We start from the raw sequence: 117490 nt of genomic DNA on the forward strand, positions 1-117490 counted from the left end.
TTTTCTCCAAACCCAACATTGAGGCCTGATGCACTTTTCAAAAATGGAAGCCACCCATAGGCCCTCAGTAAAATTTGTTGAATCCATAAATGCATGAAGACAAAGTGTCAGATGTGTAGGAAGATTACACTGAGGGTTTGAGAACTTCTTCCCTCCCAGCTCAATAAAACTAAGTTTGGGAGGAGGAGGAAGAAGAACTAAGGGGGAGAGGTAAGAGAGAGTTGCTCCTGACTGGAAAGAGGTGGTTAAACCTGGACTGAGGCAGAATTTTCTACACTCTGGGTCAGGGACAGACAGAGATAAAAGGGAGGAAAGGGGAAGGGGCGGGAAAGGGGGAGAAGAGGGGTGTTGGGGACACATGAAGACCTACAAGACTCCCAGGGCATCTTCTCCCCAAGCTGGGAAGGAAGTGTGTGTAACCCACCTACCTGCCCCCCCAAATGTTTTCATGGAAAAGGCACGTCTTCCTAGAGGAAGACAAGAGTCCACAAGAGGCTGCCTCCTGGGAGGTTATGGAAACAGAGGCTGTGGGCAGGCGGGCTGGAGAGGCATTTCGGCAATGGTCTGCCATGGTATGTGAAAAATTTTTCCTACTTAGATAGTTGGCAAGCATTTTAGAAGCAAAATGGAATTTATTAACAGAAAATATTTGTCAAAGACTGTTTCCTCTCCCCCCACCCCTTTCTGTGCCTTTCTTCCTTTTCTCATTTTTATCTTCCTTTTCCCAGGGTGGAGGACTTAATCAACAAGGTCTTTCATCTTCCTCTGTGGTTTGGATCTCTGAGCCTGGCTTGAAAGGAGAGGGAGATGGCTTTAGGGGAAATGCTGGGCCCTCTGCCCACAGGATGGCTTCCTTCTCTACGTGCAGGTATCAGCTTTCTGTCCTGGGAAAAGCCTGGACTGATATGGAATTGTCTTTCCAAAAGAATTCCTTCTGTTGGCCCTGGCATGGGCTTGCGTTCCACGCTTCCGCTCCCCGACACACACACACACACACACACACACACACACACACACACACACACACACACACACACACGGACCTGGTCTGAATGTATAATTACTGTTAGTAGTGTGGCTTTCATCTCTTTGAGCCTCCATTTCCTTAGGAATAAAATGAGGTGGATATGATACTTATCTCTTGTCATGTTTGTGAGGATGAAATAAAAACTGTATGCTAAGTATCTGGTACAAGGTCTGGTCCAGATAAAATCTCAATGAGTGTTAGTTCTGTTCCTTTTCATACAGAATGGAGACCCTGGTGGTAACCTGCTCACGGGGTTACTAAACGAAGGCTCAGGATATGGTGGTTTTGTGTATCAATTAATAAATTAGAATAAGACCCAGCCTTCATGAAACCTACACTTCACCAGAGGCAGCAAAAACAGATTATGTTTATTGAGAGTTAAGAACCAAGTATTCTAAACACTTTACCGGTGTTATTTGACCCATACAACTATCCTACTATTATTCCAAAGCTAACAGGGGTAGAGTAGTTGAACAAACATTTGAACCCAACCATCTGGTTCCCCAACCTACTTCTTAGCCATGATGAATATTCCATCGCTGCAGCAGTGAAAGGGAAACACGGAGTGATAGTCTAAAAGCTGAACAGGCTTGAGAGATCAACTTTTCTAGACCTCAGTTTGCGAAGGAGGCAAATGAAACCCAGGGAGGGGAAATTCTCACTCAAGGCCATGTAGCTGGTGATGGTGCAACTGGGACTAGAAGCCTGGCTTCAGGATTTTCAGGTCAATATCCTGACACCAAGAAAGAGAGGAATGCTCAAATCCGCTGGGGAAAGAGCCTGCTGGTCAACCACACTGACTATGAGAACCACAGGACTTAAATTCCCAAGTGGGAATTTAACCCACCCACCCGCCCAAAAAATGTTTGTAACCCACCTTTGATTGGGTATTGGCCATGAGGGAAGCAAGGCGACAGGGAGTGCATATGCTGTGGGGGTATTGAGGATGAGGACCCCTAATTTGTGGAATTGGAAACAGGCCATGTTCAGCTCATCTCTGACGAGCTGGAATATGGTGACTGCAGAAACATGTCTCCAGAAACCATAGTTAGGCTCTGTATGGAGGTGCAGAAGGAGGACCTGTGGCCAGTCTCCTGAGGAGTCAGGAAAGATTCATTTGCAAGGACCCTAAGAGCTCATGGGCAGGGCTTCATTTTTCCATCTAGGCAGAGCCCAGCCACACCCATACCCATTCTTAAAATATTGCAAAATATCTGCACCACTTGATAAATGGCCACTACCCACTACCCTGGGCCTCAGTCCTGCCCCGGGACACTCCACTCTCTCTCCTTGCACCTTCAGGCCTTCCCCTATCCAGCAACTAGAGAGTTAACACATGGCCCAGCCGAGGGCCTTTGGAAGCCTACTTTTGCCTTCAGAGTTGGCTATTTGCTCAGATTGGTCTAAGACTAAAGTCATTTTTACTGTTTTTAAACAGATGGAATGTCACCTCCAGATGAAGTGACCCAAATGGAATGAGGCATCTAAACAGAGCCACATGGGGTCCATCTGGGATGTACCCCTACCCCTAGGAGAAATCTTGCAAAGGAAATCTGAAGGGGAAGAGATGCAGTTTAGTGGCCAGGAGAGTGAGGGTTTGGACCAAAGCTGTGATGAAGGGCCAGTCCTCTTGCAGCATGCTGGGTTCCAAACACAGGGCTCAGGCGCATCCTCCTGCTCTTGGCTGCCCTCTGGGCCCCTCCACAAGGCGGACTCCGAGGGCAGGCCTAACAGCCAGCGGCCACATTATTACTACTCCTTGATCTGCTCAACTCCCTGTGGCTTCCCTGCCAGCTACGCCCTCCCTCCCCTCATCGCACATACTCAGGGCTTATGCTCCTAGACAACATGTGCTGGAAGAATGCAGGTCAGACCAGCCACGAAGGGCTCCCCAGCAACCCGTGAAATCCTCTGCCCGCCAGGGTCCTCCGAAGGTCAGGGTTGCAGAGAAAGAGGTTCAGTAACTTCTAGGGGATGGTGTCCCACATCCTGTGACAGTTGGAAAAGGGTTCCTTAGTCTTCATCTCAGTCCCTCCTATTCAAAAGGAGAAAGAGAAAACTGGGGCAGGGAGGAAGGGGGGAGGGAAAGACAAAGCCCATTCACTGTCCCCTGTATTGCTATGGAGATGCAGGGGCCAGATGGCTGCTCACTGCACGGCACTGACACTGGACTGTCCTGAGTACACGATGGGCTCTCCCCGTACCAGCTCTCACTCTGGACATCCTATCTAACCTCTCAGAGCCCAGTTTCCTCATCTCAAAACAGGAACAATAAGAACTCAGGGTCCTTGTAAGGATTAAATGAGGTGATGGATGGAAGGTTTCTACCCATTGTTAGTTTCCTCTCTCCTTCATCATATTAAGTTGGGCAAGAAAACAAGTATCTCCCTAGCCATTCAAATATGCACAAAGTAGCCACATTCTTTCTGCCATATCTTTTCTTCCCTTATGCCCTCACCTCCGATCCCCGCTGAGATGAAAGAGTGAGTGGTGCCCAGACAGTCAGGAGATGGTTCCTGAGGCCAAGCAGACGTTTCGGAAGGGGTGGTTTCTGCCGCTTTGTACTCCCGTCAGGAGCTTCCCAAATGTCCAGTGTTTTACCTGGCACTTTCACTTCCAGGAATCGAAGTGAAAACATTCCAAGATTAAAAGGTTTGAAGATGTAAAGATTTATGTGCAAGGATATGTGATATGTGTACATATTTATTTGACATTTGGGTTGTGATATATATATATATATGATGTGTCAAATAAATTATGATAAACAAATTAAGTAATTTTTTATTTATTCTAGAACACTATTAAGCCATTAAAAATTAGGTTTGGGAAAACATTGAGAAAGAGAGACTCTTAAAATATATAGCACAGTGAAAAGCCAAGACAGAGCCATGCTTATGGCAGGATCTCAAACATCCAATAAAATGTGAATTCTGGTCAGTTCTGCGTGTTGGAATTGGAAGTGAGTTTTATTTTCTTCATTACAAAAGTAATCCACTGTAGAAAATTTGAAAAATGCAGGATGGTATAACCAGAAAGGGCTGGTTTTAATTTTAAAATCTCTTAAAAGAAAAACAGTTGGTTTCCAACGGACCCACCAAAAACGTCAGCAGTCACGATCCTCAGCTGCTCTACCGCCTGCTGCCCACCTCCAATGTTTGCAACACTGTCCTCTGCACACACCTGCACACACCCTCACATGGCACACACACATGCACGCACACAGAGCACACCCCAAGACTTCACCAAGCCATGTGTCAAGTCCCTTGGGGGAGTTGCAGGAGCCTGAGGGGAGAAGAAGGTGCCTGCTGGAGGGAGAGAAACAAAGACGGAGGAAGGGAAGAGGTTGTGCAGGAGATGTGAAATGAGTAGGGAGGACTGGCTTCTAGGAATAAAATTCCTACTAAGCGTCATCTTCACTCAGAGAGATGAGCTAAGAGTCTGCCAGAGGAAGAAAAGTCTCAGGGTGGTTGAGTGACTGCTGTTCTCAGAAAAATACAAGCAACTGTCTGAGGACTTGAGGGCCTTGGTCCCAGCAACAGGCATGCCAGTTTTTTACTGCCCGATCACAATCAGCCCCAGGATTTTGTCACTTAGAACAGTAACAAGCATCTGCAATTTGGGCAGGGCTTGGCAGGGTAGCTCCACATGGGGTCTCTGTTCCACAGAGGTCTCTGTCAGCTGGGGGGCTGGACTGAAGGCTCCAGGATGGCTCACTCACAGGGCGGGCACGTTGGCACTGGGCATTCAGCCAGGGCCGTAGGCTCAGAACGTCCATTCCCGTCCACGTGAGCTTCCCCTCCCCAGGGACTTCTCCTCCCCACAGGCTTCCTTGGAGCCACGGCTGGGTTCTGGCAGCAAGCATCCTAGGAGACAGAAGTGGAAGTGGCAATCTGTGAGGCCTGGTACTCACCAAACCTTGTCTACTAGCTTCATTTGTTACATAGTCACAAGGCAGGCACTCAGGGAGGGGAGACAGATCCCACCTCTCAAGGGGAGGAGGGTCAAAGAATGTGGGGGCCATGTTTTAAAACTGCCACAGGGGCACAGACAAGATCAATTCTTGGGGGCTCCTCCAAGCCAACCTGGTTACAGTGTATGGCACTCTTGAGGCAGGTGGGAGGAGACGTCTGTGGGTGAGCATCACCCCTCTCCATGAGCAGCAGCCTGCCTGGCCTGGGAAAGGAAAGGCCGAGTCTGTCTTTGGCCACCCCCAGCCCCCACAGTGTAGACAGTCTAGTCTCTGGGGAACCTCCTAACCTGAGAGCCCCAGGTGTGTGTGAGCAAAGGGTAGGCGCTGTGAATCCTCGGAGCCAGCACTCGAAACTAGAAGATGGCAGGGAACACTCAGATGTCCCTCCCAGGAGCATCAGGCCACTTTCCATGGAAATGACGAAGGGACTAAGGAATGACAAAGGGGAGGAGGGAGCTAGTCCTGCTTGTTGAATCAGTGCCACCCTGTGGGCCTGGACTTCTCAGGGGACTAGAATGCCCATGAGCCCCTGAGAAGGGCCCCATCACTGGAAGTCCAGCCCCTCAGACTCAGGGACCCTGAGGCTCAGAGCAGAAAGAGGCTGGCCTGAAAAAGCAGAGACTAAACCCCAGTTCTCCTGACTCCAAGCCAGTGCCCCCTCCAGCCCACTGGTCAGTGAGGTACTCAAACACTCAAACTCAAGCTCGTCTTTGATGAGAAAATAGTTCCAATCCAGCTCCTCCACAGAACCCCTGATAGGGCATCTACAACTGGTCCCCTAAAGCAGCCAGCAGCTGAGAGAGACGTGCAGAGCGAAGGTAATCCAGTCCTGTTCCTGATCTCAGCATCCCACCCACCCCCACAAAGAGTGGACCTCCACCCAGCCCCAGCGCCACTTTGGTGAAGGTGGAAACTGTGCTTCCTGTGACGTGGCATGGCCGGGCGGACACGCCACACAACCATGCTCCCGTTAGGTGAAAAGGATGATGTGGGAAGCTGTGACATGGTTACAGGGAAGTCACTCGTGTCCTCTCCTCACACACACACACCCATGTGCCCCATGGCCAGGATAAGAAGCACGGCTCCGGGCAGGGGAAGGTGCAGGCTCACTTGAGTCTTGTGGCCAGCACAGTGGCAGGAGGATTGGCATCTGAATCCAGGTGTCTGGGCACAAGAGCCAAAAGTGTTAGAATTCCCCTACAACCATATAGCTCATCCCCCAGGTCACCCCACTGGCTGTACAAGTTGTAACCTGCCCCAGGCACCCAGGTGAAGGGCCAGAGAAGGATAAACTCTGCTTGGACTGACTTGCCCAGACACGCCCCTCAGGCAGCAGGGACCCTGTGTCCCTCGCCCAGCAACAGGATCGACTGTCCCAATATTTCTGGCTTAAGATCTTTTAAAAAATACATATTTATTGAATATATACTACAGTTGACCTTCCATATCCATGGGTTCTGCATCTATGGATTCAATCAACCATGGATTGAAAATATTCATGGGAAGGGGGAGTTGTGTTCTTGTAACAAGTACCATTGTAGTTAGGCCTATGATAGTTGTGTCTGGACTGAATATGTTCAGACTATTTTTCTTGTCATTATTACACAAACAATACAGTACAGCAGCCATTTACATTGTATTTACATTGCACTAGATATTGTAAGTAAGCTAGACATGACATAAAGTAAACGGGAGGATGTACATAGATTATATGCAAATACTACACCGTTTTATATAAAGGACTGGAGCATCTGCAGATTTTAGTATCTGTGGGGGGTCCTGAACCCAATCCCCTGTGGATACTGAGGGACAACTGCACAGTGTGTGCCTGGAACTGTCACAGACACTGGAAGTAAAGTGAAAAACCAGGGATACAAAATCCCTGCCCGGGGAAGCTGATGACCTCCTGGAGGAGACAACAGAATGCCAGGGTGGTGAGAGCTATGCTACTAAGACCAGTAAAGTGGACAAGGCATGGAGAGTGCTTGGGGGCTGCTTTAGCCACCCTGGTCTGGAAAATCTCTCTGAGGAGGTGATGTCTGAGCAGAGACCTAAATGGAGTAAAGGAGCCACGAGGAGGCCCAGTGACAGCAATATCCAAGCCAAGGAGGCCTCAGCGTCAATGCCCTAAGTGGGGAGGGTCTTGGTGTTTCAGTAAAAGGACAGGTAGCAAATGAACCTGGAGAAATAACCAAGGGCTCCTGCTCTCTCTACACTGAGATAGAACCAAAGGAGAATGGTATGCCTGGCATTTGTTTAGTGACAACCAGGCATTTGTATTAGGCACCTATCTCAAAACAACCCTAGGTTTACACACGTAGGCTCAGAAAGGCTACCGATTACACAATATTTAGCAGTGACATTGGGACTTGAACCCAAGAAGATATGATTTCACAACCCATTTTGTTTCCACCATGGCGCGTCGCCTTCTGGGAGACAGGCTTTTTCTCTTAGAGAACTGGGGCACATTGACCTGTTGTCTGGACAAAACTATGGCAAATGCCTGCCCTCCACCTTCAACCTTGACAAGTGCAAACAGCAGAGAGAGGCCTTCTTCCCAAGGCTCCGGAAGGGCTGTGGTCTGGTGGCTGTGAGATACCCAGAGGCCAGAACAGAGAAAAACGTGGCTGTTATAATGTCACCTCTTCCAGGTTATTGGGCCTTTGCATCACCTCTTTCTTGGAACCAAAGGAAGACTGAGGAGGCAAATGAAGAGCTACCCAGAGGCAGAGCCAGAGAAGCAGCGAGCCTGATGGTGTTTTGAGAAGTGCAGAGAGCTCTGTGCTAATTCTATGAAATATTAGCCCCAGAAACCTTTGTATTTTTAGAGTGAAGGTCCTTGAGAATCAAGGTCAAGAAACCACTGGGTGACTGAGATGAAGTTAGTCAACCAATCCTCTTCTTCCCCCTGCTGTGGAAGGACCAAAGTCCAGGACAGAGTAGCACAAGCACTGCCAGGTAGAACCCAGGCCTTGACCCATTTACTTAGAAAGTTCCAGAATGGTGGGCAGCAAGGACAGGTTGAAGCTAATTTCTTTAACTCAGCATAAATCTTAAACCACCAGGCCTTGCATTCATGCTGTTGGAATATGAAAAAGGATTTGGAGAGGGTCGTTGCTTAAGACAAAACTGCTTCCCTTCCAATTCTGAAGATGTAAGATGTATTTTCCATCCCCTTAATAAAGAAAACATTCTACAAGCTTCCTTTTCATTTTCCTCAATTCCTTGTTTTCTTTTTCTTTTCCTCCTAATTTGTGTTTGAGCACTCACGCTCTGGGGTTCTCACCTCTCCCTTTTATTCACAATCCAGTGCAAATGAATAGATTTCTTTGGGGCTCAGGAGGGAATTCCTGACATCTGGGAAGCTGTCTGAGGTATCCTATATAATAAAAGGGTAACCTGCAAATTGACCCTAATGGCTGAACGACCGGGAACAACCGGTCACTATGACACGCACTGACCACCAGGGCACTCAACACAGGAGCTGCCCCCTGGTGGTCAGTGCGCTCCCACAGGGGGAGCTCCACTCAGCCACAAGCCAGGCTGACAGCTGCGAGCGCAGCAGTGGTGGCAGGAGCCTCTCCCACCTTCTCGGCGCGCTAAGGATGTCCGACTGCAACTCCCAGGCTGCCAGAGGGATGTCTGACTGCCAGCTTAGGCCCAATCTCCCAGGGAACGGGCCTAAGCTGGCAGGTGGACATTCCCCGAGGGGTCCCAGATTGTGAGAGGGCACAGGCCAGGCTGAGGGCCCCCCTCCCCAGTGCATGAATTTTCGTGCACCAGGCCTCTAGTATCCCATATAATAAAGAGATAATATGCTAATTAGACCATACGGTGAACGACCTGGCGGAAGGACCTTCCTGAACGACCTTCCTGAACAACCCGTGGGTGGGGCCGCAGGGCTACAAGGCATCCGGGCTGCGAGGGTCGAGTCCCTTGCACGAATTTCATGCATCGGGCCTCTAGTGTATCTATATTTGAGTTCCATCTCAAGAATTTGCTTCATTGCCCTGTTCCTTTGACTGCAGTCTAATCACCTGAGGGCAGAAGCACTTCCTGCTGTCCCACCAGCCTTGAGAGGAACATACAGCAGTCATCACAGCCTCTTCCCTGGCTCTTCAGTTCAGAGGCGACATCAAACATGCCGGGCCACTTCTTACCAAGCAAAAATTTTAGGAGAACCATGCTTCCAGTAAAATAACTAGGACATTTAAAATGGACACCAATAATAAAACTTGTTCTTAGCTTCTTCAGATAAAAAAGAAAAGAAAAAAGAAGTGCTAGAGTAGACCAATCTGGGATTCAAGCTTTTAGGGTGGGATTAAAAGAAACACATGAGTCCAGTGCTAGCAATGATTCCAACACACATCAGCTTCATGTGCCAAATTGTTTTCTAATTCAATGCATTTCTGAGCGCCCTATGCCCCACCTTGGATAGAGATATGGAGTAGTAAAAGATGCTTCGTTATCAAGCAGACTTGGTTTTGAATCCTGACACAGCCACTGACGAGCTATGCATGTAAAAATACTTCTCTGAGCTTCAGTTTCCTCATCTACAAAACAGAGAAAAAAATACCCAGCTCTTAGGGTTGAAAGGATTCCAGATAATGTCTTAAAGTCCCTTGATAAAGGTTAATTTTCTTATTTCCACATCGTTGCCTTGGGTGCAGTAGAGAGATGATTCAATTAGGTATTACCCCACCATCAGGAAGATTATCACTTTGTGGGAAAGACAACACTTAGTAATATGTAAAACTGCCAAATCAGTGCCAGGTTGTAAATAATCAACCCACAAATAGTAAGGACATAAGGGGGATGGTCTGACCGGGGATGCTTCCCAGAGGACATGGGCTTTGAAGGATCGGTACTGGAAGCAGAGCCTAGGCTGGTACTTCAGGCCCAGGTGTGGAGGGAGGAGCCAACCTGCCATGTTTGTGGGAGAGCAAGATGACAAGAAGAGGTTGTGATGACCAAGATGACCAAGGCAGTATTTCCTGAGAGAAGCTGTGGAAAGCAGCCCCACAGAATGATGTGATGGGGGCTAGGGGTTGTTGGGACATGGTGGGGAGACAATGGGAAGTCAGGGAGAGGCAGGTGGGCATGATTTCATCAGAAATGGGGTTAACTGAAGGTTCTGATATCAGAGTTTTATGGAATGAAATGCTAATGGGCATGCAGGAGGAGTGAGTGGAGAGCCAACAGAGATAGGAATAAGGAGGTTCACCAGTGGCTTGGGTGTGGGGGATCATAGGGAGGAGAACTCAGGGACAACTCCTGGTTTGAGCCAGGATGGCAAGGGAAGTTTATTGTGAACAGTGAGACTGAGCAGTTAAAGGGGAAAATGCCTGAAGAAGAAGGCAATTTGGTCAATTTTGGACACGTCTGGCTGGACAAGAGCCTCTGTGTAGATGTCTCCAGGGAGGGCACACCTCTGGAGGGCAGGGCTGGGTTCCACTTCTATTTAACTTGACCCCTCCTCTCACTTTATTCATATTTCCTAAGGTTGCCACTGCATTCCTGACTAGGGCTGCCTGGAGGAAGGCAGCTCTGCAAGCTGTGCAGAAGAAGCCAGAGGCATGCTGAATACCTGTGCTCCTAAGTCCTAGTCGGGTCCCTGAAATGGTCAGCTCCCAGTCCCCCAAACATTGTGTTCAACTCCCTCACCTTTTTACAGAAGAAAAATAAGAGTTTCTGAAAAGAATATGACTCCATATCAGGCAAAGTCTCATGTCTTAGGGACAGTCAGGGCCATAGAGAATCTTAGAATTCTAAGGTTACTAGGGATGTTCTTTTTGAGCTATTGAAAATATCTGTCCTCAATTATGCCTCAGACAAATCTCTCCTCCCAGTTGGTGAGGTCTTTTTCTTTAAGGTGTCCTTTGATGAGTGGGCAGAGGTGCCTGGGATGGATTCTCTTGCCTGTGTATTCTGCCTCCAGGAAGCCCACCCTTATCTGCTGCAATTTACCAGGGCGTCGGCTGGCAGAGTTGTGTGGGATTCTGGGCATCAGGGTAGCCAGCAGGCCCAGCAGCAGCCAGTGGCAGGAATCGAGGAAAGGCGTTACAGATGGAAGCAGCAGAATGTGAAGATGCTTGACTGCAGGCCAGCCCTGGGCGGGGGAAGAGGTGCGGGGGCTTGGAATGCCCCAAAAGGTTCCAGACCAGTGGAGAAAGGCTGCTAGGAAGGGTTGAGAGCATCCACACGCAATGGAACATCTGGTATTCAGCACCTATGTTAATAAGATTTGGGGAACTATAGACTCCCCAGGATTTAAATCTGTTCACCCTAAAATCCCCATGTCCACCTCAGCTTCCTGCCAAGATGACCAAGGCAGTATTTCCTGAACAGAGATGGAAGTCTGCCACAACTCCTGCAGATCGTTCATTCAAAATGCCCTAATACTTCTATCGTCTGCTATGCAGTGGCAAGAAGAATAGGAAATCCAACTTCAGATTTTTCTAGACATCCAGAAGGAAAAAATATAAATCGAGAGGCAATGATTTACATCATTGAAGTGGGTAAAAGTTAGAGAGCAGAGCCTGGCCGGTGTGGTTCAATGGTTGAGTGTTGACCTATGAACCAGGAGGTCACGGTTCGATTCCCAGTCAGGGCACATGCCTGGGTTGTGGGCTTGATCAATGCCCAGTATGGAGCGTGCAGGAGGCAGCCAATCAATGATTCTCTCTCATCATTAATGTTTCTATTTCTCTCTCCCTCCTCCTTCCTCTCTGAAATCAATAAAAATATATTTAAAACATAAAAAAATAAATAAAAGTTAGAGAACAGAAAGAACTCTAGAGTCTGAAAGGATGGGAGATACCAACTGTTCTCTCAGAAGTGAGTCTCAGTCTCCTTTTGTGGAACAGACAACTACACTGGGCCTCGGTTTCCTCGTCTATAAAATGAGGAGCCCATTCTCTGACTTGCCTTATTGATATCACACAGAGTAAAGCCTATATGAGACACTGAAGACCTTGACATGTTGGATAGACCTTTCACCCAGGCCTTCTCCGAGAGGACTATGCGAGTAAATGAAACCAGAGCAAGGTGCTATCAGACGACTGCCTCTGCACAAGCACAGCCCCCTGATTCCTCCACCTTTTTTTCTTCTGGGTTACAGAGGGCGAATGCTATAAATTCTCCCTAAGGGGAAAGCTGGGAAGATGTGCTTGGGAATATTTTTAAAAACTAGGTTGGCATTGGAGAGAAAACAGCCAATATATTTAGCTACCCATGGCAAGCAAAGGCCTTATTGACACAAATAAGCACTGCAGGAGGAATCTCAATTAAATACTTTTCTAAGCAGTCAGCTCGAGGCTTTGCCTGAACATGGATATAGAGCTGGGATGAAGCATAGGACAGAAAGCCAAGAGGATTAGTGGGGCTTCTGACTCATCTTGGGGCTCAGCTGTTTGCAACATAAAACTGATGGCCTACTTTCCATGATCCAAAGGGCAAGACACCCTCTTTTTAGGCACTTTCCAGAATCCCCTCCATTGGAGAGACCCATCCAAGCCTATTCTTAAATGCCACCATGAATCTAAAGTATCCCACAACCTTCACCCAAATATTTCCATTAGTCAACACTCCCTAAGGATCTTGCCTCATGGAGAAAGTGTTCTCAGAATGACCTGAGTGGAAACAATGACATTATGGGAATGGAACTCTGCCACTCATCCTGCTTATCATTGTTAAAACATGGCCACTTCATTCAACCCAGATGCATATGGATAATCACCCCAAATTGATTGGGGTGTGAGAATGGGTTATCATGCCAAGCAGGGTGGGGATGAAAAGTAGTACTGGTGGTGGCATAGGCAATCCGGTACAGAAGCCAGATCTGTCTGCCAGTGCACACACATGTGAACAATAACAAATATCTTTCTTTTTTCATATTTTGAATCACACTGTTTTTAAAACAGCTATTCTCAGTTAAAAATGTATCACTGACATTTTCTCATGTCATTGCGTATTCTTTTACAACGTGATTTTGAACATCTATATAGCATGCTCTCATTTAGAAGTCAGGCTTTATTTATCCAACCTCCAGCTGTTAAGCATTTAGATTGTTTCCTGTTATTATAACGCTAAAATGAACACCCTCCGAGCGCAGCCTTGTGTTCATTTCTAATCATTTCAAGAAGCAAGATGTCCTGATAGTTCAGAACAATGGCCTTGCAGCTGTTCTCACTAAATCTCAATCCCAATGTCAGATGCTTTAGTCATTAGATCTTGCTCAAGTGATATAACCTCTCTAGGCCTTATTTTATTTGCAAAATGAAAATTTACTTGTAAAAAGAATTCTTTTACATGAAACAATCTAAATGTACTTATAGAGTTGTCCTGAGGATAAAATAAATTATTAAATATAAAGTGCTTAAGAGTGCTATCCTGTCATTGGTTGAGAAAGTACTCAATAAACTTTAATTATTGTCTTTGGGGTTAAATGTATTCCTTGAAGGAGAATTTCTGGATTAGCAATTTTACACATTTCTAAGGCCTTTGAAACATATTGCCCGATTGACCTTCTGAAGGATTATGCCAATTTACATTCCCACAAGCAATTTATAAAGACACTGGGTTGTCCATTGTCTTCCTGATCTCTTCTAAAATACCCAAGATGTTTGCTTTAACCAACATAGATTTCTCTGCAGTAGTAGGATTTAGCAATATTGACCCCTATTTCTTGAAACCCTTAATTCCCTGGTTCTCTCCATTTCCTGGGTTCTCCTTTGATATCTGATATTTCCTCCATTTCTTTTGTTGCATGCCCTTTCCTGGGACCATATAATGTGGGTTGTTTTTTCACCTCCAAACCTCAGCAGTCTCCTCTTCTTTCTCCACATTTCTTTCTTGGAGATCTCCTCCACTCCAATCATCCCCTCAGCTTTCTAATTGACACCTCTAGTTTTCACTCAACACTATATGTCCCAATTCTACATCTTCACGTGCATATCCCACCATCTCCACGTGCATATCCCACCATCTCCAATCTCCAAGTCTAACACCAAATTCACCATATCCTGCTCCCTCCCTTCCACCTCCCTCAGGCACTCGCCTGGTTTCCATCTTCTTGTCACCAAAGCTTGAAACTTCAAAGGCATCTTGGATTCCTCATCCTCCAACATAAGCAGTCATCAGATCAATACGTCATTTTTCTCAATATCTCCTGGAGTGTCTCTCCCTTTCCATTTCCAACACTATCATCCTTACTCAAACTTTTGTCATAAGGTAGATCCTCTTGCCAACCAGCTTTCTCCTCTGCACTCACCTTCCTTTGATCAACTTTAGGATGGATCTCTCTAAATGCCCTGCCACCCCCCACCCCCATACTGCAGTTCTCATTGCTTGAGTTGTGTCACATGGTCTTTCTTGAACCAACTAACGGAGAAGAAAACTGGACTTTCTGTAGTCCAATCAGGGCAAGCCTAGAGCTGGGAGTAAGATCATCAGCTTCTGAGAAAACAATGAATCTTCCAGCAACATCTCCACCAGCTCCATTGTCCAGTGGAAGTGATGTCAAGATGAAGGATTTCCATGCAGGTTAGCTGGGTGACTTTGAGCAAGTCACTCAACTTCTCTGAGTTAAGTGTGCTTATCTTTAAAGTGGGAATAGTAACCCAGCCTTGTTGTAAGCATCAATGAGAATATGTGAAACAGCATTTTGTGAACTTGAAGTTTCTCTGTAAATGTGGAGTGTGTGAATTTTAAAGTTGTTGTCCTTCTTTAAAAATTAGACAGCAGAGCTCTAAAGCCAGCAACCAATTCAGGAAGTGAGTAAGGAATCTCTGTCTCCTTCTTCTCCTGCTCTTTGGGGCTGCCTCATCTCAGAGCCCACTCTTGAATCAGCAGCCAACCCCAGGTCATCTGTCCATCTCCACTCTACTAGCCACAGGCCCCTTTTGCACTGAAAAGTCTTTAGGAAAGAAAACAGTCTTGCCCCTTACAGACACCGATACCTATCTGCCTCAAGTTTCACTGTCAGGAGGGCTGGTCTGTTGTATTTGCATCTAAAACTTCCAGACCATCCTTCTTTGATCCAGTCTCCGGAGCTCTGTAAAGGTCAGGCAAGAAAGATTTTAGAAAGTAGCAGTTAAAAGCATGAGCTCTAGAATCAGGCAGTCTCTGAGTTAGAATCTGGACCTTAGTGCTCAGTAGCTAGTTGATCTATGCAAATCATTTAGCCTCTGATTCTGTTTCCCCATCTTTGAAATGAGGCTATAACCATCTCCCTCAGATGGCTGCTCTGAGATAAACCACTTAGCATTGTGCCTAGCATGCAGCAAGAACTCACCAAGCAGAAGCCGGGTTTTCTATTGTATTTATAACACCTGTTGGGGAAAATTTGAAGGACATCATTTTAGCTCCCCTCCAGCCCTTGAGCAGGTAGAAGTTTTGGGAAGGGAACAAGGAGATCTGGGCTCTAGTCCTGGTCCTACCAACATGAACCCTCAAACTTGGTCACCCCATTCCTCTCTGAACTTCTGTCTCCTGATCTCTCAAGTAGCAGGGCTGCATGGGTGAACTGTGAGGCCTCTCCTTACAGAGATGCTCATGTGTGTTTGTTTTTGTTTTTATTGTAGCCTCCAAGTTTTTCTATGACAAGATTTTCAGTCTCCTCCTGTCCTCCTGTCTACCTGGTTTTCAATATTGGCTCCCAGGACTGTCTGCATCCAGGAGGCTCATTACTGATTCAGGCAGTCACTGCATCTCCAGACCTGCCGCGCTGCTGCCCTTTCACTTCCATCACGCTGCTGCCCTTTCACTTCCATCACGGTTCCTCCTGGGTTTCCCGAAATGCCATCCCCCCCGCCCCCCCGCCACCCCCGCCACACACACACACACCCCATCGCCCCCAGGCCTCTGTGTCCTCTCACTTTCAGTCTCCTGCCAAAATTCCTACTCCCTGAGCCAGGTAGAAAAGTGATTTAGTTCAACCCAATCTGGCACTTTCTCAGACTCTCCCCTGCCTCTGGCACATTTTTGTGTTTGGGCAGGACCCAGGCAGCTAGAGAATTCCTCTCCCTCCTTAGTGTGGGTCCCCCTGTTGGCATGCCAACAGCCCCAAATATTTAAAGCAATCATGAAAATGAGTTCAGAGACTCACGCCAGAGCCTTGAAAGGAATTAAGGCTAAAAACAGGACAAAGGAAGAGGTGAGGCTGAACAGAAAATACCATGGAAGGCACTGCCCAGCATAGTTAGCGCCCAGAGTCCTCCTCATGGGCTTCATTCATCTGTAGCCAGACATTGTGCTGGGCATTGGGATGCAAAGTTAAATGACTCATAATGCCTGCCCTCAAGAAGCCAGCCAGGAAAGCTGCACAGACAGTCACAGTGCAGTATGGGAAGTTCAGAGAAGATGCCTTCAAAGGTACAGTAGAGCCCCCAATGAGGGGCTCATCAACTCAACCTGAGGAGGTCAACAAGCATCTCACAAAGCCTATCTATGCCCAGGCCTGCCTTGGGACAGTCACTTACCAGGGTATAAGGCAGAAGACGTGCTTCTAAGGAGGGGGGAATAGCAGCCACAAAAGCACAGGCACATAAGACAGGGCGGAGGAGAGGGAAAGTGATCATGCGGAACAGCTTTGTCAACTGTAAGGCCCAGCCCCTCCATTGGGCATGTTTATGCACATGTAATGCACAGAACAGAGAATGGAATGAGACCCACCTTACAAGTTCACATTTTAACAAATGCTGACAGAGATGGACACTTGAATGCAAGTAGACAGAAAGCCTGTATCAAAAGGGGCTTTGAGGTGAGCCAAATGTGTGCAGGGGAGGGTAGCAGGCCTGTGTGTCCACACAGTAGTACCCTCCTATGATGAGTCAAGGGAGATTGATCCCCTGCTGGAGGGGAGATGGGGTTTCCCAGATCACTTGCATGATGGAAGAGAGTCAGCTTGGCAGCTGGGAGAGCTGGCAGCCCCCCAGGCACCTGGCACAGTGCAGGGGAAGGTGCCAAGGTCAAAAGCAGTTGCCTGAGTGAGTGAGCTGTGATTAAGGGAGCCTCAGGGCCCTGGTTACCAGGAGATGGAAGAGGTGGGGCAGGCTCACTACCTCCTCCTGCCAGAGCACTTCAAAGGCCTCGCAGCACAGTGAAGAGTAGCTTTGACCTGAGCTTTGGGGTGTGGGCAGCCACAGGGAAGCCTTTTAGAAAGAAATGAGCAAAATGAAAGTAACGTGAGCAAACTGATCATCGGGTGCTATAAAAAAGGAAGTCTGTTATTACCAAGACATCTGCTAATAACAGTGGTGCCATCATCATCATCATCATCTTTATTTATTTATTTATTTATTTATTTATTTATTTATTTATTTAAATGGTTCTAACATTTACTAAGCATCTACTATGAGCCAGGGTATGTTAAGCCTCATAGGCACTTAATCTTCACAGCAACCTCAAGAGATCAGTATCCTTACTAACCCCATTTTACAAAAATGTCTTCCAAATGAGGATCCACGATGCCCTAAAACCAGGCAGCATATATTTAAAAAGAGGAAAGTGTTTAGGACTAAGTTGCAACCCTCCCAGAATTAATATGTTGAAGTCCTAACCTTTAGTACCACAAAATGTGACTATTTGGAGATAAAGTCTTAAAAGAAGTAATTAAGTTAAAACAAGGTCATTAGGGTGGGCCCTAATTCAACATGACTAATGTCCTGAAAAGAAGAAAATTTGGACACATACAGATACAGAGGGAGGACCATATGAAGACACAGGAAGAAGCCCAGGAGAGAGACCACAGAAGAAACCAACGCTGTCAACACTTTGATCTTGGACTCCAGCTTCCAGAACTGTGAGACGGTCAAGCTTCTGTTGCTTGAGCCACCCAGTCCACAGAGCCGACTCAGACAGGGAGCAGTGCCCCAGGGGTGCCTTAGAGGAACCAGGGGAATAAAGTCTGAGAGCAGCACAGGGCTGCTGTGTAGGTGACCTGACCCACTGCATGCCTTTGCCTTGTCCTTGGCTTCAGGGACCCTGAGGACCCCTTAGCATTCTCAGCTGATCTCTGAGGATGGCAAGCCCCACACAAGGTTTGGGGTAGTACAGCAACAGTGTGGTGGATGGTTTCATCCTTGACAAGACCAGGGCTTGAAATCAATGGGATGAAAAACTGGGGTTTAAAGAGATTAAGACACATGACCTAAAACATACTTTTTCTACTCTATAGACTTGTATACACCAACCCTCCATGAGAGGTGAGGTCTGAGGGGCAGGCCAATGCTTCCACCTGGCTTGAGAAGCAAAACTGGTACCCCCAAGGAATCCACATTCCCACACCACATGGACCAGAGCCCTGAGGAGGGACCTCATGAGACACATCATTGGGTGGGTCAGTAACTCTGTTTGGGCTCTTGGGTTCCTGAAAGCAAATTCATTATTAAAGGCAAGAGGCAAAAACATAGTCATAGGTTTGGTTAAACTAAAATTGGTCTAGTCAGAGTGGGGTGGGAAAGAGGAGTTCATAAATTCCAGTCAGCCCCCTATGGAGGTGCTGTGGAGACCCACATTGTCTTGGAATCTGCAATCAACACTGAAATCAGCAGAAGTACAGAAGGAATAGGGCTTCAGGTATACAGGATGATGGGGCCTGGAGCGGGGCGGGGGGTGGGGGGGGGTGAGGGAGGGGAGCAGGAGGGGCATCCTGAAACTTTAAGAAAGTTCAATTTCTGTGTTGAGAGCAGACTTTACTATAAGCACAAGCTACTAGGACAATGAGAAGATGAGCCAGGGCTAGGGGTGTGAAATAAGGAGGATGTCCTGGAGGAGGCTCCAAAGGAGGAAGGAGATGGAGCTCTAAGGATGGAGGAAGATTTTTTTTCCATGAAGAGTGTGAGTGAGAAACTCAGGAAGGTTCAGTGGGTAGCAGGCAGGAATTCATCAATGAAGGGGAGTGGTGGGGGGCTGTGGTGGGGGGGGGGGCTATGTGCATGTATGCACTCAAGTCCTGGGATTTTAATGGGGAGAATTATCTGGTCAAATCTCCTGGGAGCAGTTGAGCTAACAGCGGGGTGTGGAGAGAGCTGTGGGAATTTAGCAGCCCCTTCAGTGGTGAAGGGTGGGCAGGGATAAAGGGTCCTGCAAGAGACCTGCTGGATTTTCAATCAGACCCATAGTGTCAAGTTGCAGCTCAAGTGATACCCAAATGTCTCAGATTTCTCTTTTATCATTTCCTTACCTACTTCTAGTAAGCAGGGGACACCATCTGCACAACATTGGGCCAGAGAACTATAACCTGACAGGAAATTGCACTACAGTGCAGTCTATTCGGTCAGATATGCCTGTAATATAAGCTGGGACGTGTGTGTCTTTACTTATCTAAGTATTAAGGGCCTGAATGTTCTAAAGCGGGCCATTTCCCTGTTGGCCTGGCTGAGAGGCAGCTCCAGGTGATCCATAGACGGGTAGGCTTCCATACCCACTGATCTTCTCCCCCTGCTCCTAAATCACATTTCTCCCAGTCCCTGCAAATGGTCCTCATGTGCTGACAGGTTATATAGCTCAAAGCATGATACCAGCAGGAGTCCGGGTTTGAGCAAAGAACCAAACAGTGCAACGGGGAGGTAATGTGAGAAGGATGTTAAGTGACAAGGGCAGGAGGTGGCCTGCCCGCTCTTCCCAGCTGTCTCTCCTCTTAGGCCTGCTGATGTGTCCTCTGCAGCCTGAGGGGTTGGTGGCCTTTCTCAGGCAAGTCAGGTAAACTCCTCAAACCTTAGTTTCCTCCTATGAAAAGCAGGCTTAGTAATGCCTGCTGGGTAGGGCTATAGGGAAGGGGCAGGTATCACATAGGAACAGCTCCTAACACATCCCCTGGCACACAGCATCCACTCAGGAAATGCTCTACATGATGATACTAACAGGAAAACTTAGTTCTTGCTTGGCTACATGCCAGGAATGGCTTTAAGCACTTTATATATCCGACCAATTTAATCCTTCACAACCATGTGAGATAAATTTCATTACCATCTCCACGCAGAATAATACTAAAGCCCAGGGAACTTGGTAACATGCCATGGTCACAGAGCTGGTAGGCCTGGGAGTCAACCTGGGCAACCTGGCTCCAGAGGATAGGAGTGAATAAATAATGAACTGATTAAAAAGTTGGTGTGTTGGTGGATGGATGAACAAAGAATGTGGACCACCATGATTTTCAGTAAGGGACGGGTTATCTAAATAGCACATTGACAACTTGAAAGCTGGAAGCTCTAGTCCCGCCCCCACACTTCCCAGTCACTCATCCAGGATTACTCTGCAGTGCCTCACCTGCCCTGCGCTGAAGGGAAGGTACCTCCTTACTAAAACAGTAGCATGGCGTAATCTGGGAGGTTAGAACTAGAAATGACCCAGAGATCACCTAACCCCTAATCTTATGTTTGAGGGGACTGAGACAAGTGAGGGGAGTCGACCAACCCAGCGTCACCCAGAGCCAGCTAACACCCTGCTCCATGCCTGACACTGTTTCCAGTGTAAGGAAAGCCACATCTAGAAGTCGGGAGAGGAATTATGAATGGATGAAAAAACAAGTCTTAAAAATTAAATGCGCTGCATGGCAGATTGCTTTCTAATGAGCTCTTTCTTTGTTGCAAGGAAGTCCCTATTTCTTTCAGGGCAGTGAAGTCATCCGGCCTTGCCTCTCCCCCAGCCCTGCCTTGTGCCTTTAGAGAGATCATGGAGGACATGTATAGAACACATCCTCCTTGGGCTGAAGGGGCCACTTGCTGATTCCCCAAATAAGCCTAGAGAATTTCAGATTCCCGCCCAGGGACACTTGCTCCCATCTCTCCCTCTGCATGAATCCTCCCACTCCCACCCCTATTACCCATCTGTATCTGCTTCAGGTGAGTAGCTCAAAAGCTGCCCTCTTTGTGAAGTGCCCCCAACCCTCACAGCCAAAACCACATCCTGGGCTCCAGAGATGCGCCAGGCCTGACAGGAAGTCCTGTTCCCACATGAGCCAGACCTGAGTGTGTCCCGCTCTCTGTCCACTTCATGTGCCCAGCCTCCCTGTCCCCTTTCCCCCAACATGTTCAATGGGGATGATAATAAGCCTCTCTGTGTATATAAGATTAATATATGAACATACAGCACAGGGCCTGGCGCTCAATAAATGGCAGACAGGATGGCCTTCCTAGGAGGTCTTATTCCACATGCTTTTTTGGTTTATGGTGCTGGGTTTGCATCAGATCTCTCCTCCTCAGGAGATACCTATCTTGTCAGGAAATGGGAGGTCTGCCCTCTCCCCACTCCTGCTGCACCGAGCCCCACACGAAGTCAGTGCTCAGTGCAAGAGGGTTCCATTGACCTGGACACAAACAGGATGAGTTCCCTGGAGCCAAGAGCAAGGGGTCAGCCCTTGTAAAAAGCCTACATGACTCTGTCTTCTAAATAGGCTTCTGAGGCTCTGGGTGGAAATGGGGAGTGGAGATCACTCTCAGCTCCCATTGCTAGTTTCCTTCTGGATGATAAAGCAAGAGTAATAACCCCTCCACTGCCGAGGATGTCAGATAGTCCAGTTTGGGAAGCCACCCATTGTCTTCACTATCAGAGAAGTGAAAGTAAGGAGCCCAGAAAGCTGGTGAACCTTGAGCCCCTGGCAAGGGCCAGAGCTATGCACTGATTGTTTAGTCCGGACAATGGTGGCTCAAGCAATTTCCTGACCAAATAGTCTCAAAGTAAATCTTTCAAATATTTACTGAACTTTAGGATAGTCTGTCTGTTACCACAATTACCTGCCTGACTAAGGGCTAGATGTGTATCCAAAATTGAATAAAAGGTTGGCAAGGTCTGAGCACCAGTGGAAATCCTTTCTCTTGCATTGGGCTTTCCTGCCTGGACCCCAATATTTCCAAATTATTATTTCTTGTCTTGTCTCTACACGACCCTTCTCCAGATCCCGAACCCTGAACCACGCAAGACGTGGCTTGCACAGTCCAGGTCAGGGTCTGTGCACTCTCAACTCACTTAATGTTTACTAAAATCCCATGAGCTAGACATCATTATGACTATTTGTGGACGCGGATATGGAGGCTCAGAGAGGTTACGTAACCTGACAAAGGTCAGACACCAAATGAGCTGGGGTATGACCCCGAGGAGGCTTGACTCCCAAGTCCATGCCCCCAGTCCAGGTGTCTGAAACTTCTTCCCGCCACAGGTTTTTGTAAGGTTGTCAAGTTAGGATGGGTTTTTACACTTTTATACGTTCTGCTACAAAGGGCGCTGTCCCATCCCTGCAGCCTTGACCTCAGTCGGATTCCAACTTCTCCTTCACCTGAGCCAGCCTGGGAAGTCATAGCTGTCACCAGCTCCCGCAGAGATTTGCAAGGCAGAACTGAGGGCAGCCTCCAGACTCTGCCGGCAGGGACAGGCCAGAGCACGCCTGGAAGGAGAGGCAAAGGATTTAGACCCAAAAGTCAGCTCGGCTGCTTTAACACCTTCATCCCTTGATTCATGGTTTCCTGCCCCATCTTGTTCAGCTGTGAACGTGCCTGGGCCCCTCACAGGGACAGGCAGGCTGGGACTGATGCAAGTGCAGGGGCCTCAAGCCCCAGGAGGCTTTGTCCAGCCTCCACCTGGCAGCCTGCAGAGGCCTGGCTCCACAGAGCCCTGGGGAGGGGAGGTGGCAGCAGAGGGCCTCAGGCAATTCTCTCCTGTCCCAGCCTCAGCTCCTGATGTGTGGAATGAGAGGCTGGCCTGGCTGCTCTAGCCCCCACCTGCTCAGGCTCCTGCAGAAAGCAGGCCTCCCCCTCAGGCTGCATACACACTCCAGGTTTCTACAGCAGCCTTCACCCTGCCTGTGGGGTGAGTTCCAAAGAACAGATCTTGCTCTTTGTGGCATTCCTTCATTCAGCAAAAAATTTTGAGCACTAGCTGTGTGTCCAGCTCTGTAGAAATATAAAGGAAGTAAAAGTAACAGTGGAGCTTTCAGTGTGTCTCAGGATACAAGCTGTACCAGATGGCAAGCTACAGAACCGTCCCAGCCAATGCAGATTCCTTGGACAATGCTGAGTGCTGGCTGTCTACTGGGCATACTCCCGGTGTGTTTGCAGCCATGCTTTTATTTATTCTTTTAATATATTTTTTATTGATTTCAGAGAGGAAGGGAGAGGGAGAGAGAAATAGATACATCAATGATGAAAGAGAATCATTGATTGGCTGCCTCCTGCACATCCCACACTGGGGATTGAGCCCCAAACCCAGACATGTGTCCTGACTGGGAATCAAACAGTGACCTCCTGGTTCATAGGTCGACACTCAACCACTGAGCAACACAGGCCGGGTCAGCCATGCTTTTATTGAAGCCACAACTCTTCCTGTGTCCCAGGCATCCTTAGACCCATTTACAGATATGGAAACCGAGACTCCAAGGTTGCTTGAGATCAAAAGGCTGTTAAAAGGTGAAGGTAGGCTTTCAATGCAGGTCTCACTGGTTCTAAGATCTGTGCATCTTCAAAAAACAACAAACCCCCTAGACTCCCCTAGTCAGTGTGCAGTTGGGTGCCTGCATAGGTGCAGGATGGGGATTTTAAGACAAATTCCTTAGAGAGGAAAAGTATTTTTTTTAACCCCACTGTAGTGCAATGACCTACATGCTTGTTTGTATCCCTGTTGGACTCTTTTCAGGGCATTACCTTGTATTCTTGTTCATCCTAGTACCTATCATGGTGCGAGTAAGTGCTTATTAAAAAAAAAAAAGAGTAGCAGATACTTTCTGGCTCCAAGGCATGATAACCTAGAGGTTAAGAATATGATGTCTAAGAAACCAAGATGGCGGCATAAGGTATACACCTGTACGTGCTGCCTCCCACAACCACACCAAAACTACAACTAAAAGACAAAACAACTATCATCCAGAACCATGGGAAAGCTGGCTGAGCAGAAGTTCTACATCTAGAAGGAAAGGAAAAAGCGCATTGAGACTGGGTAGGAGGTGCAGAGGCACAGAAGAGCAGAGGTACAGAGGCACGTGAATCAGGCTGGCAACTGGGTGCACTGTTTTTTTCAATCGGAAGAGAGATACAAGTTCCTGACTGCTCTGAACTCCAGTTTCCAGTGAGACTCTGGGGATCCAGACTCCTACGGGGAGAAACTGGACTGTCTGGCATTGGGTCAGAAAGCGAGGGTGACTTTCTCACAGAGGTTCTTGCAGGGATCACTGTGACTGCGTGGGGGCACGGGACACAGGGACACGGAGACGCGGAGATGCAAAGATTGCTGACTGGCAGTCATCGCTGTTTGCTCGGCCCTGGTGAATCCCTGAGACCTCACCCCACCCAATTTACAACCCCACCCAACCTGTGCACAGCGGCTTTTGCATATGAATGGCCTGTCCTTTCACAGCCTAACCTATCAAACTGCAGCTGGGTATGAGAGCTCCAAAACTTCCAAACCCCAAACAAAGAGGAGAAATCTGCAGATCTCGCTGTAGCTCCTGCTGGAGGGCCTCAGGCAGTAGCTGACTTTGCATCTCCTTGGAGATCCAGGAGCCAGTGTACCTAGTGGTCAGTGCGAGACGATACCAGATTTCAACTCCTCACATCCATAAGTGACACACTCAAGAGGCAAACTCAGTGAGCACCAAAGCCCCACTGAAGCAAGTCCTGCCCCATAAGGGTGTCTCCAGCACAGCAGTTCTTCCATTATAGACACAGTGGGTCCTCACAGCCAATTTGCCTGGACGTCAATTCCTCCCAATGATACCAACAGCAATCAAGACTTAACTACAACAAGACTGTGCACCCAGCCCACAAACGGGTGCACCAAGAGTATACACCTCAGGTGATTGGGAAGGCTGAGCCACTGGGCCCTATAGGACACCTACCACACAAAGCCACTCCATCAACACAGGGAAACAGCCAAAATGAAGAGACAAACATGTCACGAATGAAAGAAATGGAGGAAAGGAAACTACTGGATATAGAGTTCAAAACCACAGTGATAAGGTTACTCAAGAATCTTCTAGAAACCTCCAAGGAACTTAGTGAGACCTTCAAGGATCTTAATGAGAATACCAAAAAAATGGAAAAGGACCAGTCAGAAATTAAGCATACACTGTCTGAAATAAAAAATAATATACAGAAATTCAACAGTAGACTAGAGGATCCCAAGAATCAAATCAAAGATTTGAAAGATAAGGAAGCAAAAAATACCCAACCAGAAAAGCAAAAAGAAAAAAGAATCCAAAAATATGAAGATAGTCTAAGGAGCCTCTGGGACAACTTCAAGCATAACAACATCCGAATTATGGGGGTGCCAGAAGAAAACCTATTAGAAGAAATAATGACAGAAAACTTCCCCGACCTGGTGAAAGAAATAGACTTACAAGTCCAGGAAGCGCAGAGAACTCCAAACAAGAGGAATCCAAAGAGGACCACACCAAGACACATCATAATTAAAATGCCAAGGGCAAAAGACAAAGAGAGAATCTTGAAAGCAGCAAGAGAAAAACAGTTAGTTACCTACAAGGGAGAACCCATACGACTGTCAGCTGATTTCTCAACAGAAACTATGCAGGCCAAAAGGGAGTGGCAAGAAATATTCAAAGTGATGAACAGCAAGAACCTACAACCAAGATTACTATACCCAGCAAAGCTATCATTTAGAATTGAAGGTCAGATAAAGAGCTACACAGACAAGAAAAATCTAAACGAGTTCATCACCACCAAACCAGGATTATATGAAATGCTGAAGGGCATTCTTTAAGAGGAAGAAGAAGAAGAAAAAGGTAGATAAAAATTATGAACAACAAAGTGACAACAAATACATACCTATCAATAAGTGAATCTAGGGAGAGGAACCAAGATGGCGGCATAGTTAAACAACTAATCTGCTGCCTCACACAACAATTTCAAAAATACAACTAAAAGACAAAAACGTCTACCACCCAGAACCACGGGAAAGCTGGCTGAGTGGAAGATTTACAACTAAGAAGAGAAAGAAGCACAATCGCTGAAAAGCTGAGGTACGGAGGCACGCGAATCGGGCCGGCGGCGGGCGGCTGGGTGCGCGGCTTTTCTTCAACCCGCAGGGAGACAAGCTCCCGATCACTCTGAAATCCAGTTTCTGGGGACACTCGGGGGACCCAGGCACCTACGGGGAGAAGCTGGACTCTCGGCCATCGGGTCGGAAAGTGAGAGTGACTTTTTTGCAGTGGTGCGCCCAGCAATCATTGTTTACTGCGCTGGAGCTCGGGGCGCAGGGACTTGGAAACGTGGAAAGGCAGAGACGGCTGACGGCAGCCATCGCCGTTGGCCACGCCCCAGCCTAGTGACGCCCTGAGACCCCGCCCAGCCCTGAGACCCCGCCCCGCACATTCTACAAACCCGCCCAGGCTCCACACAGCGGCTTTTGCATATAAATGGCCTGTTCTGGAGCAGCTTAACCAACTGCAGCTCCAGTCAGACTGCTCCAAAACCGCCCAAGCAAAGGAGGAGAAAACTAGCCCTTGCTGTAGCTCCTGCTGGGGGACACACAGTACACAAGGGTACACCAAGAGTGTCCACCTCAAGTAACTGGGAGGCTGACCCGTTGAACCAATAGGACACCTAGTACACAAAACTACCCTACCAACTTAGGGAAGCAGAGAATATGAGAAGGCAAGGAAACAGATCACAAACCAAAGAAATGGAGGAGAACAAGCGACTGGACATAGAGTTCAAAACCACGGTTATAAGGTTTTTCAAGAATTTCACGGAAAAGGCCGATAAATTCAATGAGGACCAACTAGAAATTAAACATACACTGACTGAGATAAAAAATATTATACAGAGACCCAAAAGCAGACTAGAGGATCGCAAGAATCAACTCAAAGATTTGGAATACAAAGAGGCCAAGGACACTCTTCCAGAGAAGCATGAAGAGAAGAGAATTCAGAAAGTTGAAGATAGTGTAAGAAGCCTCTGGGACAACTTCAAGCGAACCAACATCAGAATTATGGGGGTACCAGAAGAAGAGAGAGAGCAAGATGCTGAAAACCTATTTGAAGAAATAATGAACGAAAACTTCCCCCACCTGATGAAAGAAATAGACTTACAAGTCCAGGAAGCACACAGAACCCCATACAAAAGGAATCCAAAGAGGACCACACCAAGACACATCATAATTAAAATGCCAAAAGCAAAAGACAAAGAGAGAATCTTACAAGCAGCAAGAGAAAAACAGTTAGTTACCTACAAGGGAGCTCCCATACGATTATCAGCTAATTTCTCAACAGAAACCATGCAGGCCAGACGGGAGTGGCAAGAAATATTCAAAGTGATGAATAGCAGGAACCTACAACCAAGACTACTCTACCCAGCAAAGTTATCATTCAGAATTGAAGGGCAGATAAAGAGCTTCACAGATAAGAAAAAGCTAAAGGAGTTCATCACCACCAAACCAGCATTATATGAAATGCTGAAAGGTATTCTTTAAAAAGAGGAAAAAGAAGAAAGATAAAAATTATGAACAACAAATACATATCTATCAACAAGTGAATCTAAAAGTCAAGTGAATTAAAAATCTGAGGAACAGAATAAACTGGTGAACTTAATACAATCAGGCATAGAATGGGAGTGGATTGATAATTCTCAGGGGGAAAGGGGTGTCTGTGTGGGGAGTATGGGAAGAGACTGGACAAAAATCATACACCTATGGATAAGGACAGCGGGGGGGGGGGGGGTAAGGGAAGAGGGGGGGGTAGGAACTGGGGGGGGGGGAGTTATGTGGGGAAAAAGGAGAAACAATTGTAATCTGAACAATAAAGATTCATTAAAAAAAAAATAAGTGAATCTAAAAAATCAAGTCAATAAAAAATCCGATGAACAGAATAAACTGGTGAATATAATAGAATCAGGGGCATAGAAAGGGAGTGGACTGACAATTCTTGGGGGAAAGAGGGTGTGAGGGGTGCAGGAAGAGATTGGACAAAAATCTTACACCTATGGATGAGGACAGTGGCGGGGTATAAGGGCATGGGGTGTGTGTGTGGGGGGGGGGACCGGGAGGAGGGGAGCTATGGGGGGAAAAAAGAGGAATATCTGTAATAATCTGAACAATAAAGATTTATTTTTTAAAAAAAGAATATGATGTCTAAAATCAGACCCTCTGGGTTTCAGTCTCGGCTCTATCATTTACTTGTTATTTAACTCTCTAAGCCTTAGTTATTTCACTAATGAAATCAAGAGGATTATTGCTCCTGCTGCCCCTCAGCTGTTCTCAACCTTTGAGGCCAACAGCTCCACTCTTGTGGCTCCTTCATTATGGCCTAAAGTCCCCCCATTAAAAATCCTTTGCTGTGTGATGATCATATTCCTTTGGAATGTTGAACCAGCATAGGCATGCTCCCTACCCCAGGAACTGCCCTGCCCCAGGCTCCACAATACTGAGTAAAATTTGTGGGATTTTTTGTTTTTACTTGAATTTACTGGGGGTGACATGTAAAATAATAAAAGGGTAATATGCTAATTAGATTGAACATCCTTCCAGACGTCTTTCCAGACAACCTTCCTGACGAAGCTGGGGCTATGAGGGAAGCCAGGGTCCCGGGTGCCAGAGGGAAGCTGGTGCTGGCAGCTGGGGTAAGGAAGGCCTAGTCTTGCATGAATTTTGTGCATTGGGCCTCTAGTTGGTTAATAAAATTATATAGGTCTCAGGTGTGCAATTCTATAACACATCATCTGTATATTGTATTGTGTGTTCACCACAAGTACTTCCTAGGACCGGGAACCTGTTCTTTTGGAGGCTCTACACCAACCACGCAGGCTCAAATACACCCGCATTAAATGAATTGTGTTCACATATCTCAGAAGCATATTTCTAAATTTGCTTTTGAAGAGGTTTGACTATCAATAACTTATTAAATTTATGGTTGCTTATGGTTCCCTGGTATTTTAATAACTGTGTTCCCTAGAATTCCTGCAAAACACAAAAACCTCAACTAAAGTTGTTTTCATGGGAAATTTTTCAATCCTAGATTTCATAATTAATGAAGGTGACATAAGAAGTTTAATTAAACATATATTAATTTTGATCTTGCAATTTCCTTTTGGCATCTTCTTTTGGGGGACTTAACAGTTTCCTAATGTCTGCAAAGCTCAGAGTAATGAGCACCAGTGAGCTAGAGACAACAGAGGTAGGAGCTCACCCCCACTACTTCTCAAACCTATTCACTCTCCGAACACCAGTCCTAAGGGAACGGAGGTGTGTTCCTCATTGCCAGTCAAACAGAGTGGGTCTCCTGCCCATTCTCACTCCACAGATGATGCTGATGCAGGAGGTGATGGAAGCCAGGAGTTCTGATCTGTCTCCTCCGCCTCATCCCCCCTCCAACACCATTCCTGAAATAACCTGCTGTGCAGGGGCTGCCCCTCCCTCTTTTGGCACCTCCCATCAACCCTTCTGGCAACTCCATGAATCACCAAGGCTGGTGCAAAACCCCTTCCCAGGTTTCCCAAAAAGTATTACTATTAAGTAAAACAAATGGGGGAGGGTGGTGCTTCTTGAAGGCTGATCCAGGCAGAAGCAGTTGCCAACAGGGCCTTTGTTTTCCATTACAGAGCACACTGCTCTCTTGCTGCTTCATTTTCATTTCTATTTGAGGGTGGGGGTGGGGAAGGGAAACCGCTGGGGGTTGGAGGGGGGAGTGCTGTGAATAAACATACAGATGAAGGTGAGGCGAGTCTGGAAAAGCAGCCAGATGGCCAGGATGAAAAGCTTCTCTGTCCTAGAGTCACAATTTCTCTTTCCTTTTGGGGGCCCAAGGGAGTTCTGCTAGGCAATGCCAACTGTCTGATGTACAGGATGTGGAAGCAAAGGGACTGCTGTGTGACGCTCTAACTCCTACACCTCAGAGAGCGTGTGCAGGAGACACAGCCACCCAAATAGACACGCACTGACCAGTCCTTGGTATGCACAAGTGTCAATGCGTTATTCATTGATTGTATCCATTTTCCACTTAATTAATTCCTATACTTGCTCAATATCATTTCACAACTTCAACCAATTGCATAATTCCCACCCCTTCTTAAGAATGAGATTTCAGCACCATCAGCTTTCCCATGGGAACTTTTCTGACACTGCCAGGATAGATTAAGTGACCCTCTTTTGTGATTCCACAACTTCCAGACCAAACTAGTGCTTATTTTAAAGAAATAATACCAAAGATTAAATTCTCAAAGAAATCCATAATTTTTTCAGCACAGCTAGCTTACCAACTACCTTATATGACCTTGGGCAGATTGCTCCTCCTCTCCAAACTCAGTTTCCTCAACTGCAAAATGAGGCGCGTAAGAGACTTACCTCTACAGTATTGGCTGAAGATAAAACACTCTTAAGTTCTTTGTCAATTCTAAGCCAACAGAGAGATGTCATTATTCCTCATTCACTAATCACTTTACCCTAATTAGCTGTTGCACACAAAGTGAGTACCAGATTCTACCATAAAATTGTTTTATTAGAAGAGATAAAAGGCAACACAAATAAAAAATAAATAAAAAGACAACAACCTTGTTAGTATAAGAGCACAGTGGACACAGAGCTTGAAAAGACAGTCCTGAACTGAAGTCAACAACAGCCTGGACACATAAATGCCAACTTCCCCAACCTTTGCACCACACTCCAAAGGGCATTGGCCCCTGACTCACAGGTAACACAAATATTTTTTACTCTAATGTACTTCTTTGTTTAACATACTCATCCCATTTGCCATGGGTCCTTTCCATATGTATCAATATTATTACTGCCTTTTATGCAATAATCCCCAAATTTTGAGTGTAACAAAATTATGATAGGCATTTGTTTAAAATGCCAGTTTCTGGGTTCCACACCTAGAGACTCTGGGGTGGGCCCCACAAGTCTGCACCTATACATGACCCCAGATCCATTCTTTCAGAACCTTGGCTTCAGGTTAGTTAAGTCCCTAATTAGCTGTTGCACACAAAGTATCATTTAACTGCCTATAATCACCAATATTCAATACTCAAAAAAGATGCTTGCTAGCCCTAGCCGGTTTGGCTCAGTGGATAGAGCGTCGACCTGTGGACTGAAGAGTCCCAGGTCTGATTCTGGTCAAGGGCACATGCCCAGTTTGCAGGCTGGATCCCCAGTAGGGGGCGTGCAGGGGTCAGCCAATCAATGATTCTCATCATTGATGTTTCTATATCTCTCTTCCTCTCCCTTCCTCTCTAAAATCAATTTTATATATATATATATATTATATTTAATATATATATATATATATATATATATATATATATTTTAAGATGCTTGCTAATAAATGAGATATACCAGGAATCTGAACACTTGCTTCTTAAAGGACATATGTGTTGTCCTCAATATCATTTCACAACTTCAACCAAATTGCATAATTCCCACCCCTCCTTTAGAATGAGATTCCAGCACCATCAGCTTTCCCATGTGGACTTTTCTGTCACTGCCAGGCTAGATTACGTGACCCTCCTTTGTGGGCCCTTGGCTCCCAGACTTTATATCTACTTGCTGACTTTACTGCTAGTCTTTTCCCACCAGTAGGAAGCTTCCTCTATTCCTTGAGGACAAGAGCCGTGTCCCCTTCTCTTCCCACCATCTAGACCAGTGATCCGCACTAAATCAGCAGCGGTTAATGGAGCAAACCACAAAGGGTATGCAATGAGATAAGAGAGGGCAGTGACCCTCTGTGATGTTCCACTACCAAGACCCTCTCATCCTAGGGTAAGCCACATAACTGTGTGTGGTTGTTTCTCAAGGAATGGAGATTTTGACCTTGTCCATGGCTTAGGGGTTTTGAGAAATTATTTCAAGGAGTGGGCATCCATAGATGTTCCTTTTAATGCTGTGGAAGGGTCTCTTTTTTTTTTTATACCAATTTTGACATCTTAGGGCAGGTGTTTCAATTGGCTTATGTCACTCACACTAAGGTTATCTTTGTTTACATAGCATATTGTCATCAATTATATAATTCTTCACCAATATTTGTTTACCTCCTGTAGGGGGATCATGTTACCCACATTGTTAAACTCCTATATGGCCATGTGGCTCACTTTAGTCAAGAAATGTGGGCAGCAGTGATCAGAGTCACTTCTAGATGGATGCTGTAAGAATCAATTTGTGTTTCGAATGCCCAGGTCCCAGAACAAGGACGATCATGAGAGGAATAGAGACCCAAGCTGACCCATAGTGAACACAGAGTGGGGGCAACAAGTAACCATTTCTGCTGTAACCCTGCCATTTAGGAGCTGTTACGGCGGCATAACCTGACCTTTCCTGGATTGTGTCCAGATGCCCATATGTCCCAAATTTTTAATCAGTGAAAATGTTCACACACAACCAGGTTGGTTTTGTGATTTTAAGAAAATAGATTTCTTAAAAATACCTCTGTGGGCCCTAGTTTCCATGCTTTTAAAGAGAGGGAAAGAATAACATAATAACAATATCAAGTCTTTTTTAAAAAAAATTTTAATTGATTTCAGAGCGGAAGAGAGAGGGAGAGATAGAAACATCAATGATGAGAGAGAATCACTGATTGGTTGCCTCCTGCACACCCCACAATGTGGATTAAGCCTGCAACCTGGACATATGCCCTGACCAGAAATTGAACTGTGACACTCAACCATTGAGCCACACCAGTTAGGCAACAATATCAAATCTTAATCAAGTCAGACTGAGCACTTTAAAAAAAAGTATCTAATTTTATCCTTACAACAACCCTATCAGGTGGGTATTATTATTATCCTCATTTTAGATATGAGGGAACGGAGGTCTGGAGAGGTTAGATACCAAGGGAATAAAGATACTAAGAATAATCAAAGATGGGATACAAACAGTCTGACACCAGAGACTAGTCTCTTGACATTGGTGGTACATCTGTGGGGTCATCTCTCAGGTCCTGTCCTTTTGGACCCTAAGACTCTGTGACATTACCATATTGTAACAGCTACCCTAGGTCTTCAATTCTGAAACCAAGACCCATTTTCACTACTTCCCTACAGTTTGGGGGTTAAGGAAATCATTTGTGCTGAGTTCTGGTCATCTTAGAGGAAGGCACTGGAGAAATGGAGTAGATGCTCCGGTCTATAGAGGAGAGCATGCCTCTCCCGGATTTAGAAGGTCCCTTCAGCTTTGTCCCTCTTCAAAGTCGCTGTCTTGCTGTGTGAGAAATGTGCTGCCAAAGCAGAAAGCCTTCCTGCCCTTGCCAGATTTTTATATATGGATGGAAATGGCTTAGAGAAGAAGTGAGGCCAGGGTGAGGAGGTGTGGCCTCCTATGTGGCTCTGGACTCAGGTTTGCAGTCCCGGGTCCTAGGGAATTTTGTTCATTCTACCTACTAATCCTCACAGAAGTGATCAGAGAGAAGCAAGGCATAGGAATTTTCCCCAAGAATGGAAGCCCTGCTCCTTTCACGGAAGAACATCGGCAGAACACACAGACTTTCTATGCCTCATGCAAAGTTAGTCAGACCCTGTAATGAACGAACGCTATGCATCCATCTTCCTTCTGTTAGGCAAAAACCTAAGGCTTTCTTAAAAGGACATTTTCACTCTATATGACCCTATCTCTTAATGAACTTGCTGCTGAGAATTTAAAAAGTTCATGCCCTAGCTGATTTGGCTCAGTGGATAGAGCGTCGGCCTGCAAACTGAAGGGTCCTGGGTTTGATTCTGGTCAGGTACATGCCAGAGTTGCGGGCTTGATACCCAGTAGGGGGTGGGCAGGAGGCAGCTGATCAATGATTCTCTCTCATCATTGATGTTTCTATCTCCCTCTCCCTTCCTCTCTGAAATTAATAAAAATATATTAAAGAAAAGCTCAAGAGTCCAATTGACCTGAAAAGACACTGGTTCCTAGAGGAACAGAGATATAACCAAGGGCGTCCAGAGTTTCTCAGACCTTGGACAGGAAGGAATCTCTCATCCACAAACCTGTCAAAACAAGCCCGAACTCTTCCCAAGGCTGGTTGCAGGTGTGAGCCTGCGTTGTCATGGAAAAAGCCCTGAATGAGGCTCTGGCTCTGCAGCCATCTAGTAGGACTGTGGGCAGGTCACTTCAATGTCTGGATCTGCACCTCCTTCTCTCTAAAATGATGGGGTTGGATGAGATAACCTCTAAGCACACTTCCAGTGATATGACTCCAGGATGCCATGAGATTTGTGGTTCTGGGGACAACATTGGCATAACTGCCTTGTCTGACGGTTAGCAAGAACAGCATTATTGGTTTCCTCTTCCCATCTACTCCCTCCTCCCTAAACTGTTTCTCTAAACTTCTGTCACTCTACCTACCTGCTACCAAATGTCATCAGCCACTTTGTTTTGATCCTCAGCAGCTCTGGCAAAAGGATGGCTGAAGTGCTGCTGGGGTGTATCTGAGAATTTCACTCATCTGCCTTCTCCTCAACTTACATTCATAGAGTTCATGGAGATTTGGATCCATTTTGGCATGTCTTAGAGGAGTAGAGTTGAAGCATTAGAGGAACGAGATTGGAATTTTTAAGCTCATAAGCAATATGATATGAGCAGCCCCTTATGTTTTTCTACAATATAGCGTTCCACCAATAGCCAACGGTCAATGACATCAACAGGTCAGCTCCCAGCTCAGGCTCCTCTGACCACAACCCCAGTGCCCTCCATTCAGAAGTTCCTCACCATGTCTTCCTTTGGGCCATGAAGTTCTTCCTCCCTTCCCAGTGTCCTGCAGTACTACCCCTAACCCCACTGATCTTGGCCCAAACTCATTGGTGCTGACTCAACAAAAGAAGCAGACCCTCAGGCAGCCTAACGGTGGACCTGGGCCAGAGCCTGCAGGAGTGGACCGGTGGGCAGGCAGAGGTGGGAGCCCATCAGTCAGCCTGTCACCAAGTCTTTCCTGAGCCCCCCGAGGACTTGGTCCCAGGCTGAGCTGCATGGTGGGTTCCCAGAAGGAGAGAAGATGGGAGTCTTTATTTTGTAGCAACTAAAGATGTGAAGTTAGAGCTCTTTGGTTTGGGGGGGGGGGTCCCCAAATGTGCTGACCCAGCCTCACTCATAGGAGGGAATTGGAGTACTGACACAAGTGGCTGCCACAGTGGAGTTCAGGGAAGGTGGGACGGGGGCAGCCAGGGAAGGACTTGAAGCTATATGTGCAAAGCTTTGGACATAAACCTAAGATAATATCAATTGTTTATAAGAGAGAGGAGAGGGAAATGGAAATTATGGGGGGGGAGGGATTTTAAAACTTAAATCCACACCCCTGGTACTACCATTGCTACCAGCCCCTACATTTCTTTCCTACTGGCTTGCTGGGTGTGGGCACTTCCTTTGAGTTAAAGCATTGTTTTTAAATTGCCCCTCCTAAAATGAACCAACTAAGCTACTCTGATTCTTTTTAACTCCATTTGTCCCCAGGATTGCATTTGTAGAGGAGAAATACGGGCCCAGGGACACAGAGAAGTGACTTTGGATTGAAGGGGCTGCCCTTTAGAATCCCAGAGCCCTAAGATCTGGAATCCTGAATGAGCTGCTTATCAGTTGTGTAACTAAACGGGGGCAGTTATTCAATTCCTCTCAGGCGTGGTTTCCTGATCTACTGAAGAGTAAAGCAACAGCCTCACAGGGCCTTGTAAGAAGAGGCACAGCTGCTAGCACGTCATAGGCGCTTCTTTAGGGAAGTGACATAATCATAAATGAGATGAATAAAGATGAGAATACTAGTAGAGAGGGAAATGAGCTGGTGTTGGGAGCATGAGGAAAGGGACACTTTCTCATTCTTTTGAGTACAGACTTGAGAAGCAAAACTTATCAAGGGCTCCCCCTGCTGTCCATTTTCTGCACTCATCTTCCCTATAGAAAATATGCCCAGATTCCTTAGTCAGAATGTGCACTTGCCCTAATTTAATCAGTGGGGTCCTGTTTGTACTTGTTACCATGATGCCCTGAAAACATTTTTTTCCTTCCCATTCTGTTGTTTTTACTCTATTTTTTTGTCTTTTTATCTTGACTAGAATGGCACTCCCATCATCAAAACCCTTCACAATAAGCCTCTCAGAGAACCTTCGTCTCTACTGTAAAAAGCGAATGAACATTCTCTGAAGTCAGTAAATGACAGAGTGGAAGTTGGGTGATATAATTATGCCTCCAAAGCTCATCCTTTGACCACATTATTATCCCTCTCTGAAGTGTGTGACCGTACACACACCATTTAACTTCTTTAAAACCAATACATAACATATAACTTCTTTACCAATACTAGCTTTGATCTTAAAGCATGGTGCATTCAAGTAACAGAAAGTTCAGCATGGAAACAGGACATGGCACGAGAGAAGGTTGGAAAGGGAAGCAGGAGCAAAGTCATGAAGAGCCTTGTTAAAAAAATAACAAAACATGGTTCCACAGGTACCCAGTGCAGCGCTGTCATGAGGATTAAATGAGTTTATACAGGTCAAGCCCTTAGAATATTGCCAGGCTCAAAGCAAGGTGCATGCGTTATGCAATGAAACCTCCAACTGCTAATCATGACTTAGAAACTAATGCAGGGAAATTTATGAGCAGGACAGCCTTACGTTGATCAGTTACATAGTTGCTTGGGAGGGAAAAATAGATTAGAAGAAAGAACATTAGGAAAGATAAGTTAAGATCCGCATTTCACCCCTGTAATATTGGCCTTTGAGTCTTAACAAATTGCACCATTTCTTTTTCTTTTTAAAATATATATTTCTTTATTGATTTCAGAGAGTAAGGGAGAGGGAGAGGGAGAGAGAGAGAAACATCAATGATGAGAATCATCGATCAGCTGCCTCCAGCACATCCCCCACTGGGGATCAAGCCCGCAACCCAGGCATGTGCCCTTGGCCGGAATCAAACCTGGGACCCTACAGTCCGCAGGCCAACGCGCTATCTAATGAGCCAAACCAGCCAGGCCACAAATTGCACCATTTCATGTGCATACATGCACACACACACAACACACACAGACAGCTCCCTCTAAACCAGTGGTTCTCAACCTTTCTAATGCCGCGACCCTTTAATACAGTTCCTCATGTTGTGGTGACCCCAACCATAAAATTATTTTCGTTGCTACTTCATAACTGTAATTTTGCTACTGTTATGAATCATCATGTAAATATCTGTGTTTTCCGATGGTCTTAGGTGACTCTGCTAGCGGTTCTCAACCTGTGGGTCGCAATAGGTCTTAGGCTCTACAGCAGCGGTTCTGTGGGTCAAGAGAGGTCTTAGGCTCTACAGCAGCGGTTCTCAACCTGTGGGTCGTGACCGCTAGCAGGGTCACCTAAGACCATCGGAAAACACAGATATTTACATTACGATTCATAACAGTAGCAAAATTACAGTTATGAAGTAGCAACGAAAATAATTTTATGGTTGGGGGTGACCACAACATGAGGAACTGTATTAAAGGGTCGCGGCATTAGAAAGGTTGAGAACCACTGCTAAACAGAAAGGAGCCCTCTCCTACTGGCTGCCTTCCAAGTTATACTACACTGAGCATCCCATTGGCTCTGCCCATGGGTAGCACCATTAGGGTATCTCCCTGCATGAAAGTAAGTTTTTGACTCATTTTAGGGGGATCACACTCTCATTTAGCAACCCCCCCCCCCATTGGTTCATGTCTTCATTGCTCTAGTTATTCAATTACAAAGCCAAGTGTTTTGATGGTGTATTTAATACTTTCTTCCTGTACTGACCTTTTTAAAGAGAAAAAAAATTCCTTTAGTCTCTGAATATGTGATTAGAGACCTGTAAACCCTAATTTGAAAAGTTCTTGATCAATAAAATTTTATTCAATTAAATGTATAAGGTTCCCCCTCCCAAAAATGTATACACACTTAACAGTTGATAGCTCAAGTGATGTTTCTTTCTTTTCAGGTTTAACCCATTGGAATTAATAACTACCAAAGTATCAATACGTTTTTTGGGGGGAGTACCACCCTATATTTTAATGATGTATTACCACTGCTGAAGAGTTTTCTTTTTACAACTGGTAAAAATAGTTCTTAATATTAAAATGAAAATACTAAATTCAAGTTTTCTCTCCAAACTAGCAGACCCTAGAAAATACACCCAAGTTCATCTTAATTACATATTAGTAGGTTGTCTGTCCTAAAATGAACTCATTTTGGCCTTCTTTTTTCTTTACTTTAGTCTGCTTGGTCACATTATGACATAGAAACTTGACCTTACACTTAGGCTATGCTCCTTTTTTCTAGTTATATTGTATCACCCCCTAGCGTTATATATGATGCTTGCAGCCAGTACATGTTGACCAATTTCTCTGCTTTGTTGAAAGAATGGTAAGTACTTTCCTGATTTAGACTAGTTTCCCAAAGAATATATGTATATCCATTGGGTTCCAAGGCCAAAGTGCACTATGTAAACCTTCAAAAATATCTAGAGAACTCGTGACTATACTGTGGCATCCTATGAAGGTTGTTTCCAAAGTCAGTACACAAAATCAGTAATGAATACTCTATAGTGACATACACAAGGATTATTATTTTCCCCTTATTAGTTTTTGTAGTTGTTGTTAATCCTCACCCAAGGATATTTTTCCATTGGTTTTTAGGGAGAGTGGAAGAGAGAGGGAAAGACAGAGAAACATCGATGTGAGAGAAACACATCAATTGGTTGCCTCCTGCATGAGCCCTGACCAGGGCCCTGGCCAGGGAGGAGCCTGCAACCAAGATATGTGCCCTTGACTGGAATTGAACCAGAACCCTTTTGTCTGCAGGCCGTCGTTCTGTCCACTGAGCTAAACTGGCTAGGGCAGGATATATCAATGTTTAATGTCAATCCAGGACACAAAACAGTACGGCAGGCTTCAGTACAGAGAGCAAACCACAGACAAGAAGGTGGCTCCAATTCAGCTTGAAAGGTTAGTTTTTAAAAAATGATTAGCATTACTATTATATCGTGAGCTGCTAAAACATTTAAAATTTTTGCTTCATAGAAATATCTATTATTTTAAAAATTAACGAATTCACGTTTTCCAGCTTATCATTCCAGCTGGCTGGATCTTCTTGGACATCACACTGACTTTGTAGAATTTATCGGTTCTCCTTGATTTTCTCTAATCAGTGTTTCTATACATTTTTCAATTAATTCTTCAATTTGCTCCTCAAGAACATCTTCAGAGCCATCACCACTTACTTATCTAGTGCTTCATATCTTCATCAATGGCTCAAAAATGCTGAAAATCCATGTACACATTTTCCCGATATGTTTAACAATGCAAATGTCCTATCCCTCTTTGTCTAACAATGCTTTCTGCCTTAAAGTCCACTTGTCAAATATCAGTACAGCTCGTTTCATGGTTTTCATCCTTTTACTTTAAACCTTCCTGTGTCTTTGTTTTTAATGTGTCTGCATCCTTATGTTTTATTATTTACTAGTAGCCCGGGGCCCGGATTCATGCACATTGAAAGGAAATTAATTAGAAGGTTCATGCGGTAATTACATTACTGCAAAAAAGTACATGTCAAAATAGTATATATATATATATATATATATACATATATATATATATATATATAATATAGCATTATGAAATTAAAATACAAAATACTTTAATATCGCTATTTGCCCTTTATAAATGTAAAGGCAAATTAGTAAAATTTTATAATTAGTAAAATACATATAAAAATAATATATAAATTAATAAATAATATTCTGTAACTAGAGGCTCGATGCACAAAATTCATGCAAGGTTAGGCCTTCGCAGCCCCAGCTGCTTCGCCCTCGCAGCCCCGGCTGCCTTGCCCTCGCAGCCCCACCCCCCGCTCACAGGTCATTTCGTTCCAGAAGGTCGTCCTGGAAGGTCGTTCCGCCATCCAGTCTAATTAGCATATTAGCTCTTTATTATATAGGATGACATTGCTTTCTTTCAGCTTCAGAGGTACATTGTGCCAATAGTTGGTCTTCAGGCATATTCTGTGGACGCCGCAGCTTTCTTTCAGCTTCAGAGGTACGTTGTGCCAATAGTTGGTCTTCAGATACATTCTGGCGTCGCGTGCGATTGGCGTCAGCGAGAGCTTTATATGTATCATGCATGCACAAGTCAACATTTATTTTTAAATTGCCAGTGTGCATCATATGTACTGGCCAGTTGGTCAGTCAGATGTATGGTTGGTCACTTAGCCTTTTATATATATATACGAGGGGCCCAGTGCACGAAATGCGCGAGGAGGCGCCCTGCCTCCTGCCTCCTGCCTCCCGCAGGGCACCGGGCCGAGAGGTGCTCCATGCATCTCCTGGTGACTGGTCATTTGTTCGTTTTGGTCATGAAGCCTCTTGGCCTTTTATTATTATGACTAGAGGCCCAGTGCATGAAATTGATGCACTCAGGGGAGTCCCTCAGCCTGGCCTGCGCCCTCTCGCAGTCCTTGAGCCCTCAGGGGATGTCTGACTCAAGCTTAGGCTCACTGTCCAGGGGGAGTGGGCCTAAGCCATCAGTCGGATATAGTTAGCACTGCCGCGAAGGCAGGAGAAGCTCCCACCACCGCCGCTGCGCTTGCCAGCTGTGAGCCCAGCTTCTGGCTGAGCAATGCTCCCCCTGTGGGAGCGCACTGACCACTGGGGGCAGCTCCTACATTGAGCGTCTGCCCCCTGGTGGTCAGTGTGCGTCATAGCGACTGGTCATTCCGCCTTTCGGTGGATTTGCATATTAGCCTTTTATTATGTAGGACTAGAGGCCCGGTGCATGGATTCATGCACCGGTGCGGTCCCTCGGCATCACCTGTGGGGATTGGGCCAAAACCAGCAGTCCAACACCGCCTGCCGCTCCTTCTCATGCCAGCACCGATGTGCCTGCCGCTGCCGCCACTCGGTAGGCTCACTGCCTCTTGTCTGGCACCCGTTGGTCAGCTGAGTGGCACTCCCACTGTGGGAATGCAGTTACCAGCAGGGGGCAGCTCCCGCATTGAGCGTCTGCCCCCTGGTGGTCAGTGCACGTCATAGTAACCGGTGGAATGGTTGACCAGTGGAACCGTAGTTTAGGCTTTTATATATATATAGATAGATATCTGATTCCTTACTCTTTTAGGTTTTTCTTTACTCTTTAAATTGTGTCTATAATCCAATTTGACTGTTTACATTTTAATTAAAGCATCTATTTAACTATATCTATATATATAAAAGCCTAAGTGAATGCTACGACCGGATGACCGGATGACCAGCTGGTAGCTATGATGCACACTGATCACCAGGGGGCAGACTTTCAACGCAGGAGCTGCCCCCTGGTGGTCAGTGCACTCCAACAGCCAACCTCTTGTGGTCCCTCCCCCCAGCTGACCTGCCCCAATTGGCCCTTCGGCCCCAATCGCTGGCCAGGCTGAGGGACCCCACCCATGCATGAATTCGTGCACTGGGCCTCTAGTATGTTAATACTGATACATACATACACATATAGGTATATACATGTGTATGCTTAATCTACTGTTACTATGCACTATTTGTTCTACTAGTTCTTTTCCCATCCCTTCTGATTGAGTGCTTTTCAATTCTATTACCACTCTATTAATACATTTTCTATTCTTTTAATGACTATCAGAGATTACAATATATATTTGATTAGTAGTTTTACCTCTTCCTGAACAATTCAAGAACCTTAGAACATTTTAACACTATTTACCATCTTTATTGACAAACAGGGGTGGGCACAAGTAGGCTTACAGTTGTGAGTACATGAAAGTGTTTATTTTTATATTATTATTGCATATTTATTGGTATTACAACTGTAAACCTACTTTTGCCTACCTCTGTATATGCTGTTGTAATACATTTTATTTTTTTTTAATATTTTATTAATTTCAGAGAGGAAGGCAAAGGGAGATAGAAACATCAATGATCAGAATCATTGATTAGCTGCCTCCTGCACACCCCCTACTTGGCATCAAGCCCTGGCATGTGCCCTTGACTGGAATTGAACCTGGGAACCTTCAGTCCACAGGCTGATGCTCTATCAACTGAGCTAAACCAGCTAGGGCCTAATACATGTTAATATTACCCCAAAATTTATTGCCATTATTTATAGTCTATATTCACTTGTATGTACTTCTGTATTTCCCTTTGTTGTTGACTTTCCTCCCTTCCTGCATCTCTGCATCTCCTCCTCAGGTTTACTTTCTGTCCAATGGGTGGGTCTATGGTAATAAATGCTGTGTTGTTGTTTTTTATTTTTATTTCAACTTCATATTGGTTAAATGTTTCCTGAGTACAGAATTTTAAGAACTTTGACTTTGAAGATATAAACCTATTATTTTGTAGAATCTATTCTTAACAAGTTGACTTAGTGTTCCTCATTATTTTTCTACTAGTTGCTTTTCAGATACTCCTTTTGTTTGGTCTTCATACTATGATATTCTTGGGCTTACAGGGATTCTTGAATTTGTGGCTTGGTCTTTTTTATTGGTTTTGGAAAACTGAGCCATTATCATCCCTCCTCTCTCCTCTTACACATTATTAGAACTCTTCATTGCATCTCCTATGTCTCTTATACTTAATTCGTTCCTTCCCATTATTTATTGCGCTTCTGAATTTTTTTAAACTTATTTTTCTAGTCACTGATACTCTCTTAATCTGCATCAAAGCAGGAACCAGGGTAACTGCATATAGAGGCAAATATTCATGGACTCTCAGGGTACTTCTACTAAGACTCAACTAGCCACCTGTGTGTGACTCTGCCCAATTTATAAATTTCTAGAATGTTTGACCAGTTACAGCTGAATCACATGACCATCCTTTTGTGTCCAAGCAAAAGGAAGGGGTCCTGTTATTGGTAACCCCACTATAACCAAATAGAATGGAGATAAGTTGTACAAAGAAAGAGAATTGGGGAGACAAAAATAATGTCTTACTACAGTACACAAGGAAAAGGAAGGAATAACAGATGAGTTAGAATAAGAAAAAATATGCAGAATATGATTTCTGCTTTAGAAATGTCAAAACAGGTTACTATGAAACATCTGGTTTGTTCAGGGTCCTGGCAGAAAACAGACAGGACACTCAAATGGGGTAATTAAGGGACTAAGGTCAAGTGTAGTCAGGTTAAGGGTAATCAATATCGGATGAAGTCTGACAGGATTAGTAACAGCTGGAAGCCATTACCATCCTAGGCCTACAGGAGTAAAGGAAGGGAGTAGTTACTAAACCTTAAGAGTAGCTATAGATACAGCAAAGAGCTGCCTCACAGCTCTATTCTTCTGTAGAATAGTCTACCTGCAGCAAGGCTGCAAGGATAAGCAGGGGAAATAAACATCACAACTCCACTTCTCATGTGCCAAGTCTTCTACTGGTACATTCCAATTATGGAACCTAACTGGAAGCCAGAGAATAAGGGAACCATTGCTACAGGCCATATAGGTCAGGGAATCTCCTGGAGCACAGAGCTGGATGCTAAAGGTGATGTGTCTGGAAACTCCCTTTTCTGTGTTGGTTCAGTGGCATAAAGAACCCAAATGGCCCTGCCCAGGTAGCTCAGTTGTTTGGAGGGTCATCCCAATGCCCCAAGGTTTTGAGTTTGGTCCCTAGTCAGGACACATGCAGGGGTTAATCAATAAATGCATGGATGGGTGGAGCAGCAGGTCGATGTTTCTCTCAAATCAATAAAATTACAATTTAAAAAGAGCCTAAAATGATCTCAATGTTTCAATTTAAATATAACCAAGCTTGTGTTCCCTGAAGCAGCATTGCATCCTTAGACACTAAGTTCTCCAAACTCACCTTACTCAAGGTCACAAGCAAGGGAAGAATGCCTTCAATGAGTCAACTGGGATAATTCTGTTCTGTGGTGTGAGTCCACTTCCATCTCGATTTGTTAACCCATGAATCCTGGCTATGATGGAGAAAGCACCAAGTACTGATAGGATTAAGGCATATCATGTATATTGTAGGATAGTACATAACCTAATAGTGAGTTAGCAGCTCCCAGCTGATACAATCTTTAGCATATCATTAAGTCTAATAAGCAAGCTATGGCTAGATGGGGATGCATGGTAAAAAAAATTTGAGTATGAGCCAATTGCTGCAATTCCTTCACTTCTGTCAGACTATACTGTATGGGATATCACAGGACTGGGCAAGATACTTTGTAAGTCCCTGAGTGACAATATTGGCAGACATATTCTAGGCCAGTCCGCACCCCCAAGACTTGTCTATCCCTAAGAAAAACTGCTTTCCTTTGCATGATGGAAGGCATCTGATGTAATCTCTTCGCTAAATGGTACCTATAGGAAATGGTGTCCTATCAGAGCTCACCACTGGCCTCTCGTTGAGGTTTGCCACGCTAGAGGCAAAAGCCAGGTCACCCAGGATACAAGGTCCATCTTTTTTTCTGTCATGCACAGGCTCAATCTCTGCAATTGTGATTATTTTATTCATTGGTCTATTATAGTGGCTGGGTAAGATAGTGGACACCCACTGAATGGGTTATCTTAATTTATCTGGTTAGGGAGAGCAATATCCAACGTATGCTTTCTGGGGGACATCAACTCTGTACTCAAAGAATTCGACCCACCTATTTCTGCAATATCCTTGTCAAAATGTTTATTGTTCTTTGCAACTAGTTGGCTAACCCATTAACCATTTCCCACAAATGAGCAAATCAATCCATCAAGCCTTCTCTCTCTTCATGGTCTAATAAGCTTGGCACAGGGTGTTACTTTGATAGTCTATGCCCAGTCAGTGCTGAATGAGGGGATAAACCTGTGCATAGGCCTTACAGAGCATTTAAGAGGTGGAATGAATAAAGGTGATGAAGAAAGTTAATCATAATCTTAACTATTCACAACTTTGAAAAACTTACAAGCAACTTTTTCTTTATTAGTGTGACCATCTACAGCAAATTGAATAATTCATTCCTGGAAATCCTTATGTGCAAACTGAAAAATGGAGAATGGTATGTATGATTTGCAAAATTTGTTGTGAAATTCTAATTGTTTCCCCATTTTCTGAAGATGCTGATACAATGGTCAGACAAAACACCAAAGGAGGAAGTATGTGTCCATCATACCTTTAGAAAGATTTAAAATAAAAATTTAAGTGACTTAAAAGGCTTATATTGTTATGTTATATATCACTGACTACTGAAAAATTAGATGGATTTTAATTTCCAAGTCCTTCTTTTTTGAGAAAGCAAAATTAATACAATATAAACCAGGATGTCTAATTAATAAAATGAACAACCAAAGTAATTTTGTTATATAAATTAACCCATTTATTATAGGCTCGCAATGTTTCAAACTGTGGAGCTTCTACTGGTCTTTCAATTCCTTCAGTCTTCTGATGGCTGACTTTACTGTGACGGCAGAAGTGGTGCTGGAAAGAAAAACAAATTTGGTTCCACCATAATGAACTATGTTAACATGTGAAATGGCTAATGAGTAGTCCTGCCGCATTTTTACAGTACAATCTTGATGGATGGCATCCTTTAAGAGTCATGTCTCCAGGTTCTTGCAGAATGAGACAGGCAACAGAGCATAAAAAGATTAACACTGAAGAATGGTTGCAAGAGACTGACCTAAACTCATTAAAATGGCACAATAAATAAGAGGTATCAAGAAAATGTTTGCCCTAACTGGTTTTCCCAATGGTTAGAGCTTCGGCCCGTGGACTGAAGGGTGGCAGGTTCAATATTGGTCAAGGCCCGTGCAAGGAGGCAACCAATTGATGTGTCTCTCACACGATGTTTCACTCTCTCTGAAAATTAGTGGAGAAATATCCTCAGGTGAGGATTAAAAAAACAAAACAAACAAACTAAATTTATGTTTTAGAAAGACAGCTGTTAAAAAACACATACCCCACCCCGTAACACAGGCACATGAATGCTAATTCATTTTACTAACACAACCAAGAGCATACCCCTCTCCCTTCTGTCCTCATAAAACCCCACAAGGCGCTTATAGGTATATTCATTATAATTATCTCAACATTTTCCAATTTTACAGCGCTTCTGTTTTAAACTTAAAAATTCAATTTTTAACCACACTAGCCAAATCATTTTACATACAGGTGGCTAGTATATTGGACAGCGCAAGTCAAGACAGTGGCTAAACACCTAGCCTTCAGGGTCAACAAAGAATTCCAAGTTTAGACCCCTTCAGAGTCACCCAAGAAACGAATCAACTTAAGAGCCCACGCAATCAAATAAGAGTTAATCTCAGCAATATCACCTGGCCCTTGTCAGGATCACAAAGGCCAACCAACACAAAGGGTGGTGGTCCAGATGCCCTCAAGTTCCCACACACAGTAATGAGATAAGTGACCCCTTAATAGTCCCACTAACGGACCTGGTACAATGATAGTGCTCATAACAATGACCCTTAGAACTTTAAAATTCTTAAGTAATGTGAACCAGATTTGATTTTTCCCCCCGTTTTCTTTCTATTCTTTAAATAACTCAAAGCAAACCACAACTCAAGAGTCCTGGGAAACACACAAAAGCATCCTTCCTTTCTCACTCCCAGTCTTGCAAAGAGTTAAAACCAGCCCATAGCGTTCAGCTGGGACTAGGACTGCTCCACACTTTCAAATACCACAAGGAAATGGACTCACTTGTAGGTCCAGGCACCACCAGCGACTGTTTTCATGCAGGAACCACAGTGCCAGATCCCCACAGCTCGCCTCTTCATCTTGGTCTGTAAAAGACAACCAATTTCCCCTATGAATCAAATAAAACGTTTATCTTACAAACACCCAGGGGCCTAACTTACACCGGAAAACAAAAGCTGTGTTTAGTGAGGATATGTTTCCAATACCTGTAAGTTCTCTCATGCAAAATGTGCATTCATCGTGGTGATATTGCCAGATGTGAACCAACCCCAACAAGGACTGCTGTAATCAAGTACTTTTGTAGACATGATCATATTAAATGGGGACAGAGATACAACTCCAGTTGGCGAGACCAACAAAATCATTTCCACAAAGCAGGTTTGGCTTAGGCTGGGACTGTCGCTATTTTTTGCCCTTTAGTTCCCAAGTGGTTTACTCTAAGTGAAAAACGCTTTACAAATTATGTATTAGCAGCAATACTCTACCATCTTATGACTGATCACCACCCATTATGTGCACAACTCTCACTGTTCAACAACCAGGAACCAGGTTCATCAACCTCAGGCCTCACTAGGAAGGACGCCTTCGCTCCCTCCCCCCACCAGGGAACATCGTACTTTGCCACAGAAGGAGCAAGTGTACTTGGCGTGCTGGCTGATTTCAATTTTCTTCACCATTTTCCTGAGGGAGGCGCCATAACGGGTCCCGTATTTACCGACAATTCCGACCTTCTTGGTGCGTTTAGCCTGTTGAGAGTTAAGAAACCAGCGATATTAAGACCCAGGAACGGAAAGCCTGCCCTTCCTCCCCCAGGTCCCTGCCCCTCCGAAACCATTCCTCCACCCAGCCAGCCCCTGCCTGTGAGCTGGCTCCCCCTGCTCCAACCCGGGGCAGCCGGGGCCCAGGGTGAGCCCGGCGCAGCGAAGGCTCCCTCCGAACCCGGCCCGGCCCAGCCGCCCCGTCCCCCCACCGCAGCTGGCGTCCGAGAGGAGCGGCGAGGGCACAGCGGCCGAGGACACAGGGCAGGGCACGCGAGCAGAGGTGGGTTAGAGCGAAGAAGCCGACAGAAGAACAGATGCGGGTGGATAGACACCGAGGCCTGACCGGTAACAACACTCACCATGTCGCCGCGAACTAGGTCGGACGCCGAGAGGAAGCAGCGCAGCGCGCAGGCGCGGTTTTAGGCAGACGAACGGAAGTGGTGCGTGTGAGGCCTAGCTAGGATCTGAGCTCTATGGTCCGGAGGTCTCCTCGCACGCGCGGCCTCCTGGGAAGTGTGGCAAGAAGTCTTCAGCCCGGTTTTCGGTGATTCGCAAACTGTGGCACATATCCACATTATCTTACACCTCGCCAATCCCGCAATGCAGGAGCCATTTCCTCCATTTTATGGACAAGGAAAATTTTAAGGGATTTGCTCACTGGCTCGTGGATTAGAGAAGTGCTTAAATCTTATGACTCCAAATCGCATTTTTTTTTACATCGTATCGCCTAAAAGCAGCAGGCCCTGTGCAGGAGGCTGGCACAGTGATGACTAAAAACCAAGGCTCCACTCCAATGTACCACACTAATGTAAGATGTTAATAACACGAGAACTGTCTGGAGTATCTCCTCAAATTTTCTAAAACTCTTCTGAAGCATAAAATCCATTTGTAAAAAACAAACAAACAAAAAACAAAAAAAAAAACCCACAACAACACCAGGTCACTGCAAGTCAATTCCACGAAGGCAGGGCCTATGTGTCCACTTCTGCATCCCAGGACTGAGCATGGAGCCTGGCATGTCTGTGGCAATGGATACCTGTTGACTGGGGAAATGGTATCTTGCATGGTATGATGGTGAGGTTTATAAGGGTTTAATTTGTCCGGGTCAACCCACTTACATCAGAACTGAAAAAGGCTTTAGGGATAATTAACCCATACTGGAATTTGGGGCCAATGGGGGTCAAAATGACTTGCTCAAGGTCACACAGCTAATAAACGACTTACAGACCAGTTCTCTTTCTGCTAGATCACATGATTTCCTCAGCTGCAAAGTGAGTATTCCATACCCCTTGTAAGGTTCTTTGGAGGATGAAATAACTTTTATGAAGTGCCTAGTGGGCATTTCTACATGATGGTTATTATTAAGATGATGATAAAACTTGATTTCAATATCTCCTGATGCTTATTCAATGATATTTCCTCTTCTGCCATACTCAGGAGATTACAACAGATCTGCTTTCTACTTTCCCTTAAAAATATGCCCATTACCTTTCTCCTTAATTTCTTTACCCTTAACAAAATAAACCTATTAGTCACAGCTACCTGATGCCCACCCCCCAGGGAGCAGGATGTGCCCAAGTTCTCTCAGTGCCATCACAGGCTTCACGTACCCTTTTACTCTTTAGGGTGAAGAATAGCAAGGGGCCCAGGAGAAAGTCCCCCCAGTAGAGAACACACTGCAATTAGGGGATGATTTCTGGAAACCTCTCCACCAAAACTATGTCCTGCTCTCAGAAAACTATAAACTAAAAAAAAAAATGTATTCACACTGATGCAAAAATGGACTCGTAGCAGGAGCGTTAAAACACGAGCACTCTAATGTTCAGTCCGTGCGTCCAGGCCAAGCAGTGAGCTCACCTGCCCTGGGTGAGTGGGTGAGCAAGGCCAGCCTCACATACTCTCCTGGGCTGGCTCCAGAGTCTAGTTAAGATCATGTAGAACATTTACCATTGCCTCACCCCCATCCCTTGCATGAGTAAGAATGCAATAGAATGGCTGAAAACGAGACACTCCATAATAGGAGGAAATTGTTCATGTTCAGAGCAATTTTGTCAAAACTGAACAATTCTTTTTAAATAGCAAGCCTGAGGATGTACAAATAGCACTCTCATGAAATCAGTTCTCAGTAGCTTCAGAGAATTGTGCCTCTCATAAAATCTCAATTTGTCTTATCTGTTGGCTAATAAATCTCCATCCCCATCAGGGGACCATCAGGTGTACAGATTGTTAACTGTAATGCATATCCATAAAAGTCCCAGTAAAAATCTCTGGTGAATCACCCTGCTCTCCAGAAGCACTCAAAATTCACTTTTACCTTTAGAAAAATAAATAAAGGACGCTTCCAGAGAAGAATTTTTTAAGCTGTTGAGTTAACCAGTTCTCTTGGGGACATATGGAACATTTTATCCTTCAGAGAAATCTGAGGTCCAAGTATCATCCCAAACTCATCTCATGCTGGATTCAGAAATGGTTTATCTCAGTGGTCGGCAAACTGTGGCTCGCAAGCCACATGTGACTCATGAGCCGCGGTTTGCTGCTCTGTTGACTAATGAATTTGCCGACCACTGGTTTATCTGGAGACCCAGGCTCCATGTTGTTCCTTCACTTCCTGCCTGAAGAACTCTTGCTTACCCTTCACTGATGTGTCTGGTGGCCACTGACATGAGCAGAGTCTGCACATAATTGTTAAGAACCTGTGGTCCAAGCTCTGCAGGGAAGGGCCAACTCAGTAAGAAGGGGCCAAAGTTTGCCAAGGCTGAGTCTTGGACACTGAGAAAGAATCCAGTGTCTGAAATGCATTCAGCGCATGGATTCTTTCCTTTCTTCTCTCCACAGATTCACTATAAATGTATTCTAGTTGTTGTTTTAATGGAGGTTTCACAGAGCACTGACCCAGGCAACACATACATCAGGAATGGAGTTATTCTGTAACCCTTAAAAGAGATAAGATAGATCAATATGAAACAACTAGAGGTCCAGTGCACAGATTCGTGCACTGGTGGGGTCCCTCGGCCTGGCCTGCAGGGATCAGTGGACCTCCATGCCACCGCAGCCCGGCCTTACCCGCCAGCTCATTGGGCTCCAGCCTGCTGTCCGTGTCGATCCCGCACAGCATAAAGTAAGGTGTGAAGCAGCAGGCGGCCGGGGAGGAGCCCAGGCTGGGCACCGTGCCTCTCCCACTCATCCCGGCCCTGCTGCGCCTGCCGCCGCCATAGCTGGAGGTGCAAGGGGAGTGTCCGTGGGAGAGGCTTGCGCTGCTGAGCAGCGCTCCCGCTGTGGGAGCACACTGACCACCAGGGGTAAGCTCCTGTGTTGAGCATCTGCCCCCTGGTGGTCAGTGCGCATCATAGCTACCAGCTGGTTGTCCGGTCATCTGGTTGCTTAGGCTTTTATATATATAGATGGCCAAATACATTATGTGAAATGAGCCATTTTCAATAAAAAGAGTTTGATACAGTTTTTGTAAGAACAAATTCTACATACAGTACATCCTCACTTAATAGCAATAGGTTCTGTGACCTTAAGTGAAACAACATATAAGAAGACCAATTTTATCATAGGCTAATTGATATAAACAAGAGTTATAATGAAAGGATGTTGAACAAAGTGATGTAATTCGAGGACCTGTTGTATATTTCTATATAATCGTATGCATTGGGAATATGCTACCAATGGCTCCATCCCTAACTGTTTATATTAGTTATTACCCCTTGGAACTAGGGATAAGAGTAGAAGGAATGAGAATGTAGGACTTTGACATTTTTTAACTTATACATTTCTATGTTAATTTTCATATCAAATCTGTAAAAGTGAAAAAGAAACCACCACGGAACAGTATAAGAAGGGAAAGTCTTTTCAATAAGTAGTGCTGAAATAACTAAATATTCATATGGAAAGCACTTAACTTGACCTTACCTCACCCCATGTACAAAAATAAACTCGAAGTGGATTGTAAATCTAAACATCAAAGGCCAAACAATACAGTTTATAGTACTGTTATATTCATAAGCTTGGGGTCATGATTGCAAAGGTGTTTTGTAAACTCTTTTGTGTATTATATTTTATATCTCAAAAGGGGGAATATAAACAGAGGAAGAATACCTAGCACTCAATAAAATCTGTTTAATGGGTTAGGGCAGTGGTCGGCAAACTGCGGCTCGCGAGCCACATGCGGCTCTTTGGCCCCTTGAGTGTGGCTCTTCCACAAAATACCACATGCGGGCGCGCATGTACAGTGCGATTGAAACTTCGTGGCCCATGCATAGAAGTCGGTTTTCGGCTCTCAAAAGAAATTTCAGTCGTTGTACTGTTGATATTTGGCTCTGTTGACTAATGAGTTTGCCGACCACTGGGTTAGGGGGATGAATGTTAGTAAGGTGTTGGAAAATCAAGTAACTGTTGGCTGTCATAAGACCCAAAAGACTGACTCACGGGCTTCTCAATGCTTTCTGCTACGATTAGGAATCCATTTCCTTCACTGAGACCCCAGAGGAAAACGCAAAACCAAAGTAAAACGAAAGTATGAGAGACTGCTCCCATGAAACCCTTTCAGCTTCCAAGCCATTTTTTACCTTGTCATCCTGAACTTGATAAAAAGCAAGAGGATGGGGTAAAAAATATGGTTAGACTTCTTTTTATCCTTTCAATTTAACTTCACCTAAAAAGAGCTTCATAAAGCATCAAGGCTCCAACAGTCAAGAATGCACAGATAAGGCAAAACCCAAGAGCCAGCAGCGAGGGAACAGCACCTCCAGCTCCGATTCCCAGCTCTCCCTCTGACCTAGAAAAAGGCTTGTGTGGAGCCAAGAAGGACAAGACATGATTAATTCAAGCACAAGTGGATCAAGGCTAACAGGATCTTCTTGGCGCCAGGCCCTAGAGGCAGAAATTAACCACGGTCACTCAGGGAACAAGACTCCACTTAATGACCCTGGTGAGGGAGGCAGAGATGGGGCCAATGGATTGGGGCAGAGGGGTGGGGGAGTTTGGGGGCTCTAGTAAAAGCCTTTAAGGGGACAATGAATGGCAGGGGCAGGAGTGGGATGAGATGAGCCCATATTTTCTTCATTCAATTGACATTTCCAGAAAACACAGTGGCTGTTGGGGTGCATGTGTCTGGGCTGAGCTGCGAAGTACAGAAGGAAAAGGAGTTAGTGTGGAAATCCTTCCTTAAACCCAAAGGTATTCAGTCTCCATATAACTAAATCCAAGTGTCTTTTACTAAACCACACAGAAATGGCCGACGGCTCTCAATGAATTTCGGAAGTACATTTCAGATGGTTTACCTGAATATATATAGGCTACATGGTATAAATAAAATTTGCTTTGGAGGACCTTGGGGATGAGACTGGGGAGCGTGGGAGGGAGAGATAATTTTAGTGATTATATGTTGAAATGTCAATATTGGGTTAAATCAAATGATTTGGTCCTTCCTTATTTTCTGAAACACTCTTAGAATATTAAAATCACACATGTGGCTTACATTATACTGGATGGTGCTGCTCTAAACCAGGGGTTAAAAAACTATGGTCTGCAAGCCAAACCCTCTCCACTGCCTGCTTTTGCAAGCCCTGTGAGCTATGTATGGTTTTTACATTTTTAAGTGATTGAAAATAAATCAAAGGAGTAATCATTTGTGACCCATGAAAATTATATGAAATTCAAGTTTCAGTGTCCATACCAGAGTTTTATTGGAAAAGAGCCATAATCATTTGTTTCAGATTATGTATGGTTATTTTCGCACTCTTACAGCAGAAATGTCCTGGCCAATATAAATGTCCTGGCCTATTAAGCCAAAAATACTATCTGGTTATGTACAGAAAAAACTTATCAACTCCTGCTCTACCCATAGTTCCTTCTTTCTCTTCCTGGGATATATAACTATTGCCTCTCCCTTGATATGATAGCCTCTGCAAAGGTGCACACTTTCTCACGTGTTCGGCGAATTACTGCCAGCACCCAGAACAGTGCCTGGCACATAGTAGGTGCTTTATAAATATTTTTTTGGTCAACCAATTTTAAAATTTCACATTTTGGGGGATGTGGAGGAAGCACTTCATTATTTAAACAACATGAATAACCACTACTACAACCTACTGTCTCTATTTCTCAACCAGGAAATCTGAGGTTAATTAAGACCCAAACAAACCCACACATTGTGAGGCTGGAAAGGAAACGCTGACCCTTGACCTGGAAACTTGCTGCGACTAGAGACCAGCACCAGCACCCGTATGATGATAAAAGGAGCACAGGTGTTAAAAACAAAAGTTATATTTTATTAATGAATTCCATGATTTTTAAATGCTTTTTTTGCCCCTCTTATAGGGGAAAGGTAAAGCTGTCCCAGTTATCAAAAAATTCAAATCTCCTTTTCTTCTCTGGACTGCCTGTCGCTGTGTCTCCATCCAGGCAGTCTCCCAGGTCCTGGGAGCCACTTCCAGACGTTCCTGAAGCACTTCCCGGGTCAAAGGCCTCCACCGCCTCCAAGAGCTCCTTATCGCTTCCTTCCTCCTCAAAGGACTTCTGGAATAGGTCGTAGATCTTCTGCTGCTTTGGGTCCTTCATCAGAGAAAGAAAAGGAAAGATGGACGCACCCAGCTGCACCCTGACTCCCTGCCATGTGGCTGGTGGGAGAACACAGAGAGGGGCCGCACTTCTCCCGGTGTCGGGTGGGCGCTGTGCGAGGGCGAGCGCAGGCCGCTCATCACTAACACGGCCTTGCTGCCTAGTGTCTGACATCTTCTCTCCTGCTCATTAGATAAAGAAAAAAAGAGACATGGCTGTCCTTTCAGATGGGAAGTGAGGTCAAAGGCCACTAAGGCCAGCCCCTCACTGTGCTGGGCTCTCATCACCCTCCATCTGAACAGCAAGGCCAAGGAAGTGCCACATGCAGGCAGCCTGTTCCAGGGAGAAATAACTGTTAACATGCATTCGACTATGGTGATGGTAACACTATTTGCTAACTCGGAGCAGGCGAATTCCAAGGTCAGATTGGTATTTCCACAAGAAAAAGACGGCACCTCCGTTTCCTGACCAGAAACCGCAAGGCCACCTCCCTGCGTTAGGCTCGACCTCTAAGCTCTCGTTATAAACAATTCTCTCGGGAGTCGCCATCCAGCAGGCAGTACTGCCTGCGTCCTCACTTCCATGTCAACCACCCAAGTGGAAATGCAAGCCTCTGGAAGTGCTCCTTGTTCCTCTCCATTGAGTTTCACTGAAACTCTGAAACAGAGGAGGGAGAGACGGTGGCAGCCTTTGGGCTGGAGCGCTAGGCCAGGGCAGGCTTGCTGGGCCCCAGCTGTCCTTTCCAGAGGCCAACAAGCCTCCTCTCAGCACTCTGACAAGGCCCCTCTGGCCATGGAAGGAGGCACTGGCCTCTTTCTCTCCTAGGTCATAAGAGGGGCTGGCAAAACAAGGCCTGTGACTGTGGGCAAATCACATTGTTCTTCATGCCTCAGTTTACCCCTCTGTAAAATGGGAGACACTGAGAACAAAATGCAATGAGTGAGCAGCAATAAGTGGTATAAAAGCGGTACCTGATTTTGAACATGCCTCGTTCTGCGCTGAGGACATGTTCCGGGGGCAGCCCTGCGAGGTGTTGCTATGTACTTTTTGCAGTAACTCAACAGCTACACAGGGAGTTTTCTGCAGTTTGAGATGGTCTGATGGGAGGGGCAGCATGTGGAAGCCCTGGTGTTATGAGACTCTCTGAGGAAAGGTCCAAAGCAGGAGTCAGTGTCATCACTTGTCCAAAAAGGAAGCACATGTGGACTGGCCTGAGACTGACTGCAGACCATCATCTCCAGCTCCTGGGCTGCGGCAGTCCCAGGAGTGACTCATGCCTTCCTGCTCAGGCCCCAAGGGCTGGCAGGCAGCTTAATGCCTCCTTCGGCCCCATGTGCGGCTGTTACCTTGTAGATGTAATCAGTGGCTTCTGTCATTTCTGAAAAATTGGCCTCAGAAACCCCAGCTTCACCCAGAACTTTAATCTTCTCTTGGATCAAAGGCCTGTTGGGAAGAAATGAGCCGCAGTGAATCCAACCTGCACAGAACGCAGGTGAAAGCAGACCATCCTCCTCGTCCTTAGGGGCAGTGACATGCTTGCTGCTTCACATCGTCGCATCTCTCAAGGCACAAACGCCCACCTGAAGTTTGCCTCCTCTCAACTGTGAACCAACCAATTTTGTACTCGTATCATCAGGTTCAAAATTCCCTCTACTAGAAGATGTGTAGGAAATAAATGCTGCCTCACTGCAACATTCTGAACCTGGTGCTGTTATGAGCTGCCCAATTAACAAACCCGCTAAACCAAGAGAAGGAAGTAGGGAGGAGCTACATGTGCTGCAGAGGTAAGACCCCTCAGTCACGAGGCTGGAAACAGATGAGCCGTGGAAACTGAGAGAATCAGGAAACTTACTCTCAGGAAGGGGGAAATGGGAAGGGCATGCTGGGATTTTTGCTTAGGTACCAGACATGAGCCCCCAGCTGTGCCGATGAAGCAGCACCTGGCCCGGGGTGAGCCACTTTCTCCCGATGGCCCAGCAGCTGCCCCAGCCTCGTCATAAAGGGGCGAGGGGATTGCACCCTGGCTCAGCAGTGCCGCATCACAATCAGTCTCCTCCCTTGTCTCAGGCCAGTAGGGAAGGAGCCACCCCCTCTTATTCCTGTATGATTTCCTCATGCACCCTGCAGGTCCCCAGTGAATGCTGGGGGGGAGTTGGGTGTGCTCATGATGAAAGTGGGAGGAAGCCCTTAGCAAAAGCAGAAGCCCTTAGGGAGGAAAGGAAATACATCCTCGGTGTCCACCCTTGCTCAAGCCCAACTGCCGGGCCAGCGGCCAGCCGTACCAGAGGTAGTCGTCAGCCGTGCCTCTCGCCACCAGGTAGTGGATGCCCACGGAGTTCGACTGTCCAATGCGGTGCACCCGGTCCTCGGCCTGCATCAGCACCTGCGAGGCCCGGGGGTCAGGGTATGTAGGGCAAGGCCTGAAGCGGCTCAGCCCGCCACAGCAGGCGGCCCCTGGCCCCCAAGCCCCAGCACAACGCTTCTTCCTCAAAGGATTTCACTGCCGTGCCTCACGGCGGAGGACCTGCCGGCCTCTACCTACAAATGACCTGTCACCTGACCAAAGACAGAACCAGACAGAACACCGGTTGGGGAAGTAAACCGCAGCTGGAGAGCTGTGATGGCCTCTCACGTTGGGCCCGGTGCTCAGCGCTGTGAAGGGGGAGCGAGCTTTGGCTCTGCCATCAGGCTGGGATGAAGGGCAAACGAAGGAAACTGGCACATTCCATTCTTCTCTCCGTGAAATAAGAACAGTCATCTCCTAGCTAAGTCAACACTGCACCAAAGGGAGAGGCCAGCTGTGAGAGGGACAGGGTGGCACTTACATGGAGATAGCCCTGAAGGAATAATGAAAACCAGGAGCCTGTTTCCATTATAAAATGCACTCCACCCGAAGCCCACCCATCATTAGAGAAGATACCCTGTGCGGCCAGTGAGAGCCACAGTATGTGAGAACATGCGAGGAGAAACAAACTTTTTCTGGAGCTCAGGAGAAAATTTTATGAGTCCAAACAAATGCCTTCTATCTGCTGTCACAGCCCTTGGCTGAGCAGACAGGGCTAGTGACATGTTCAGGGAACACCCACAGCCGTCGCCCTGTTGTGGCCACACTGGCTAGAGCAGCTTACAGCAATGGCTAATAAAAGGGACACCATGGAAAGCCAGAGGCCCGGGCAGCGGCCTGGTGCTGTTATGAGCTACCCTCTTTGGTGACAGCTATGCACCCAGCTATACATCCTTCTAGCCTTCTAAAACTTCTGTTTCCCCATTGATAAGATAGAGTCGATACGACTACATAGGGGGTTATGAAGATCTAAGAGCTAGCCAATAGATGTGCGAGTCTTCACTTCTTTAAGTGAAGACTGACATGTGGAAAGCAAATGCTCTTGAGGGCTGGAAGATCCAACACTAGCTCCTCCCTCCTGCAGCCATGAGCATGCCCGGGGCTTCACGTCTTCTGCGCCCCTTACCCCTGGGTTCCAAAACAACTCGGCGAACACCACCAGGTCGGCCGAGGAGAAGGTGAGGCCCATGTTGGCGGCGGTGATGGACAGCACGGCCACGGCGTGCCTCTCGGACAGCTGGAACTGCTGGCACAGCTGCTCCCGGTCTGCGGAGGAGGTGGAGCCATCGATGCGGATGTGCTGCACCTTCTGCAGGAGCAGCATGGCGAGGCGTCAGGACGGAGGTCATAGGTGGGGAGGGAGAGAGGGGAATGGGACAGAGGGCTACTGAGGTATTTTATTACCTGAAATTTAAACTTTGAAATAAATACAGCAAACCTTTCCATTTATTCCATCTGAATAGGGAAACAGGAGTTTGTTGTATATTTCTCTATACTCTTTCGCATATTTAAAATAGTACATAAATATAAAAGATGAAGGAAGACAAAAGGTAATCTATGATCTCAAATTTAACAAAAAATGAAAAAGGGGTGAAAATATGTGTTAAGTTTTCCTAGGAAATCTTCTAGGAAGTTTTTCACCCGATTTACTGAGGGCCACAAAACTGTACTGAAGTCTATGCACGGCCGTGTGCAATTAACAAAGCCACCTCAAGAGTGATAAGGAGGAACAAAGGAAGAAAGAGGACACTGATACAGATACTTGTCTCCACATAGAAAGACGATTTCTGCTACCTAATCTCTTGTCAATTTTCTAATTATTTACACAGAATGATGGAAGACCCACTGGGAGATGTTCCCAAAGCAGGATTCTTGGGCTATCTGTACAGAGTATGGAGGAAGTTAAATGCACTGCTGGAATATTCTGACCTGCCTCGTGGTTCTACAAGCAAGAATGCTTCTTCAGAAACATTTAGCATTGCTACCAGAAACCATCCTCTCACTTCTTTGCTGACCTGACCTCCACCTGCTCAGAACAACTTAGCAGCCGCCACAAACAATAAAAGCATTTGGTGTGGACTTTCAAAGGAAGCTTACCTTTCTCTCAAGCTCTTTAGTAATTGCATCCAGAACCACCTTGTGGTGTGCAAACACTAGAAACTTCTCTCTTCCACTTTCCAGCAGGTCCAGGATATATTCACTGCATTTGACAATGACAACACAAATTAAACATCTGCTCATCCCGCTGAGGTTAATTACTGAAAAATGACTGTTCCTGTATCAGACACCTTTGGTGTACCTGCCCTGCCTGGCCCATTCTCTCCCTTCCCCGAGAGCTCACCTCTCCCCCTTTCCCTCATGCCAGGCCACTTGACTAGAAGAGAGATTAGGAGCTGTGGGAAGCAAGCCATCTTCTGCCATGTGCAGCGTGAGTTCTTCCATACTTTTTGGTCATCTCCCATATACAAAGAAATTGAAGCCTTATGTTTTACGTATCTCTGATATGTTACTGAAACATTCTTATTACCTGGGATCATGAAGGTAATTAACAGTTTGCACTTTGGCTGCTAACATCATTATAATGCGTTTTCAATACAAATTAAAGTGTTGTCTATAGATCTGAAAAATGCCTAGGCAAGGGATTAGGGGATTCTTGTCAGTAATCAAATTTCTGGATGTGTACTGTTGAGATCTAAGTAATAATCCTAAAGAGACAGTCAGGGAGAGTTCTCAGCTCCCTCCTGCATTAGATCACCCACTGCAGGGCCAGCAGGTCAGTCAGTGGTAAGGGAATTCTTCCCTGAGGCAAAGCAATATAGGGTGAAGGACCTGATTTGCTTGGTCTTTATTCTCCCTTTAATTTATTTCTCTCCTCTGTGCACTGTGTTGTTGTGTTTTTTTTCTCTCTCTTTTTTTAAATAGTTTTTTTGTTGTTTCATATAATTTTCTTAAATTTTTGTTGAAGAGGGAAAGAGAGAGGGAAGAAGGAAGGGAGAGAGAGAGAGAAAAAAAAAAACATCGATATGGGAGAGAAACCTCGATGTGGGAGAGAAACCTGGATATGTGTTCTGACCAGGAATAGAACCCGCCACCGTTTGGTGTACGGGACAACACTCCAACCACATGAGCCACAAGGGCCAGGGTGCACTGTGTTTTCTTCTTGACTTCCCACCCTTATCTTTAGCAGGGGCCTTAAAGGCAGGGAGAGTCACCTGGCAGCACCCCTGGAGAGGATTCACACTCCAGAACAGCTCACAGTGGCTCCTGCAGGGCAGCAGGGAGGTGAGCTTCCGGGACAGAAGGAGCCCTCCTCTGCCTGAGGCCATCCTCACACGTAGGATGCGCAGAAAACAGACACTGTCCACCCTAGAGCAGGACAGAGCTAAGGTTTCCCGTTATAAGCAGGTGGTAGAAAGGTAAGTGGACTGTCCTTTAACATCTAAGATTTATTTTCAAACATCACTATGGCCAGCCAGGGTACGGATTTGAGTTCAATTTGTGGATCATTGGTACTAAACAGAATCTAATTAGTTTGAGATACATAAAATTTGCCATGATATAAGCAAAAATGTTTATTGCTACAGTATTAAAAAGTCACAAGGCCATAAAATTAACTTGGCCAGCTTATAATCACCACAGGCCCCAATATGCCGAGTGCCTCTCTCCCCTCTACACCGCAGACACACTTCTGCTCTGCCCTTCCCCACACCCCTAAGTCACCAGGCTGGAAATATTCACCTACCACAATAACCTTGGCTTCTGTACTGAAAGATGCCCATTAAAATGAAAACAGACAACAGCAAAAGCAAACAAACAAAAAATTAAAAAACCCAAACAACTAGCAGAGAAAATTAGAGCTTTGAGATTTTTTTTAAACTTACCATCTTAACCATTTCTCCTTTTTTAACTCTCTATTGATTTGAGAGAGAGAAATAGCAACCTGCTGCTCCAACCATTCATTGGTTGCTTCTTCTATGTGCTCTGACCGGGGATCAAACCCACAACCTGGACGTATCAGGACAGTGCTCTAACCAACTGAGCTACCTGGCCAGGGCTAAGATTTATAATCTAATTTCTACTTACTAGCTATGTGACTCTCAGGTCCAGAGATTCCCATGAGATGTACTCAGTTTCTGCATTTAAGAAATGGGGTTAATATGACTTATCCTACTGATATCACAAAGAGGCTGTAAATGTGAAATGGGTTAACAGGTATCAAAATTGTGGGAAATGATAATGCACCACATAATTCAAATGGAATTTTAAAAAAGTGTGTACAAGGTATGTTATGGACTGAATGTTTGTGCTCCCTCCCAAAACGCATAAGTGTGACGGTACTGAAAGGTAGGGCCTTCTGGGAGGTGATGGAGTTAGGGCTCTTACAAAAGAGATCCCAGAGGGCACTCTGGCCCCTTCACCATGTGAGGACACATGAGGAGACGGCTGTCTGCAAGCCAGACTCTGAATCTGCTGCTCCTTGAATTTGGATTTCCTAGTCTCTGGAGCTGTGAGAAATATTTGTTGTTTAAGCCACCATAGTTTATTAATCTATACTATAGATTCTATAGTATTTTTTTTATGGCAGCCTGAATGGAGTAAGACAAGGTATTACCAAGTTTATTTATAAGGTGGCAAATGATTATATTTACAATTTCTAAGGAAAATGGTTGCTTCTAGGCCCAGCACTCCACCAACTCTGGATTTTGTAGTTCACGAGCTGAGGGAGGGGACTGACACCCTTGCCATCTGCTATTTGGCAGCGCGTGAGAAATGGACTGGTGGGTGGGGGCAATTCGGATTGTTTCTGTGAGATGTTTGCAGGCCATAAAAACACATCTGGAGTTTGCCACAGTGTTGTAAATGAAAAGGCCATGCCCAGAGGGTGATGGAGAGCTGGCCAGCATTCCGCAGCTTTGTGGAGAATCTTAGATGTGAACACCACCGTGAACTCACTCACTGCTCTTACGGGTGCGGAGGGAGAGGCTGGTGAGGCCAGAGGGCTGGTGGCTGAGTGAGGAGGGGAGGCTGTGGGTCTCAATTCACCCACAGATCTTGGTCCCTGCGGCCAACCTGGCTCTGCTCAACCCACACCAAATTCATTTTCATTGAAATTTAATCACTTGGATCATTATCCTGCCAGAGTCTCACATGAATGTTAAACAATGAAAAATGAGGCAAACTGCACATCATTAGAACTGCCTCAAGTTTCCACCCTGGAGATATCGAACATGAGTGGGTGTTTCTTTCTTAAGAAGGGCAGACAATTGAGATTTTTTAAGTCAGTGGATAATTTTAAGAATAGAAATTACTTCAGACTTAGTTATAAGGCAGAAGGAGAACTCAGTGTGGCAAAGGCCACTTGAACAAACTGAGATTCTGCTTTCACGTAGGTAAGAATGACTGAAATGCCATGTCTTTGGAGAAGAACAGAGAGTCACATACTAGTAAGGCAGCTTCTTTCACGAAACCCTGCATATTTCCCTACGGGCTAGTGAGCAGTATTTTAGCAAGAGAAAAACTTCCCTTAGTGTCTGGGTCACCCCACACTCCTCATGAGTGACAGCAGCTCCAGCTCACTTGGGTTAAGACAGGATCTCACAGGATCCACCACAGTGGGCAGCGCTCGAGGCAAACCTGCCCATGCCTGTGGGTGAGGAGGCTGTGGGGCCCGAACCCTCACACTCAAGGTGGCAGTGAGTGGAGTCTCTGATCCCTTCGCGCAGAGCAGCACCACCATTCTGGCAGACTGAGATAACAGGTGTTTCTTTTTAAAGATGAGAGCGAAGTCCACACTCGGTGACCACTTACATGACACATGGGATTTTGGCTTCAGCTGTTCTGTGGAAGAAGAGAATGAGGGCTTCTCTCTGCTGTCCTTTCTGTGGGAAGAGAAGTCGAGGGTTTAAGTCTCCCACTCTGAGGACTCTGAGCTAAGCTGACATGCTTATCGCTACTATGAGCTTTACAAATCCTACAGCTCTAACACCAGTTACCAGAGTCGAGATCCTGACTTACCACTCAATTCAGCCACAGAACTACCTGAGCTCTGTTCTGTCATCGGAGACACGGTAACCACCCTGTCACCCTCCGAGAACTGGTGTGAGAATCCAAGGGGCAAGGCATGAGGAAGCTCTTTGGAAAGGCATTTCAGGGGAGGCTGACCATGCACGCCATGCTCGCGTGAAAGGCAGACGTGCAGCCTTGCTAAGCACACCTATTCACTACGGCCTGGGGACAACTTACACACGACATGGCACTGCCCACGTTCTTTGCTCCCCCTTCTTCTTCAAGCTGTGTCCATACCCAACTGATAAGCTCACCTCCATCCAAGACTTTCTAAATCAGTTCCAATGGACCGCGACTAGTTTATTCTTGCATCATCTCAAACCATTAGTCAAGTGTTTCTGGTATGTCTCCCACACAAGGTAAATGACTTCCCAGGAGAAAAACAAAACAAAACACATTTTCTCTACAGTTTGCACCTAAATAAATCCTAATAAAGAATGTGAACACAGGAGATGCTCAAATAGTTTCATCAGAATACAAGGTAACATTTACTATCACGCTGCGCTCCCAGACACGCAGGGCAGCTGTCTCCTTCCACTAGCAAAAATGCTGCCTGGTCAAAAGGGCTTCTTGCTTTAAACAGTATCTTTCCTCTAGGTCTCGACAAGGAGAAAGATACCCAGGAACCACAGGAATTTGGGGGGACACTGGCAGAGAGCGCACCCATTTCACTTATATGTGTCCTGGCAGTGCAGGCACTGTCCCTCCTATTGGTGGCCATAGTCCAACCGAACAGCTCAAACGTCCCGGGAACTCCTATTGAAGATGCATCTGAACTTGTTTCTCAGCTATAGGCCCAGTTTATCCTGATGAGGCTCTGGACACATGTGCAACCTTTGCCTGTGGCCAATGAACTCATGAAGTCCATTCATATACCCTCAAAGGGTCCCTTGCAGCAAGTCAGGCCCTCTAACCTACTGTGGTCCCTGGTACGGGGACAGAGCCAGGCTCCCCAAGGATGACCACACCACAGTGTCTGCAGACCGTACCCCAGGCATCCTCAGTCTGCAGTTCTCCTGTGACCTTTGGAGACTGTCAAAACTCTTCCCGAAAAAAAAAAAAGATGGCGACCGGCAGGAAGGTAGGGAGAGAGAGTGTGTGAGTGAGGAACCCATAGAGAAGAGTGTAGACGTGTGTGGTGTGTGTGTGTATGAGCTAGGGTCAGTTAGATTCTGCACGTCTTCCAAGGGGCTGCCTAACCGGGCAGTCCTAGACGGCAGAGCCCCGCGCACAAAGCGGACACATCTCCGCGGCTGTTGCGGACGCGGAGACCACGCCATCTTGAGAAACAGAGCTGCCTGAGACTCGGATCCTGGCTTCTGACACAAACCAGGACCCTGCAGCCACTGGGGACAGAGAACTGCTATCACAGCTTCAGACCAACAAACAACAAGAATCCAGACGTCCCGGCAGAATTCCGTGAGTCAAAGAGCCTACCCCCTCCCCGCAGGCGCGCAGACAGCGCCATTTTAACTGATAGATCCGCCTCTCGCCCAAGCCGCAGAGCTTTGCGCAGGGACTCGCTCCCCCTCAGGGAATTTGGCGCGCGAGCGCACAGGAGAGAATCAGCTTCCTGTTGGGGAAATCTGTCAGTGCGCACAGAGGGCACCCCTTCGGAGAATTTGGGGGAATTTGGCTTGCGGGTCACAGCTCTCCCTTCAGGGAATCTTAGTGCTTGCACAGAGGGGCTTTCCCTTTGGGGAATTTGGCGCGCAGGACAGACTCCGCCCCCCTTCCGGGACTCCGGTAGAGTGCACAGAGCCAGCTCACCTTCAGGAAATCAAGAGTGTGCGCCCTAGCCGGTTTGGCTCAGTAGAGAGAGCACACACAGGTCGCAGCTCCACTTCAGGGAATTTGGCACGCCGGATACAGCTGCCTGGGATCCCTGACTCACAGCGCATTCACACTAAAGAGCCAGCGACCCCAATTGTTGGTGCATGCACACATAGGGACCCTGAGTCTCAACGAGAAACCGCACAAGGCAACAGAGACTCTGACACTCTAGTCTTGGTGCAGACACAGGGAAACTCTGACTCCTGGCACTTGCTAAGGATCTCATTTTCGGCACATACCAACAGTGTGGTGCAGACAGGGCCCCTGAATCTAAGTGTGCACACGAGACCACACGGAACACTGGGGACACTGACCCTGGGCAAGTCTGGCTCCCACCTACCAAAGGCAGCCACACGTCCTAGTGTCAGAGCACTTCAGTGAAACTCGGGTGGAGTGAAGTCCCCACAGCACACAGCCCAGGTCCACGCAAACGGAAGCTTGAGCTTTCTGGTGATAGCCAGAATGGGGAAACGAAATAACTCACAGAGGAAAGAAAATGTGGAGTCGCCAAGAAAGGAAATCAGTGAAGCTGAAGCTTGCAACATGACCGAAAAGGAGTTTAGAGTAATGGTCGTGGAATTTATACATCGGATGGATGAGAAAATCAACAACTTATGCAAGAATCAGGAAGAAATGAAAAGTGATATAGCTACAATCAAAAACACCATGGAAAGTTTCAACAGTAGACTACAAGAAGCAGAGGACCGAATTAGTGAGTTAGAAGATCAGGTACAGAAACAAGCTCAATCTCAACAGCAATTGGAGAAAAAAATTAAAAAGCAGGAGGAAAGCCTAAGGGAGCTTCGGGACAACATGAAACGAAGTAACATGCGTATAATAGGGCTGCCAGAAGGACAAGAAGAGCAGCAGGGATTAGAAAATCTATTTGAAGAAATAATGACAGAAAACTTCCCGGATATGGGAAAGATAAAAGTTACGCAAGTACAGAGAGTCCCAAGCAGGATCAACCCCAAAAGACACACACCAAGACATGTCATAATTTCAATGGCAAATATAAATGATAAAGAGAGAATCTTAAAGGCGGCAAGAGAGAGACAGAGAGTTACCTACAAAGGAACACCCATCAGATTGTCAAATGATTACTCAACAGAAACACAACAAGCTAGAAGTGAATGGACGGAGGTATACAAAGTGTTGCAAAGCAAAGGACTGAATCCAAGAATACTATATCCAGCAAGACTATCAATCAAAATTGAAGGGGAAATCAGGAGCTTTGCAGATAAAAAAAGGCTTAAGGAGTTTATTACCACCAAACCAGCAATGCAAGAATTGCTAAAGGGAATACTGTAAAAAGAAGAAATAAACAGGTAAGAAGGAATATAGACACAAAAATAGATATGACCACAAACAAATACCTTTCAGTAATATCTTTAAATGTAAATGGACTAAATGCTCCAATCAAAAGATATCGAGTAGCTGAATGGATAAAAAAACACGACCCATATATATGCTGTCTACAAGAGACCCACCTCAGAACAAGAGACTCACACAGATTGAAAGTGAAGGGATGGAAAAATATCTTTCAGGCAAATGGAAATGAAAAAAAAGCTGGGGTAGCAATACTTATATCTGACAAAATAGATCTCAAAGTAAATGCCATAACAAGAGATAAAGAAGGCCACTTCATAATACTAAAGGGAGAAATCCAACAAGAAGAAATAATTCTGGTAAACATATATGCTCCCAATATAGGAGCACCCAAATACATAAAAAAACTCCTGGAAGATTTCAAGGGAGAGATTAATAGTAATACAATCATAGTAGGAGACTTTAATACCCCACTATCACCACTGGACAAATCCTCTAAACAAAAAATCAGCAAAGAAACAGCAATCCTAAATGAATCACTAGACCAGATGGAATTAATTGACATCTTTAGAACATTTCACCCCAAAGCCACAGAATATACATTCTTCTCAAGTGCACATGGGTCATTTTCAAAGATAGACCATATGCTGGGTCACAGGCAAAGTCTCTTCAAATTCAAGAAGATAGAAATTATATCAAGCGTCTTCTCAGATCACAGTGGCATAAAACTGGAAATCAACTACAATAAATACAATCCAAAGAAATCAAACACTTGGAGACTAAACAGCATGCTATTAAACCATGACTGGGTCACCAGAGAGATCAAGGAAGAAATAAAAAACATCATGGCAACAAATGACAATGAAAACACAACAATCCAAAATCTTTGGGACACAGCGAAAGCAGTCTTGAGAGGGAAGTTCATAGCTCTACAAGCCTATTGCAAAAAACAAGAATCAATGGTAATAAATTACTTAACCCTACAACTCAAAGAGCTAGAAAAAGAGCAGCAAGAAAAGCCCACTGTAACCAGAAGGAAGGAAATAACAAAGATCAGAGCGGAGATAAATGACATAGAGACCAAAGAAACAATACGAAAGATCAACAAAACCAAGAGCTGGTTCTTTGAAAGGATAAACAAGATTGATGGACCTCTAGCCAGGCTCACCAAGAAGCAAAGAGAGAGGACCCAAATAAACAAAATCAGAAATGAAAGAGGTGAAATAACAACAGACCCCGCTGAGATACAAAGGATTGTTACAAAATACTACGAACAACTCTATTCCAACAAACTGGACAACCTGGAGGAAATGGACATATTCCTAGAAAAATATAACCTTCCTAAAATCAATCAAGAAGAATCTAAAGAGCTCAATAGGCCAATAACTATGGACGAAATTGAAGCAGTCATCAAGAAGCTTCCGGCAAACAAAAGCCCGGGGCCTGATGGCTTCACAGGAGAGTTTTACCAAACATTCAAGGAAGAACTAAAACCTATCCTCCTCAGACTATTTCAAAAAATTCAAGAGGAAGGAACACTTCCAAGCTCCTTCTACGAAGCCAGCATCACCCTAATACCAAAACCAGATAAAGACAACACAATGAAAGAGAATTACAGGCCAATATCCCTCATGAACATAGATGCCAAAATCCTCAACAAAATTCTAGCAAATCGGCTCCAGCAGTACATCAGAAAGATCATACACCATGACCAAGTAGGATTTATCCCAGGAATGCAAGGATGGTATAATATCCGCAAATCAATAAACGTGATACATCACATAAACAAATTGAGAGATAAAAATCACATAGTCATATCAATTGATGCAGAAAAAGCATTTGACAAAATCCAACACCCTTTCTTGATAAAAACTCTTAACAAGGTGGGAATAGAAGGCTCATACCTCAACATAATAAAAGCTATATATGATAAACCCACAGCAAACATCATACTCAATGGACAAAAACTAAAAACATTTCCCCTAAGAACAGGAACAAGACAGGGATGCCCACTCTCACCACTCCTGTTTGACATAGTACTGGAAGTATTAGCCATTGCAATTAGACAAGAAGAAGAAATAAAAGGCATCCAAATTGGAAAAGAACAAGTAAAGCTGTCTTTATTTGCAGACGACATGATATTGTACATAAAAAATCCGAAAGACTCCGTCAAAAAACTAATAGACTTAATAAATGAATTTGGCAATGTAGCAGGATACAAAATTAACGCCAAGAAATCTATGGCCTTTCTATACACCAATAGTGAACTTACAGACAGAGAGACTAAAAAGGCAATTCCATTTACCATCGCACCAAAAAAATTAAGATACCTAGGAATAAACTTAACTAAGGAGGTAAAAGACCTATACACGGAAAACTACAGGACACTGAAAAAAGAGATAGAGGAAGACGTAAACAGATGGAAGAACATACCATGTTCATGGATTGGTAGAATCAACATCATTAAAATGTCCATACTACCCAAAGCAATCTATAGATTCAATGCACTCCCCATTAAAATACCAATGGCATATTTCACCGACCTTGAAAGAACTCTCCAAAAATTCATCTGGAATAAAAAAAGACCCCGAATAGCCACAGCAATCCTGCGAAAGAAGAATAAAGTAGGAGGGATCTCAATACCAGATTTCAAGCTGTATTACAAAGCCACTGTTCTCAAAACAGCCTGGTACTGGCACAAGAACAGACATATAGATCAGTGGAACAGAATAGAGAATCCAGATATTGACCCAAACCACTATGCTCAATTAATATTTGACAAAGGAGGCATGAACATACAATGGAGTCAAGACAGTCTCTTCAATAAATGGTGTTGGGAAAATTGGACAGATACATGCAAAAAAATGAAGCTTGATCACCAACTTACGCCATACACAAAAATAAACTCAAAATGGATACAGGACTTAAACATAAGACGGGAAACCATAAAAATACTAGAGCAATCCACAGGTAGCAAAATCTCAGACATATGCCAAAAGAAATTCTTCACTGACACTGCCCCTAGGGCAATGGAAGCTAAAGAGAAAATTAACAAATGGGACTACATCAAAATAAAAAGCTTTTTCACAGCAAAAGAAACCATTAACAAAACAACAAGAAGGCCTACTGCATGGGAGAACATATTTGCAAATGGCATCACTGATAAAGGCTTGATCTCCAACATCTACATGCAGCTTATACATCTTAATAAAAGGAAGATAAATGATCCAATAAAGAAATGGGCAACAGACCTAAATAGAAGCTTTTCAAAAGAAGACAGAAGGAAGGCCAAGAGACACATGAAAACATGCTCAACGTCACTAATTATCCGAGAGATGCAAATCAAAACAACAATGCGGTACCATCTCACACCTGTCAGAATGGCTATCATCAACAAATCAACAAACGACAAGTGTTGGCGAGGATGCGGAGAAAAAGGAACCCTCATGCACTGCTGGTGGGAATGCAGACTGGTGCAGCCACTGTGGAGAACAGTATGGAGCTTCCTCAAAAAACTGAAAATGGAACTCCCATTTGACCCAGTAATCCCACTCCTGGGAATATATCCGAAGAAACTAGAAACACCAATCAGAAAGGATATATGCACCCCTATGTTCATAGCAGCACAATTCACCATAGCTAAGATTTGGAAACAGCCTAGGTGCCCGTCAGCAGATGACTGGATCAGAAAACTGTGGTACATCTACACAATGGAATATTATGCTGCCATAAAAAAGAAGGAATTCTCATCATTTGCAGCAACCTGGATGGAATTGGAGAACATTATGCTAAGTGAAATAAGCCAGTCAATGAAAGAAAAATACCACATGATCCCACTCATTTAGGGATAGTAAAGATCAGTATAAAGTGATGAACAAAAAGATAGATACAGAGACAGTAAAGCATCAAACAGACTTTCAAATTACAGGGGAAAAGTTAGGGAGAGGTGGGGGAGTTATGAAATCAAACGAAGGACTTGTATGCATGCATATAAGCATAAACAATGGACGCAAAACTCTGGGGGGGAGGGCATGTGTGGGTGTGGGGTGGGGGGGGTAATGGTAAGATATGTATACATATAATACCTCAATAAAAAATATAAAAAAAAAAAAAAAAATAAAAAAAAAAAAAAAAAAAAAAAAAAAAAAAAAAAAAAAAAAAACTCTTCCCACCCACACTCACTCACTCTGCACCTGCTAATAAGAAAGGGAGAGGGCAAAATAAATGGCGAAGAGCACTTTCAGAAACTGTGCCCTACGATATATCACGAGGTGGGTATGGTTTGGTGGGATGGCACACTGGCTGACCTTTTGAGAATGATGTGTTGATGTGTACCAATGCCTCCAAAAATGTCCAATGCGCCCTGGCCAGTGTGGCTCAGTTGGAGCATTGTCCCTTACACCAAAAGGTGGTGGGTTTGATCCCTGGTCAGTACGCAACCAATCAATGTTTCTCTCTCACACCAATGTTTCTCTCCCTTCCTCTCTCTATAAAATCAATTAAAGAAACAAAAACAACAACCATGCCAACCTGATGACCCAGCAACTTATCCCTTAAAATTTATTTTCATGATATTATCAGATGTGCATAAGTTTACATGTAAGCTACTTTTCCAGTGTAGTATACTTAGAATAGTGAACAGTTAAATTAACTTAAATATACAACTAAAAATGGTTGGCAAAATTTTAATGTAACCATGTGAGAAAATACTAAGCTATGTTTAAATATTATGTTTTAAAACAGTGGTGGGGAATATTTTTTTCTGCCAAGGGCTATTTGGATATTTATAACATCATTCATGGGCCATACAAAATTATCAACTTAAAAATTAGCCTGCTATATTTGGTCAAACATTTAATTAACTCACTCCTAATGCTTTGGCAGGGCCAGACCAAATGATTTCTCGGGCCTTATTCGGCCCTTGGGATAGATGTTTCCCACCCCTGTTTTAAAAGAACATTTAACAACATGGAAAAGTATTCATGATACGGTTTTGTAACCTTAATGTATGTTTACATGATTCCAATTCTGCTTTAAATATATGTACGTTGCTTATGACATACATAAGTTATATATATTTATATATAAACTAGAGGCCCGGTGCACAAAATCTGTGCACGGGGGAGGGGGGAAGGGGGCGGGGTCCCCTCAGCCCAGCCTGCACCCTCTCACAATCCAGGACTGCTGGCTCCTAACCACTTGCCTGCCTGCCTGATAACCCCTAACCACTCTGCTTGCCTACCTGATCACCCCAAACTGCCTCTGCCTGCCCGCCTGATGCCCCTAACTGCTCCCCTGCCGGCCTGATAGCCCCTAACTGCTCCTCTGCTGGCCTGATCCCCCCCAACTGCTCCCCTGCCAGCCTGAATGCCCCTAACTGCTCCCCTGCTGGTCTGATAGCCCCTCACCAACTCTGTCTGCCCGCCTGATTGCCCCTAACTGCTCCCCTGCCAGCCTGATCGTCCCTAACTGCACCCCTGCTGGCCTGATTGCCCCTAACTGCCTCTGCCTGCTGGCCTGATCTCACCCCTAACTGCTTGCTCCCCCACACCAGCCTGATCTTGCCTCTAACTGCTCTCCCCTGCTGGCCTGATCGTCCCTAACAGCCTCTGCCTTGGCCCCCGCCACCGTGGCTTTGTCTGGAAGGATGTCGGACATCCGGTCAATCCGGTCTAATTAGCATATTACCCTTTTATAGTATAAATGTATATATAAATAATATGTATTTTAAAGCAAAATATATATACATTTAAAAATCCAAATAATAATAAATGCTGAAATTAGGTGATATAAGAGATGAGTGAATCAATCTTATAATGTAATTATAAAGCATGTTTAATAAATATTACTTACTGTAGGCACTTTATTTTTCAGATTTTATACAATAGGCATCTATTATACGTTTAATGTGGGAGAAATCAATAGTTTCATCTTTAAAAAAGAACTCCCCCAAACTGGGTAGACAGAATACTAGTCCATTAATGATCTCATTTCTTTTGCTAGCCATGGGCCAGGAAATTTTAAATTACCTGCATTTTTTGTCCCTGTCCGCTGGACTTTTATTAAATTAGACCCACTGGGGTTTCCAATTTCTTTTTCTATGTTGGAAATCTGAACGGACTGTCAAGCAGCGGAAGGGTGAACTGATACTGTCACCGGGAAGTCTGCGCAGACTTGCTCCACGTTTCTGTTCTTGGTCTTGCTGATCAAAAAATGGCTTTAGACAAAAGATGATTAGAGCCAGCTTTTCTTAGCCGGTGAAGAGTATCTATTATTTCAGCTGAAAATGAGAAAAGGCTTTAGCCGTACATTACATTTTATAAATTGGCTGTTTCACCTTGGCTTCCGTGACTTAAAGCTTTTTAAAAAATATCTTCCTCCAGATGGGAAGGTGTGAGGAAACAAAGGAAAACCCACTTCTTGACGGGTCAGCAGTGCTTGCTGGAGCCATGAAACTGTACAAAACTGCAGGGAAACCTGGGCCTAAAGAGTAACTATAAAAATGGGGGTGAGGGGGTGGGGGAGGGCGACTTCCAAAAATCCACAGGGCCTCCTTATTTGACCAAAACTAAGAAACTATGATTCCCCATTTAACTCTTTGGCTCAGGATTTCATGGCTGGTCAAGGTTTGGAAAGGTGTCCACGGCCATCTAGTCCAACCCCCAGCTGACACTGGCTCCCCTTCTAAGTTAAGTTAGGGTGGTGCCAAATCGGTGGCCTTAGAGTAGGAAAGGTTCTGATGGTCCAAACCGCAACGCTCATCTACTTGGATTTTCCACTATAAAAATGAATTTACATTCAAGAACACAAAGGAGAACCACATTTTCAAGGACTTATTATCGGAAAGAGTGTAGTATCTGGCTTCAGCATCACAATGAAGGTAATCTGCATCAACTCAATTTCTCTTTCAGGGACAAACTCTTCATTTTCCTAGGACCCCATGGAAGCAGACAGCAACTCTCAAGCATGGGCCTGGGGAGAGCTCCAGGCTTTTTCTCTGCTGGATTCTTTAAGAATTACATTGTAAATTAGCCTTCATTTTCATAATCTGCAAAATACCATTAAGACTCTGGGATGCTGAAGAAGCAGGATGATAATTACCCTACAGGTGGGATTCTGAGCAGTCGGCATTCTCCTGATATATTTTTCCAGCACCAAGCCCATGAGGCAGGCCATGGCTTCCTTTTTTAGGTAAGAAAACATCAAAATATGCCAAATAATTTAAGGACTTGCATAGCTACCAGAGTTATAAAACACCCAACATTCTTGATTCCCATGGCTCAGCCTAATCAATTTCATAGCACAGCCTGTAAACTCAGGAAATCAAACTCGCAGGTTACATCTGAAACCACTGGAAGAGCACTCACCTAAGGAAGGTGAGGAATGATGCAAGTCGGTGGAAAGTTAAGAAAAAATGCTTTCAAATCTTGCTGCACTAAGTACAGAATTCCCATACACCTCTTTCTTGTTGGCCACGTGGCACAATTTATAGTTGCCTCTTGGCCAGTTAATGGGACTTTCATCCTCAATTCTAATGCCCACTGACTGCCTTTTCAGTTGTTTACGTTGGCTCTCAACCTGGTTCAGAAGGTGGACCAGGTGCAGGCAAGGGTGTTCTCCAGGAAAGCCCACAAAATGCAGATAGACTTATTCTCATCACACACGCAAGGAACTAAAACATTTCATTTGACAAATTCGCATCTAAAAATATCACACTTCTGAATTTTTTCTGTTCATGTTCTGTTTGCTATACTTATTCATTGACTTTCTTATCTGGCAGAGTTCACAGTAGACAGAAGTTAGACCTTAATGGTTTAAGACAGTTATAAGAAAAAACTTAAAATTGAGAAAAAATTTCCATTCATTGAATTTTCATTTGTAGAAACCAGAAAAGATCACCAAGACTGATTTTAGCAACAGAATGCTCTGGTTCCACTCGTGGTTTCACTGAAATACAACTTCAGAACCATCAGTCTGTACATCCACTTGTGAACTCTGAAAACTCTAGGCCATCCAGATAATTATACGTAATATGGCAAAAATTAATACAGCTTGACAATTGATCAATGTATCCTCTAGCCTACCTTATGTTTCTTTTTTAATATTACCTTTTTAAAAAAATATGTTTTTATTGATTTTAGGGAGAGAGGAAGGGAAAGGGAGAGAAACATCGATTGGCTGCTTCCTGCACTCTTTCTACTGGAGATTGAGCCTGAAACCTGGGCATGTGCACTGACCAGGAATCAAACCAGTGACCTCTCTGTGTATGGGACAAAGCTTAGCCAACTGAGCCACACCCACCAGGCCCCCTCTGTTTCTTAAAAGTTACCAGTTAGTCTGCTCAATCACCTGGTAAAATATCATTAACAAAACACACACACCACACATTCTGTCTCATTATTCTTATCTGTTTTGTAATCTTCCAGAAGGCTGAGAGCTCATCTAGATCTAAGCCTCTTCATGCAGGGTAATACCAGGCCCAGATAATGCTTTATGATAATGTCAAAAATGTCAATGTCATTTTCTTGACAATGAAAATTGCTAGGTTTCATCCCACAAGGACAGATATGGAGCTGGTGTAGATTATCTTGTGGTACTTAGCATAGTAAGACACTAACAACAGCTATGAAATGAAAGTTTTGAAATGATAAAACCACCATAGTGGAAATAGCCCTAAAATATAGGGTTAACAGGCTTGGATATAGCCTCAGCTCTGCCACACAGTAGTCACAAGATCTTAGGCAAATCATAGCCGTTATGAACCTCAGTTTCCCTGTCTGTAAAATGAGGATCCTGCCAACCTCCTGCCAACCATAAATGACTATAATAAGGAGACAAAGGATTAAGAAGGTTTGAAAACTCGATTTTGTTAAATAACCATTAATTTGTTAGAGCAAATTATATGACTAAAGCAAATGACATGGGATGGCTAATATATATATCAAATACACAGAACTAATTTCTAGCAGTTGTTCCTATATTGAGGCATTCTCAAAATACACTAAGCATAAATTCCAACTTTCTCTGAGAGATTCAGAATATATATCATCATCCTGCAGATTGCCCCGATGACCACCCATCAACAGTGATCTCCACAAGCATAAAACTGCAAGTTAAAAGATTTTCCAAGTAGACTAGTCAGGCTGAGAAATGAAGCGGGCTCACTGTCCTTGCCCAGGGAGTGGTGACGGAGAGGCAGGTTCAGAGAACTCTGGGTAATCTCCACAGAACCCCCCCTGGGAAGAAACACCTGTGAACACAACTTCCCAATCCCGGTCTCCAGCCCCAGACTCACAGATTTGTCCTTGGTGGTCATCTCCTTGGCTGCAGCATCCAGGGACGCTCTGGCCTTGGCACTGATCCGGCCTGGGGCCACCACCACCATCTTGCGCTGCTTGGCCGGGAGCTGGGAGAGGACGTCGGATTTGAGGCGCCGCAGCATGACCGCCTCCTCCAGCAGCAGCTTCAGCTCCCCCAGGTTGGAGGAGCCAGAATAATCCCATCCCCAGGTGTGCTGTGGAGGAGAACCGAGACAAACGTGAGATCCCAGGGCCCAGGAATGGGGCTGTCACCGCCTCTCACAACCTCCTCTTCCCCGGCTTTGTGCAGCGAACATCAAGTGGCTTTAAAGGATGAATACAACACCATATGAGAAACAGGAAGGAAAAGGGAAAGGGGAGTCAGGAATGAGGCGGACAAAAATCACCTATCATGGCCTTCTACAATTTGGCACTAATTTGCTTTCTAGCAGCAAACGCAAGATGTCAGCGGTTTGGTGTCCATTACATTAAAAAACAAACAAGACACTTGTCACACTTTCCTGTACACTAAATACAGAAATAACATTCCTAGGGCTCATCCTACAGGGTCCATTGTACAATGTAACACCTAATGTCAGTGATCTTTATTTGATGAGATTTACAGGGATGTAAACACCTGTTGTTCTCAGTATGGTCACACCAACACATTCAAGAGCAATGTCATAAACACAACGGCAGTGATGGTGGTGGCGGGGTTGAGGGGAGGAGCCAGAACACAGATTTTTGCCTGTCTGGCTGAAACCAGAGGAGGTCCTGCATAAACCTGGCTCCCTCATTTCATCGGGGGGAGGGGGGGGGCAGTGAGCAAGAATGTCTACTCCCTGCCACACTGCTAGAGATGTTACCAGTTAAAATAACCCCATCTTCCACTAACAATCTCCCTGGAAACAGGACTGACTTCTACAGTCAGGGAGCCAGGGTGTCTGCTTCCTTAATTTTTAGCCACTCATCTCCCCTCTGGGCCCCCCTCCCCTGGACTGTGCACCACCTGGGTAAGGGTGCACCTAGTTCATTTTCCAGGGCCAGAGGACCTAGTATAATTGTGGAGACATGGTAGGTGTCCACGAAACCTTTGCTGAATTGAGAATACAAAGAGAAAGTCAAAGGTAGAGAAATAAAATAATCAAAAATTGTTTCTTTAAAAAAAATACTCTGAAATCCACTGGAAGTTCAGCCAATGCCTTCACGCTATGGGGTTGAAAATGAGCTGGGCATGGGGCACTCTCTTCAGTGGCTTCTATTAATGCGAGAAGCTGGCCCCACACACAAAATGGGAGCCCTGGGCTACCGGCTGCACAGAATAAAAATCATGCTGGGAACAAGAGGATATAATTAACCTGGATATCATGCTCCTAAGTGCTAATATTATCAACTCTTCATCTTGCAGGTTAAAAACCCATACCAAAGATTTTAAACTGGACTTCAGAATAATCACAATCCAACAACTTTCACTGAAAACGTACCAGGCACCAGGCACCAGGCACTAGGCTAGGTGGGAGAAAGAACACAAAGATGAGGAAGGCACTGCCCCTGACTGTTTTATTGGGTGGTGTCAGGAAGAAGCAGCAAGAAGGAGGGAAAGGGTGAATTTGAGGATGGTGTGAGAAACTGGAGAGGGTGGAGACTAGGAACACAGGAGGGCACAGTTTGGGGAGTAAAGGCAATGATTTCCATCTTCAGCCCCTTCAATCACTGGCTGAACAGTATCCCATGGGCCCAGACAGTCAAGGAAGAGAAGAAGATCCTTTTCAGAAAGTGGATTATTTGCAAAGAGGACAAAGGTACAAATCACACATGAAGGGTTTTGAGGAAACACCAGAAGTATATACAATCTGGATTGATCCAAGGGGAGAGTGCATCACAAATGTATTAAAGTGTTAAAGAAGTATGTTTAATAACTGAGAAATTTCCTGTCTCAGTAGCAGGCTAAAAATAGTTTGCAACTAACTTTACAAAGCACTACAATTTACATTATAAATACTTAGTTTGAATGTAAGTGGATATTTTTAAAGTACTTGAAAAGTTTTATTTTCTTTAAAAATGTATTTAACAATAAGGCCGACAGTCTGATTTACATCATGAACTTGCAGAGCAAGGCTCTTCTCTCATGAATGGCATGGGCAACAGGCAACGAGTGAGTCCCAGCCAGTTCTCCAAAGTCAGTGTCTTTGATGCAAATAGTGGCTGGGTATATTTGTGATTTGATCACAAAGTGGGAATCTTTAAGGTCTGAATTAATGAGGTTTTGGAGTCCAGCCAGTCTATGGCAGGGCCACTGCCCACAAGAAAGAGGCAGATGAAACTCAGGGTGTGGCTCAAAGTTTACAAAGTCACAGCAGACCGACTGGGAACAAGGAGTCAACCTTTTGAATTGGGGGCTTCCGGAGAGATGCAGAGGAACCTGTGAGGAGGACAGTGTCCCACGCTCAGCTGCTTGATCAGATTAATGATCACGAAAGAATGCAATGGCCCAGCAGGAGGAATCTGGGATTTATGAATAATGTAATTTAAACATTTTTAAAATGTTGATTTTATCTGCTTATAAAAATAATCATGTTGGTGTACATTACCTTCCAGTCAGATATGAGAGAAGAATAAAGGGGAGAGAGGAAGGAAGGTAGGGAGGAAGGTAGAACAGAAGGGAGGGAACATTTTGCATCCTATTTTTTTCACTCTTGTATTTCCCCATGTTATTAAATATACATTTCTTTTTTCACTAAAAACAAAACAAAACAAAACACACAAACAAAAAACAAAACCACGCCAAAAAACGGAGGTTCTAGAAACCGAGATTTTCATTGCAAAGATAGTTGTGGTTAAAGGCTCCCTCTGCCGCTTTTGGAGGACGGAGCTGCACAGACTAGCTCCTGAGTGTGCAGGCCAGAGGCAGCGCTCCCCATGGAGACGCAGGGTCCACTGAGAGCCCACCCGAGGCACGGGATCTTGCTCCCATGCCACCTGCTCAAAGGCCTCCTTTGCCTTCACTGCATATATTTTCACCTTTTCAGAGGATTTTTCATACTCCTCCCCATGCCAAGTGACCTTCACCAGCCTCATCTACTCTCTTCCCTCTGTCTCTGTCTCGGTCCACCCCCAGCTCGCTTCGGAGCCATTCTCTCTGGCAAGAGCTGCTGGTTCTGAGCTCCATGCACCTACGCGTTAGCCATGGTCCCTGATGGAAAACACTAAGCTAGAACCACCATAAGCATTAAAAGTAGGAGGGACTGCTTGCTCTCATCTTACTCCAAGGACACTCCCGGGTCAGAATTAGGGGCAGGCAGAGCTAAAATCTTAATTCAACTCCCTGTCAGTGCTCTTCTGATCATACCATGGACAAAGAGAAGAAACAGAAAGGTAGGGGTCAAAATCAGGTGACAGATGGGGGGCTGGTGAGGAAGGGGAGAATAAGTACCCGCTTGGCATCACAGTAGCGAAGTCCGAAGGCATGAAACTGAGGGAAGAACGTTGGCTTGACGGCAATGATCTGCGTGTACAGCTCTGCAGGTCGCGACATGGCTGGTGTGCCCGACAGTAAGATCACGCGCTTGGCCATCTAGGAAACCAACAGACAAAGGTGCTGAGAACATAACTTCCCAAATGCCCAATGAGATAAGAGCCCCAGGGACAGCACAATGCCCAGAAACCAACACAAACTTCTTCTACTTCCTGGGCACCCTGACTGCTGGAGTTCTCAAGTTTGATCATCGCAGAACTAAGGTGGGTCCAGATTCCAAAGACTGTAAAGATCAGCCTTGCTCTGGAGCTAGGTGTGGCCCACAACCTGGGATCTCTAAGTGAAGGTACTGTGATGAGAGAAACAGAGCACATGTGTGCCCAGAGCCTCATGGCATGGCCTGTGTAAGCAGTTGGATGTCATCTCCTAAGCAGCCTTTGTAACACCCTCTGCCATCTCCACATTGCCACTTAGCATGTGACATCGAATTCTGTATCTTCTGTCTCCCTCACTAGGCTTCAAGCTTTCTGACAGCAAGGGCTAGGCTGTGTTCCTTCATTTCTGTAGCACAGTGCCCGGCACAGAGTAAGTAACTAACAAATGTTCACCATATGTTGAAAACTATTCAGAAGGAAGCTATTTAGTGCCCTGGGGACCATAGAGTAAACCCAAAGAACCCTGCACTGGAAGAGCAAGCAGACGCAGGGGTACAGCCGCAGGCCTGCACTGCAGCATGGGTTCTGACATCCATGTTGAACCTAGGAGTAGATAATGACACCTAGGACCAGCCCTACCTCACTCCCAGGACGAAGTGTGTAAGCCATGATTTGATTTTCTTTAGAGGGAAAAAAAGGCCCTCACTAACTTAGCAGCACAATACTCTGAGCTGGAGATCCCTGACTGAAGCTGCAGGTACTAAGGACTTTAAAGGTGGGACACGGACCCATTTACCTTCCTCAGTCCAGGTCTGCAACAGCTCATCAGTGGGCAGAGTGGGAATATATGGTTGGTTGATGAACTTCAGGTTTCTCACTACCCTGACACCAACCTGGTCCAATGGGATTAGACCTAAATATCCTACCTCTTGCCGAAACCGGTTTGGCTCAGTAGATAGAGCGTCGGTCTGCAGACTGAAAGGTCCCAGGTTCGATTCCGGTCATGTACATTGGTTGCGGGCACATCCCCGGTGGGGGTGTGCAAGAGGCAGCTGGTCGATTTTCTCTCTCATCGATGTTTCTAGCTCTCTGTCCCTCTCCTTTCCTCTCTGTAAATAATAAAATATATTTTAAAAAAAAAGAATCCTACCTCTTATTATTAAGATGGAAAAGAGGGTGAGAAAAAAAAAAAAAAAGACACGTTCCATTGTATTAGACCAAGTAATCACCAAAGATTACAGGAGGTAAAATTCATTTCAGCTCTGGGAAGGGACCCTACTGTGGAGCTCGGTTGTCGAGAAACAGCTTGTTAACCACTGTAACCTTGAGTTAATGACAGTAGTGTAAAGAGTATAAGGCAACTGCATGCAATAAATCACCTAGGGAGGAAATTAGGTTTTCAAATGAATACACTTGCCTCATAAAAATAAATAAATAAAGGTGCAACCGAGAGAAGAGAATGGCTCCTTATAAATATACAGTATATACAATTCTCAAGATGCACTTTTGCCCTCTTAGCAGCCACCTCTACTGAATTCCATTATGACAGGAGAGCTGTGAGCCTCTCCAGCTATAATTTTCCACAGTTCAATTACCCAGGACCTCTAATTTCCTGCGCATTTAATGCAGACTCATTAAAATAACAATGAGCTTCTTGAATGGCGTCTGCAGCACTGCTTGCCTTATTTCAACACCATTTTAATGAAACCGGGAAAATGAAAAGTCTTATCAATAAGAGAAAATCAGCCCATCAGCCCGAACCTATTCCCCAGGTCGTTGCTACTGCTGCTGGGGATGGGGCCTGGGCAGCAGCTCTCAGCTCAGGGGGTGGAAATCCCCTCCAGGGTCCTCCACCTGATATTTACAGAATAGACCAACACTGACTCGGTTCCCCCATACACTGCCCAGACCAGGGGACAATGGAACCGTTGCTAATGGACGTTTGCGGGTGTTAGGAAGCAGAGGCAGCATTTTGGAAACAGAAACCAGTTTTGAATAGAAACCACAACGGAGTCACATCTGTTATGAAATGGCTTAGCCTGCTCCCTGCTCAGCCCCAACATGTTCGTATTGTCACCACTGTCACCCATAGTGCCTTCAATTGTGCCCAGCTGCCATGATTTATATGTCACCCTCCACCTCTGAGAACTTCCATTCTAGGAAAATATAAATGCACAAAACTACATAAATCAACACTAAATTGAACACTTTATAATTAACTCCTCTAACGAAAGAAAGCAACACCCAAGAAGCCTACACAGGAACAATTATAAAAAATAATTTATATTTGATCTGATAGAAATTATGTGATTCACATGAGTAGACACTGTTGGGTCAGACGACATAAAGATCAGGTTTAGTTTCCTCGTGGGTCTTGAGATGGGGCAGCCCTGCACGTGAATAGCAGGACAAATAGGAATATATAATTTACCAAGGAGAATCCAATGAAGCAACTCAAAGTAGATAACCTACACATAGATTTTTTTTTTAAATGAGCAAAGAGAATGTTCTATTGTAGAGAAAAGAGCTTTAGTTGTTTTAAGTTCATACAAGAAGTAGACTGTACTCACGCAAAAGAGAAACAATTATTTATTAGGAAAGGATGGTGGGACTCTGAGGGCCTTTCTCCCTCTTAAAAAAAACAATCAGATACTGTTAATAATGTTATAATACTGTTATAACAATAAAAAGCACTGTAAATAACACTCAGCTAAAGAAAACCCAAACACACCTCACTGCTCCAAAGAGAAGATACTGCTAAGACACCTTCAGTGCTGGAGTCAGTGGCGAAAAGACCCTGTGATTCGGGCTGAGTGGGAGTGGAGATGGTTATGCCTGGTCAGCCTCGACCTCAGGGGCATCTACCAAAAGGTAAAATTATGACCCAGCAATTCTGTGTAGGGAAATTTGTCTTAAAGTAATAAAGCTATGAATATATAGATGATGCTCATTTGCAGAACTATTTATAATAGCATCACAATGTCCAATACCAAGGGTTAAATTATGAAAAGTATCCATGGAACTGAATGCTCACAAGCCACTAAAAATGACTATCTTGCCCTATGACCTACATGTTAGAAAAATAAACAAACTGTTCATAATGGTTTTCACTGTTGGCGGGTTTAAAGATGATTTTTAAAAAAAATATATTTTTATTGATTTCAGAGAGGAAGGAGAGGAAGAGAGAGATAGAAACATCAATGAGAGAGAATCATTGATTGGCTGCCTCCTGCACGTCCCCCACTGGGGATGAAGCCCACAACCCAGGCATGTGCCCTTGTCCGGAATCGAACCTGGGACCCTTCAGCCTGCAGGCCGACGCTCCATCCACTGAGCCAGATCAGCCAGGGCTAAAGATGATTATTAAAATGTTCTTTATAGCTTTGTCTTGCCTACCACATCTATACATACAAAAAGCTAATATGCAAAGTGTCCCCTTGGGAGTTCAACCGGGAGACTGGGAGTTCGATCGCTTGCTACTATGTGCGCTGATGACCAGGGGGCGGCACGGAACGAAGGAAGGCCCCAGCCGGTAGCCAGCAGCCGGGAAGGGGAGGCCCCGGCCGGCAGCCGGAAGGCCCCGATTGGCCCTGATCACTGGCCAGGCCTAGGGACCTTATCCGTGCATGAATTTCATGCACAGGGCCTCTAGTCTATATATATAAAAGCCTAAGCGACTGGTTGACCACTTGACTGGTAGCTACGACATGCACTGACCACTAGGGGGCAGACACTCAACGCAGGAGCTGCAGAGCTGCGGTGACTTGGCAGCCGCAGTTCTCGGGTGACACACCCAGAACCAGAGAGGAGGGAGCCCGATTCTGGGGTGCGTCACCCAAGAACCACCCTCTCGTAATCTGGGACTCCTCGGGGGATGTCAGAGAGCCGGTTTTGGCCTGATCCCTGCAGGCCAGGTCAAGGGAGCTGGGCCTCTAGTTTATATATAAAAATAGAACCTTGCTTAGTAGCCCAGGCAAATAGTGCCATGGAGAGAGAGCTGTCACACTTCCTAGGGGACAATGACACAGTTTTTTACAGCCTGAGCCTGCTGTTGTCATTTACAAACCCCGCTTTTTCTTTATACCATCTGGCCTGGCTACCTCACAGACTGTATGATATAAACTCATCACCCCTTCATGCACATTTGCTGAAAAATCTTGAATTATTAAAAGTCTTGAAATATGTTACCAGAATATAGTGCTAAGAGATGTATGCATTAGAGCAGGGGTCCTCAAACTTTTTAACAGGGGGCCAGTTCACTGTCCCTCAGACCGTTGGAGGGCCGGACTATAGTTTAAAAAAAACCTATGAACAAATTCCTATGCACACTGCACATATCTTATTTTGAAGTAAAAAAATAAAACGGCAAAAACACCCGCATGTGGCCCGTGGGCCGTAGTTTGTGGACGCCTGCGTTAGAGGGACAGTCAAGTGATATTAAGTTAGGTCCTCATAAATTAGGTCCTTATAAAGTTTTAGGTGTACAACTTGATAATTTGACATCTATATACACTACAAAGAGATCATCCCCAAAAGTCTAGTTGCTCCTCCACCACATAACTGACTGACTTCACCCCTTTCCATATGGCTTTTCCAAGGCACATTTTACTTCTTCCTAACTCTCTCCTTGTTCCAAAAATATTCAGTCACTTCCTTAGAGTATCTAGATCAGTGGTTCTCAACAGAGATGGGAAGAAGTGATTTGCCACCCAGGGGATGTTTGGCAACATCTGGAGACAATTCTGGCTGTCACAACATGGGGGCACAAGTGGCATTCAGTGGTAAAGGCCAGGGATGCTGCTACACATCCCACAATGCACAGGACAGCTCCGCACAACAAAGAATTACCTAGCCCAAAGAGTCAGTAGTGCCAAGACTGAGAAATTCCAACCTAGATGAAAATATGGCAGAGAGTGAAAGGTTTGGTTAACAGAATAACACCAACGGCCTCTCCCCCCGTCCGCCCAATCCTGACAGCAGGCCAGCATCGTGTGAAGTCAACGTTACGGAAGAAAGTGGCTTTCACACACCTTCATAAGGAGCAGACTGGACCCATGGCTCCTATTTTATCATTAATTCATCCAAGTTCTACAGCAAATTCAGAGTAATATATACTAGTTAACAGTTAAAAGATTTGCTTTGAATATGTCACTTTAAAGATGTAAATGCTGCTTTAAGAGGTCTGGCTCAGAAACACATATTTCAGACCCAGTATGGGGCCCAGTGTGTGGCCAAGAGTGCCTGACCAGGCAATGAAATATTAACAAGACAGTCGCTTAAGAAGCTTTCCCATTATACCTTTAATGATATAATCTATCCATGTGCAGTTTTTGTCTAAACAATCCGGGGTACAGATTTAATTTTAGTTATGGCTGTAATATTGGAACCACAGTACTGAGGTCTATTAACATTTTTCAAAAGGAAACAAAGGTCAGCAGTATGGGAAAAACATTTCATTTAAGTATGTCCACAAATGGCTCTCATATTTATGGGTAATATGAGCGTAAGATCAAGGTTTTTAAGTAAAGGACTTTTATTTTTAAAGTTGGAGCAAATGACATAATCCTCCTTTGGAAAATGTAGCATATTACTTGTAATTACCATATAACTTGCTACTCCTAAAACAAAGCAAAACTTGAAATGAGTAGACACTTTGTGTGTGGTTTGTGGGGAGGTGGAAAAATTAAGTTATTTTTCAAATGCTACTAAGCTCCCCCAACATTTGACAAACTAGCTTTCCCTAGTTTCAGTATAACTCAAAGCTTCTTTTAAGCAACAAAAGCTGGTGAAACACAAAGACTGTTAAACACGCACTCCTGTTTTCTCAATCTATACAAACAGAAGCAGATTTCCCCAACATCACCTCTGAGATCTCTGCCTTGTTATGAGAGAAAAAGCTACTTTTCCACCTGCACTACTTCCTCCCAATATTAGGAAAAAGCTCACTGCAAAAAGATGGAAGGAAATTTGGGGGGGCCTTCCCTCTGTCGTGACACAAAACCTGGGCACAGAAGTGCGTGAGATGAGACAGGGCGCTTACACTGCTCGTCAGAATAATTTCACATGAAGACCTGAAGCTACGCTGAAGCACACACACGCACGCACACACATACACGTCTGCTCGCAGCCAGGACTCAACCAGCCAAAGTGCTCAGACGCAAGCTCAGACCACCCCAGAAAGGGATGTGGATGGCTGACCCTCCTTTGTTAACAAAACTGCTTAGGGCAGCCTGAGAAAAGGGCATCGGATTACAGGGCATGTCTCAGCTTTGCCAGCGCTTCCTGCTGGTACCCACTGGCCTGTCTGCATAACTCATCTCCCTCGGTTCAAAGCACCAAGAGCTCTGCCCCATAGCCACTTAGAAGACAGGCAGTTTCTGCTGAGCTGCTCAGGACACGCTGCGGAGGGGTGCTCCCTCCGCCTTGCCCAGGAGCCCAGGAGGCTCTGGAGTGCAGTCCTGACCATCAACAGGTCTTCATCTCTAAGAGGCTGGGACCACTGCATCAACCACAAGTTCTTTAGCAGGATGGTAGGAAGGAAGTGGAATGGAGCACTACAGCCTTGAGCAGAGATGCTTTAAGTCACATCCATGGCCCACCGACCCCACCCTGCAGCCCCAGCTCTCCTTGGACCCTTTGCCAGCCAGAGCAAACCACAGCGGGATCTCCAGGCCGAGTGGGCTCAGACTCCTAGTCCACTCTCGGCAGGACTCACCTTGAGGAGGGGCATCGCTGCGCGACAGCGGGCCGTCTTCATGTTTTTGAGGAAGTGAGACTCATCCTGAAAAGAAACAGTCACATAGGTGAACAAGGTCACATCCCGTGTAGAAGGAAACAGAGCCCACGTTAAGCTTGACCCTAGCAAGCGTCATGTTGAGGACTCTTCCCTCAGCCCTTTCTCATTTAGACAGCTGTAGGCCTGGGAAAGTTTCTCCACCACATGTTGGTCAAGTCACTTTCTCTCTTTGAGAGTTTTCTACCTATACAGCGGGGTTAGTGACTCCTCTGTCCTACCCACCTCACAGGCTGCGTTGAACAAACTGCTGAAAGGTGGCTTCTTCTTTGTAACACACACACCTAACATCTGCCCGGCACTAAAGCAAAATGTGCTGTAGACCCATTGTGTGCCCTGCAGATCCACTATGTGCCCTACACTGGGGCCCAGGCCTCACCCCCTAGGGGCTGGCAGGCTGTCAGCTACACTGACAACTGATCAGATGATATTATGAGTGCTGTCACTGAGTCAGGCATGACAAAGTAGTGTGGGAACTTGGACTAGGGAGGAAGACAGGATTCCTGCCATGCTTAGAACATGGAGCCTGGTTATTTATAGCTCTACATTCTGTGCATAAACAAACTAAAAAATGTCATGTTTTCTAAAGCTCAATGAGGAACTAATACATTCTTAGTATCTGGGGAAAGTTTTTCTATTTTGGTCACAGTCGAATTACTTGCTATGTGACTCTGAGCAACTATTTGACCTCTCTACAGTGCCAGTTTCTCCATCTGTAAAATGGGTATAATACCAGCACCCAATGTATTGGGTTGTCTTAAACAAGCTAAGACACATAGAGCCCTTAGAACAGTCCTGCCACTTAATAAGCACTCAGCGGATACCAGGAAGATCCTGGCTCTAAAGATCTAAAGATGACATATAAGACCCATCCCTCAGTTCTATTTCAGCTAAGATGAACCAAAAAAATGAGCTCAAAAACACAATATATGGGAATGTGAGATGAATCTCCAAATGTCACTGCATGTATGCCCACAAACCTCGGGTATAACACTTGTACTCCTGTGTGAGGATAAGCCCATATTTATAGCCAAGAAAAAGGGTTTTATAGAGAAAGTAGCACAGAGTCCAGAGATATGGAAGGGAATGGACCCTTTTATCAATGGGTAACAACGGACCACTATTATAACTAACCACAAGGAGTAGCTTCTCCTTCATATATAAAAGTGACATCTCAGGACCGTCACTTTATTCCCTCCTTCAACATTCCTCTGGAGTAGGGGGAGGACAGGGACCTTAATTCACTGAAGAACAAACCATCCATGGTGGTAAGTCATTTGCTAAAAATCACATGGCTGATTAAGTGTTGAGTCAGAAACAGAAATGCAGGAATTCTGCAGCCAGACGCAATCCAGCTGTGATCAGTGACACCACTTTGCCAGCTTCGTGCCTACGGGCAAATTATGTAAGCTCTCTCACTGTCAGTTTTCATCAGCTGAGAAATGGGACAGTCTCTGCCCAGGGGCCATTGTAAGATCAGCGATTATACATCAAGTACCTGATAGAGGAACACACATGAGAAATGAAGGCTTTAGTCTTCCTACACATCACCATCATCCTGGGGTACTTCTTTCAATGTTTTTATTTCACATGATTGCTGACATTTTTTTCACCACAGTTGAATTTGTGCCAAACCAGAAATGACTCCCCCAAAGATTTGTTATTTTTTTAGCTTATAAAAAATATAAACATTTAAGTTTGCTTATGCTATCAACACAGTATGATTCTCATGTTCAAATCAAAATAACAGATCCTTCTCTGATTGCCACAGTACTTGGTTCACAAGTCTATGAAAGCACTAAGATGTATTCTAATGACCTGTGCATGTGTCCGTCTGTCCTACTGAACTGTTCTAGTGCACAGTGCTGTGTGGGGCTCGAAGCTGGTGCACAACTGCTAGTTAGATGAACACATGGATGAATGTACTTCCCAACCCCCAACAGCCAGCCCCGTGCTCAAAGCACGGAGTCCCTACTGCTCAGAGCGCAGGTCCCTTGTTGGCCTGTGCGACTCAGACCCCACTTCCTGGGCCTCCTAAAGCTCTTTCCTTTCTCTCCTTCTACATGACACACGCACTCTAATCTTGAGTATCAAGATTTGAGAAGCCACAATCAGGAGAGAATTCTATTTTTAAGAGAAGGAAAACACCACTAGCTTTTAAAATTCACATATTTGAGTAAAAAAGAACCTTGTGTATCATCTGGAGGCATTGGGTTTCGCTGTTTCACCAACAGGAACACGGAGGGTAAACGTCCATTGGAAATCACCCATCATAGGCTCTGCCTGTTAGTGGTTCCTGAACTGGGAGTGGGAACTGGACAGATGGGACGGGGGCACAAGAAGCTGCACACCCTCCAGAACTTGTTTTTCTGAGCCATGGCACCCAGTGAGTGCTGACAGGGGGCACGGACCAAGTCTCTCCAGAGACCAAAAGAAGGAAAGCCAGTCCCTGCGAGGTGTGCCCTCACATCTGGACTTAAGTAAAGTCATCTTTTAAAAAAGGACTTAGAGTAAAGAGTGCTTTTCTGGGAGGGGAGGGAGTGTCCTTCTATTGGCTGGAAGAAAACATATGAACTGTTGGAACAGTTCTGAGCTGTTCTGAGAAGAGGGCACCAGATGAAGGCACACGGCTGGAATTCCCGGAGCCCCAGCAGTCCGGAGTCCACACACAGGCCTCCACAGCCGACCTCACATCGGGGAGAGACAGGCTTGAAACCCCAGTGCAGACCTAGTAAATCGCATTTCTCAAAAAGATCCCCTGGAATTCTAATACGTAGTCAGGGCTGAGAACTGCTAATTGAGAGAAATGAAATGTTGGTTCACCACAAAATGAGACCATGATTTCTGTTCTCCTAGAGACTGAGTCGGACTCATGAGAGTACAGGTATGAAAGAAGAAAGTTTCCACTGAGATCAAGTACTTAAAGACTTTTCCAAGTCACTTACAATGATGACAACTTTAAAAGGAGTTTTTAGCTGCTTTTCCAACTTGCTCAGGAGGTCAAAACTGACAATGTTGACCAAACCAGTTGTCAGGCGGTCCTTGCCGGTCACCACGACATTGATGTGCTCTGGCTTCAGAGACGGCAGCCACTGAAGGAAGGCCTGGGGATGACAGCAGAGAACAAACCCAAAATGATGACCCGGCCCGGCAGCTACCGGTTGTGACCACAGCCGACCCACCACTGCACTCTCACTGTGGACCAATGTCACAGCTCCCTGAAAAGCCAACGCCCCTCCACGCCCTCCCACAGTGGCTGTTACCATCCCCAAAACAGCTACCATCTCCATCTTCCTCTCACCCACTCGCTCCCCTCACTTTCCCTAGCAGAACACTTCCTTCCTGCGTAGCAAGTGTAGTCAAGCAGCTACTCTGTGGTGCCTGTGGACTTCACGTCTGTGACCCCTAACTAGACGGCAAGTTTCTGCAGAGAAAGAACGTGCCTCTTTTAAGAGGAATTTTTAGCAAAGCTTGGTACACTGAAGGCACTAATGGTGATATTTTCTACAAAGCGCCTGCTCTCTCCAGAAATGTTGCCAACTCTAGCCAAAGCCAGTACCGAGGGTCAGCAGAGGGCCACCCAGTGCCTCCGTGGCGGTGTCGGGGTGCTCTCTGGCATGCCTGGGCTGACACGATTCTGATATAGGGAGTGCCGGTTCTTTCTCCAGCCTCATCTGACCACCTGACCCTTCCCTAGAATTTCTGAGGGTGCTGTGGGAATCTAACACACAAAATACATGTGTTGAATCATTAGTTTCTGGAGGTACTGACAGAATTCAGATCACAGGACAGGAAAATAATGTGGCACTGTTTCAATGCACCCTTTTAAAGTTTTGATGGGCACGTCTGGGCACCAGGCTGAGCAGCTGCAGGCGGAGCTGCTTCTTCCCCATGACAGCTCCTAGGGGCTTAGGAAGAAGCCAAGGTGTGACGAAGCCGACAGCCGCCACAGGCAGCATAAGGCATGGGGCTTCCTTCTTTATCAAGTTGGCTTATCTGGATTTTTATTCATGTCACAGAACCACTCTGATCCCTGGATGTATGGCAGACAAAGCTCAAGGCTGACTGATAATAAAGCTAAGTTCATGTCAGATTTTTTAGCCATAAAGGTACCTGACAGACAGGGAACATCCTGCCCTCACCCCTTTCCACAGAGAGCAAAAGCCCTGAGCCAGGAAGTCCGGCACACAACCTCTAGGCTCTGCACTGCTCCACATTAGCAGGAAGTGTGGAGCTTGCCCTCTCTGAGATCAGTGTTCTCATCTGTAAATGGGCTAATCTCTCTTGCACCTGCTGCACATGGCTATTATGGGATTATGGGAACTAGAGGAGGAATAATATTTTGAAAATTAAGTGCAGTACAGACGAAAGGTGCTACTAACAGGAAGTGTCTGCCAACAGAATGAGGTGAGTCTGAGCTCTGTGGCTCTGTGGCTTCCTTCCCTGAAGGTAGAACGGGACTCTACTTTGGAGCCCATGAGCGCAGGCTCAGGGGGCATCTCCTTTCCATTCTGCCTTCAGCTGAAGCAGGACTTTAAAGATCCCAGGCCCTGTCCCCAAGCTGTTACTTGATTCCTCTAACCCTGAGGAAAAGCGTTTTTGTTAAAATCCGAACACAAAGAGCACAGACCTGCTCCCAGGTGAAGCGCACAGATGAGGGCACCACCACCAGGAGCGGCCACTCCTTCTGGTAGAAGGCGGCGATGCAGATGGCCTGGATGGTCTTCCCCAGGCCCATGTCATCAGCAAGCAGCAGGCGGCCTCCTTTTGCGATGGCAAAACTGGAAGCAGACAAGGTAAGGACAGTAACACACTGATCCCTGGATGTATGGCAGACAAAGCTCAAAGCTCAATGATCTGAATTCTGTCAGGACCCCAGGGGCACGAGTTTACCTGCCACCACGTAAAGTGATACGTGTGCATGGCTCAGTGTAGGCTGTGTGCAGTCAGCATGGGCCCTGCTCATGAGAAAAGACCTGCTCCCCAAAGAGGGAAAAGCAGGAGCTAAGCAGGGAGCAGAATTATAATTTAAAAAGGTGTCAAAATCGGGAAGATGTGAAATGGTGGTCAAAAATAGGGAGAAGCTCTGTAAGATAATCAGGGCTTAAAAGTCTGCAACAAGTCACCCTCAGCCCAATGTAGGCGAGGCCCGGGGGTGTGCAAGGACAGTGGGAAACGGTCTCCAATAAGGGGCTGGGCGGGGTACCCTTGTTCACACAAGAGATCTACCTAGAGGGGAGGAGAGAAATTAGAGATGAAGATTAGAGAGGATGCTGTGTGCAAAGGGCAGAGGGAAGGAACCAGCAAAGACACCATGCTGCAGAGGAGGTGGCAGCCAGAGGACAGGGTGGAACAGGGAGTTTATCTAAGAGGGAGCAGCAACCTCAGCAAAGGTGCTCACTAGTCAGCAGTCTCCAGGCCCCAAGCCTTCCAGTGCAACAACTCTTGCTAATGGTTTGTAAATAAGGGTGAAGTCCACTCTTTTGCCGGGCTGGAATCCCCATTCCACCACTCAGAGGTAAGTTATCTAACCTCCTGGTGCCTCAGCCATAGATGGGAATAGCAACAGGATCTATTCCAGAGACTGTTTCTAGGATTAATGAAGTTAGTAAGTAAAGCACTTAAAACAGGGTCAGAGGAATGTTCTCTTATAGCTACTATTTGACAAAAAGGCACAACAGTAAGAATGACTTGCTCAAGTCATGTGATGACTCAGTGAAGCGTTGAGGGGATCCCGAGTGCCAGCTGTCTGGTCTCCTGCTCCACACACCCATCCCCGTTCAGATGATTCCTGAAAAACTGATTATCTGCTCAGAAACCTGGTAATAAGCAAGATGACTAACTCTTTTTCTTCCCTTCTCACACAGTAAAGACAGAGAACGTAATCTCTTTTAATTAGTAGCTGGTTTGGCCGACAAGAACTCTAGGCTGCACGCGGCCTTTCTGAATTGCCTGGAAAGGCCAGTGTTTGACGAAGGTGGAGAATGGACATGCAGACCTGTGGGTGGCATGAGGCCAGCACACACGGAGACAACGGGCGTCACATCGTTGCACTTCCTTGTCCTCCCAGCAGTCACAACAGCCCACCCAATGAGAGGGAGCACCCCAGACCGTGGCTGCCACGTTCCTTCAGTGGGAAGGCAGGGAGCCCAGCGGCCCGCCACCTCACCTCCCTGAACAGGCCACTTCTTGGCACACCTACCTCGGACCTGGGTTAAACCTCTGGACCATTTCGGGATGAACCCACAACTCAGACGGAGGGAGGGCAAGTGTGAAAAGATTTATTCCCTATCTTACTTTCTGATTTACAAAACTGGCAGCCAGGGCAGACAGGGAGCACCGAAGCACTTCAGTCTATCTGGTCATGTTCAAAGCAGAATGGACTCTGAATTTCACAGTCTTTCCTTTTTCCCTGCCTTGAGGTAGCCCAGCTCAGGAACCAAGTGGCCAAAAATGAGAACAAAGCAAACACCTGGGTAAACAGAGAAACAATCACATAGCTGATGCCTCCTCTAAAGGGCAGGCTTCTTAACAGAAGCTCTGCCCTCATCAGAAGACGTGATTTAAGCCCCAATTTCACTGTGGGAGCTAAGAGACCTTAGGCCAGTGGTTCTCAACCTTTCTAATGCCGCGACCCTTTAATACAGTTCCTCATGTTGTGGTGACCCCCAACCATAAAATTATTTTCGTTGCTACTTCATAACTGTAATTTTGCTACTGTTATGAATCGTAATGTAAATATCTGTGTTTTCTGATGGTCTTAGGCTCTACAGCAGCGGTTCTCAATCTGTGGGTCGCTAGCAGGGTCGCCTAAGACCATCGGAAAACACAGATATTTACATTACGATTCATAACAGTAGCAAAATTACAGTTATGAAGTAGCAACGAAAATAATTTTATGGTTGGGGGTCACCACAACATGAGGAACTGTATTAAAGGGTCGTGTCATTAGAAAGGTTGAGAACCACTGCCTTAGGCAGATGGCTGTCTGCCAGAGCCTCGATTCACTGGTTTATTGAGAGACCATTTAGTCATTAGAGAAAGCTGATATGTATCTAAGAGATTTTACTCCATAAGTATAAGGGAGTTTTCAACTGAGTTCTTACATGCAAAAACAAAACAAAACAAAAAAACATGTGGAATTCATAGCCCTCTTCCCTCAACACCAGAGAATGAAAGTTAAAATCCGGATTTAATTAGAAAGTGTTGCAGAAAGGCTGTAAGTGCCATAGCACTTTCAGAGCCCTAGAGAAAAAGATGGGAGCTGCTGGCCCCACTTTGTTTCGATGCACACTGGCCAGTGCCTCGAACAGTGCCCCAGTGGTGAGGAGATTAACTGGCAAGGCCAGCAGGTACCACATGGGCCATGAAGAACTTGATGCTGAAGTCAGAGTGGGCAACATTGTCATGAAGGAGCCAGAGGAAGAAAAGAGCAAAGGACAAAACTGCCTTGAGTCTGGGTAAAACTCGGCCCAAAGGACATCACAGATCACAGTAGATGCAGGACCGAAATGGCAAAGTGTGTTACCTCAGAGGGACAGAGGCTGAAGGATAGGAAGAGGAGAGGGTGGGCGGAGCTGGGGCCATGGGAACACAGTTAGGTGTGGCTGTGCCAAAACCACACCCAGGACAGAACCCTGTCTGAGATAGTAGCCGAGCTTTAACTAAAACACCACAGTGGGCGGCACACAGGCAGACTGCCTTTGCTCGCCAGTGCCATTGCAGTTCAGTTCTTCCCATGCACAGGGCTCTTCTCCAACCACACTGCCTACCAACACATCACATCTAGCTCTCATATTTTTGGATGGACTATCAAGACCTCCCCCCTCTCCTTGACCTCCCATATATTCACTAGAAGGCAAGTTCAAACCTGTCGTTTTGCTTCTCCCAAGAAACTCTGGAGAAAAGGACAGGTCAGGCCACGAGTTTATCTTTTTTCTTTCTATAATAAGTGCACCCTAGCTTTCTTTTGGAAAACTACCACCTGACACTCTCAGGCCAAGAAATTCGTCTGGGGCAGGACTATCACCCAGCCTCACCAAGACTTCAAGCTCCGGGCCACAACGACTGACTAGGTCCAGATCCATGCATTTCAGTGTAGGATTCCAAGGAAAGAGGTGCTCCTGCTGGGATGCTGGGCTGATGGCTGTGAGCTGGAAGTCCCTGGCAGCCCCAGCTGCCACACCTGAGTAGCATCAGGCTGAGAATAAAGCAAACTAAGAGGAAAGCAGAGCTGAGAGAGGGACAGAGTCTGATGAGATCCTTTTAGATTCTGGGTTTTCTATTACATGCACTGAGAAATCTCTTTCTTCAACTAGTTTGAGTAGGTTTCTGCACACCTGCAACGCAGAGCCCTGCTAACTCACAGAATTTGAAATCAGTGGTTACACTAGGGCTCTGGTAACAGCACACCTGGCTGTTTAATGCCTAACCGCTTCCAGACGTCTGTGAAAGATGAGCATTCACAAAAGAAGGAGCATCTGAACACAGCTGGTGGGGAGGGATGAAATGCGAGGAAAAGGGAGCAAGAGGAAGACCAGGCACCTACTTGACTCCAGCTCTCTGGAAGGGCAGTAGACTGGACACGAGCTTGGGGTCCACTCCAGAGAGGTCGGCCTCAGGGACATCCGCTGTGAGACAAAGAGACGTCTTCTCCAGCTGAGAAGCAAAGGCCAGGGTGAGTGTCTTGGGCAGAGGATTCAGCTGCACTTGTGGGAGGCAGCGCACCCTTTCAACTAGAAGGAAGAAGAGAGGCATATGAATTGGGGTGTTATGTCCAAGAGATCCAGGGGTTATGAAATTCAAAGTTCAGTGGCTGAAATTCTGCTGCATGCCAACTTAAAAAACTAACTGGACAGAAAATCAGGGCTGACAGACACGTGCTAGAGAACAAGTCTTCCCTCTCTATTCCTTAGTTTCTGCAAATATGAGGGCAATCAATCACACAAAATTGATTTTCTATTCCACACAAACACTAGAAAGTAATACAAAGTGATTTTGTGACTGATCTTTTTTTTAACCTAAAGTAACGTAAAAAAAAAATTATCTTAGTATTCCCATTCAAATAAGGAAAAAAAATCAGCCCAGAAAAAGCAAGAATTAAAATGAAAAAATCTTGTCTCCTTTCCATTCTCCTCATGTTTTATTTTGGTTCCGACGTTTGAGAAGTCAGAGAACTCTAAGTCACCTGCTGTCAACAGGCAAGGAAGCACTGAGCTCCACACAGAGAAGATGCTAGGCATTTCTGAGAAAGATCAGTAAGATGGTACTTTCTTCCAAACAACAACAAAGGGCAAAGTCCATGCAAAGGCCACAACTGATAATGCATGTGGCCCTGCACACTCTTGACCCTTTTAGCAAGAGAATGATGACCTCCCCTTGAGAGGTAAGTTTTACAGTAGTGATCTCAGTGGTGAGGCAGCCAGAAAATCCATTAGTCCTGAGGTGGCCTGCTAGCTCCCTACCCAGCTTCCAAAGCAGGTGCTGGCAAGCAAAGGCCTGTGGGCCAAATCGGCCTGTTTTTGTAAATAAAGGTTTACTGGACACAGTTGTGCCAGTTTGTTTATGGGTTATCATGGCTGCTTTCATGCTACAGAGTTGTGTAGTTGTGACAAATACCGCATGGCCCACAAAGCCTAAAATATTTACTCTCTGGCCCTTTACAAAAAAACATTTACCAACCCTGATAAGTTCAGTCTGACTTGCCATTACAGCTCATCTTTAGGGGTCTCTACTTTCCTTTCAAGTGTGAGGAACCAGACCTCCTCACACTTGAAAGGAAATCTCTTTTTCTAGTCAGAAGCCATGAACCCAAGTGGGAAAAATAAATTACCTGAGATCTACATGGAAATGGAAGCAAATTAATTTCACTGATCTTACTATTTGAAAGAATTTAAGCCTCACCTGATTTTAAAATTAAGAGGAGAAAGACTTCTTCAACAGAGAAAAGGAAAAAGAATAAACCAGGCTACAAATGAAACATACAATTTGGGGGGAATGGGCAGGGGAAGATTAAAAAATCCAAGTTAGAGAAAAGATGATAGACTTAGAGATTGCTGGTGGTAGGAGAATCATTAACCTACCAATCACAGCCCGCTGTCCTATGGGTTGTAGCTTTCTAATGTTCTTCCCTTTCAGCATTGCCTTTGAAAAATCAAGTTAGAAGAGGGACCACTGTTCAGAGATCCTCATTTGCTCTTTATCCTTTTCCTTTTCAGGGGCACCCTGGGAGAGTCACAGTAAAACCAAGGGGCTTACTGTGCTCAGGAATCCAGTAAAGAGAAACTGGGCATGTTTCATTTCTACCCAATATTATTTGAAATTCTAAGGTTGTTGGTTCTCTATTCCATATGGTCATGTTTTTCCTTAATATATTCACAAGATATTACAAGGTGTTTTGCCACACAACCAATTGGCTACAATTGCAAATACTGATGTGAATTTGGAGGACGGAGCCACCCACTACCTTAAATAGCTTTGTATTTTCAATACATTTAAATCCATTTTGTCCTTCACTAAATATATGTACCAGTTATTTCTGGGAACAGTTGGCAAGAACAGAATCACCAGGATAGGAAATTAGGTAAGGTTGGCGGCTTCATCATAAAGAGACTGTCCATCTTGATGCAGAAGTACATTTTATGCCTCCAAATTAAATCTGAGCATGCTGATTTCGCCACACATCAGGAGACTGAGCACTCCACGTGCTTTCAGAAACCATTTTCATTATAATCCTAGTGACCTTCGGAACTCAAATACCTGATGAAAACTGAGACACGGCTGATGATCCGGCCGCTGTGAAATACGGTGCTTTGTAAGCGTTACGTTCTTTCAGCCGCTCAAGAGGAAAAAACCTCCACTCTGCTTCCTACCAACTACTGTCTCCAAATCCCTGTGCTGCTACCTGGGCCAACGGGGTGTGTTTCTGAGAAAGCCCCACGCATTGTCGACGGTGGCTGTGTCCCGTCCCTGTGCTGGGAGGTGGCAGGAGCGTGCTTGGCTTCAGGAGCCATCTAGAAGTCGTTTCTGTGAAAGCGCTTTGGCAGACCACCACTAAGCCACCCAGCAGAGAGATGGGAATGTTTTCAAATAGCAGCTGACAAGACAGGATCGCTGAGGGGGATGCAGAGTCCTTCTGGACTGTGACAGTTGGGGAAACAAAGGGCCTTATGCCAATTTCACTGTGGGCAAAGGCCTCAAGTCACTTAGAAAAGAGAGAGGAAAGCTTAGTCACCTAATCTGGAGAAAATAATTATCACCAGGTCATCAACGAGCATTCATCTACTCAGAAGGTCTTACTGTCATTTTTAATTAGTTTTCCATGCACATGTTCCCTAGCTCAGGGTCAGTCATCTCATTTCCACAGAGGAACCAGCCCCAGGGATGAGGAGAGGTGTCCTGTCCGATAGTGTTGGAACCAGAGCTCACCGGGACCTGCGACACTCTGCCGGGCCCTGTCTCCTCAGCCTCGCAGTGCATGGGTCTGGCTTCTAAATTTCCATACAGGTCATGATACAAACTCAAGATCTCAAAGTTTAGTCTGAGTCTGAGTTTATCATGACCTGCAATGCTCCCAATAAGGAAAACAACGTTTCCTGTCTCTGGGCCTAAGCTTTTTCCAATCTAGGAAATGGGGAGAATCAGTCTTAGCTTCCACAAGACATTGGAATGACCAGACAACATGGAAAACAGTCATCTGAACTCCGAATCTAGAATTCTTAACTCCAGATCCAAGGGATTATTGATGACAAACACAAACTGTATGTGTGGCCATTGTGTGCGTTTTTCTGGATGAAGAATTGTTGTTTCATCACATATTCCAAAGAATATGTGGCCCACTAAAGACGTGGAACCATTAAACAATACTGTGTGAGTCGAGAGTCATGGTTCTCAATGTTACATTCACCTGCGAATGCTGTAAGTATCCTGCTTTTTATCCTTCCATGAAAGTCAAGCCTTTATAGCTAACACATTTATGTCTTTCTGTGGTTGGAAGACAAAGGGATGAGAGGGGAAAACCCACTCTTATTTCTCACCAAAAATTTGGCTTTGGCCAGAGTTCGCTCTGAATCACAAGTTCCAAACAGCAGCAGCCATGGGGTCTCAGATCCTTTCTGCTTCAGCTAGTGTTCCCTGATACTAAGTATCTCATCATATTCAAACTTACCCTAGAGTTTTCCACAATCTTTCCTCAAGGATCAAAGCCTTTCTCTTATATTTAATTTCTGCCAGAAGGGCAGGTATGGATTAAAGACCCCCCACTTTTTTTTTTTTTACTAAAAGGACAAATGGGACCCAGAATGTCGAATAATCCGCCTGATGACCCACAGTAAGTCACATAAGGAGGAGACAGGGAAGAAACCCAGATTTCCTCTTTGTTAAAGCTCCAGCCAGGTGGGCAAGAGGGCCGATGTCTCAGCCTCCCTGGCCTGACCGGTGCGAACACTGGCTGGGAGGCCCACAAGTCATCGGGGTCAAACAGGAGGAATGCTGATGCCAGCAGCAAACCCTCTGTAGAGCTGTGACAGCATGGAAGATGGGTGTTAGACGGACATTCAGGACAGGCTGAGATAAGAGCATGTCCCCCTTCCTCAGACATATTGTATTACCCCACCCAAGTAGGCAGAGAAGAAAAATGTTAAGTCCAAACTGGCTTCTCCTTCTTGTAGTTACATCTGTACCCATATCCCTTCCTTTGGTCCATCTCCAAAGTGCTCATTAAAGCTGTGCGCCCTGGCCTAGGCCACACCTCTGGCAGACCTCAGCCCACCTGGAGCCCAGTATTGCTGAGACCCTCCCACCTTCATCAATCATCTGGTTCTAGAAGTAATCTGAGAGTCTGTCCTCAGAGGGCATCCAAAGCAGCTTCCATCTAAGCGAGGCAATCCTTGCTCACCTCTGATCCCCACACTTCCATGATGGGCGGGAGGGAGGTTCCCCAGCCTCTGGAATCTGACCAGCTAATGGAAGCAGAGGCCCCTGTTCGTTGGGCTGCTGTAAAGCCACTATCTCAGCGGATGGGGCTGGGGCTGCCTGAGAACATCTCCACCTTTCCTAGTCCTGTACACAGCATGCGCAGTCATCATGGGGGAAGGAGGAGAATCTTTTAAAACACTTAATTTAAGGCAGATAATTAAAGCTTAACAACAGCATGATATAAAACAAGCAAGGTGGGCATCTCACTTAGTTTATTGTGCTCTTCCAAGAGAAAGTTCCACTTCCTGGTCTTGACATCTGCAACGAGAAGAAACAAAATAAGCAAACGTGCCAGCCTGCCCCTGCTGCGTCCTCACACTCAGACCCTGGTTTCCTAAACCTCCAGAGAGCTCACATGGTGTGGTGACCATGATGTCTCAAAGGCAAGAGGTTTTAAGACCTTGCTTTCTACTTGCCCAGGTAAAGGCTAAAACCATTTCAAGAATGTGAATATCTATATATATATAAAACCCTAAGCGACCAGTAAACCGAACGTTTGTTTGACCAGTCACTATGACACTCACCACCAGGAGGCAGACGCTCAATGCAGGAGCTGCCCCCTGGTGGTCAGTGTGCTCCCACAGCCAGAGCCCTGCTCAGCTTACCGACAGGCGCCAGACGCTAATGGCTGGTGAGTGCCAATGCAGCAGTGTGAGCCTCTCCCGATCGGGACTGACTGGGTACAAGCCTGTGGCAGGCGCAGTGGGGCCGGGATGAGTGGGAGCAGCAGGCAGGAGCAGCAGGCGATGTGGGACTGCCAGTTTCGGCCCAATCCCCGCAGGCCATGCCGAGGGACCCCACTGATGCACAAATCCGTGCACCAGTCCTCTAGTTAATCCATATGAACCACACCATTTTGTAAAACCACATGGCCCATGCTAAGTATGAACTCCAGGAGTTCAGAATTCTGAAGCTGATTTCTGCCCTTTATTCGGATGTGACAGTTTTGGAAGAACCTCACAAAAAAATAAAGCAAAATTGTTTGGTTTTGGCCAGTGGTTGTCAATCCTGGCTGATTATTAGACTCCCCTGAAGATTTTTAAAACTACCAGTGTCCCACCTCAAACCAATGAATTCAGTATCTCTGGGTGGGAAGTAGGCATCAACACTGACTCTGGGGGCAGGGCCCAGCAATCTGGGTTTACCAGGCCCTCCAGGTGGTTCTGATGATGCTCAAGTTTGAGAACTATGGTCTTAGTCTACAGAAAGACATTTATTTTTATGACAACTATCTGTTTTTCTAGCTCTGCTACAAAATCTAAACAGGTAGGTTTAAATGGCTGAAGCAGGAATTTATCTGCTTCTACCAAGAAAACACTGACCAAGTGACTGGGGGAAATTGGGGGGACGGGGGGGGGAGGGTGTCTTCTCTTTGGGAGGCCTCTGAGGACAAAACAGGCCAATTGTTCACTATCTGAACAATTTAGGCATCACCTCTCTACAAGAGGAGCAGATCAGGAAGACTCTACCAAGAAAGCCATTTTTGAGTGTTCAAATTGAGAGAAAAACACCCTACTCTGAGACCACAGACCACTACCCACCCTGAAAAGCAGGCAGGGGCCAATTACTTGCCGTAATTTCTAGAATCCATCTGTTTAAACAGTGCAATCAACTCTTGTGAATAGCCAATGTCTGCCTCAAAGCGGGCCCGAGAGATGAGCATGCACTGCCCTTTGACAAAGGTAAGAGAGGGAGCCGAAGGCAAGCCGGTCTGTGCCATACTGCTGGCCCCTTCCAAAGGCTGCAGGGTGACCGTGTGGAGGCGCTGGGCTGCTTTCACTGCGAAGGAGAAGAGGAGAACAGATGTGACAAGGTGGATGACTTTCACATGGCCCTTGGATGCTCAGACAGGCAAAGGAAGAGGGCAGGGACAAGGTCACAGGGAATTACACATGGCAGGTACTGTTGGATTGGGAAGCTCTGCAAGCGTGCTTTAACTGAGGCTTTGGAAAATTCACTATTTATTGAACATTACTCTTCTGCTCCTTAAGTTTTCAAATTAAAACACAAGTCAGAAAATAACAGGGGAAGAGGGATTTCACCAGAATGAGCAAGTTTATTAGATCATTTCTGTTGCTGAAGTCAACACACCAGAATTGCCCAGTTAACCCTATTTCTAGGCCCCTACTCTGCTTAGAGAACAAGGGAGAGAGACAAAGGCCCACCAGGCCACAGAAGCACAGTTTTGAACCTTATTTCACCTATTACTGATGTACTTTATAGGTTAACAGATTTGACTACATAAAACTAAATTGTCAAAAAATACAAACTAAATTAAAAGGCAAAACTACTGAGTAAAGATACTTGTAAGAAAGGCAAGCAGAGCCTATACTTTAAAAAAACCCAAGACCATGCCCTAGCTGGTTTGGCTCAACGGATAGAGTGTCGGCCTGTGGACTGAAGGGTCCCGAGTTCGATTCCAATCAAGGGCACGTGCCTGGGTTGTGGGCTCGAGCCCCAGTGGGGGCGTGCAGAAGGCAGCCAATCAATGATTCTCTCTTATCATTGATGTTTCTATCTCTCTCTCCCTCTGCCTTCCTCTCTGAAATCAATAAATATATATATATATATATACAAACACACACACACACACACACACACACACACAAAAACACCCCAAGACCACAAAAGATAGAGATGTAACCAATTGAAAAGAGGGGGGAAATGACTAATAAACATTTGAAAAAAATGTTCAACAGCACAAATAATCAGAGAAATAAAAAGCCCTTTTTTAACTTATAAAATATAGATATCTGCATTGCCAGTTGGGAATAAATTCTTTTGAAAAGTAATGTGGTGATATACAGCAAGAGCCCTAAAAAGTGATCAAATGATCCAATTTCTAGGAATCTCCCCCAACTAACAATTGAAAATACAAAAATTTATGGATAAAGATGTTTCTTACAGCTTTAGCACTGAAAAAAAAAAAACTGGGAGCAAATTAAAACAGATAAAGAGAAAATGATTTAAGCAATTTATGACATGTTTATACAATGAAATATCATATAATCAATGATTTTTTTGGAAGAAATTTTGGAAAAGACAGAAATACACAAAAAAATTGAGGTCAATACTATGAAATCATTTGTTTAGAAGTCAAAGTGGTCTGATAATTGGCATTTTTGTCACTCAGCATTTACTGTTAACATTTAGCATGAAAATAAAAATGCTATGCTAGAACACTAAGTGAATTATGCAAGATAAAAATTACATTACATATGTAAAAATTTGTATATTTTAATGCACAGATAAAAGGCTGGAAGGTACAAAACTAAAATGTTAATAGTGGTTAACTGAGTGGGGAGTTTGTGGGCATAGTGTTTCTTCTTTGCACGTTGATATACTTTCCATATGATGCGTGTGTGATAGGATTGAAAAGGCAAAATCCAGAGGTATACCCGGAGCAAAATGATGGAAAGACTTGTAGACCACCCTTTATATGTTATATCAATGAAAAACTATAATCTACTAAGAAGACACAACAATCATGAACCTATTGAAAATTTAAAAAGAAGAATAAATGCACAAATCCATGATCATTGCGAGAGTGTTAACATATCTTGGGAGACAGCAGCTTAAGTGTGCAAAACACTGGTAAGGACACAGAGGAGCTAAACAAATAATCAGTAAAGTTCTTCTAAAAGCTATGAACAGACTTTTGTGCCTGTTAAATAGTTTTCAAAAAAATATGTGAAACATTACTGAAGGCAAGCATATCACACAGAAAACATAAATAAATTTGCAAACACAGAAGTCATTTAGGTCACCATGCAATGTGGTCAGAGAACAGGAGTAAAAAGATAATAAAACAAACAAAATCAAGACAGTGGAAAACAATGGTTTAATCTGAGGAACCATGAGAATACAGGGTGTCAAAACCTGCATTCTTAACTTAGGGCACTGGGTCTCCCCTTTTCAACACCTAACAAATGGATTAATAGTAAAACTGAGCCTTCCTCCCCAGCCCCCCAAAGTCCACTGGCAGCTACCAAAGAAAAGGATATCACCAAGTGTCACACATTTCAAGATGGGGAGGTCAAGGAGAGAAACAGGAACTTCTGCCGGGAGCTGACTATCACCCTCCAGAAACTGTACTGGTGCCCCAAATCGGAGGAGTGACCTCACCATGTATCCTCATCTTTTCCCTCTTCGAACTGGGAGGGAAGAGAGGGGATGGAAATGGCTGCTGGGAGATGTGAGGACACCCAGGGCAGAGGAGCAGACTTCAGGCACCAGGAGAAGGTGACAAAAACCCTGAAGTAGGGACAGTCAACAAAATCTCAGAAGTGGTGCGTGCACCCAGGGGCCCTGACAACAACCTGACCGGGTCTCCCCAGACCTGGCCTTGGCTGGAGCCTGCCTGGGCAATGCCCCTCCCTGCAATCTCTAGTTAGCTAGCTGTATAAAGAGTGCTGTGAGGACTTGGGTGGTTTGATGAACTGTAAACCTTCCTGAGAGCAGTGGCTGGCATAGCTGCCTGCCATGGCTGGAGCCAGCGATCCAGTGGGAACATGCACCCTGAAGTCAGACTGTCTGGGTTTGGATCCTATTTGCGCAACTTATTGGCTGTGTGACCCTATGTTAGTTACACACCCTCTCTGGGCCTCAGTTTTCCCATCTGTAAAATGGTTGTCATAAGGAATAAAAGAGTTATAGCACATGTAAGGAAGGAGCTTAGAACAGCTTGGAACATGCCAGTCTCCATTTAGTGCCAGCTTTTGTTAACATTGCCAGTGACTGTCACCCAATGAGCTGCCTCACTGGATTGGCCACAGTGAGAAGGAAGAAGCGCACTGGGGCGGTGGCCTGAAAACCTTCTGAACCACCAGCCAGACCACACCTGCTACTCCAGAGAAACTTCTCAATACCAGGGTTTCCTGCATGAGGGTGACAACACACCTACTTACTCAGGGCACTGTAGTCGGACATGCTGAAGTTCCACAGCTTGGTGTCAGGATCTAAAATGAAACACAAATACTCGGTCTGTCCACAATGAGGCTGATGACTGTCGTTATAATCTGTACTTGGACACTCAATGAAAGCTTGTTTAATGAATGAATGAATGAATGAATGAATGCTAAATTAAAAAAGTTGGCTAAACAAGCCCCCACTGATTTACAAAATCCTTGTACAGGACAGATAGGAAATATAAATAAGAATAATGCTTTTTATTCCATATCAAGAAATTTAAGCCAGGCTCTGACATGTTATGGGCCTCACCTCAGACGGCTGAGGGCAGAGGTGGGACCCTGTGTAGTCCGGCAAAGCTCAGGTATGAGAAGGAACGTGCACTGAGGCAAGGCAGAGCTAGCCACATTCCGGCTCTGCCCTTCAGACAAACCAACCCGAGCACGTAACTTTACCGTGCTGAGCCAGTCCCATCTCCTTCAAAATAACATCTAGTTATCTCAAAAAATTGTTAGGCTTAAGCGCTACAGGGCATATGAAGCACCTGGCAGAGGAGCTGGCCTCTCAGTAAACACTCATCCATTCTCCATATGGCCGTGTGGCAGCCACTAATTTTGGCAGCTGTTTGAAGGAACGTCTATGACAAAAGAAAACATGGACTAAAATAGAAAAACGTTAACAACTGGTTAGACAGAATGTGCCAATGCACCCTCTTCATATGTATGAGAAACTGCTAGATTAAAAGGGATTCTAGAAATAGAAAAAAAAAAAAAACATCTGAAAAACTAGACTGAATGAAGACGCATTACCAAAATTTCTGCTGGGCAGACGCTTGAACACGGCAATGAGCTCTGCGTTGTACCCAATCTTCACCTGGAAACGGTCTCCATCCCTTACACATATTCCCTCCTGGGAGCTCACTGCTTTGTGAGGTGAGGCCGCCAGTTTCTGTGGGAGTCTTCCTTCAGTCCTGGGCATCACATTTCCGGAGCCACAATGGACATCAGAAATGTTCTGCCCCGAGGTGGAGGGTCTGGCGGCCTTGGCCTCTAATTGAGCTTCCCTGGGGAGCTGTCCAGAGGAAGAAGCTGGTGCATCCTGGGAACTCTTTCCGTTGGCCAAAGGCTCATGAGTTGTGTTAGCAAAGGGTGTCGATTTGGTCCAGTGGGAAACCTGAGGATGACCTTGACCCAAGAGCTGCTGGTTGGAAACCTCTGGAGGACTTTGTGCCAAGGGAGGGGAGATCCCGGTGAGAGTCACTTGATTTGGTGGGCTGTGGTGTGGGCAGGCTGTGGGCATCTCTTCTGGACTCTTCCATGTCCCCTTTGCCTGCTCCAGAGTGCTGGGATGAAAACTGTGGGGACTGTGAGATGAACCACTGGTTTTCTGTTGCTTGAAAACGACACCATGGCTCACTGGCTTAGAAGAATCCCTGGGGAGACTGTGAGAAGGACCCTGCTTGGACTGGGAAGGAAGGGCAGCAATGGAAGAGCCCGATCCTGCACTCTGATGCTGTTCTGCTAGTTTCTCGGCTCTACGGGCCAGAGCCTTTTGTCGATTCTCTTCAATCTTTTTCCTTTGCTCCTCTGTAAGGGGCAAGGACATTGTAACAGGAAAATGCTTATGCAGGAACGTCAATCTTTAATCAGAAACGTGGTAAAAGCTGGGAAAGAAAAACATTTGAAATAAACATGAGATGTATGTATTTATCATGTGCCTACCTTGATTTTAACAAACTTTTGTCCCAGGAAATGCACAAGAAGCACAACAGTGGATATATTAAAGTTTCTTTTATAATTAACCCCCCCACACACCCGCCACACACACACAGAAATACTAGGTAGCATAGGCTAGAACGATACCCTGACAAAAGAGAAAAAAGAAGGATCAAATCCAAAGTTGAAGAGGCATTCCATCTACAATATTTTTCTCCCTCTCATCCCCTAGCCAACTGAGTTTTCAGATCCCAAGGAAGTTATGCAGTGCAAACCAAATCCACCACATAATAAGAACATTTCAAACTAGAAAGGATAATGGATTAGACAGACATAGATCAAAACAACCACATACCATGGTGTGAGACTTGCTAACATAAACTCTTTCCAACCTAGAAGAAGAAAAAAAGCATTAGCCTCACATAGACTGCACACTAAATTCACTCCTCCAATTGGGCCTCCAATGCAATCCTCTTATCATTCTTGGCGAATCAGCCTGCACGGCCCGACAGATGCAAGCCACAGAGCAGTGCCTGCCTTCCAAAATGCACCCCCTCAGAGCAATCCAGTGACTCTTTGGGAAAAATTAAGGAGGAATAAAAAGTAATGCGTGCTCATTGTACAGATTCAGATGCTACATAAAGATGCAAAAAGTAAAATTAATCTGTAATGTCACCACCCATCAATAACCACTCTTCAGCGTTTAAAGTACAGAATAGTTCTGATTCTTTTTCTATCCATAGACATAGACACATGTCCCATATTTGGGAAATATACTTATAGGGACAATATATACATTGTTTTGTACCTTATTTTTTTAAAATTAAGTTACTCAAGTCATTTTTCTATGAGCAGAGCCACTTTTACAATATTCTACAGCCAGGGAGCTGGACACCAATCTCTCTGGATTGGTTCAGACTCAACAGCCCCCACCCCATGTCATAGGATGTAATGCTTATAATGACATAGGGGGCACTCCGGCAGCACTGTTTAGGCCTCCGAGGTTCAAAGGTTTCCTTCCTGCTGGGATTCCCTTTGCTCAGAACCCCAAACATCCCCAGAGACCTTCCAACCTCAATCGCCAAGAGTTAGGAAGGGGCTGGGAAAGGCTTTCTTCCGGGACATAGCTGAAGCCTCGGGTGCCCTGGGTAACTTCCCAACAACACTCCTGCCTAACTTTCCAACTGGGGTCACCTCCTGCACCTGCACTCCCCGCGCCCACGGCCCGGGGTGCCAACTGCCTCCATGGGCCAGGCAAGGCCAGGCCATGGGGTGAAGTTCCACTCATCAGTCCCAAATCATAAGCCATCGAACTATATGGACGCCTCTCCTCTTCTCCCTGATGGGACATCTAAAATTCTAATTTTAGGGGCGCGCTTCACGCCGGCCCGTTAGTGAAGAGCCACGCCCTATTTCCACCCCTACGATCTCCGCTTGGATTCACCCTTCCCCTCAGCCCCCTCCCCGCTCCAGGCTAGCACTTGGTCTCGTCCGCCTCCCTGTCTACCTTCCAGTCCGGCAAGGCCTGGAGCACGGCCACCTTCCCGGCGGACCGAGACGAGGCGCGTCTCGAGTCCTCCCGAGCCAGACTGCGCTTCCGAGCGGGCGGTTAGGAGCCGGCATCCGAACGCTGCCCGTTCGCGCGCCTGATTGCAGCGCCCCGTTCCTGGGCCTGAAAAGGGAAGGGTGTTTGGGACATTTCCCAGCGGGCAACACGGGCACACTTACGCTTCAGAAGTGGGAGTGGCGAACCCAGAGACCGGAGCAGTGCTGCAGGGTCTTCTGGGATTTGTAGTTTGGGCAGGGGACCTGGGGAGACGCTAGAGCTCTTGGGCGAGGCGGGGCTGAAGTGGTGCACCCTGGGAATTGTAGTCCTCGGTTTCCCCCAAAGGTTAAGTCAAGCACTAGATCAGGAAAACCTGGGACGTCGAGGTTTACAAATCTAGAGTCTCCCTGTGAGAACGGTTTCCGGAGGGTTGTAAGAGTGGCCTCCAGAGGGCATCCCAGTCGGAACTGTTTGGAAGCTCTTAATAAAAAGTATCCCCTGGGGCATTCTTCCTGGCATTGATAACCTTACAACTTAAGCCCCACTCACTATTCCATCTTCGCTGGAAAATTAACATCACCATCATTGTCATCATCGTCATCATTGTCGTCATCATGAGGCATTGTGCTGAACATTTAATGTGAATTATTTAATTCTCATCGTACCCATATATTATTTGTATTGCCATTTTACAGATGGGAAAACTGAGGCAGCTATTCGATAACTTTTTCAGGGTCTTTTTAGGCTATTTGTGATTCTGACTCTGATAGCCCCACTTTTGAGGGAAAATTAATCAGCTGACACTATCAGCGTCAGTTTACTCCATTTCTCAGCACCAGCACCATTTCCCTTACACAATCAACTCACAATCAACTCTGGAGGCCACTCTTACAATCCTCCGGAAACCGTTCTCACAGGGAGACTCCAGATTTGTAAACCTCGACCTCCCAGGTTTTCCTGATCTGGTGCTTGACTTAACCTTTGGGGGAAACCGAGGACTACACATTGGTAGTAAATACAGTATTCTGTCAGTATACACATGAATGGTGCTATTCTGTTTTCAAATATGGCTCATCTTAAAACAAAGAGGTAGATCTCTACTTCAGAATTTTGGAAAATGGCCAAGACATATTTTTAAGAAAAAGCAAAGCACAGCAATGTATGTAGTTTGAGCCATTAAAAAAATTTTTTTGTATCTATAAATATATCTAAACTCATAGAAAAAATAAATTAAAAAATTCACCAAACTCTTCAGGACCCGAAGTAGGATGAGATACACTCTTCTATGTTTTAATTTACATTTTTCTGAAGTCTTTGAATTTTCTTGTAATAATCATATACACTTTGTGTGAATTTTGAAACAGTAAATAAGTTTTTTTTTTTTTAAATGACAAAGCCATTGGTCTGTCTTGCTGGACCTGAGTGACATTTACTATTAGAAATGTTCAAATCTCAGTTCTGCCCCTTTTATTGGCCACATAAACACAGTGACTGTTATTCCATTTTCTCATCTGTAAAGTAAAATAGAAAACATTACCATCTTGCTAAATCTCCATGTGGTGAGGATCAAAGCAAGATAATGTGGGAGAAGTGCTTAGTGAACTGTGAAATCTCAGAACAGATGGGAGAGGGATGTTGCTATTATCTGAGGTAAATCTTAGGGCTTTTCATTTCTCTACACCTGGCAGGCACTCACTTCCTACTATATAATGTGAACAGAAATGGATGAACACCTTTCCCTGCCCTTCCTGTCTCCCACAGAGTCAGTTAATTTGCTAAGAAAGCTGTGGCTGTGCACTTCACCCAGGCCTGCCACTGATTCATGTGACAGTCACTTCACTCGGTTGTACTCACTCATCGCATCTACAAAATGATATACTGCCCTTTGATATATGCTAAGATGGCATATGGATGAGTGAACCTTGGATCCTAGAATTCCTATAGATTCATGGATCTTATCTCCCGAATCCCAATTGGACCCCAAATCTGAAATTGGACTTCTTAGAAGATGTACATACCTTTCCAGTTCTAACATTCTAAAATTCCAAGAGTGGGAAATTAAAATAAGAATTCAGTAAAAAGAATCATCTACAGAGAGTAAACTAATCAGATACCACTCAATATTCATCTCTGCTTTGTCAATAGCATCATTTATTGAGGTTTTAACATATTCAAGTCTTCTTAAAAAATTCCTATACTTCCAAAGTTCTTGAGGCAAGTTACAGTGAAAATTCATTCATTAAATGATTTAAAGGCCTGGAGGAAAGTATAGGAGCCCAGGAATGCAGGGAGAGGGGAGAATAGTTGGAGCAGTTGAGCTCCAATTTAACTCGGAGCTTCCTGGCAGCTAAAGCAAAAAAGTAAAAAACTTGGGCAAGGCTTTCAAATAAACACCACACAACTGAAGCCCCCAAACGCAGTCAGCTGGGCGGTGCCAGGCTGGTTCAAAGGTGAAGGGTCACCTGCTTACTTTGGAAACACACAAGCAAAAGGACAATGTGATGAGTATTTTGTAAAGTTAAATTTTTTAAATGATCTATAAAATTTATAATACTGTTATATATAATTATGTAAAATGAGTTGAGAATTCATCTCATCGTTTTTTAAATATTTTTTTAATGATTTTAGTGAGAGAGGAAGGTGACGGATAGAGAGATAAAAACATCAATGATGAGAGACATTGATTGGCTGCTTCCTGCACGCCCCCTACTGGGGATAGAGCCCACAGCTGGACATGTGCTCTGACCGGGAATCGAACCAGGGTCCTCTTGGTTCATGGGTCGAGGCTCAACCACTAAGCCACACCGGCAGGGCAATCTCATCGTTTTTAACATTTTACTGGTTTTACTTTAGTAAAGTGATGTTTATAAATGCCTTCATTTACCCAAATAAAAAGTTGTTTTTCCCTCCAAAATATCCAATAATGTTTGTGAATCCAAAAATCTGGCAGACACAATTGTAAGGCATTCCAGAGATGGCAGAGATCTAGTTTCTGTCCCTCCAAAAGGTTACAGTATTTGGAGAGCAGAAGACAGATAGCTAAAATTGTCAGATTTAGCAAATTTCCCAAATACTGCATGGCACATGCTTATCCTAAAAAAGTATTTGTTGCTCTGAAATTCAAATGTAACTGGGTATTCTATATTTTATCTGACAATCATAAAAATGGTTCACTCCTATTAACAGTGGCACAGGACTTAATTGAGCAGCAAACAAATATACATTGAAAGATACATGAATCACAGACATACTGCTACGTCGAATTTTATTTATATTTTTTGAAAATATATTTTATTGATTTTTTTTACAGAGAGGAAGGGAGAGGGTTAGAGAGCTAGAAACATCAATGAGAGAGAAACATCAATGAGAAAGAAACATCAATCAGCTGCCTCCTGCACACCCCCTGCTGGGGATGTGCCCGAAACCAAGGTACATGCCCCTCACCTGAATCGAACCTGGGACCCTTCAGTCCAGCAGGCCGACGCTCTATCCACTGAGCCAAACCGGTTAGGGCGCTATGTCGAATTTTAAAGCTAGAAGATGCTTTAGAGCCTATCTGGTTTCCTTGGTGAGGCAATAGAGGCCAGATTAGCTGCTCGTCCATATATAAGATGATGGATGAAATTTACATAAATTAAAATTATATCATTATATGTAACTACATAAAATGACTTGAGAATTCATCTCATTGTTTTTAATGTTTAACTGGCTTTTCTTTAGTAAAGTGATGATGGTTATAAATGCCTTCATTTACCAAAATAAAAATAAAAATCGTGTTATAAAAATCCAGTGCCCCATGACACAGACCAGGCAGAGGCCAGGCTTAAACAGGGCACCTCAGTCTCAACGTCGGCTCTTTCTAAACACTACTAGTAATTAAACATACAAATAGTTGTTGTGGGCTTGCCCTTGCCTGATGGTATATCTGGGCACTGACAACAGATTTAAGTCCTTCTCCCAGGAGCTCACATGCCAGTGATGGAGACCTGAGGCTTCCCTCTTCCCATTTCTGATCCCCGGGGGAGAGGCCTGACAGCCTTTGGGGAGGAAGATTTGACAGCCTCCTCAAGGGCATGTCATCACTCAGGTTAATTACACCTGGAGCACTGTGATAAGATCCCGGAGCAGATGCAAGACTTTGGGTGGATAAGGAGGCTGTTCCCTCCTCTGCAAGATCAGCCGGCAGAGGCATTTGCATATCCAAAGCACAGAGGAGCAATGAGGAGGTTTATAAGCCAAGAAATTCACCTTCCTGGGTGGTTGTTCTGTTCTGATGGACTTAATAGCTTTGAGTCTGATAGTTCAGTTTTTCTCCCTCCTCTCATCTGCCTCCCCGAGCCCTCCTCCCCGCCCCCAAACTCTAAATGTATTTTAAAGACAGAAACTCCAATATTATATCTACGGTGCATCCCATAATTTGGTGTAAGGTTTCTCCACGCATCTTAATTTCTCAAACTGTTTGGTCTTGGTGGCTGTGATTATTTCCCAAGCCTCTCAAATCTGGCACGTCTTCTGCTAGGATGGCTTGTACATTCTTTGCCAAAAGCATCGCCCTTGACACCCTGCTCCTGTTTTCTTAGAGCTCTAAGTTTTCACTTTTTCTGCTCCTCCAATATGTCAAATTCCACTTTATTCATCCATTCATGCATATATTCATTTAACAACAATTCAAGGATGTACTATGGGCCACATACTGCGCAAAGGCGCAGGGGTTGCAACAGTAAATAAGAACCCAGAGATGTTACCCTTTCTTCATAAAGCTTACAGTCTAGTTGGGGAGGCCGACCAAACAAACAAACTAAATGATAAATGCTTAACAGACCTAAAGGAGGGTCTCAAGGAGAGACTCAAGGGGGAACTATTTCGGAGTGGTCAGAAATGGCCTCCTTAAGGGGAAGCATTGAAGCTGAGGCCTGAATAGGGAGAAGAGGCAGCCATGCGAATGTCAGAGGGAGGAGGGTTCTGAACCAGAGGCAGGGATAGCACACAGGACCTGGGCAAGAAAGAGCTGGGTGTGCTTGAGAAACTGATAGAAGGCCAGTGTGGCTGCAGGATGGTGTGAGAGGAGGAGGGGGACACAAGATGAGATTGGAGAGGCAAGTAGGACCGGTAATTTCAGGCCAGCAAAAGAAGTTTGGATTCTGTTCTGAGAGCAGTGGGGAGCCCCTAAGTGGATTCACGCTGGAATGCTGTGATCTCATGTGTGTCTCGGGAAGATTGCTCTTGCTGCTGAGCGGAGCCTGTTCTGGACGAAGGCAAGCGGCCCGACAGCAAGGCCTCTGGGAAGCCGTGGCAGGAGCCTGAAGAAGAGATGGATGGTGGCCTGGCTAGATGGTTGATCTGGAAAGCTGCTTGGAGGGGAGACGCCAGCACCATGCCTCCTTCTCAGGGAGCCTGAATGTCTGAGTCCAGGACAGGCGCACGCGTACACACACACACACACACACACACACACACACAGAGCCCCACTGCAGTGGACATGAAGTTCGCTTAGAAAGTTGGGATAGTAAACTGATCTTTCTTATGAACTGCTATTTCCCCCCCTGTATACCAGGCAGCTTCTTTACAGGAGTATGAGTTGGAACAATTATGTTCTTTCATTATTATTAATGAAAAATGGAGTCAAAGAGGAGCTAAGTAGCTTGTTCATGGATATACTAGGTAACACGAGCCCAAACTCCATCTCAGATGTCTTACTTCCTACTCCTCATTGCTGAGCTGCTCTGTAGGTCCCATAGCAAGGGGCCAGCCACCAGACTTCGCTCAATATTCTACTCTTGACATAGTTTTACCCATCCCACGGGAAATTGCCCAGTGGTGACACCCCATTTTTGTGTCTACAGATGAGATACGGTACAGTGTAATTTAACTTTGGATTGTCATTAGCTTGGTGCAATATCCCTGAAGGCCACTAGGGGGCAAATAATAGTCCAGGAAAGCCAGCCAAAGTCACCATTACCCGTCCCTCTGTCTGCGACCCTCTTTACCCCTTGATTCTCTATATTTATGCTTTGTCTCTTTTTATGCCTTTCTTTTAAATTTTATTACCTTTTTATTATTCCTTCTTTTCTCTCTGCTCCTCCAATATGTCAAATTCCACTTTGTTCATCCATTCATGAAAGGTCCCAGGTTTGATAAAGGGCCTGTAACTTGATTGCCACAGTGATCCCCAATAGAGGGTGTGCAGGAGGCAACTGATTGGTGTTTCATCGATATTTCTAACTCTCTATTCCTCTCTCTTCCTCTCTGTAAAAAATCAATAAAAATCTATTTTTAAAAAAAGGAGTACAAGTGAAACACTTTATAGTTCCTTTCCCTAGCCTTTCCCCACCCATTTGGTTCATTTTTTACTTATGTGGCCTCCCCTTCAATAGAAACAAACAAAAGGTCCTTCAATTGTTAAGGAATTTCAAGAGCAGCAGAAGTTTTAAGAGGCCTTGAGGGCTGCATCCTGTCTCCACAGTCACTGAGACAGTATCTAAATAACCATCCAAAGTGTGGGGTTCCTGTGGATCTGGGGGGGAAGGCCACTCCTTCCTTCCCTGAGGCCAGTGTTTCACATTTCTTACTGTCAGACGATTCTCCTTAGTGTCCACTCCAAATTCTCTGCAAGTTCAGATTGGTTCTGTCCACAGAGAAAGATCTATGGAGGGAGCTGCGAGGTGTTTTATGTTTCTGTTGACCTGAGGGGCCTGTGATCCATTCCTTCCGCAGAGCCCGTGCTGAGGGCTGACCGTTCAGGCGTTAGTGTGCCGAGGGCCAGGGCTGACCGCCTGCTTCCAGCAGACCTATTTACATCTGCATTAGAGGGAGGCATGCTCTGCAGAACTCGGAGAGGAGGAACAGTCCCATTCATCAAGAGGGTAAATTATCCTAATTGAGTGGTTAAGAGAATGGATGCTTTCTAGGTAGTTTACAGTAAGGGGCCTCCCGCTCCTAGATGCAATAACAGAAAACCACGGGCCATCAGATCCATTTGGGAAAGAGCATTAGCATCCAGTCCACTCGCCTCTTTGGTCCTCCAGCACTTGTTTCCTGGAAGTCAGCTCCCTCTTAGCAATCAGCTCAATCGTCTTTTGAGTTTTTATTTTATTTTTCTCTTGTTAAGCCTCTGAAAGAGCAGGGACTCTCTTCTTAAACCTGCTTGTACAGCAAGTGATGCGTAGTCAAGTATTGCATACTCAAGCCTTGGAGACTTCCATATGCTGGAAGTAAATCTGACCTTCCGCTGCCCAGCTTCTAGTGAGCAGATGATTCTGTAATTCCTTCTCAGCGACCCTCCCCCTCACCCCACCCCCGCCCCCCACCAGTTTGCTGCAGGCACACCCTTCTCTGCTGAAACAAAAAATTATTTGCTTTTTGAAAAAGTTTAAAGTTCTGTCTTATGCTGTCAGTTGGAGAAGTAGCACTTACATATAACAATTTTTAAAACTATATATTTTTTGAATAGGCAATTCATTCACATGATTCAAACTCCATATACACTCGAGAGCACAACAGTGAAATGTTTTCTTCCAGCCGAAAGCAGATTTAACATGAAGTGAAATATCCTTCGATTTTAGGGACCCTTATTTGCATAGGCCTCTTCTAAGGTTCTTGCCTAATTCGGTATTATTTTTTTCTTTAAAGCCACCCCCCCATGCCCACATTGTATGACCTTTGGTGTTTCCAAACACTTGAATTTGCCTCTGCCACCATCCCTGTCACTTAGCCACCACATTCCCTTCCCAACAGGCAACCAATACCAATGCTTTTTTTTTTTTTTTTTGCATATTTTTCTGGATACACATTTAAGTAAAAGCATATCTACCCCTTCATCCTTTTTAAATAAGTGATAACATGCTGAACCCGCTGTTCTGCATTCTGCTGTTTGAATTTGCCTTGAAGTAAGTTAATTTCTTTATATTTTGGTTTCCTCATCTTTAAGATGGAAATAATTGTGCCTAGCCCAGAGACTTCCTGTTAGGATTAAATGAGACAATGTAGAGCACTGAGCCCATCACATGGAACATAGTAAGTTATCGATAGATATGTTATTACTCCATTGTTAATATTTAAAGTACAATGAACACTGTGGTCCTGATAAATAATAGCGGATGAATGAAACAAAATACGAAGCCTCTGCTACTCAAGTCTTTATTATTTCTGTGCAAGGTACTGTTCATGGGTGGAATACAAAAACTAAAAAGAAAATGTTTGTCTCAAGGAGCTTCCTGTCCAGGGGAGGAAAGCAGACGTAAGTCAGAAACGTTAACACAAAAGGAAGAAATTGCTGTGGGCATTGGTGAGCTGCTTGCTGGCTGGTATGACAGTGGGTACATGGGGAGCACAGAACATGGAAGGCTAAGTGACCTGAAGGCTAAGGCGTCTGAACTGGCCTTTGAAGGATCCGTGGGAATTTGACATCCAGAAATAATAGGGGAGATGGTGGTTGCAAGGATGATTCGATTTGACAGAATCACAAATGCTGAAGAAAATGTGGTTAATTAAATGAAATACTGTTTAAGAGAGAGAGAGTTATAGATTGACAGGTTGTTTTCCCAAATAACATGATCTTTGGGCTCCTTTTGACAAGTTTGAACGAGGAAGGGAGGGCCGGGAGTCCCTAGGTGGGGGTGTTATGTGGACTTTGATTGAGTTTGGCATCTCAATCTAACTCTCAACTGTAATTAAAGGGGGGTATCAATATTAAAAAGAAAAAGCAGTCCCTCATGAACAAACTCCAAGTCTAAATCTTCAGCTAACACTTTATCAATAACACGTTCTAATTACATCTGAGGCTTTGAAAAGATGCCTCTGTATGATAATTACTGCAAAGCAGATTTTAGTCACAGGGACTGAATTGCACAGAAGAAATAGAGAGTTTATTGAAGAGCATCATTTGATTGCAATTGCAGATCTTGACAATGCTTGAACAACGGGCATCCCAACCCCACTCCTGCCACTGCCCCTATACATCAAGTGAATAAGTAACATTTGCATGTGCAAATGGTCCAGAGGCCATCTAACCACTCCCAAGGCCAGATGGGGCTGGTTGGGGGTGGGGGGTGCATAACTGAGTTCCAAGCCATGTAGTAGATAAAATGGAGCTTATATCTTGATCCCAGAAATTCAAAAGCCTTATGGTTAAGTCAGCTTCTAGACAAACACAGGGCCCCGAGAAGAACCAGCACCCCAAGGTTCTGTCATCAGATTGAACACACTTCAGACCTGAAGTCAGAGCCCCGGAAGCTGCCTGTGTGCGTAGGGTGGGCTGTTTCTGCCCATCTGGGGCCTCTTCATCTAACTCCTCATCTCAGTCCAGATTTCCCCCGTCCCCCAATCCATGCCCAGCCAGTGTGTGCTGCTTGTGTGATCAGCAAGTCGTTTAGGGAAAAGCCTTTTAATTAAGAGGAGAGCAACACATTATTAAATCAGATTTATTTATTACCCCGCCATCTGGCCAGAACTCCTCCCAGCCCTCTCCTCTGAGCCCGCACAGGCACAAAAAAGGGACAAAGAGAACGGAAAGAGAGGAGACCTGGGTTTGTCTGAACTGGGAACGGACCCTCCGCCCCTTCCTGGAAGCAGGGGGAAGGTTCTGGGAGGACTTCTTGGGATTGTTTCCATACGGTAGAAACGGTAGAAACGGAGTCTCTGTTTTCTTGCCTTCGGAACAGGGACAATACTGCCTACCTCACAGTGAGACGTCTGGCACGGGCTGGCATAGGGGAGGCTCTGGGGAAATGTAAGTAAATCCAAAGCCAGTAAATTAGCAGCTTTGTTAAAGTGGATGGTGATGACGGTGGCAGCCATGGGTGGCAGCAGTGGCAGGAGTGAGACAATAGAAAGTTTCCTCCCCGTAAACCGCCACTGGTTTATCTTTCTGTTGTGACCCACAGGGGCATGCCTCCTCCTCTCCCTCACAAATATCAGGGAGCTCAGGAAATCCAGGTCCGACGCTTGCCGGTCCCCACTCCAAACCTGGATGTCAGGTGCCATCCTAAGGAAAAAGCAGCTGGAGATTTCCGTGTCTGCCTCGGGCAGGATAAGAAGAGGGGCTGAGAGGCACTGAGAGTTCAAAGTGGAACTGAGGGGTGTGTTTCAACAGGGAACGGCTCAGCGAGGACTGCCCTGGAAGACATAATGAAATAGATGCGAGTTCCCAAAAGTACAATCACCACCGATGTGACAGCTATGAATGAAGACTAATGCAGGGATATTGGAGTCTCGGATACCATTAGCAGGACTTCTGTTAGTGATATGATTTTCCACATTAGTGAGCAACTCCTGGTAAAGCATTGAGCAAAATAAAGTATACTCTTTCTGTAATTTACATAGTAGTGCCATTCTTAGTGTATAGTTAGTGTATATTAAGAACCATTTTAAAGTCCTTCTGTTTACATATAAAACCAAATTACATTCTAAAGTTCAACTTATAAGTAAGTTTCCAGCCCCATAATCTCTAGTAGGACATTTTAAAGTTGTGGAGCACAGGGGAAGACATGCACAGAATTGTCGCACAGAATTGTCACACAGATTGCAAAGGACAAAATTGCCCAGGTCCCTGACTCTGCTTGTCAGGTATGGGATTTCTACCCATCATTGGGACATAATCCAAAATACTCCCCACCTTTCCAAAATGTCCCATAGGGGAATGATCCTGGGCTAGACTGAAATTTAAAATGTGAATCAAACGAAATTAAGTGAAAAATGTGAATCAAATTAAATGTAAAAAAAATTAAATGACAACCATGAAATTTAAATGTAAAACCAAACCAAACCAAAACAAAACAAAAATCCAGCCCTGATACAATCAAGAGCTTTTAAACTGGACTTGGGATGATATGAAAGAATTTTTGTTCATTTTTCTTGGTATATAACAAAATAATTTTATGTAAATATACAGACCAACATGCATACAATAATGCAAGAAAGTAAATCTCAACAGTGACCGTCTGAGTACAATATGTTTATGAGCTTTACAGGAAACACTTCCCGGGGTGGCTGCTCAGTTCACACTCACTCTTCTTTGGAAACTTCCCCCATACAGTGCTCAAGGTGAGCCCTCAGGTATGGAGTGTGCATCATATACCCTCTGTCCCAGTGGATTGTTCTCGGTGTGTGTGTGTGTGTGTGTGTGTGTGTGTGTGTGTGTGTGGGTGGTGGTGGTGGTGGGGCACACCTGACCCATTCAAGCCCATTGGATGATCTTTCACAGGAGTTTGGCACTTGACCTTGGC

The 117490-nt window shown here is 45.1% G+C and overlaps 2 protein-coding genes across 2 annotated transcripts; both read right to left on the reverse strand.

Moving 5' to 3' along the window:
- Positions 1-45148: 45148 nt before the first annotated feature.
- Positions 45149-47709, reverse strand: RPL37A (ribosomal protein L37a). Its single transcript, XM_008145185.3, has 4 exons — positions 47626-47709; positions 47123-47251; positions 46509-46591; positions 45149-45272 (listed from the first exon to the last, which is right to left on the reverse strand). The coding sequence occupies exons 1-4, from the start codon at positions 47626-47628 to the stop codon at positions 45209-45211; spliced, it is 279 nt and encodes a 92-aa protein (XP_008143407.1). The 5' UTR covers positions 47629-47709; the 3' UTR covers positions 45149-45208.
- Positions 47710-53520: 5811 nt separating this feature from the next.
- SMARCAL1 (SWI/SNF related, matrix associated, actin dependent regulator of chromatin, subfamily a like 1) lies at positions 53521-106389 on the reverse strand. Its single transcript, XM_008145186.3, has 18 exons — positions 106230-106389; positions 105078-105114; positions 103817-104670; positions 103007-103057; positions 99672-99878; positions 98307-98357; positions 93673-93859; positions 89755-89905; positions 88070-88228; positions 85047-85112; positions 78135-78275; positions 74698-74916; positions 61983-62053; positions 58272-58374; positions 57301-57483; positions 56113-56213; positions 55177-55273; positions 53521-53824 (listed from the first exon to the last, which is right to left on the reverse strand). The coding sequence occupies exons 3-18, from the start codon at positions 104610-104612 to the stop codon at positions 53585-53587; spliced, it is 2823 nt and encodes a 940-aa protein (XP_008143408.2). The 5' UTR covers positions 104613-104670; positions 105078-105114; positions 106230-106389; the 3' UTR covers positions 53521-53584.
- Positions 106390-117490: the final 11101 nt, after the last annotated feature.

This window comes from Eptesicus fuscus, chromosome 11 (assembly GCF_027574615.1).
Source record: "Eptesicus fuscus isolate TK198812 chromosome 11, DD_ASM_mEF_20220401, whole genome shotgun sequence".
In the NCBI taxonomy this organism is placed as follows: Eukaryota; Metazoa; Chordata; class Mammalia; order Chiroptera; family Vespertilionidae; genus Eptesicus; species Eptesicus fuscus.

Bases quoted from the DNA above. Each gene is read 5' to 3' on its own strand.
- RPL37A (XM_008145185.3), bottom strand. The intron at 46,592-47,122 runs GTACGATGTTCC...TGTCTTTTACAG, and splicing joins CTTGCTCCTTCTGTGGCAAA to ACCAAGATGAAGAGGCGAGC. The intron at 45,273-46,508 runs GTGAGTCCATTT...TTTTCTTTCCAG, and splicing joins GGTGGTGCCTGGACCTACAA to CACCACTTCTGCCGTCACAG.
- SMARCAL1 (XM_008145186.3), bottom strand. From the start codon at position 104,612: ATGTCCTTGCCCCTTACAGAGGAGCAAAGGAAAAAGATTGAAGAGAAT. The intron at 98,358-99,671 runs GCAAGTAATTGG...TTCTCGTTGCAG, and splicing joins GATGGATTCTAGAAATTACG to ATGTCAAGACCAGGAAGTGG. The intron at 93,860-98,306 runs GTGAGATGCCCA...TCTTCCTTCTAG, and splicing joins GGAAGAGCACAATAAACTAA to TTGAAAGGGTGCGCTGCCTC.